Source organism: Alternaria incomplexa (genome assembly GCF_024043165.1).
Source record: "Alternaria incomplexa strain BMP 0042 chromosome Unknown scaffold_15, whole genome shotgun sequence".
In the NCBI taxonomy this organism is placed as follows: Eukaryota; Fungi; Ascomycota; class Dothideomycetes; order Pleosporales; family Pleosporaceae; genus Alternaria; species Alternaria incomplexa.
The window spans coordinates 1-132298 of record NW_026249864.1 but is presented as its reverse complement, the minus strand read 5'-3'; the positions used below and the strand labels follow the sequence as shown (position 1 = coordinate 132298).

Here is a 132298-nt window from a genome sequence, read left to right as displayed (position 1 = left end):
GTCATGGCAGATCAACAAGTGCCGCTGTGGGTCTGCACCAGGCCTGCCAGTATGAATAACCGAGTGCCCCTGGCAATTCAGTGTATGACGAACATGTAGCATCGGCAAACGATCGCGATCTAATTACTTGAAAGCGTTGCGGTTTCACCAGAGATGTCGGTTTTCTCGCTAGATACCAGCCATGACAACCCTGTCACGAAAGAAACTCTCGAGGCGCTATGCTCTCAGCTTGGGGTCAGCATCGATGAGAAAGAGAAACAGGACTATCGACGCTTACTTGCCGCATTTCACGATGCAAGCGAACTACTAATGGCTATGGACGGTAGGACATAGTGGTTCACGTCGCGAGTCATGACGGAAGCTGACATTGATGTATAGACTATGTCCCCCCAGTCGATGAGGAACGCTTTGCCAGAGAAGATGTTCATTTCCCGCAAGCATCTGAGAATTCTCATGGTGCATGGGCGTGGAAGTGCAGAATCGTTGACAAGGAAGCTAAGAGCGACGGTAAACTTTACGGCAAAACGTTCGCTTTGAAGGACAACATTGCCGTCAAGGGCGTACCAATGCTACTGGGTACGAACTTCGTCAAAGGCTATGTTCCGAATGTTGATGCAGCTGTCACTACACGAATCCTAGCAGCTGGCGGTGAAATCCTCGGAAAAGCAGTCTGTGAGAACTTGTGCCATTCTGCAACAAGCCACTCTTCGAGTACTGGAGTGGTGGAAAATCCATTCGCAAAAGGCTATAGCGCTGGAGGAAGCTCGAGCGGCTCAGCTGTTCTTGTGGCATTGGGCGAGGTCGATGGGTCAATTGGCGCAGATCAGGGTGGTAGTATCCGTGTGCCAGCCGCCAACTGTGGTATTGTTGGCCTAAAGCCTACCTTTGGCCTTGTGCCATACACCGGATGTGGAAGTAACGAGCCTACTAACGATCACATTGGTCCAATGACACGGACAGTATTGGAGAACGCTGTACTTCTCGAAGCTATTGCCGGAACGGACAATATTGACGATCGTTCTTTCGCTGCACCTCACCCATCCAAGATACCTATTTACAGTTCCATCAGGAATACTCCAATGCACAGACCCTTGGAAGGCAAGCAATTCGCTATAATTACTGAGTCGCTCTCTACACCAGCCTTGGATCCACGAGTGGTCCAAATCTTTCGCACCGCAGTCACCAAGTACGAAGACCTTGGTGCCACAGTCACCGAGATCTCGATACCGCTGCACTCAAAAGGAGCAGCGATATGGAATGGCATATCGAAAATCGGTGGATTTCTCGGGAAAACCACAGGCTCGTTCGGGCGTCGCGGACACCAGATGCTCGAGCTGAACTCATTGTTGCATCCCATGGGCCAGGACAACTGGAACGAAGCATATGCATCTACGAAGAACATCTACCTCAACGGTCTGTACGCTACACAAAAATTTCCCAACCTCCTCGCGAAAGCGACGAATCTATCAAGACAGCTTCGTGATGCTTACGACGCGGCTCTGGCACAGTACGATATATTGTTGACACCTACACTACCGTATGTAGCAACGAGTCATGCGAGCTTTGATGCAACACCACTCGAACAGATTGGAAAGCAGATCGGCTTGACTTCCAACACGGCGCCGTTCAATCAGAGTGGGCATCCAGTGTTGGCGATGCCGATTGGTATGTTGCCAGTCACGGAAGGCCCTGGAGTGGAAAAGGGAGTCGTTTTACCGGTTAGCATGCAGGTCATTGGAAAATGGTGGGATGAAGTGGGTGTTTATGAAGCGGCGTTCGCGTGGGAGAGGGCAAGTAGCTGGAGGGGTATGTGACGAACGAAGTTTTATGTAAGACCATAACGTCGCTCGCGCTCGAATTTAACGCTGAAAGGTGTTCAAGGTGATTTGTCACCGTGACAACACAACAACGTCTTCTTTGATCCTGTTCCCATGGTCTCTTCCGTCGCCGCTCACTTCAACCTCTCCACCTCCACCATCATGTCTCTCTTTTAATTGCACATCTTCTCCAACTTCATCTGGCCTCTGCAGACCTCTATCTTCAATGAAGAAGCACCCAAGTAAACATAATCCCATAAATGGTACATTCACGATGAAGACCGTCCGACTCGCTGTTGCGTACGCCTGCAGAATCTGCAGTATTTGCCGTGGGCTCAGGGAGTTGAAGTCGGTTGTGTCGTATGAAGAGAGCGATAATGAGCGGAATTCTGCTGACATTGCACTATGCAAAGAGTTTTGCAATGCAGCAGCGGAGATTGCAAGACCCACAGCACCGCCGAGACTGCGAATGAAGTTGCGGTTCGAGATGACGACTGCACGCTGGGCTTTAGTACAGTGGGCTTGTATTGCAACCAATGTGGGCTGAAAAACGGCACCAATCCCTAATCCCTGGACGACAAGTATGACAACCATAGCCCAAATTGGCGTGGAGAGATTGAACATGCATGTCAACCCTACGCCCAATGTCCAAAGGAAGAAGCCTAGCCAGATTACCTCGCCATAGCGTTCTCTACGGGATATGTATTGACCGGATAGGATGGAGGAAACCATCTGTGAGGCGGTCATAGGCAGCATTAGGGAGGCTGACATAAGAGGCGCGAGGAGGCGGGCGTTTTGGAAAAAGAGAGGTAGATAGTAGGTTTGCGAGTAGGCTACAACTCCGAAGAGGAAATTTTGGAGAAGCATGATGGAAACCGGGCCAGATTTGAAGAGAGATACTATTCGAATCAGAGATGGTCCACAGTTGGAGTATGTTCGGTTGCGGGATAAGTAAAACTCACGTGGCATCATGGGCAGTATGGCGACGCTGTGCTCGATGTAGACAAAAGCTGCGATGCAGCATCCTCCAATGGCCAGCATGGAGACAACCATTGGAGATGCCCAGGCAAAGTAATCGCCGCCACCTGCAATAGGAATGAGCAGCAGTATCAACCCTGCACTTCCGAAGAGGATGCCTCCATAGTCGATCCTTTTCAAAACCAATTTCATATCCGCTCTCGGTTGATCCTTAGGTGTAGGCAGCACCAGAAGACACAACACCCCACAAGCCGCCGAAATCGGGCTGACGAACCAGAAGAAGCCTCTCCAGGTACTATGTTGCACAAAAGCTGCGGCGATGAAAGGTCCAGTCATGTTGCCAAGTCCCACGCATGCGCCTATCAAGCCTTGCCATTTCCCGCGTTCTTTCAAGGTCACTATATCGGAGACGATCATGGCTGAGAGGGACGCTATACCGCCATTTGCCACACCTGATAGACCGCGGAAGACGTACAACATCGTGGCATCGCGCGAGAGGCCACAGAGAAGGTCGGAGACGGTGAGAAGCGCGAGGGCGGAAAGAAGAACGGATTTTCTACCTAGATTCATTATAAGTCATTTCCTGGTGGTTTACACAGGCTAGTGGACGTACCAAACAGGTCGCTCATCCTCCCATACAACACTTGAAAGATTGTATTCGCTATCAGAGCGCTTGTGCCAGCCCAACTGATGGTGTCTTCAGCATTAAGACCCCGCCCTATCGTGGGCAAGGCAACTCCGATACCAGTTTGGTCGACGAAGCAGATGAAATGCGATATCGCAAGGGCCGAAAATACAACGAGGAGCTTCTTTCGCTGAAGTAAATTGGATTGATCAAAGACGGCCGCTTCGGCCGCATGTTGGCGAGCCTCCATGGTGTGGGAGTAAAGAGATCTGACGGCGTTGCCCGAGGAATGTGTTGACGTTGATTCTGTTGCAAGACCTTTCGTATTGTTGTCTTGCCTCTCCGAGGAGACATTTGCAGGTTTCAGTCAGCACTGCCCTGAGAGAGGCGCTTGCTGTGAAGGCTTTTGTGCGCGTGAAGTGATCCAGTGCGAAGCTTGAAGAAAACATGGTTCATGCAACCCAATTGGGTCTCATACCGTAATCGCGATGCGAGATATCCGAACTTTGCTAGGCGCTTTGGGGATAGTCACGCGATCCCTTGGTCTTGGTTGGATGCACGGAGACGCTGTCAATCGAAGGGGCTTATTGTCATTACAGTTAGAAGTCGGGGAAAGGGGGTCAAGATCCATAAATTGCGATGTTGCTACTGGGCCAGTAAACCTCAACAATCAGGTCCTGCAGGTCCAACATACTCTTGTAGCGAATGCGACCATTCTGGGTACTTGGAGCAAATCACATGGTGATGAATCTCAAGATCGTTTCGATGTAATTTTGGTTTAGACCAGAAGATAGACCATGGCAACAGGAGCACGCTGGGGCTGAACAAGCAGTCGTATACATGGTTCTATCCTACACTAAGCACGAACTTCCAGATGCTCATGTCGCATCGCTAACGTAAAAAGATAGGAATTCCTCTGATAAAGATGGAAAGCATAAAGACCAGCGTGAGATCGCACTTTACTTTCCCATGTGTTGTGGTAAAAGCGAGTGACAGGCATGCACGAGGTATGAAAAGACAAAGCAGCCGGAAGGCGCCGCGAGCGCCCTGAGCAAAACTGTCCTTGGATAAGAAATCACCCATTTCTCAAAAACGCCGCTAAACGGGACCCTTAACTGACTCTTAGGAAAGAAGCCTACAAGGCTGAAGCTACGGTACAATGTAAAGAATCTAATCCGTATTGTGTGGTTGTAACTATACACATTGTACCCAGGTGTATTCGAAACAACCGAAAGAACTTTGAAAGAATAATTCACTACCTCAGCCACGAGCGCGGCCGCTGCGTCGGACAGTACCATTGGTGGCAGAAGTGGGTGAGGAGGTCGCAGCAGCGCCATTGACCTTGTCTTTGTTTGCTTTGGTTCTAGTCGTGCTCCTCGCGGACTTGGGCGGTGTGGCTTCTTTGATCAGATTGGCAGCTTTGCGTTTTTGGATGACTGGTAATGAATTAACGCCGTTCGTGTTAGCAGCACCCTTTCCGCGTGTTCTTTTTGCTGGCGCAGGTTCGGGCTCGGGCTCGGGCTCGGGCTCTGAAGACGATCCTGGGTCTGAAAGTTCAGAGTCTTCTGCTTTATCTCCGTGCTCTTTCTCAGCCGCTACTTCTGCGTCGTTCATAGCCACATCTACTTCCGCAGCAGGAGTAGATTTGTCTTCTTGTTCTGCATCCGATGCATCGCTCTCTTCTTCAGCTTCTTCTTCAGCTTCTTCTTGGATATCTTCAGCAACACCTCCTGCGCCTTCTTCATCGCTTGATACCTCAACATAGCTCTTGTGTGCAATGCTCCGTCGATCGCTCTTTCTTCGTGGTCCACTAGATGGCGGAACACCGCCCTCAACATCGCTCGCACCATCATCGTCACCAGCTCTCCTCTTCTTCTTCGGTGTCTTAACGGGTCGCTCAGTCTTGGCCTTCTTATTCTTGATAGATCGGTCGCCCTTGATCTTCTTACGTGGCTTCTCCATACCATCTGAGGCCTTACGCTTCTTGCTTCGAATAGCTTTTCGCACGAGTACATCAAGTTCGTCGACGAGGTCTTCCCCAATCCATGTCTTCTTGGCAATCTCTTGCGCCCGATCGTGACTCTCAAGAGGCCGGAAGATACCGGAGGGTAATTTCGTTTTCCCTGGCCATGATTGCATTGTCCAGTTGTTCTGCTCTTCCCACGAACGAATCAGAGCCTGCGCTAGATCTGACAAGATGTAAAGATTCTCATCAGCCTGGCGTGATGGTGCAATGCCGTCTGCTACGCCCTTGACGCGTTGAGCGACATGAAAGATAAGCGACAGGTTCTCCTCAGTTGCGATACATTTGAGGTAATACAAGATGTACTCTGCCATAAGCTTTAGTGTCTCGTCTTCTGTGTCGAAGTCGGGGTGGTGAGCAAGCAAGCTCAATAACCGAGCGAATACGGTCTCCAATATTGTCTCCTTTCGTGCAGAAAAAGCAGCGCGGCGTGCTCGAATCCAGGTCATGGTGCTGTTCTTGATGGTCTTTTCAGGCTCATGTGCGAGGAAGAAGAGGATGGTATAGAATCGTGGCGGCAACCGGCCCTGACCAAGATATTTCATCAACTTGTTAGCAAAGCTCTGACGCACCTGCGCACAAGGGTCATGTGTAATGAGAGCGAGTTGAACAAAGTCAGCGGGGCTCAAGAAAGCATCTAGGCGCTTGTTGCATGAGAGTTTGAGTAAGGAATTGGCTGCAAGAAGCCGCTGGCGCGATTTGTGTCCTGCTGGGGTGTTGCCATCCGCCGAGCCTTCCCCGCTGTCTTTCACGTAGCGGTTCAGTAGCCTATACGTGTCTTCTGCAGCATCGTTGAAGTTGGCATCAGACGGCAAGGAGCGTAGCCGGTTCACTAGAATCTTGATCGCCCACGACCTGCCTTGGATTTCGTCATCCGGTATATCCATCCACTCGATATCTGCGTCGGCTAGCATCACATGTGGTTTCTGGAGAACCTCCTTGATAGCAATCTCAACGATGGCATCCATATCATCTTCGCAATCTTGCTGCGCTAGTAATACTAGTTGACTCAGCGCAGCTAATTTGCTAAGCCAGTGAGCCCCAGCGTACTGGAAGCCTTTGATGCTCTTCGTGAGAATTTCCTTCGCATGCATCTCCTTCTTGTCATCACTGTTCATAATGATGGTGATTGCATGCTTTGCCGCTTGCGGAGGTGTACCGTAGAAGGCAAAGTTGAGAAAGCTTTGTACCAACTTTAGGCTGTCCTTTCCGTTCATTGGTATGTCCGTGGGGAACTTCTGTGCAAATGCAGCACAGGCTTTGAGATCGTCTACTGCACCAGGAGGGTTGGGTTTCGTTGCTGTAGGTGCCTCACTTTCAAGTGTTTTACAGAGATCCTTTACGTGGGTGGAGAAAACCTTGGGGTGTTTCGTGGAGATTTCTTTCAGCAACTCGTGAGCAGTGGCACCAAGGCCCTTGTCGTTGGTGCGAGTATACTCGATGACAGCTGGTACATGGCTTTTGTTGTAGCACAGTAGGCTAACGCGGTAGAGAAGTGGTGTCAAGGTATCGAGCACTGAAGAGCCTGGCCCCTCCTCAATCCTCTTTCTTAGCTCCTTGATGGACCTAACAACCCGGCGGTAGTCACTCGCTGGATCCACGCAGAACCGGATGAGAGCATAGGTACGGCGATCGTGGGCTTTGGCAAATTTCCATAAATCGTCCCTAACGCGGGTTGGATCGGGAAGTGTCTTCGCGTAGTAGGTGATGAGGCCCTCCAGATTTGTCTTGACATCCTTCTCACCCTTTTCTGTGACGCCACCATTGTAGTCTTCGCATAGTTTTAGAAAGTGCTCCATGTACCTAGCACCGGGACCCTGGTTCCCTTGTTTCGCGAAAAAGACCTTCTTGGCTTTCGCCTCCAGCCCGTTGACGAGTACGAGCAGTCTTTCGGTTCGCATCTTATCCAGGCCTGCTTCTGTGTAACCCGGGTCGTTGTTTGTCTGGCTGTCTTTTCCGGTTTGGGAGTTCCCAGCTGGCGGTGCTTTTGCTTTCACGGGTGGATAAGCAAGCGGAAGCAGCGAGTCGTATAGCGCGAGATCGACCTGCACGTTGATTTCGAGGTCGTTCACGTAGCAAGCTTCGAGAATACGGGATGGAATTGGGCCGAGCAGAGCCTTGATGCTGTCATCGCCCTCAGCGATGGCACCAGCAGCTACACCCCATATCTTGCCGAGGAGTCTCATAGACTCGGAATGGATGACGTTTTTCTTGTCCTTTACGCGATCGGCAAGATTGGAGAGAATGGACCCTGCTTCCGCCATACTGCCGTTGCTACCGAGCTTGCGAACGATGTCGATGAAGTCAAAGTGCGCAATCGCTTTGACGGCGGCTAGACGCACCTTCTCGTCGCTATCAATCAAGCATTCACTAAAGTACTTGAGCAGCTTCTGTTCTTCTTCGAGATCGAGACCAATACCACCCGCGGATGTCATCAATATGCGACCGATTCCGGTGGTCCAAGCGGCGCGTATGATGGCAGACTTGTCGTTCTTACGCTGGAGGAAAGAATGATAGGCCACAGGGTATTGCGTGGGGAACGAGTTGATGGAGACTGGCGTGGTGAGATAGTCGAAGGGTCGCGCCGAGTCTGCGCGCGACAGGCTCTGTGAAGGATAGGCCACTGGGTCCATGTCGGGCAGAGGAGGTGGGCCAGCTGCACCAATGCCTGATATCATGTCGCCGAATGTTTCGGTAGCAAGCTGACGGAGCTGCACATTCTCCGTGGCGAGCTCGTCCTGTAGATGCGGGACGATCTCCTGAAGCACGCCAGGACAGCATTTCCATAGCTCGCGCAATAGCCGGTGTGCTTTATGTGCCTCATTGATATCGTCCTCTGAGGGGCCGCGACGAAGGTCGTCGGCACCTTGGTCCTTGGAGTGGGGCTTGTATGTGCTCCCCGAGTTGGTGAAGTCGACAATGACTGAGCTGAAATAGTTGCCGATGAGGCGAGCCATCTTCTCTGGGAAAGCGTTGCAGACATTCTTAGCCATGTTGTAGGCGGGCGGTGCCTCTTTGCGCCGCAGCGTTGATTGCTTGGCGTCGATGTGCAGGCTCTTGTTGGCCCTGGCTGAGGCGGCAAGGGTGAAGGGATCGGCCCAGAGAAACTGGGCGACGACAACGTCGACCACGTCGTGCGTGACTGCCGGGGCCTCGTCTATGATGGTGGAGAGGATCTCGGTCATGTTGTGCTCGACGTTCTTGCTCAGCTCTTGGCCGCTGGACGAGGCAGACAGGACGTCGAAGCAGGTGGTGAAGAGGGCGGCGGTGAGGTGATGGGAGCCCGGGATCTCGTTGATGAGGAGGATGCTCTTCCATTCGGCGAGCGAGCGGAGGATGTACATGTGCTGGCTGTTGTAGGGGTGCGCGGGCTCGGCGAGGAGCGGCAGCAGCTTGAGGATGATGACGGAGAAGATGTCCTTGAGCTTCGAGGCCGGGTAGGGCGCATCGGGCGCAAACAGCTTCAGCATGTCGACGATGCAGCACAGGGTCCACGCGCGGACGCCGTTGTCCTTGTGCTGCACGAGACTGTGGTGGGCCAGCGACTCGGCGACGGGCATGAGCGAGTCGCGGTGTGCCTCTTCCTGGTCTATGGTGCGCAGTTCGTCGAGCAGCGCCTTGAGTCGCGTCAACAGGTCGTTGACGCCAATCTGTTTGCCGGGCCGGCCAACAAGCGGTTGCTTGAACGTGAGCTTCTTCAGGCCCTCGCGTGCCTCGTCGCCGCGTTCCAGCTCCAGCTCTTGCTCCTGCTCCTGCTCCTGCTCTTGCTCCTGCTCCTGCTCCTGCTCCTGCTCGTCTTGCACCGCCTCGGGCGCGGCGGCCGCGCTGCGCCTACTGCGCGGTGCCATGTCGCGTGGCTGCGCGTGGGCAGCGGCGTGCAGAGACGAGGTAGTGTGTGTCGGCTGTGGCTGCGGTTGCGCGCGGCAGTGGGGTCGTCGAGTAGCAGCGCGGTGATGGGCATGGGGCGGCGATGTTGAGGCCAACGTGCTTGTGGTCCGACTTTCTGAGCCGCGACGCGCTAACTACGCGACTGACGTCCGCCTGTCGGGACCGTGCTCCACCACCACCGCCCACCACTCCTGTACGCCCCAGCCCGAACACACGCACTCTCCGACACTACCAGCCCCTTGGCCTTGACGCGCATCTGGCCATGTCACATGGAGCGCCAACACACCTTCCTGCAGGTACGCTGTCTGCCCAGACCTCCCCACGTGCGCTGACCCCTCTCTCTCAGTTGAAGCAGCCGTGTGTCCAAGTCCTACAAGCCACGGCCACTCTCTCGCAGAGCCCAAGCGCTCCGAGGGAGCTGATCCACGCCCTCACCCGTCTGCTCACTAACCTCCAATCCATCACCTCCACACCTGGTCTCCTGGACGCTAAACTCACTGAGTACGCTTTCGTCTCTCTATCTCAGGTACTGCGGAATTCCCGACACGTCCCAGTTAGAGCGCTAGAGCTCTGCCTGGAATGCATCTCGACCTTGCTATCTGCTAACTGGGGAGGTGGCCTTGAGCCTGCGCTCTCTGGACAACTCCTCATCCTCTTCACCTTTCTCGCCAAACCTTCATCCGCCGAGAATGGCATCTCGGCCACCTCAGAGGAGCTACAGTCGCTCGCTCTCGGGTGCACATCCGAGTTGATGAGTGCGACGTCTCGTACCAAGCAGGGCAAAGAGGCCATGACGGCTGCGGCTAACATACCTGCCTTGGGCGAGGCTGTACTAGTCATGCTCGAACGTCTCACAGATAGCAACTCGAACACCGTCAAGCTGCAGTCCACTTGCGCCCTCAAACAAACTGTCGGCGCGATTGGCGATGACGATGCTCTTGCCAGCTTTCTGCCCAGGATAGTCTCGTCTTTGGCTAAAGTATTGACTCCCCATAGCAGTGTTCGACCCGGCTTTCGCGTTGTTGAGCAAGGCTTGGAAGTTCTTGCATCACTTCTTGTCCGTTTACTTGGCGATGCCCAGACCAAAGATTTGCCCGAGACACTACTGTCGGATGAGTCTGGCGGATGCACCACAATATCTCGATCACTCGCTTGGCTACAAGCAACTGCAACCCAGATGAAGATTGCGCTTGCCAATATCTTCAGATTGAGGGATCATGATAAGCAAGAGGTACGGCAAGCGCTCTTGAATCTGTGTCTTTGCATCGTAAGGGATTGTCGTACATCACTGTCTCTTTGCACAAGCATGGCGATCGAAACCATGGTCGATCTGGCAGGCCATGAGACCCCGGCCGACACCACTGAGGACAAACTCAAAAGACTGTTATCAGCAGACCAGAATCTCTCCGAACTTTTGCGCGAAAGTTTGCATGGTTGGATCGTCGCCTTGCCTAGATTGATGCGATCAAAAGACGACCGTACCCGCCATAAAATCGTACATCAGATATCAGTCTCGCTTCGCCTGTTCGATGAAGATCCAATGATTCTAGATGAGCGTCTGGCCGATAGTCTTCGGGATGGCGTGTCTGCAGTGTTTATCCATGGCAGGGGGCTCGAAGAAATAAACGACCGCAACACCAGTCTCGTCGCTGGTCGTACGCTGGTATTTAGCTCGACAGAGTCGTCTTCTTTCCCACTAATCAGCATGCAATTCAAAGGCCAGGAAGACATGATGAAGGGGTTTAAAGTATTAGTTCAAGAACTTGCGCGATCCAACTCTGCGTTGGCTATTGCTCAGGGCCTGACCAATTCCGTCGATCTTGGGGCGCCCGAGATGCGCTTGGCGAGCTTCTGGCTCTCAGTCAATCTAGTAAGAGACATGGCATCAGTCAATCCATCTGTCGATGATTTCATGAATCTGGGAACGCCAAACCCGAGGGAGGAAGTCTTGGATGACTTGTACTCGCATTCTCTGTCATTGCTTAACCAGCGAACTGTGGACACCAACAGCCATTGGCATTTATATGCATTAGCGCTCGAGACGGTAGCTTTGCAGGCGAAGCGGTACAAGACTGAGTTTCGCCCTGAGTTGAGTGAAGTACTTTATCCGGTGCTGCATTATCTTGGCAGTTCCAACAGCGCACTACGCGAACACGCCCTGATTTGTCTCAATATCGTAGCAGGGGCCTCGGGATACAAGGACGCAGGGGAGCTTGTTGTCAGTAATGTCGATTACATTGTCAACGCAATTGGCCTAAAGTTGGCATATGGCGATGTGTCGCCTCAAGCACCACAAGTCCTACTCATGATGATAAGGCTTTGTGGCCCACCTCTCCTACCTTACCTAGATGACTTGGTGGATAGTATTTTCAACGCCTTGGAGAGATATCATGGCTATCCTAAGCTTGTGGAGCTGCTTTTCAACGTCTTGAAAGGCATGACGGAACAAGGTGTCAAAGCACCACAACTTGCCGTGTCAGCCGACAATAAGAAAGAGGAACATGTGCATCTGAAGAGAACGGTCGTCATGAACGATGTCATCGAAGCAATTCAAAAGTTCGAGGTAGAGACACAAGAGCGGGAAGAGGAAGAGAAGCAAGCGTCAAGGGAGGCACTCCCACGAAAGCCCTGGAAAGTCGGAAAGACTCCAGAAGATACCGACTCCAATAGCACGGACGAGGAGAACGGTCGCCCGCCTCCCCCGCACACCGAGGAGTCTTCCCCTCCCGCCCCACGTGCCTTTGCTATTCTCCTCAAAATCTCCGATTTGACACAGCACTATCTCACCACCATGTCGCCTAACCTCCGGAACTCGCTTCTGTCCCTCCTTCGTACCACTATACCTGCTATTGCAGAACACGAGAACTCACTCCTGCCCCTCATTAATACGCTCTGGCCTGTATTACTACCTCGTCTACAAGATCCGGAAGCATACGTGGTATCAAACGCGCTCGATATTGTAGCATTGATGTGTGAACACGGAAAAGATTTCATGCGAACTAGGATCGATGATGCATGGAACATTACCAGGAAGGTCTACGAACGCACTAGACAGAACGACGACTGCAATAGGAAAGGCAGCTTCCAACCGATGTCGCTAGAGATCAAGGCTATCGGGACTGGCCTGACGAGGCTCGCCGTGGACTCGCAGCCTACGGCCGACTTTTCACCAATGGAGCTGTACGTTGATACGCCTACACGGATGATCTGGAATAGTCTGACCGCCTTGCTATGCGCCATTGCGAAAAACGTAACGATGCGGGATGAGCGCTTCGAAGAAATGCTGGACATGCTAGACCCGGTGCTAGCGAGAGACGACGTACGCGGAGCGCTGGGTCACAGCAACGCCGACGCGATATGGTTGCGACTATACAAAAAGCGGCAGGGGATTGACAGAGGGAAGCATTCTATGTCATTTATATCAACAAAAGCACATGAGGTAGCAGGCAAAATACCCGTAGGCAAGCCCCACTGGCATTTCGTGCGAGCCTAAAGCGAAACGATGTCTGCACAGCCACGGATGTCTTTCGAAAAGCTTTCCATTCGGCCAGGCGCGGCAGCAGCAACAGTGCAGTTGACCTGCAGTATTGAAGGATTCCCATGTAACCATACTGTTATCGTATGTATGGAATAATTGGAAGTTCAGATACTTTAGTACTAGTGCAAGCATTTCACCCGTCTGCCCCTCCATCTAGCATCGCATGCTCCTCGTTCTTCAATTTTCAATATTGCCCAGTCACTGTACCTTTGCTACTCGAGTGTCACGCTATAGATTAGCTGTGAAGGGGACTCTTTCTCCGTTACTTATCGCTCACTGTTTGGTGCACTTTTCTATAGATCATGAAAACATAGAAGAGAACCCCAAATTGACAGCATTCTGTACAATACATAACCCAACTTTCGTCATGGTATCCGCCTCACATTTTGTCCATGTCTGATCACTCGTACATGTTCTCAAGGATGATAAAATGACTTTGCGGTCTTTTTTCCCCGTTCTTTCGCTCAACTTTCAGGACTAATATAGGCATTATACTAGCTGATGTACGCCTTTTGTCACAGCCAGATCTTTGGGTCTTCTGACTGCGCGTTCTTTACATGAAGCAACTCAGATATTCTACGTTGCACGTGTGACCTCGTATAACCACAAAGGTGCAACACGAGGGACCTTGCAGGGAGTATACCCTAGAGCAGAGGGACAGCAACGTAGTCTATCATACATAAGGTTGACGGCAGGACCGAAGTGGAATTCGTCAAATGAGTGTTCAAATTGTACAGCGCGCCAAGAATGTCACAAGATGAGACTATTCGGAACCAGCCCGGGCCCCACAGACCAAGCTCAAGACCATAGCTACCAGCAACGCCGACTGTGACCAGCAAACCCACATCACCGCACTAAATCCAAACACACTGAACCCAAACACACTGCAATACGGCATCATCTCCAGGCGCACAGCACGTACTATCGTCCACGTCCCAACAACACCACAAGGCGCGAAGATGCCACCAGCCCGTAGGCACTCCCGTCGCGCTCAAGCGCGTCGCAAACCACACGTAGGCGGCCACGACGCAGTGCACTAACAAGCTACCAGCGACCCGCGCCGTCTCCTCCAAAGACCTCCCTCCTTCGGTCGAAGGCGCCTACTACCGCAAATGCATCGACCTCCGCCGCCGCATAACCGACATTGAAGAGAACAACGACGGCACGCGCCTGCGCATCACACGCCTGAACCGCGGCATCCAGAAGATGCGCCTCGAGCGCGCGTTCCTGCTCGAGCAGCTGAACAAGCACATGGAGTACAATGTCGACGACAGCGATCGCAGCAGCAGCCCACCGCCCACCCCAACCGATAAGCCCTTGAGGAGCAAAAGGAGCCACAACAGGAAGGGCACGCCTCCTCTTGGTGGCAGCGCCGAGGGCCGACTGGGACTGGGCCCCCTGCCGCATGCCATCAACCCTATGAGCAGTGCGCAGAGTACACCAGACCCGTCGGGACGGCCCCAGAACAGCTACTTCGGTGCCATTGGCGCTGCCACGACGACCAGTCCACACACCGCTGTCAACGGCGCACCTCCTACACTTCCTCCCCTGCACGCGCTCCCGCCGCTGCACGCACAGCAGCCGCAACAGCAGCCACCCCCTCAGCGCGCCTACTTCGACCCGGCTTACGATGAGCAGCGCCCGCCCGCGACCGACGCTGCGCCCCCTCCACCGCACAACGGTGATACCGACATGACAGATGCAGCTTTCACAGCCGTCAACCGCTAAGACTGCGAAGCCGGGCAGCCCCTTTTGACGGCAAGCGAGAACAGATGACAGTAATCAGAAACACCATGGGAGGGCAGCGAGGCGTTTGGGCTTCTCAGAGTTCTAGGTAGGGGGGGTATTGTAATTCTTCTTTTGTGTATTAGTGTACTTATCCACTGCCTGGTGCTGTGATTGTGAAGCGGGGCTTGAGTCTTTCAAGTATGCTCCCATGACTTTTGGCAAGTTGTTTGATCTTTCCTTCTTGCACGAGCGGTGTTGCACTCGTGTCACAATAGCACGTACATGAGCAAAGCAAAGTACACCTAGGATTTCCACTTGTGCTATCACCTTGACTAATTATTGCACGTGCAAGATGAAGTAGTGCGAACACCAAACACAGCTTTCAGTGACTTCAAGCCGTCACGATCGCACTTGGTACATGTCCCGACTCACCCCACGTTTTGTTTTCCCGCACTCGAGCATTCACTCCCATCAAAAGTCTTCGTATGCAGACACAATGGGTTTCGCCCACCTCTTCAAGCCCGTGCTCCTCGCCTAGCATAATGCACATGGTCTGGTCGAGTATACCAATGCAGCTCTATTTCTCATTCGCATCCTTGTAGTGAACACCCTTAGCTAGCTCACACGGGTCGGGTGCATAGCCAATGGTGCAATGTTCCCAGTCCTCACTATCCACGAGTTCGCGCTTGAAGTTGAGAGCGTTGTAGATGTTTGCAAAGCGGAACTCGACGTACGAATGCTAGAGTGACCGTGTCAGTGTTATACAGACATGGGTCCGCACATGTTACTTACACCACGGGCGGTCTTTCCGCTCTTGATACGATCAACGTCGCGCTTGCTAACGCTCTTGCCCCGAGCGAGCTTCATAAGAGCCGCTTCGTTGTGCTCGTTAGTGCCGATAGCTCGCACGCAGCGTGACGCTTCGCCATCGATGCAGTTGCGGATGACATCGTTGATAGAGTTTGGTCCCTCAGCCTTCTCCACGAAGACAACTGCTTTCTTCATCTCGCCCACTATCTCGATTCCGTTTGCAGTGTCCTTGTGATACTTGTCGCATGCCTCGGGTGTAAGAAACTTGACAAGAGCGTTCGAGGAGCCCGGCTCTGGCATGGAAATGGACTCAAGCTTGCCACCCCATACAAGAGCCTGCAACTGGTTGATACTGGTAATCCCCCCAACACCCTTCAAGATGCACGTACGATGTGCAGCGGCTATGTCTTGTCAGTCTAAATTTCTGTCTGCACGGAAAAGGACTTACGATTCTCGCGCTTCTCCTGGGTCGGCCATCCCTGCATGCTATCCACTGGGTCCTTGGACATGGGCTTGCTGTTCTCAGAGCCCATCGCAACAGAACGTGCTGGCGTCAAAGGCGCTTCCACCGACGTGGTGGTAGGTTGCTCTGGCTTGGGCAGAACATCACGCATGGCGGCGACGATACCAGATACTTCAGTCAGTGTCTCCAAGGAGACGTACCCCTCGTCCACGAGCTTGGCACACAGCCGGAGAAAATCTCCATCCATATCCCCAAGCGTTTGTTTGATTGAGTCGGCTGTACGTGACTCCGGGCGCTTCTTCAATATCTTATTGAGATAGTTGGCGACTGCGAATGCTAGACGTGCCTTGAGAGCTTCGTTGCTTCCAGCATCTACCTTGGTGGTTGACGTGTATGAGTCGTGGAGCTTCCTTGACATGGCCTTGACGAGATATGCCGTGTTTCCCGTGCTGTTCGGAAGCGCCTGGATGTACTCAGTCGCCTTACGCATGTACTCACTCTCTAGCTTGTCTTGTCTCGGTTCTGCGGTCTTGCTACCGGGAGACTTCTGGATGCCTCCCTTCTCAGCCTCTGAATTATCCGTCTTGATCTTATCTGCCTTGGCCTCAGCAAGACGTGCACCAAACGAGAATGCAGTTTGGCCAGGTCTTGCTACCGTGGGACCTACGGGTGTGCGAGGCCCCAGAATGGTTTTGCTATTAAGGCGAGCGTAAAGTGCATCCATTGCGGATTCTTCGTCCATGGCATCAGTTGTAGCTCTCACGACCTCCTTGGTGGACGGAACCACTTTCGATGTAGGAGCAGTCAAAGCAAGTGCTGCGCCCTCTTTGTGAAGGGGACCGGGCTTGGACGCTCTAGAGGTACTGGCGTTCGCTGGTCTGTACGCACATTAGTGGAGTCCAAGGATTAAGTAGTAATGCGTACCCTTCAACAGCCTGGGGCATGGTCTTGACTGAGCCTGGAGCTGGCGATGATGTCACTGACGGGGCGGGCGGTGCGAATCGCGACGGGGTCGTAGGAATTGGTCCCGCAGCCCCGACGATCTTGACGGCGTTCTTCTTGAGCTTCAACTTGCCAGCATAAGCTGCAGGTTGAACAGCGAGATTGCTGCGTGCATCACCAGATGCCCAACCGGACGAGGCAGCCGGCGGTGCGCTCATGTACCTCGAGCGATCCATGGTTATGGCTGAAGACGACAGTGGAGGTGGACTGGTGTGTCGTACGACTTCCTCTCGCGTGGGCGATACAGGTGGCGATATAAGGGAGAGCGCAGCCGGAGCAGACTTTCTTACAAGATCACTGCCCTCGTGCGCAGTGATTTTGATGTTGACGGTGTTGCTCGGAGTGGATGTCGCTGGGGAAAGGTTAGTGAAGCAGGGCGCGTGAGCAGGTGAGAGAGTCTGCACGTACCACCAATCCGCTTGTTCACCGTTATATTCGCGATACCCTCGATGCAGGCGTCGAGGCAGGATTGGTAGAGTTTGTCCTCGCTGTTACGTATACGAGGACGTGGATGGGGCTCGCCAGGCATGAGACAAGACGTGCTGCGTTGGCGTGGGCAACCGTTGGGGGGACGTCGGGTTACAGAGCAAGAGACAAAAACAGTCTGAGCGCCCACACGCGGTTGCCGTTCCTGGCGGTAGCCTACAGCCAATGAGACGGCAGTGATGAAGACGAAGCTGAATGCTGTGCAAGTGAGAATACTTGCACTCCACCTCGATATATTGCCAATATAGCGACGCAAGCTGGCCATACGGCTATTACTGTCGAGCAGGGAGCTCCTACCAGCAGTGCGGCATTAAAGCATGATTGTGTAGTCGCTTTGAGCCGAGGAGACAAGCGGCAGATGGTGAAGAAAATGCAGATAGTCCGTCAATATGACACAAGCTCATTTGCGTATGCTCAGACACGTCTCTTGGCTTGCAAATGAACACGAAAGAGCTTCACAGGTTGCATATATCCAGACGGAAAGTGACTCGGATGTGAAGTGAAGCGTAGCATTATGAGATTCATTTTACTTAGCTGGCACGACCAAACTGTCCGGAAGCTGCACAGTTGACGCTTACATGAAGGGTATCCAGACACGAGTTCTTGCCCTGTACACCTTGTACTCTTCGCCGAAGAACTCGATTAGATGTTTTTCTTCGTCTAGGATGGGTGAGCAGCTTGACTGGGGCCATGGGTGTGTAAGGCTTACGTGAAATGCGTGTCATGAAAAAATACCACAGCACGCCTGTGTATCCCAAGAAGCAGACAGCGTTACCCAGCATGACCTGTGTGCCGATGCCCCACCAGAAGAAACCGAAGTACGAGGGGTGACGGAAGTAGCGGTACAGTCCATGGGTCACCAATTCGTGCCCATCGCTCTTACGCGACTGCACTTGGTGGTTAAAGTTGGTACCCGCCTGCATCATCGCTGTGCTGCGCACAGCTTGTCCCACCACGACCATGCTTATGCCCAGCGCGATGACCCACGGCGGGTGGATTGTCGATTGGTAATCGGGAAAGAAAGACGAAGTCACCAGAGTCTCGATGAAGGCCATGGTATGGGCTTGTCGGTATTGGTCGCCGTTGGTGAGGAGGAACGAGGAGATGTACGCGACCGGGGTGTTGTACGCGGCCGTCGTGTAAAACTCGAGGAAGTGGAACATGGACAGCGCGCTGAGAAACATGAAAGGCCGCCATAGATGATTGCCGTTGTATGCTAGCAGAGCAGTACCGACCACGCCGAGAGCCATGGCGCATCCCAAGCAGAAAGCACGCACAGCGATGCCACAAAGCGAGCGCTTGCCGTGGGGAAAGAACTCGGGCGCGATGGCATGCTGGCTCCTAGCCGCCACAGTTGAGGTCTCAAGCTCGCGTGATGCATTTCCGTTGGGCGGGAGAATATCGACACCGGGGGATAGCGAGCCGTTCGGAGCCATGATGATGGCAGGCAGGTAGAGGTCAAGTACGGGGAGCTCGGGGGGCGAGGACGGGATGGACGATGGAGTTCAAGACATGGTTCTACCAAGGCGCAGAAGAAGGGGCCCTGCTGCACAACCCCGATCGCATGGCTTGCGGAGGCCGAACAATAGCAAGGCGTGAGCGACTATCCAGGACCGGCTGGCCTCGGGAACAGCCGAGGGCCTTGGCGCCCCGCGCATAGCTCCCGCGACCTGTACTCCTTCACAACCGGCACACCGGCCTCGGTAGCATGCGCCGGGCAGCCAGCTTCCTGCATGCCAGCCATGGACATCTCGCAGAACAAGCAGCGTATGCTCTGCGGCGAGCTCTACCGTGCCATGACGCCTGAGCTGACAGCAGAGCGCGCACGATGCAGGCAAGCTTGCAGACGCTTCAACGATGCCGGTGATGTACCGCGTCGCAGGCTAGTCCAACTGTTTCGAGAGTATGTGTGGCTGCTCGATTGCTTGTCGAGAGACGTCCTTATACTTTGCCTAGCATCATCCAAGACGAAACCCCTCTTCCACCACCAGCACCTACAACAGAAGAAGACGCCAAGCTGTTCGAGGCTGAACCATGGATTAACCCACCGGTTACTATGGACTATGGATATAATGTGCGTTTGGGCAAACATGTCTTCGTCAACTTCCACGCCGTCTTCCTCGACACCTGTCTTACTACTATTGGCGCACGCACACTCGTCGGTCCGAACGTCAACTTCTACTCAGCTACTCATCCTCTCGACCCAGCCATCCGGAACGGCCTTAGCGGGCCTGAGTTGGGCAAGGAGATCCACGTTGGCGAAGACTGCTGGATCGGTGGCAATGTTTGCATACTGCCTGGTGTTGTGATTGGTAGAGGCAGCGTCGTAGGCGCAGGAAGCGTCGTTACGAAGAGCGTCCCAGAGTTTACAGTCGTCGCTGGCAATCCCGCTCGCATTATCCGCAAGATCGAGACCGAAATGGACTCTGAAAGCAATAGTCGCCATGCTGGCAGGCAGAACGACCTGCAGCACTGACTTGTATATCAGTCACCCTCGCAATGAGCTTCCCCTCGTTACGAGCGGCAGTTTCACAACTCTCAAATCGAGCATCACGAGTTCTCTCGGACTCCGAACTGCATTTGGAATGGCAATGTAAGAAGAGAAGGCTACAGTCGCATAAACCTCCCTACAAATCTCTGCTGCTCCTGCAACTGATACATCAGACCTTGTTACGCCGTGCTTTAGTGGACTCTAGCGCTTCTTGCCGCTTCCAGCTTCCCTCAGCATTTTCCAAACGGGGCGATGAATGATTGCACGCCTCTGAAGATCCTCTAAGATCTTAGATATTTGCAATACGGATACGATTATGAACAGATTCGACGCGAAACTTGTTTATCTTGACAGATTGTTTGCAACAAGCAATATCGTAAATCTTTTTGCTTACACATCTCTACAGTCTAATGAAGCATCATTGTGCGTACTCAAGGATCAAATCCACAGATACACAGCGCGATCAAGTCGTATGAGCACGCAACAGGAATTGGGCGACCTGAAGCCTGCCTGTGTCGATCTGGAACAATTGTGGGGCGTTTGGACTAAGGTTCAACACAAGATCTGATGATCGCCTGCAAGCTTCGGGCGCCAAGACCGACGAAACCTGTTCCCAGACGCTGTCAAAACAATGACATCGGCTTGCAAAACATCATTAACTAATCCAACTTACATGCACGACATGGCGTACCTTGCGAAACGTCCTGTTTGAGTTTAGGGCTGAACTTCGGCATCGCTCGCTTTGAGGGTCTCGGCAATTTGGAAGGCCATTTGGAAGCGCCTGATTCAAAATATGGCATACTTCGAAACTACGCCATTGAGCTAAGCGTGTGCTACCTGACTTGACGCCAAGGGCTGCGAGCCCTAGGGCTTGATCCCCAGACTGTTACGATGCATAGGCCTGCCCACCATCATGCCTTGACGGCAAGGCTTTCCGAAGTTGTAACAGAGGCGATACAAATACCACAGCTCCCATCATCCTGATAGTCTTCATCGGACTGGTTCCTCACTCACTACAGACTAATATTTTCCACTCTACAACCTCAGCATTCCATTCGCTCTTTGATATCTCTACTCATAATCTTAGTCCACTCGACAGATCCGTTCTCACAGACAAAATGAAGTACATTTTCATTGCCTCGCTCCTTAGCTCTGCAGCTTACGCTGCCCCATTCGCCCAGGTGCAGGGCGGCAACGGTGGTAACGGCAATACTGCTGCCGCCACGACTGGTCAACAGACTACGAACCAGGGCGGCAATCAGCAACAACAGCAACAAGGAGCGCAGACCGGAAACCAGCAACAGCAAGGCACCACCAATGCCCCGACTGGACTTGGCGCTGGTATACAAAATGGACAAACTCCCACTGCGAACGACCTCGCTACTGCGGTCTCTAATTGGATGGCCGATACCTCGATGGTTTCTAACTTCCTCAACACTGGAGCTAGCATCCAGAACAACGTTCAGTTCAAGCAGGCTGCCACCGTAGCCTTCAACGCCGAGGTCGATGAGCTCAACCACAAGGCCATCATTGACGCTGCTAACGGCGCGGACCCCAATGTCATTGCTGCCAACAGCACCCTCGCCACTGGCGGTTCTTTCCAGGATGTCGTCGACAAGCTTCAGCAGATGTCTGTTCAGGGAATGGCTGCCGCTGGTAACATCGACTTGATCAACCAGAACCGCTGCGTTAACGTCCTCCCCAACATTGATGCCTACATGGCCTCTACTGGATCTACCTCGCAGGCAGTTCGTCCCACTGTCTGCGACCAGACTGGCGTTGCTGGTGGTGTCCAGGGGACTGGCCCCACTCAGCCTGGTGCGCCAGCAGGTAGCCCCGCCGCTGCATTTGCCGCTGGTCAGGCTCTTGCTCAAGGAACTGGCAGTGGCCAAGTCCAGAATACCGGAACAGCTGGTGGTGCTGCCGCCGGCAATACTGGCACTGCTACGAACAACGGACAAGCGCCTCAGCAGGGCGCCGGCATCTCCCCTACCAACGGACAAGCACCCCAGGGAACTACAGGTGTGCAGGCTCCCCAGCAGGGGGTTCAAGGTGCCGCCGGACAGCAGGTTCCACAACAAGGTCAACAAGCTGGACAACAAACGGGACAGCAGCAGGGACAGCAGAATGGACAACAGGCGACACCAAATGGTGGTAACCAGAACAATGGCAACCAACAGCAGGGAACCAAGGGTGCGGCTGCAGGACAGCAGTCTCAAGGCCAGACGCAAAACGGCGGTTCCCAGCAACAGGCAGGCAACGGTGCGGCTGCAGGCCAAGCATCTCAGGGTCAGACCCAGGCCGGAGGTAACCAGCCCCAACAGGCAGGTAATGGTGCTGGACAACAGTCTCAGGGCGGCAACGGTGGCAAGAACAACAACAACAACTGAGCACTAGGCTTGGTACTTGATTGAGAAGATGATGTGAAGGATTAGCAAGGTGACGGCTATGTGCTGGCGACTAGCCAATCGGTCTTTTCTGTATATAAGAATAATGGTTGAAAGGGGGGATGACTGTGGGAGCCTGTATGTAAGAATGTATGAGGAAGGAAGGGATGATATGATATAGTTGTAGATATGCGATTTATGAGCCTGCCGCCCAGTCTTCCTGTTTTGGACTTGCATGCGATGGCACTGACTTGAAGATCAAGGTTTCGAAACCTCAGGCGTGAACGCGTGGATACCTGACGGTCGCGGAAAGAAACCAGTGACGTGAACCGTGTCTTGGGTACGCCTGGGCCAGGGGCAAGTTGCGGTGGCTGCAGCACAGGTGAAACGATGTACCAAACATCAGGTGCTACAGGACCGGATAGCTTGATATATGCCAAAATGGGAGGGTGCGAGACGGACGAGGCGTCAGGCGCCTGTGCTGGTCACGACATGTCGGATGTTTGATGCCGTCTCTCACCGACTCCGGGGTTCTGAGGCGCTGACACGTGCGCAAGTCGCGTGACGTAGCGACATGAGAAGTGTGCGCTCGTTGCGGCAAGCAACATAGAGGCTGCAGCGGGCCGATGAAAGCGTGTGCTGGCATGCATATGCTACGGCGCCTTGTACCGTCGAGGCTCGCCAAGTGTGCAGTCTAGCTGAGAGTCAACCGCAGGCGCCTGACGAGCAGTTTGCGACGAACCATGGCCGAGGGCGAGGGCGCTGGCGGAGTCCAGGGCGACCTGGAAAAGGAACTGACGTGCTCGGTAAGTCGAGGAGCACGACGACGAGGCGGCTGCTAACTCGGCCATGGCCAGATCTGTACCGACGTGCTCTACCAGCCGCTCACACTGCTCGACTGCCTGCACACCTTCTGCGGCGCCTGTCTGAAGGAGTGGTTCGCCTTCCAAGCCTCGACCGCCACGTCGATACACCCGTACACCTGCCCCTCGTGCCGGGCCTCTGTGCGCACCACACAGCCCAATGCCACCGTCACCACGCTGCTCGACATCTTCCTCAAGGCGAACCCCCAGAGCGGCAAAAGCGCCCAAGAGAAGCAGGCGGACCGCGACAGATACCGGCCAGGCGACAATGTGCTACCCAAGCTCAGGCGCCGGGATGAGCGCGATGACACCCATCAGCGCATGCTCGAGGCAGCTCAGCAGCCGAGTCTGAGGGACGCGGGCATCGCAAGCAGCAGGAGGGCCAGCCGGGAGCCTCCAAGAGAGCGCACAACAAGGGAGCGAAGCCGCAACGGGAGCCGCGAATCCCGCAGGGCGCGCGATCAAAGGCGGTCTGCCAGCCAAAATCCGCCCGGCGCATCCCCGTCCAGGGCCGTCATACCGCCCCGCGCTATCGAGCACCAGTCCAGCCTGCGCTCTCTGCTGAGCGCCTCCGACCTCGACGCAGAAGACGTCGACGAAGATCTCGTGCGCCAGGTGCTGGAGGAGCTGGTGTCCGAGGGCGTCGACCTGAACCAGATTGGCACTGCGCAGGAAGAGGAGATCACCGAGAGGATAGCCGAGGCTGTGCGACGGCGGCAGGCAGAACGACATGCTGAAAGACAGCGCGAGAGGAGGGAGAGAAGGGAGCGTCTGGCAAGAGAGGGCTTGACGAGCTCCTCGTCTGCGTCGCTGCTGCCACAAGCCATGCGCAGCCCGCTTACGCGCGACGAGGAAGCTGCGCGCAGGAGAAGGCATGGACGTTCCGAGAGTGGCGCATCGACGCCCCAGACGGCAGTAGGACCCCCCATATCCAGACCTGCTCTCATCGACGCCGCAAATCGAGGCGGGCGGGCACCGCGCCAGCGATCGTCAAGCCAGGGCAGCTCTCGATCCGCCACGAGGGTAGAGCGCCCTGCACCTGGCTCGGCTCCTGCAAATCCGGCGACCGGCGACCGTCATTCATCATCGGAACTCGCTCGTCCAAGGCCACGTCGACAGTCCGAAAATCAGCAGAGAAATAGGCTCGACGTTCGAGAGCAGTTCCGCATCAGTCTCCACGCCAGCAACAACAATAACAACAATGAGACAGTGTCAAGTCCTAGCTCGCCCCAGAGCCTCGGCTTCGATCTGCCCAACAGCGGCAGTCCAACGACTTCTCTAGCTACAGTTGGCACTCCAGCTGTGCCCTTGTCTTCCTCTACTCCTGCCGTCACGCCTTTCCAGCCTCCTTCGGCTCGCCGTACTACCGACCCTACCACAGCCGAACTGCCACGCTCTTCTCACAGTACTACTCCCCCCTCGCTATCGCCTCCTGCTTTCCCTCGCTCCACCCCCGATCCGACCGTGAGCGAGACTCGATCGAGACAAGCTTCAAGCTCATCACTAGGTACTCCTGCCCTATATACAGAGCCCCATGTGGCATGCCAACGCTGTGGTAAAAACGACATACAGTACGAGCTTCACTACAATTGTCGACGCTGCGATGGTGGCGAGTACAACATGTGTCTTCGCTGCTATCGTCTTGGCAGAGGATGCAAGCATTGGTACGGCTTTGGTTGGACTGCTTGGCCCCGGTATGAGCGCGAAGCACCAGAGGGTGGTTATCCGCCCTATCACGAGCATCCCCATATCCTGGTCGGGCACCGATATCGCAGACCCATGACGCCCTTGACGGAATCCACGACACCACCACATGTGCTCATGAGCGAGGATGACCCCAAGCAGAGGGTAGAAATTGGCGTCTTCTGCGATATGTGCAAGGCATACGCCAACGCCTGCTACTGGAAATGTGACTATTGCAACGACGGCGACTGGGGCTATTGTAATGATTGCGTTAACCAGGGGCATCACTGTACGCATCCTCTTGTTCCCGTTGCCCGCAAGACAAGAGACTCGCAGTCTGTTACTGACACAGTTCCCTCCGCGCCCTCTACGCCACGTCAGGATGGACATCTTGCTCCCCCAGACCTCGACGCAACACCCACAACCCCTCCGTTGACACCGAAATCCGCGTCTCTTATGCGAGGGCCAGGGTACTTTACCATTGCGAATTTCATCTTCCGCCCTCTCACCTTTACAACCTTGTGTAACATATGCAGTTACCCTATTCCACCATCAAACACACGCTATCACTGCCTCAAGTGTAACACTGGCGACTACGACATTTGCATGAGCTGCTACCACAAACTCGTCATCAGCGGTCGCATCACCAAAGAAGACGGCGTAAACGGATGGCGCAAGTGCCTCCGCAGCCATCGCATGTACATTGTAGGATTCGAAGACCGTGACGGCGCACAACGGCGCATGGTTGTCCGCGATCTAGTAGGCGGCTACGCACTGAAAGAAGAAGACGAAATGGCCAGAGTACAGCGGTACCCACCAGATGGCGGTATAGGCTTGAGATTACTGGCTAGATGGGGCTATCTGCCGGATGAAGGAGTAGAAGATGAATTATCCTTTCCTAGAGGAGCAGAGATAAGGGAAGCAGCTGATATCAATGGAGACTGGTATTGGGGTGTTTACTGTGGTGTTGGAAAACTGTTTCCTGCAAACCATGTCACATCTGTCTAAGTTTTATGCATAGATAGTCAGCTGCCGATGCTACGCAGACTCACTGCGCAAACTTCCTCTTCAGCCAATCCTCCAACCGCTTCACCACCTCCGCAGGCTTCTCATACGTCGCCCAATGCGCCGCATCAATCATATCCGCTTGTTCCAATTGCGGCAACAAGCCCTTTTTAATACTCTCATACATGGCTTCGGGTCTGCACACCACATCCTCTCTGCATCCGATGTACAGCGTGGGTACATTGACAATCTCTCTCCCTTCAGGCAACTTAACATCGACTTGATGCTGCAGATTGCCTGTCATGGCTTTGTACCAGCACACGGGCGCTTCGAACCCATCGCGCGCCATACGATCAAGGAACGCCTTCTTGAAAGCTGGGTCTTGCGCATAGGGTCGGAGAGAGAAGGTTGGTTCCTTTTGCCCGGAGAGTGTTTCACGCATGGTGTCGGGTGTGCAGAAGAACTCTTTCAATCCATCTTTGTCGTGCATCATGTTAAACATGGCCTCTATATCGCGGGATAGAAGTGCTGGTCCGTCAGGCGCGGTGAAGAGGTACCAGTACGATAGCGATGGGTAGCCAAAGATCTTGTTCATGAGGGCGTTTGCGGCGTCGAGATCGAAGGGTTTGCGACTTGGTGCCGTGTAGGCGACGTTCAGGTTGACCAAGCCGACAACGCGTTCGGGGTGGTAGTTGTACAGGCGGCTTGCGGCTGCGGAGCCCCAGTCGTGGCCGATTGAGATGCATTTTGGCGCTTGTTCAGCATTGAGGATTTCCACCATGTCGTTGGTCATATGGTCCCAGGTGTAGGCGGATGGGTCTGTGGGCTTGTCCGTTCCGTCGTAGCCCAGCATGTCGGGAATGATAACGGGGTGGTTTAGTGGTCGGAGAGAGCTAGCGACGTCTGCCCACATGGCGGCATGGTCGGGGAAGCCGTGTTGGAAGAGGAGGGTTGGGAGAGACGTGTTGCCAGAGCATGTGTAGTAGGTGTATGTGATGCCTCGGGAGGTTTTCAGGGTCTTCTTGGTGAAAGCGTCCATGGTTGATCTCAATGCAACGTACTTGAAATGGCTTGTTGTAATTGGTAAAGAAAGGGCAAGAGTCTTCTATGTATACCAGTGCCAAGTCTCGTTACATTTTGTCCCTCACAAATTGAGTCCATGTCGGCCGAATGTTGGTCTTTGCTAGATAGGTACTACTACTCAAGCGGAGTTTCCGTCATAGATACGTCCGTAGCGGCGTTGTCGGGTCTATAAATTTAGTGGGGTGCTCCGTAGAGTTGCATGAACTTGTCTAGGTTGAGGCAGTTGGCCGGACCGTGATGTGCAAGGACACGACCGCTAGGGAGGAAAGCGGCGGTCCCGGATCGTGCATGATATGGCCGGGCCTAAGATGGAGCTTGGATGATCGTTGTTTACGCCTCTCATTGCCGCGCGGTGGTTTGGGTGATTGCTGCTTGTGGCGGCTCTCCGATGCGCTGTCGGTCCGGTCTGCGCTCGGTATGGGTCGAATCTGAACGTGGAGGAAACCGCTGAGTTACGACAAGGGCTGCGCGAATACTGCCGGTTGAGCATTCCGACACGACAAAGCCGAGGGTTCTGGTTTGAATATTTGACTTTACGTCGCGGTGCGCTTAATCGCGCGCATAGCCTCAGACCGAGGAGATGCCTGCATAGTATCATAGCGGAGCATGGCTATTTGAGTCGTCGAGGGACATTTTGACGAGGTTCTGGCTCGAACGGGTCCATAAAATGTCCTTCGGATGTCCTTCGGGTGGCAAATACTGTGTCGAGGTGCGGAGCGAAGTACAAGCGGCAAACACGAGAGATATCAGCCAATAGCGTCAGAGCGCTGCACGCTCGCGGCGTACAGCACCTCAACGTCGACGAGCATTGCAACTCTACCACAACCTCATCATGGCTGGCACACGAAGATCTACGCGTCAAACGGCAGCGGCAGCACCGGAATACAACCAAGACGACAGTTCATCCGTCGAAGAGACACAGCTCAAGCGCAATGCCAGGCAGGCGATGCGTCGCAAGCGTGACCGCGAAGACGACGCCGACCAAGATACAACAGACAGCAGCGCTCCTCCGCCCAAAAAAGCTGCTACAACCAAGCCTAAACCTCCTAAGACGAACTCTCTACCCGCGCCTGTTTCATCCACCAACCGCGACGCGACCGGCGCCCAAGAAGTCTACTGGCTGCTCAAAGCCGAGCCCCTCGCGCGCTACGAGAACGGCGTAAACGTCGCCTTCTCCATCAGCGACCTGCGCGCCTGCACAGAACCCGAGCCCTGGAGCGGCGTCCGCAACCCCCAGGCACGCAACAATATGCAGGCCATGCGCAAAGGCGACCTGGGCTTCTTCTACCACTCCAACGCCAAGCCTTCGGGTATCGTAGGTATACTGCGTGTTGTTGAGGAAGCAAAGGTCGATGAGACGGCCTTTGACCCCAAGGATCCCTACTATGACAAGAAGAGCGAGAGGGAGAAGCCCAAATGGTTTTGTGTAGACGTCGAGTTTGTGAGCGAGTTTGAGCATGTGATAGATTTAGCGAAGATTAAAGAGTTTGCTAAAGAGGGGCCGTTGAAGGATATGCAGCTTGTCACAAATTCGAGACTGAGTGTGAGTAGGGTAAGGAAGGAGGAGTGGGAGTTTATTTTAGGGTTGGCCACGGACAGCAAGGAAGTTTAGGCAGAGAAGAGAGATGCGCCACATGCAGTCGTAGAAGTTTGATTACGTCGTGAATCGATCTGAGATACCCCTTGTAAGATTCCCGTTTCATATTATATCGTCTTCAACGTCTTGATGGATTTCACACCCTGTACTGCTCATATTGAGACCTTGCGTCAGACTGAGCTACTCCTCAATACTGAAGCGCTTGGATGATCTTCGGACTGTTAAAGAAAGCGCATCGCTCCTGTAATCTCTGTTTTGCCATCTCTCTTGTCGCGTTTGCCATGCCCAGCGCACTGTTGCTCGGATGCGCGCCACCAATCGTCCTGACATACGGACCGCCTAAAATGTCAATGTACGGAGTCAGTGCATGCCTCACACGCAGTTCGCAAATGGGAGATTTTACCTGGCCGGCTAAATGCCTCGTCCCAGTTCAACAATGTGGTGGATTGTGATCCGCTCTCTGCCGGGGCTCCTTGACTCACAAAGGTGCTCCACGACCGGCTTGCTCGCATAGCAATTTCGTAGTCGTACTCGGTCGGATCAAACGGGTAGTCCGTCTTGTTGTACACTTGCATGCTGTCGAAGACATACGCAAACTCAGACGTGTGTACCACGCCAAAGCCAACCACATCTTCGGTGTACTCGAGGATGGGATCAAGTATTGTCTGGTTGAAGTTATAGAAGTAGACTGGCGCTTTGTACACTTTGTCAATTGCAACACCCAGATGTAGCGATGGGCACACCATGAGGATATCGCGGAAGATGCGTGCAGAGCGATAGAACTCTGCTGTTAGGTTCACACTGGTTCCGAATTCTTCTACCGGGTACAAGTCCAGTAACTGAGTGAGAGATTTCTCCGACATAGTCGGTAGGTAGTCGCGAACAAAGTCGTACGTATCTTGTGCGGTTGCGATGGAGGTGTTGGTGTACACGTTCAGGTCGCCTTCCATCCAGCCGGACATAAAGGTAGCGTTACCGAAGCGTCCTTCTGCGATGAGCTGACTTGGTGCCGCAGGAAGGAAATCGCCGTCCACCTGTGGCAACCAGATGTCCCCAATATTATGCGCGATATCGCTGAGATACGTCGCGTTCGAGGCTTCAAAGAGTGTTTCAGTATCTAGTCCCCGTAGACACTCAATCGTCCCTGGAGCGTCCACATCAGTAGTGTTGCACCCCACGTAATTGACCAGCGCGATCATCGCATCCTTGGCGAAAGTCCCTGTGATACCAGGCTCAAGGGACTGAGACTGGGCGATACCTCGCTCGAAAGGAAGTGGCTTCTCTCCGCCGTAAGCCATAATCTGCATTCCGATTGCGAGGCCGCCGGAAGACTGGCCGGCAATCGTAATCCTCTCCGGATCCCCGCCAAAAGCAGCAATGTTGGTGCGGACCCACTCGATAGCAGCGCGCTGATCACGTAGACCAGCGTTCATGCTTCCTTCTTCTTTCAACCAGTCTGAACTGGCAAACCCAAAGAACCCGAGACGGTAATTCATGGCCACATGGATGATTGGGTCCCCATTTTCTACCGACTGCTTGATCATTCCGTCAGGCGCAGTCGTCGGCTCCGTGTTGCTTGCCCACCAGAAAGATCCTCCATGTATCCATACCAGAACTGGCAGTGGTCCCTTTCCTTCTCTGTCAGTCGCTTTTGGCCGCGCTACGTTCAAGTTCAGGCAGTCCTCGGATGTTTCAGTTATATTGCCCAATCCCAGAGGTGGATAGAGCACACCCAATGGTTGTGGACATGCGGGACCAGGCTTGGTAGCATCGATGGTAGTACCTGGAGAGTATTCGTAGGGAATCGGTGGTTTGAATCTGTTTTCGCCGCTGGTATCATGAGCATAGGGAATGCCCAAGAAGATTTCGATGTCGTTGCGTCCGATGCCTAGGATGTTGATAGGATCTTTTAAGTCGCCGAACTGGACACCTGCCGTCATGGTGACAGCGGCGACGAAGCAGGACAGCGTAGGAAGGTGCATCTTGATCACCAACCACTGTAAATCCCGTGTTGGCTTATACGATGCGGCGAATGTGAGTCGGAAAGCTCCCGTAATAGGTAGTTGGCAAAGTTGTTGTGTTGCACAGAAACACTGCAGTAGCTGTAAGCACATAGATAACATCCTCCATGCTAGCCCCATGTGGCAGGTGCACGGTTGTGACGTGATAGACGGGAGCAGGTGCTAGCGCGACATTAGACGGCAGTAGCGCAGAGCTCATCTACATCATTGATGCGAATCATCATTGTCCAATATCCAGGTTGTTCGAATACTACTTCAAATAAGAAAGGTAGCGTGAGGCCGGCACAAGCTATCCTGCGCCGATGCACGCCACGTGCAGATACCGTGCGCTCAAGGTGAGTTGCTCGGCCCGTCAAGCACCAACAATATACCGACGTTGCTGCCCGAGCAAAGCTCCCTACAGTCGCGCTTGTGCACCCCGCAAGTTCCCAGCAACCTCATCAAACCTCTCATAGCAGTCGTTCTCTGCATCAAAATTTAGCAGCCATGCCTCGCGTGCTAGGTGAATGGATTCCGGCGTCTTCGCTATCTCATCCCAGTTGGCTTTATGCCATCGTTCGCGCGTCTTAACCCCCATCGCCTGTGCTTTGTGCACCCTTTCATAGCGGATCTTCTCGAATGCTCGTACGGCTAGAGGAATGCTTTCTTTGCCAGCCAGTTCTAGACACGCCGCCAGTACAACACCGTCTTCGATGGATTGACTGGCACCCTGGATGGATGTTGGAAGAAAGGGATGCGCTGCGTCTCCAATCAAAGCGATACGGTGCTTTGGCGAGACGAAGGTCGGCAACGGATCGCGGAAGACGAGCTTATGATCGATGAGACGCGCGCCTTTTGGCGTCGACCTTACAATCTCTTGCACGATGGGTGCCCATCCTTCTACATACCTCAGGCAGTCTTCCACTCTGCCTGGGAATTGCCAGTCCTCCTCGATATTCCCGTCGTCTACGTGAGTAAACACCCAGTTAAACTCCTTGCCGTCTTTGAGCGACGATACCAGAAAGTGAAGATCTGGACCTATGAACCCAGAGTGACTGTCTCCATCTACGAGATGTTTCAGGATTGGGTTGTCTTTGATGGCATCTCCAGAGAACCATGAGCGATATACAGCGTATCCCGAACTCTTCGGTTTGTCGTCAAAACCAAGCACAATCTTACGGCCGCGGGAACGAACTCCCTCTGCTGCAATGACTGCATCGGCAACCATCTCTTCTCCATTGACTACCACGCCAGCCTTTTCATCGTCCTCGAAGTAATCAGTTACACGTTTGCCCCACTGAATATTCACTCCCCGATCGACAGCATGCTGATGAATAATACTGTACAGTTCTCCTCTATGTCCATTGATTCTCGGCCCCCATTCCTGTTCGGACACAAAACTCTGCCTGGTGACAAACTGCCCTTTCCAGTGGTACAGATCCAGCCATGTTGTTTTCCGTGCCACTTCCTTCATCGCTTCGATGACGCCGGGCCAGCGTTCGAAGTTGCGCGCACCGTTGGGATCGAACGAGATGATATCGCCAAACCGGATTATGTCTTCCACATTTTCCGCTTTCTCAAGAAGAACGACCGAGTGGCCCTTTCGATCGCATTCTATTGCTGCTGCGATGCCCGCGAAACCTGCGCCTACTATGATGACATTGACACCGGACGGAGGGCGGCGAGGAAAGTGCGCCATAATGAAGTGAGAAGTATGGTGAGTATACAGGTAGATGAGAGAGCAATCGTGTCTTTTGTGGTAGGTGTGCTGATCTCCTTCCCCGTAGATACAGTGTGGGGTCCGCTTACTGGCACGCCACAAGCATGGCCCCACATGCAGCCTAATTGTAGTTCTGTCGGTAACTGAGACCTCTTGGTCTTCGCCCGGCTGTACTAAATTGTGCTAAGTCGTTTTCTGACTGACTCCATCCAATGTGCGAATCAACGATCCACGCACGCCTGGGATACATATTTCCATCTCCCAACTCCCTTTTCGCCTGCAAACCTCTTGTGTGACATACAGACACGTCTCTCGATATTTTCCTCTCGGATCCGAATTTCCGACGCCTCTTCCTCTTCTCAAGTTGCTATGTCGCGTTCTCAGGGATAATCGCCGGAGCTTCACTTTCAACTTCACTCTCTGATGTTCAATGATGCTCTACCCGCCTTCCCTATTGTACGTCAATCTTGGAAAGTCAGTCCCAGACATCGTTATTAATGGGCAACACACCCGTCATGTCCAAAGTCTCGAACCTCTTATCTTCCTACTGCCTCTTGCTTAGCTCGACAAGCACGCCGGTGAACCTTGGTTCCTGGGGCACGTTAATGTCGTAAAAGCGATACAGATTGTTGACGACCGTAAGAAGACGACAGTAGCACACAAGGTAACGGAATTCTGCCTCATTGCGGACGTGGGCGAAAGATGGGAGAAAGGTAATGTGCTACTTTTTCACGACCCATGTGTCTTCTGTCTTCAGATCAGGTAGGTCAGGTACATGTTGCTTGTGCTCTTTGTAAGCAACGAGCTCGATCCAAGTACTTGATGCTGAGCCCTCTAGCTTCGATCTCTGCGAACGGGTGTGATATAACCATAGTTCCAACTTCTATTCGATCCCGGAGACGTCGTTTTTTGCTTTGTAAACGACATCGTAGACACCCATTTGTATCATGGTGCGCACGAGTTCACCAACACCAATTGCATCGTCGTATCTCATGTTGCTGTACTTAGGCAAGAAGCGCATCATATTGCGCACCCATCCTCAGATGAAGGTCCTGAAGATTGGTGCATGCGGCAACCTTGGCGATCGAGTTGAGCTCTGACAGATTGACCCATAGTCGTTCACCGCCCGTCGAGATGGTGGGTACGTGCTTATCTGAAGAGCTGACGGCTGTGCCATCGACCTTTACTACACAGGCTGGGATTTGGGGTGCTTGTGGAGGTTGTCGATGGCTCACAGGCGTAGAGCCGCTGTCCGAGTTCTTGAATGAGTGGGGACACTATGATGTGCCGCTATTGGCGGCGTCATCTGACACAGTGGCTATTGTCGTCAAAGTGAACTGGTTCCTGTGGTTTTCGGCTTGTTCAGAGCACTAAAGCAGTCAGATCCGATTCTTGTAAGGAGGCGAGTAGGCGCAATTGATCATAGAGTAAGTGCAAGGATCTCCGCGTTCACCTCCGCGTTCACTAGTTCTTATTGATCCTCAACCTATCCCAGAAGTCCGCGATAAACCCAGCTACCTCCGGCACCCGTTCCCGTACAACACTATGGCCGGCTTGTGGGACAACAAAGATGCTATCAAAGCCAATTTCTCTCAACTCTTGCTCTGCACAAACTTCATCGTTCTCGCCCAGTACCACTAATGATGGTATACCAGACATTGCGGCCTTTTCAAACGCACCGTGATTGTTCATTGCGCCGCCATCTCTAAACGCTGCAATCACGGATGATGTATGACCACGATGTTCGTGCATCTGCCACTCCCTCACTGCCTCCGCAACAACTTCGCCTCTTCCAGCTCTTTCCCTCCAGTCACTTGGCACTACCAGCCGGCCGCCTTCAAGAAACTGCAGGATGACTCTGCTCAGTTCATCGTCATCGTTATCGACACCGTAATCAAGATGATGCTGATCCTCTTCTGGAAAAGATGAAATACAAAGAAGCCCAGCAGGCGCAATGAGCGTAAAACTGCTAACGCGATGTGGCCGTGAGTCAACATATCCGACTGTTAGTGAGCCGCCAAAGGAAAAGCCGATGAAATGTGCCGATGGCCATTGTAGATGATCGAGCAGCGCATCTAGCAGCCTATGGAATGTGGCGGCTTGATGCGGAACTATCGGCGTATCGCTTAAGCCGTGACCCCAGAGATCCACCAGCACAAAATGTGAGTGTGGAAAGATATCGTGTAGAGCGCGAGCCAGGGATAGCATTCCTATCGCCGGAGTCTGGATGCCATGAACGAACAGCACGTGATCAGTCGTCTGCGCGTCTATGGAGGGTACCGAAGGTGGTATCGAGTAGTATGCAGCTTTTCCATCTTGTGTTTGCAGGTATTGCGCGGGTGGAAGGATGGCGCCAAAGGTGGAAACAAAAGATGACTCTGAGGGACCTGGGATAGGCGGTTTTTGTGGGAATGCTCCGCCAGGCCGTGGGATTGCGAAGTCTGTCCTGGTAGCACACATTATATCTCAATGTCCGGAACCTGGATCAACGGGATGTCTACCTAGGTAATGCTGCGCCTACGCTCCAGCTTTTGTAGCATCCTTGTAGGATTCAGATCCATGGATGTTAGGCGAAGGGCGCGCTTAGCGTAAGTATGACTCGCGGATACGGGGAGCTCGCCCGCGTTCTCGTTGGGTACATGTCACTTTTCCAGTCTTCTTTCGCGTTTAGCTAATGAGCGATGCCCAGTGCTTATTACGCAAGTCAGTGAGTGTCTAAAGAATGCAATGGTCTTCTCGACCACTACGATGTGAGCCCGAACGAACTCATGCCTAGCCCCTGCAAACAATGCCACACGAGTAATCTTGGCTAGAAAGCGTACTTGCCTCAGTCCCGACAATGTCACGTCGCAGAAGGATGAAAGCGCCGAGACCAGGAAAAAATCTACCATCAAGAGAGTAGAGGCAGCTGCCGCACGATAGTCTACAATACATGGCAAGCCCAGAACCACCGCGCTAGTTCGGCAATATAACATGTCAAAGAAGGCCATCAAGTTCAGAAAGAATAGCAAGAATAGAGTGCGCCTTTGACTCAGACTGAGGTCTGGTCTTGGTTCGGGCTGGGTCATTGAGATTGTACTTTGGTATACGGTATGATTGCGATAGCTTTGATGTTGTTCAAGTCACGCTGGCAACCAGAAAAGGGCCGTGGTCGCGAAATGCCCTTTCCGTGTCTTCAGAGGTCTTGGGAGGACCGTAGAGGCTTCGACACAGTTGCGAGCCGGGACTCTTAGGATCGTAGAGGAGTGTTTAGCTCCACTAGAAAACACTGTACCTTGGTATGTTGCTTCGGCGTGCGCGAACGCAAGTGAATACTTGGGGGGAAGGGGGTACGTTGGTGACGAGCGTGAGCTTGTGGCGTGAGGCGTGAGCCATTCCGAGGTTGGGTACACATCGGAAAAAACTACTAAAGTGCTTTGGTACAATCCCCAGAATAGCATGCGGGATACCAATGTGAATTGATTGCACTTTGAACTGGTTTCAAGCTAGTAGATTGCAATGAATAATGAAAGCCCTGCCTTACATTCCAACATTGGCATCAATTCGCACCATGTTATGTGATACCTCGTTAGTCATTCTACGGCAGCCATTATCTTTCTTAAGAAGGCGCAGAATTGACAAGGCAGTAACACAATAGTTTTAGGGCGGGAGCTGCTCTTACGGACGCTTTGGACGGTCATGAGCTCCTTCCTCAGTTGTCTCCAAGGTTGTCTGGTCCGACCTTCCAGCCAACTCGTTATTGCGACCATCATGCAACGGACCTTAGAAGGATAAAGTGCGTTTTTGACTTATGCTAGCGCCCAGTCTTAGTTTTAGCTAGTGATTGAAAGTGTCCAGTGAAATGCAGGATGATTGCGATATCTAGGTAGGTAGCTTTGAAGTAGACCGAGCGGCACCTCGGATTGCATCACGATACCGCGACAATTAGAGACATAGACACTGCAAAGTAACATAAAAATATAGGAACACGTCGAAGTATACCGCATCGTTCTGACGATTTTATCCAGCCGGCCCAAGTCTGGCGGTTGTGACAATACTTACAATATGAAGACTGGAAGTGTCGCGAGGGCCCGAAGCTCGACCTCACTGGGCTCGTGTTACAATCAAAATATGGAGGAAAAGTGTTACATTTTGAACAGCTCGGAGCAGCTGGAAGCATCGTACCTAGGTAGTACAGACGGTCCTAAGCGTCTTTTGGCTGTCCAAGCTATACTGGCCTAGAGTTAAACTATCGATGATCAACAATGACCATGCAGCAGGTCTTTCTGCGACGCGACTAGAGTACAGCCGAACACTTCGTAGGCTCAGTGCTCATCATAAGTCCGCCATTCGCGCTAATGGGTGACAGAAACTTTACCGGACACCTGTCGATCACCACCAACAATGTCGTTACTGCCACGATACCCAACGAGCGACACTTATTCGATGAACCCTATATCACCTCTAATGGGCGGATTAAGGTGGACCCCAGGTTCGAGAACGTTCCTATCGTAAGCTACTTGGATCCAAAGAATTGTACGGTGCCCCGAACTGGGAGTACGTTTTTCTCTAGTGTTTACCCGATGACCAATTACGACAAAGCTAGATTGACCATCACTCCGATACAGCGAAAGTCTCCCACACCAGCATTGATGGGCATTGATACCGTGAACAGCTGTGCCGGCTTCGTGAATTCGTCTTCAGATATGGCCATCGTTTTTGAAAAAAATTATGCAGTTGCGCAATGACGAGTCTCGTGCAGGGTGCGATGGCTGCGCTGTTGATCTTTGCTAGTACTTGTTTTCCTGGTGTAGCGTTGCAAACGAGTGTCCGGAACACAAGCATCAAGCGATGCGGAGCTACAGGAAGTTGCTACTACTCTACTTGCCAATGAGAAGCATCCCTGGACATGGCCTGTCAGGAACGTACACTGGAAAGGGCGTGGGTGAGTTGAGTGGGCCAATCATAGGTCGCCTGAGTATGTTACGGTTTTATACTATACAGGTACATCTTGACGAGGTGGAACGGGTCGCCTGAAAGACAGATATTGGTGGCTCACGATGAACAGCCGCACCTTCGTCACGATATGCCATTCGTGGTGCGTTCGGCAACTTCCAAGATTAGATGCAGGCTAGCTCCCGGGTTGTTTATCCTCCGCGATGCAGGGCCTCGAGCAAGATTCTAGCAGAATAAAGTGCTGCGCATAGATACGTCGGAGAAGGTATAGCGAGCCGGCAAGCAGGTGTTTTGATGGACTTCCGATGGTAGCGCAATTCTCATGTCACTCAGCCAATCAAAATATTAGCGTACCGACTCAGCGGTGCTTGCAGCACTTGCGCAATCGAGTATTTTGCCGACATGACCGATAGCTCGGCGAACATGATCATCAAGAACAATTGATCGCGGGCTATCCGATCGGCTTTGCGGGGGTGGAGCAATGATTGCTTCCAGGGGTTGAATCCACCGGTACATGCGCCAGCTCTTTAGGGCTGGCTCGAGCCACCCTGCACCGCCGTGGTGCAGCGGATCAAGCCAGCCGTTGTGGAGATCGTGTGGCATACGATTTTGTGGATACTCAAGGAAAGATTATCTCCATCGCTAATCGTTGGGATCTCACTCTGGTAGAGGAACTGAAGCAGACCTTGGAAGATTGCTCACTACCACTTCACCAGTGGGCAAGATTGGGCGCCGTTGTGAGATATAGGGTGGCAGCTTGATGACAGGCTTATCCCTTCCTTGGACGTAAACAAAGCTCCACTAACTGCGTCGAACCCGTTTCGTGACGAGCCCTAATCCACCCGCCACCGGCAAATTGAAGTTGACACCAACGGCACATAGCATATGATAACTGAGTCAGTTTAGGGCTTGGGTAGAATCGGCGAGGTTACATGGCCTCGCCCGTGCGCTCATGTGTTGTGGCTTTTACAGCGGACTCTGCATTCTACACCAGCACGAAAAGCAATTATTGCTACCCGTGCACATCGTCGTAAACTACCTTGTAAAAATGCTCCTTCTGTCCCCGCACCTAGCATTTGCCTCTGTGCTGCTGTTCAGCGCCTGTTGCCCCACGACGAATGCTGTCTCATTAGACGATGCGGCACTGGATGCGTTGAGCCAGATTCCGCCATGCGCCGTAAGATACACATCGCACAACAGGACGATTGTTGCAGCTGACTGTCGCAAAGCTAAATTGTATCAACAAAAACCTGCCTGCCATCGGCTGTACGCTCCTCGACATAGAGTGCCAATGTAGTTCCAAAAACTCGACCAAGATTTTGCAACCGTGCTTGGAAAAGCAGTGCAATTACAACGAGACCTTCGGTATGTTCATCGCAGTGATCGGAAGCGGTATCACTGATTTGTTTGCAGCTACGCTCCGCATTCAAGCATCTATTTGCGACAAGCCGCACGATAACCTATCGAACTCCATCCGGATAGTGGCATACGTGACAGGAATTATACCAATCATCGTGATTGTAATGCGCTTTGCTTCTCGATATGTGGGCGGCAATAAGCTGTGGTGGGACGATTGGCTCCATCTAGCAGCGGTGGTAGGTGTTCGATGGACAAATCAGTGTCATCTTACTTACGATTGTGCAGGTCTTGGTCATCCCTATGACTGTTGCCCTATTATTGAACCTTAAAGCGGGACTCGGCCATCACATATGGGACCTGACATATCCACGTGTCGTCGCGATCGGAAAATGGAGTATGCTTCCATCTGCCAGCTCTAATAAACAAATACTGACTATTGATAGCCTATATTGCTACCATCTTGTGGGGTGTCGAATTGCTTCTCATAAAGTACAGCATCCTCTGCTTGTATATTCGCATTTTTCCGAACGTCTGGTTGAAGCGCGCGGTCTTCGCCTTCATGGCTTTTACGGCTCTGTTCACCCTGCCCCTACTTTTCCTGGCTGCGTTCCAATGTGTTCCAGTCCGTGCTATCTGGGACCTTCAAGAGCAAGGAACTGCGAAATGTATTGACTATATTGCCGTCTTGAGACTGACGGTTGTATACGAGATCATCGCTGAGACTATCCTTTTCAGTCTTCCTATCCCGATTGTATGGAAGCTGCAGATGAAGACTGCAAAGAAGATCCAGCTACTCATCTTCTTTAGCCTTGGTATCTGGTACGTCTCATCTTGATCATGTTCGGTTTGTGTAATCTAATCCTTCCGAAGTGTTATTATTATGTCCATCGTACGCCTGCCATTTTTACCAGGGGTTGTCGACACTATCGACCCAACCTATACAGTGACTGGCACATCGATTACTGGATTCACCTCCAGTGGAGTTGCACATATATGCGCTGCCGTCCCCACTATCAGAAACCTGATACGATACTGCCAAAACGGGTTCAAGATGCCCACGAATGTTCCTTCAAGCTACACCACGGACCGCAGTACTTACAACTCTACGAGCAAACGAAGCTACAAGTCATTGCAGGACAAAAAGAATGGCTCTAGTACAGCACAACAGCGAGGCAAAGCCTCATCTCGCGATACAAAGGATCCATATCGCCTATCCGCAATCGTGGATGCCGAGAATGATGGCACAGTCATAGAGCTACGTGCGATAGACTCGCCAACTCAAACGAATGCATTGAATGATGAGGAACAGGATGGACAAGAAGGGAAGATTCGATGGACTCAGCGCGTGGAAGAACAACTTCCTACTATTGTTCGCGAATCTCCGTCGCCGGGGTTGGACGACTCAGCGTCTCAAAAGTCCATACTTCGCCAACACCCCTATTCATAAAAGCAAAAGAGGAAAGATCAGTGGCATGTATGCCGCCCAAGAAAGCTGTTTCGCCATTACGTGTACCTACTTTGAAGTTGCAACAACAGAGGCCGCTTTAGTGATGCATGCAGAGTGCTTGGACATGGTCGCACTACCTCCTTTTGCTTTTTGAAGCTTACAACAGATATAGAGAGACCATATCTTTGAGTTCACCCGCTTTTCCTGATATTCATTCGGGTAGCGCAGACTAGCGGACGCGTGCATGAGCTTGCGCCACACGTACAGTCGGCTTGACGCGACCATGGGGCGTATACTCAAGAGTGTAGTCAGGTACACCGGGTAGGTATGTAAGTGGCTGTCGCAAGCTTTCCAAACAGCGGTCTAGGCGAGCAATTCAGCCAGGCGTCTGCAATGCTTGTAGGGGTTTGAAGTAACATACTGGCATGTGATGCGAGCTCGTGCCCGTCTTGCTCTTTGTGGTCGTAGTACACATCTGGGTACAGGTGCTGCTTGATACGCTTCTGTTGAATGGTAAGCAGTTCCCAGTGGCAGCCTGCAATCAGTCATTACGTGTTTCCGATTGGCCAGTGCCCAACCAACCTTAGCCAATGCAGCAGACGACACCTGAAGTTCGCGCTTGCGCCTAAGAATTAGAAGAAAAGCGGAAGCTAAAAGCTAAAATTACAGATATCCTAACACAGAGTATTTCAAAGTTCGAAACGAGAGTTTACGAGTGCTCTTAGTAGTGGAGTTACACCGAGTTAGCCTCGGCTCATCGCCTACATTTGACTTGGTGGCCGATGGAAACCACGACAACAATTTCTGCTTGCGCAATGTGTTCACTTATACCTCGAAGTGTCACCAACTAAATCCTGAGCAGCAGGAGCGAGAATGGCTAACCAACGTATGGAGCTTACTACGCCAACAGTGACATGGCAACCTCGCACGACTTACCTTACTGCATACAACGTCCTCTTCGCATCGCTATGGGCATCGGTCTTCGTTCGAGCCATGTCTAATGCTCGAAATGGCAAATTCGAGCTCTTTGATGCAACAGAGCCATATGCGCGATGGATACAGACCGCTTCGTTGATAGAAGTCTTACATGCGGCGTTTGGTATGTTCATCATTCCTACCTCTTCTTGTGCATCTCATTGAGAACGATACCAGGTGTCATCAAATCTCCAGTCAGCACAACCGCACTTCAAGTTGTTACACGCGTCATACAGGTTTGGATGGTGTGGTACAGCTTTCCGCAAAGCACAGCAACTTCGCATGCTTATCTTGCCTTGCTCCTTGCTTGGTCGGTCGCAGACACCATCCGGTACCTGTATCTTGCGGTCAACATGCACGGGAAAGCTCCGAAAGGACTGGTATGGCTCCGGTATGTTCTCAAGCCACGTCATCCGCTACTTGGTCCTACCTAGGTAGCTGACTGTCCCAGGTATACCATGTTCTACCCACTCTATCCGGTCGGTATCGGGGCTGAGTGGTGGTTACTGTACCGGTCTATTGCTCCTGGAGCGAAGGTCAGCCCAGTCATACCGCTCGTCTTCTACTTCTGCTTGATGCTGTACATTCCAGGTATGTATTCTTTTATGGCGGCTTGTTTATACTCGAAATTCACATCTTATTAGGTTCCTACACCATGTACACCTACATGATCAAGCAAAGAAGGAAGACACTGGGTTCCAGACACAAGGTCCAGTAAGCGCATAGATTTGGTTGCGTTCCAGTACAAACGTAGTCATATGCAAAGGATGGGAAGTCTTTTTGAACAACTCTGTCTACGAGATGAGCTATCGTATAGCGATGTCCCAAGAGCTGAATATAGCCAGAAGGATGTGCTCAATCTCATGGCGTTGGTAAAACGGTGGACCTCGTCCCCTCGCATTACCATCCGAAGTTCTCTTTGTCACAAGTACAAAGCATGTTTATCCGAATAATCTAGTCTATTTCCTGCATTGATCCCATCTTCACCTCAGCTGTAACGGCTAATGTCTGGAATGTGGGAAGACGCGCGCAATGGCATCAGCCAGGTACAGGCCAAGGCTACAATGAAGGCTAGCGTATGTGATATGACAGGACCGACACCAAGGACGAAGACGAAGAGCATGATGATATTGCAAGAGGTTAGCATGACCGACGGTAGTAATGTTTAGAAAGAAGAATATATAACCATAAGAACCGGACCCACATATGGCAGACAGGTTAGATGTAGGAAACCTTGACGCCCATTCCTACGGTACGTCTCACCTTGTCCCACGCACTCCGTATGATGCGTAGTATCCTCTCTCTAAGATGGCGCCTGCCAAACGCCAAGCCAAACGCCAATAAGAAAAGTAAAGTACGGAAGAAAGCCATGGGATTGGAAGTCATGTGATGGGCCGTATCCGAAATCATGGTGTGTATGTTTGCGAACATGGTAGACGCGCGGTTGTAGAGGCCGGGTGGTGGTGTGGTTGGTTTCTTGGCGGGCGTTCGGGAGGTGCGGGAAGACTGCGATGGCGTGGGTTGTGGCGTGGGTTGGGGTTTGCTGAAGCGCTCGTCTGAGCCGCGGGGTTGGCGTCTGTTTTGTTCCTCGCGTATGCGGCGTTCGTCTTGTGCGCGCGACTGCTCGAGGCGCTTGGCCTCGGTTTCTCTGCGGCGCTCCTCCATTTGCTCTTGTTGTTGCTGGCGTAGCTTCTCTTCGCGGGCTTGCGTGTCTTCCTTTTCTTCCTTGAGAGAGTGCAGTGCTAGCAGGAAGGCTTCCTTGCGCTCTTGGTCCAGCACCTCGGACATGTCGATGAAGTCGCGGGCATAGTCCCATTCGTCGTTCCGTGGCAGGACGTGCAGGGTGTAGAGCTCGAGGAGTTTGATGCGCTTTTCCAGGTCGCGTGGGGTGTCGGTGCCGGTGTGTTGCCTACGATGGCCTGGCCGTTTGTCGAGGTATGCCGGAGAAGACATGTGCGAGGACACGTCGAGGGCTGGGTTGGCGGTGGCGGAGAGGTACGTCTCGAGCTTCTGCTGATTGAGCCGCTGCGAGGGCGCATGGGTAAGGAGGAGGGTGGCTCTATGTAGCATCAATACGCAGTCGCTCACCAGGTCAGGGGATTGCTTACAGGTTGACGACAACGTCGGCGTCCACGTCGCCCTCGACACCCGCATAGCCGTCGCGGACCACGTGGTCCCAGATGCTGCCGTCGCGACACTGCGAGACCAATTGCTTCCATCGCGTGCTGCCAAAGGCGTGCTTGCCCTCTTCGGCGCCCAGCTCGACCACGGCGTTGAGGAAGGTGAGGTAGAAGCTCCACACCTTGACCCGGGTGCCGCGCGACGCCGTCGCGACGGGCGCGTGGCCCGCGACGTCGGCCGCGTCGATTGGCGGCGGGGTGATGATGGGCTCGATAGTCGACAGCGCCTCGGGGAGTCGTCGCGTCAGGAACAGCTGGGCAGCCTGTCGGTAGGCTTTGGCGATCTGCGACGACTGTTGCCGTGACGTCGAGAGCGACGAGATGGATGATGAGAGGTAGCGCGACCCGCTGACGTCGTCGTAGAGCGTCGCCATGTTTCGCTATGTCGCGACGTTCCAGGCAATGTTCCAGGCAATGTCCTCTGAGCTTCACGAGCGCATAGCGGTGGGTGACGGAGCGCCCGGTGTCAACATTTCGAACCTCGGCTGACCTCACCTCACCCGAACCGCCTTGGCGCGTCACCTGCCTCCGAGACCCCGAGCTATCTGCGTTTGCATCAGTCTGTAGACGTTGTCAAGGTGCTTGACACCCGCTTGCTTGCGTCAAGCTCAGAGTCAGGAGCTAGACACGGGCTTTGTCGCTTGATCCATCGCTGCTAACTTCAACAACACTGACCAGAGACCTCCGCACCCAGCCAACATAGCTCTACACAGCGCCTGCCCCATTTCCTCCGATTGCCAACGACGTTTGGAAGTGCGCCTTGCTTATCTTTACGCGTCTCGCCAACATGGACGTCGACGCAGCTACCTTCCCGCACCACTTGCTGGCCATCTTCATCCACATATCCGAGGCCGACTTTGTGTCTTTTGATCTCGAACTGTCCGGCATTCCATCGCGCATCCAAGACAAACCTGCACATGGCCCGGCGCGCTTCACCATGGAGGAGCGCTATGCCGAGACCAAAATGGGCGCCGACCGCTATCAGATCCTACAGATAGGTATCACTTGCGCGCGCTTCGACTACCTTGCCAATACCTATGTCTTGAGGCCTTACAACATCAACATTAGCCCGCTTTTTGACGAGCGCATCGACTTTGAGCGTGAGATCAAGTTTCAGAGCGGCGCGTGTACCTTCCTCCTCAACAATGGTTTCGACCTGGGGGCTCCATTTGCCACAGGCGTACAGTACTTATCCCGCGAGGAAGCAGAGCGAGCAAAGCGCATGGCCTGGGATCGACTCGAGAACAAGAATCCCATACCCGATCTGCAACTTAACTCGGCAGATGTCGAGTCGCTCGACTTTATGCGCAGGGTGAGGCAAGCCATTGAGAAATGGAAATCTAGCACTTCGCCGTCCTTGGACATTACAACTCATACAGGGCTTTCCACTCCGCCCGTAATACCCGTCATCACGCGATTCGAGAAGCGTCTCGTGCATCAGCTCGTGCGCGCAGAGTTCCCAGAGTTGGTGTCCATAGGACGCGGAGAGTGTATTCGTATCCTTCATCTAGACCCTGTGCGTGAGGCCGACAACATGCGCAGGATCAAGAACCGCGTCAAAGAATCCATTGTCCGACAAACCGGCTTCCGCTGGATCTTTGAGGCTTTAGTCAAGGGCGGCGACATCAATCGCGCGGATCCACTCTATGTTGCACGCACTACTGGCACGATTGTCACTGCCGACGCATATGATATAAGAGATCGCTACGACAGAGCCATAGAAAGACTCAAGATCAAGCAGCCCGTGCTAGTCGGCCACAACATGTTCACTGACATTGTCTACTTTTATCGTACTTTTGTCGGCCAACTGCCTGCACGTGCAACATCTCCTCATTTGGACGACGCGCTAACTCCGTACAGGATACGTTGCAAGGCTTCCAGGATGCCATCCATGAGCTGTTCCCCAACATCATCGACACTAAATATCTAGCGACTCATGCTGAAGGCGACCTCAACGCCTCCCCTACACTACAGGATATTGCTGAGAATTCAAGTCTGCAGCCGTTGCCCCACATCGTCACGCATGCCGACCATCCGAAGTACCAAGAGACCGAGGCCTTCCACGAAGCAGGCTATGACAGCCTCCTTACTGCCACCATCATGATCAGGCTCGCCGCCAAGCTTGGTGCGGAGCGAGGAGAACAGGTTCCGGCGCCATTGCCCAACCGTTCCAGTAACAAAGCGAAAGGAGTGTTGGCGGAAGATGTTCAGGATTTTCTAAAAGATGGACGCGAGAAGGTCGACCTGCCCGTTCCCCTGCCCCCAGTAGAGCAGCCTCAACCCAAGAAAACAAAGAAACAAAGGGCCAAGGCTAGGAAAAAGGAGGCAAGACAACAACGATTCGAAACTAAGAACCTATTCGACACGCTCAAAGCTCTGAGCCCTGACGCCGAATCTTCCTCGACTGAAGATGACGGAGAGGTTAAGCTTCCTGAAGATAGTGAACTTGCAAAATGGGACGAACAGGTTCAAGACGTCGCCGGGTCATGGGAAAATGACGTCTACGTCCAAGATAAGACAGGATGGGTGCCGTTGGAGCAGGTTAAGCGACAGCCAATGGAGCTCATCCCAGCCTTTGATTCAAAGTTTTGGAACGAGTTTGGCAATACATTGCGTGTGTTTGGCACTCAAGAAGCTGTCCTGAAGATCGCAGAGTGGGAGGTTTGAAAGCCGCGCAAGCTTGACTCCAAGCTAATAAAAGGTGGAGTTGGCACCAAGGTTCTCATGGTTGTGTACAATCTTGAAGAGCTGAAGTTACGCCGTGAGCGGTAGTAGAAAGACAAACATGTGTTGTCTCTAATGCGCAACTCGTCTCTGTGCCCATCATGGTGATTCATCATAAGACAGTGGTTTGAGTGCGTAACAAAGAGTTCTTCAATGTCTTCCCCTCTTCTTGTAAAGCATGGACAGCCTCCTGCGGCATTCCTTCGGTCCAAATCCAGCAGCGCCATCATCCACAATCACTCAGACCCAATCAAGTTGCAGGTCACCAAACACGCCTTTTCATCATAGACACACAGGTTCGGCATTTGCCGCTCATTTCAACGCCCGCCCATGTCATCACCCATATACAGTCTGCTTCTACCGTACACGAACCCGACTTTCGGTCCAAAAGATCGCACCTCCTCAGATATACACGATTTGCCTTTTTCAATCGATGCATATGACTCTGACAGACTACTCATACACCATCACTTCGAACGGCCAGCTCCAACAGATCTCTGCAGCGGTCTCGTATGCTCTTCAGGACGTCATAGCGTATTCGAAAGATTCCGCAGGGAGAATGCTCGACTTGACATGTATGAGTCCGCAGTTTGACGGAAAATGGTCTCGGGATCGGAAGAGGTAAAGGCTATAGGCAGGTTGTAAGGTAATATCAAATTGAAGGGTCGACGTCTGGTGCTGTTGACACAAAGTTTTCAACAACGTGCAGGACCAGCGCCTATGGCTTCTACTGGCTCGATGTTCACCTCCACCGCTTTTGCCTGTGTCGTACTCGATGGGACGATCCCTCGGTTGTGCTCTTCGTCGGAGCCGGGCACATCATTTTCCTGGGGTAATGGCTCAAAGTGCGCATTGTTGACTCTTTTCCTATCGATGCGACGTCTCCAAGGCTTGTACAGCAGAACACTGAGACCACCGAAAACGATAAATGTACCGCATATAGCTCCGCCTGCATCCTGTTAGTGTCGAATTATTTTAGTGCGATCAATCAGCCCACCAACTATATCCCAAGCATCGCCCAGCTTTTCGACGCCTTCCCAAAACTTGCCATGCGGCTCGGCAACGTTGAGCACCAGATTGAGGAACTGCACTGTCCCGATGATGGTCGCGACAACCACGGTAATGACTGTTAGCACAATGCTGTAGTAGCAAATGGCGATCGGGTCGCGCGCAAGTTGCGTGCTTGTGTACAGACTCATCATCAGCGCACCATCGGTGGTATCGAGAAGGCACATGCCTGCTGTGAAGAGCAGTGGAAAGATCAAGATCAGCCAAATTGATGTCCCCTTCGTGGCTTGAATCGAACTTATTCCTAGGATAGCGATCTCGGAAGAAGTGTCGAAACCTAGCCCGAAAAGTACACCCAGAGGATACATCTTCCAGGGTCGGTCGACCAACTTGAAGAGCTTCTGCAATATCGGGAAGAGGCAACCGCCGCCCTGTATCTTGAACTGTTCGTGCTCACTACCAGGGTCGCTCGAAACCATCTTTCGCATCTGTACTATGAGCTTGTACAGAATGTAGATGTTCATAAGACCAAGGAGCAACAAGAAAGCAGCAGAGACAGAAGTGCCGATGATGCCACCGACACGCTCGAAATTGTCAAACTTGTCTGACACCGCCGCTGCAGTTCCTGCAACGATGAGCGACGTGATGATGACGATGGTAGAATGTCCGAGACTGAAGAACATTCCAACCGTCACTGGCCGCTGGCCTGCAGCAACCAGACGGCGAGTCATGAGATCGATCGCCGAAATATGATCTGCATCCAGGGCATGGCGCAAGCCCAGAGTGTATGAGAGGATTGCTGTCGAGATCAGTGGCGTATGCCAGTGCTGCCGACGTTTAGCATATGCGATCAACGCCATTTGGATTCACCTTCTTTACTTACTAAGACTATACCAACTGCCGCCCAAACAAGGAGGTTTACAGCGACGAGGGTGATGATGATTGCGATTGCCGCGAATGGGAGCCTTCTGAGGTAGGGTGTCTGCGCATGATATGCAGATGCTTTGTTGGATGCATTGCGAAAGAATGATAATTTGCTCCCAGCATCGCTACCCACTACAGATGAGGGGCGAGAGGTTGCCATTCTACCAGAGTTCGCCCTCGCGCGTAACAAAGAGCGCGACAACTTGAGCTCAAAGCCTGATAGAAAGTGAAGGAAGTTTGAAGAGGTAACTATAATGAAGCTTGGAAGGTAAGTATCGCAGAGCACCGTGGGATGCAAATGACGCCAAGTGGGGCTAGCAGCTGTTATCGTGACCCTCTGGCGGGGTAATTAGCATCATGGTGTACTAATAGTCGCGAATCCACAAAACCTCGGCATCAAGTTTTGACGATCAGAAGCTCGTATTGTATATGGTGAACTATCGTCGACTCTCAGATTTTGCGGAAGCATAGACATGCGTTGGTGCCACCAAAACCGAAGCTATTCGAGAGAGCCACATTGACTCTGTGCTGTTGAGCGGCATTGGCGACGTAGTTGCAGTTGAAGTCAACCGCCGGATCTCCTGGATTCTCAAGATTGAGAGTCGGAGGTAGGATGTTCTGGTCATCGTCAACATGTAGGCTATGGCAAGAACCACATCTGACTTACGTGATGCATTCCAAGAATTGTGAAAATAGTCTCAACGCTCCCTGCAGCACCCAGAAGATGTCCGACCGCACCTTTTGTACTGCTCACATTGATTTCACAAGCTCTATCCTTTCCGTCTTCGCCAAGCAGAAGCTCTTTGATGGCTCGGTTCTCCGCAGCATCACCTAGTGGGGTGCTCGTCGCATGGGCGTTCACGTAGTCGACAGCGCTTGGCTTGAGGCCGGCATGTCGTAGTGCATGCTTCATTGCAAGACGTGGGCCTTGGCCATCTTCGCGAGGTGCCGTCATGTGGTGTGCGTCGCTGGACAGTCCGTAGCCGGCGACTTCAGCATAGATCTTCGCACCTCGCTTTCTTGCGTGCTCGAGTTCCTGCACCTGATTAGATACGACAGGTACGGCAACTTTGCACACAGCGATCGCGTACCTCGAGAACCACAACTCCGGCTCCTTCTCCAATGACGAAACCATCCCGTTCTCGGTCGAATGGTCGACTTGACTCCATGGGCCGTTCATTGAACTCAGTAGCCAGGCTTCTAGCCCTAGCAAAGCCTGATATGGCGAGAGGATGAATGCATGATTCAGCTCCGCCGGCTATCATAACATCTGCATCTCCGAACTGAATCAAACGTGACGCGTCTCCGATGCTATGTGCTCCGGTCGTACATGCTGTTGTTGCCGCATGGTTCGGTCCCTATCATGGCTCAGCATCAAAAAACATAGCCAGCAAGTTATAGCCACCTTGAACCCATAACGCATCGATATGTGGCCTGCAGCTAGGTTGATCAACAGTCGTGGAACAAAGAGCGGGGACACCTTTCGGTAACCCTAGCATAATCAGTTGACAGTTACGATCGATAGCTGGGACAACCCACGCCTTTCTCATAAGCAATTGTGGTATCATACACATCATCTAAACTGCCGATACCAGATCCCATGTACACTCCCTATCTCGGGGTGAGCAAGATGCAGGCTGGGCGGATGCTGAGCCTCCGTACCGTGACTTCAAGATCGGCCTCTTCCTTCGAAAACCATCCCGCATCATTGAGAGCTTCCTCGGACGCCACCATGGCATACTGTGCGAAGCGTGCCATACGGCGTTCATCCTGTGACGAAATTAACATTGTCAAAGACAAGAACGTTGGGTGGCGGTACATACGCTGTGGCTTAGATGCTCCTTTGTATTCCATTTGCCATCCGTTTTGCTACCCTGAGGAACCAGACCAGCGACTTGGCTCGGTAGCAGCGCGAATTCAGGGCTTCTGTCTTTGATGGAAACGATGCCACACTGGCTATCGATCAGACGCTTCCAGGTTCGTCGAACACCTATCCGCGTTAGGAGAAATGGGATCAAAGCAAGGTGAACGTCGCGTCACCTAGTCCAAGAGGGGTTACAAGCCCTAAGCCTGTTACTACTACCCGTCGCATCGCATGTCAGTAATAATGGTTGATGTTGGATACGGACGCGTTTGGGTGGGCAGAGAGAGCTAGTGTCACGCGCAAGCCACGTGTGGCGTCCGTTAGCGAGAGGTGCGTGCTACATAGCCGTGATTGCGTCGGTCCTTATTGTTTTAGATGCCTTCATTTCGCTCCCATCGCAGGAATTCTATATAGTGCACGCTGAGCTTGGTTTCCATCTGCAGCCGTTGACTGGTCAGAGTACGCTTTGCGCCAGTCGGTTGATGCATTATTTCGACGATGACAAGTCGTATTTGGGCCAACAATATATTTCTGTGTACTATAAAAGCCAGCCAACAACCTGCAATTTGCTCATGACCATCGCAATCAAAGTCTGGAGAGCTCAACTTTTCTGTTGTTGTCCAATCATCAAACTTGAAACACCTATGGGCAGCCGGTGACTCTGTCTCTTGATTGCACTCGAGGGTTTGGCGACAGTCTTCGTGTTGTTGCACAACCTCATGGGAAAAATCGTATGGTAACGCCATTCTGCGCAAAGCAGTGATTATGTCGCCAAGTAGGTGAAAACAATCCTAGACGATGGCGGACAGGCAACACTCGGAGGGAAGCCCTGAGTCTTGTCTCAGGCATTGCGGGGAACTTTGGAAGCAGTGTCAAGAGTATCAAGGCTTGGGCAGACACTTCAAAAAACCAATCTGGGCAAAGGGTGATCGTTGATGTTTGACAAATCGAGGGCATCATACGGGCCAGGCAAATCCCCAAAAGCACGTCATTGTCTTGGCGAGCCTCGTCTAGCGGGCGTCTGCAAGCAGCACTCAACACCAATGTGATGACTCCCCACAATGTGATCGATACGCCAGACTTCCTGCGACGCAGGCTCCACTCTTCCCTACGACTACACATACGATATCGCGAATATGGAAACACATGGATCTGCCAATGGACCGACGAAGTATAGTAGGTGCATTTTAAACTTTTCTTGCCGTCGCAAGCATTTCGGACAGGCAAAGCAAGAACGGCTGGTTGCTGTAATTTGCTATGCGGAATGTTGGAGAATCCAGACGGGTTTCCTTGACGCGTTCTGGCGGTGCATGATCCAAACTGACATGCGGTAGGGACGGTGTCGTCGCAACCCGAGAATCCGTTCGCCAAACTTATCCCCGACCAGACGTTTGCCGTCATACCCCGGGTCACGCTCGAATCCGGCGTCGTGTTACACAATGTCAGCGTTGCCTACAAGACCTACGGTACCCTCGCGCCCAGCGGAGACAATGCCATGGTGATATGCCATGCGCTCACGGGAAGCGCTGACGTGGGAGACTGGTGGGGACCGTTGCTAGGTGGGCCTGGGAAGGCTTTTGATATATCGCGCTTCTTCGTTGTCTGTATGAACAGTCTCGGCAGTCCTTACGGGAGCGCAAGCCCGGTCACAGCAAAAGATGGCGACGTCTCGCTGGGTCCGTACGGACCCGAGTTTCCACTGACAACTGTAAGAGACGATGTCAAGTTAGTCGAGCGAAATCTGGAATTCGTACTTGGAAGCCGCTAACGGGCACAGTGTCTTCAAGCTCCTCTTGGATGATCTTGGTGTGAAGCAGGTCGCTGCGGTTATTGGAGGATCCATGGGCGGTATGCTTGTCCTCGAGTTTGCCTACTTCGGAAAAGACTACGTCAAGACCATCATCCCGATAGCCACTTCCGCTCGCTACAGCGCATGGGGCATCAGCTGGGGCGAAGCGCAACGGCAAAGTATCTACAGTGACCCCAAATACGACGACGGCTATTACGCATATGAAGATCCTCCATCGACCGGGCTTGGAGCCGCACGCATGTCTGCTTTACTGACTTACAGAAGCCGCGACTCGTTCGAATCAAGGTTTGGGCGCAACACACCAGACCTGTCCAAGAAACAGAGCATCAACACTGTACCGCGACCGACCACTCCGTCCAATCCCTCCCACGAACACTGGGCGATACACAACCACGGTCACAAGAACGCTGGCTCGCCGCGTCTGATGTCACGGACAAACAGTAGTACCGCCATACCCGGTTCTGCAGCCGCACATGCCGACCTCGAATTCCATGATGCATCGGACCCAGGCACTCCGAACCTCGAAAGGTCAAGCTCGACAAGTAGCAGCAGTCAATTCCCGCGCTCATCGAAGCCTCTAGCGCCGCACTACTTCTCAGCACAGTCCTACCTCCGTTACCAGGCCGACAAGTTCATCAAGCGTTTTGACGCTAATTGTTACATCGCAATCACAAGAAAGCTGGATACGCATGATGTGTCCCGCTACCGCTATCCTGAAGGCGAGACACCCGAAACACTAGATCCAGTATCGGCCCTTCATCATGCGCTTTCCTTGATTGAACAGCCTACACTTGTACTAGGTATACAATCGGACGGTCTCTTCACATTTGCCGAACAGAAGGAATTGGCCGCGTGTATTCCCAAGGCTACACTTAAGACGATCGATTCTCCAGATGGTCACGACGCCTTCCTCCTGGAATTTGAGCAGGTAAACAAACACTTACTAGGCTTCCTCAAGACCGAGCTTCCAGGGATCATGAATAGAACACCAAACGTAGAGACCGCAACAAGTGACTCTGGTATGGTCGCCACCAAAAGCAGCACGTTTGGTGAGGCTGAGGTCGACGATATCACGGCATGGTAAGAAGAATGGGAGCATTGAATTTGGCACGGCGTTCTGGGTTCAGAGGATAACTGCACTGGTCGGCGTACAGATTTCGGTATAGGCTTGAAAGAAGGCCGCATGAGTATGATGCGCCCTGGGGCGTCCCGAGCTGAGGTTCAACCCCTCGTAGACACCAAGTACTGCAGCATGAGAGCAGCAACAACGACCCAATAATTCTGTCCTCTTAGTTTTCCCGAATCTTTCAACTCCGTCACAAACGGCTCGCTCATGTCCAATTTACCTCATGTCTGTACCCCGCCTTGCACGCTAATCTTTAGTCGTCTCCGCACGTCCACCGTCTCGCGTGCCCCTCATCCTCGGTTCGTATACACCGCGGATACTCCCCGCAGACCTTGACACGAACGTGCTTTATCCGATCTGGTCTCCCGAGTTGCAGTGCCGTAGGATCACGAGGGCTTCGGTGACGATGCACGGTAGATTATGAACGCAACGTCTTGACAATGGTAGAGGGGTTATCTGTGTACCGAATTCGGAATGCTCATGCTTTTGCGACCCCGATCAGTAACCTTCGACTATCCGTACAAAGGCCAAGAACAAGGTCCGTTAAGTTCGACCCCCGCACATAGAACAGTGAGTGCCGGGTGTCCGTGTTGATACATATATAGGTGTATTCTGAGTGACTCGATGTTCCTCAATCAGCCATACTCCCTTTCTTCACATCGTCCCGAATACAGTAACATTATGCAACTCCCCAAAACACAAAAGGCGGCCATCAAACAAGGCACCGGCGACAACGCTACGATTACCATCAAGGAGATTCCTGTCCCGGAACCAGCTCCTGACCAGATTCTCGTCAAGATAAACTACAGTGGCCTCTGTGCCTCGGACAAATCCCTGCTCCATGATGAGTGGGACTTCAAGATGGCCGAATGTACCAAAGGCATCGCAGGCCATGAGGGCGCTGGCATCGTTGTAGCCGTTGGCGCAAACGTGCAGGATCTCTGGCAGATTGGTAATCGCGCTGGTATCAAATGGATTGCGTCTGTATGCCGACGATGCGAGTTTTGTACTAATGGCCAAGACGAATGTCATTGCCCGAAGCAGCTGAACAGTGGATTTACTGTTGCGGGAACGTTCCAGGAGTATTGCTTAACGGATGCGAGGTATGCGACGAGATTGCCTGATGGCGTCAAAGACGAGGAGGCGGGCCCGATCATGTGTGGTGGTGTTACAGCATATGTGGCTTGCAAGAGAAGTAAGGTACTCCCCGGGCAGTGGATTGTCATTCCAGGAGCGGGTGGTGGTGAGTATGCGCATAGCGCTTTTGTGTCCTCTTCCGTCTTTCGCAGCGACGAAATTGAAACCGTCATATAAGATGATACTGATACCACCCAGGCCTTGGTCATTTTGGTGTTCAGTACGCTCGCCATATGGGTATGCGCGTTATTGCCATCGACGGCGGCGACGCCAAACGCGATCTCTGCCTCTCTCTTGGTGCCGAGAGGTTTATCGACTTCACTACATGCTCGGACATCACTTCCGAGATCATGAAGATTACTACTTATGGCGCCCATGGCGTGATCGTTTTCGCAGCAACGAAAGCAGGCTACGAACAAGCGCCAAACTTGCTGAGACCCAACGGCACGATGGTGTGTGTAGGTCTACCGAAAGATTCGTCGATCATTGCGGGAGCTAGTCCAATCCTGATGTGCCTCAAGAGATTGAATGTTGTGGGAAGTGTGACAGGAACGCTAAAGGACGTTGAGGAGGTGAGTGTTATTCTCGCGAGCTAGGTAGGGAGACTGCTACTAACTGGGCGGATAGGCACTCGACTTTACTTCGCGAGGACTGGTACATCCGATTCTGACTCATGGTGGTTTGGAGGATATTGATCGGTTCTGTGCAGATATGAATGCAGGGAAGCTTGCTGGACGGGCTGTTATCAAGATCGCTGCGTAGATGGGTACAGTCTATGATGCTCTACATCAAGTAGAGATTTGGTACCGCCATCCTACACTCAAGATAGATCTGCGCCAAACTCTACGTGAAGCAATCCAGAGGCGAATCATTTTTCTGGTTTGCTTGATTCCTTCCTTCGTTATGATGCGACTGAATGCGTGGCACAAGCAGGATTGCCTCATAGGTGACGCGAAAGTGACGGAAAGATGACGTAGAAAGACAAAAAGACGATGTTCGAAAAGGAGCGGCAAAGAAGAAAGGAAGATAGTCGAGCAGGAAGAAGGTGTTGGCGATATCTGGAATCGGACAGGAGGGTGCGACCTGCGTGTGTCGGTCAGTATAGGCCACAAGGCGAGCCTGTCCGAGGTACGGAGGACAAAGATAAGCGGCGAACGCGTGCCGCCTGCGCCAGCGTACCGCGAACCCGAGCCGTGGGATTGCAGTTAGCTGATGACCGAGACGCCAGACGGGAAGACATCCAAATTCGCACACATGAAGACTTGTTGTGACTGCGCATGGCGAACTAGCCTTTCGCATGCCTAGGGCAAGAAGCCGTCATGTGTCGAAGCCAAGATAAAGCCGACCTAGGGCGAGGCCTGACTCAGCTAAACTGGCGCGGTTGGCGTTAGCAGGGAGAGGGGCGTGTCATGTTGGTGGAGCCGAGACTGTCAGCGTGGTGTGGGAGCAGCGAGAAAAGCGATGGTGTGGTGATTCTAGGCTTGGTGAGAGGTGCGCGAGATTCTCAGCTGAGGCAAAAAGCACGCAGGGTGGAGTGGAGTGCGGCGGCACCGTGGCAGTGGCATGCGGACGACGGATCGCTTGCAGAGGTGCAGGACTCGACTTGGCTCAAAGGGGCGGGTGGGCCTGTTTCTAGGTCCTGTTAGCGGGATCTGGAACGTGTTCAGGCCTTGACGAGTTATCCTTGCATGGCACCAACAACTGCAGGGCAGCTGATAGCAACAAGTGATGCTGCTTAACTCTATCATGCCACCGCGCCGCCGACACCCGCTAGGGTTGCTTCGCCGTGAAGTCATCTTCTCCGTCAGCTTCTCCGTCAGCTTCCATTCGCACTGCCCTGCGCTGTCAATCTCTCCGTCAGACTTGTGTCGCATCTTCCTCGGTCACATACGACGCGCCCCGTCCGCATTTCATTCCACAGCAGGACCACCCCTGTCGTAGCTTTTAGATATACCCAACGCGCCTGCCACCGCTTCTTTCGCTTCTGCAGCTCCTGTGGCGTCATCTCTACAGCGACATTGGACTTTGTCCGTTTGCTCGACTTACTTTTTCCTGACGAGAACAAATCACTGTGACACATCGAGTCCGGGGATTTCATCGTCAAACCACTACCGCAAGCCACCCGTTCATGGCGCTTTCTCCTCGATAGGTCCATGAGCTGCTTTGGCACCACATGCCGCTTCCAAATACAGCGCCGATACCTACACTAAAGTCCTGCCCTGACCTTGGCCAAGAGCCCTGCAGCCTTGCAGCCATCTACTCTTCAACGCACCGCCCTGCTCCATAGACTCGACCACTGAAGCCATGGCTCAAACACGTGCACCACGGCCTCGTTCGACAAACCCTTCGCCGGCCACGTCAACATATGGATACCACAACACCTACCACACCCACGCCCAACTGCCCATCGGGTCGCCGCCCTCGTATGCTCGCGCAACCGATCCTCAGACCCGTCGCGTCCTAGACGAAAGGACAAGGAGAGAGAAAGAGGCGGTGCGCAGTATTCAGTCACCCCCGCCCTATACCTGCACCGTCGAGATAGAAGGAGTTGTTGGCATCAAGCAGGAACTATCCTCGCCATTCCAGGTCTCGGGACATCGAGAATGGCATGATGTCTACGCCATACTTCGAGGCACGCAGTTGAGCATACACCGCATAAAGTACCCGGGTCTCCTCAGCAAGAACAAAGAGCCATGCCCAGGTCGCTTGTTGCGAACCTATTCCTTGCAGCATGCTGAAGTTGGCGTGGCATCTGATTTCAAGAAGACATTGCTGATACCAAAGTCTCCTTTCGCCCACCTGGTGCCCGCTGTCGCTCGGCCTAAATTGTACGAAACGGATCCACAGCTTTTCGAGCCTGTACGGGAACATGCCATCCGCCTGCGCCTGGAGTTTGAGCAGTTCTTGCTCTGTCCGTCGACTGAGCAAGGCATGCTCGACTGGGTGGAATTGTTTTGCGCCGCTATCGACATCAGTGCACCCCTAGAAGATCGCAGCGAGCCCCGCTACAGAAGTCTTCCTCGGAGGGGCAGGCGTCAACGCATTTTGGACAATGCGCAGTTCGGAGAAAACCTCGAAAGTCTGACAAGTCTAGAAGCCGGCCGACGCATCATTGCACAACAGGAGCAGATTATCCGCCAACTTTACCCACATCTGGCTGGCACCCGCGATTCGGGCATCAGTCACGCAGCACCCGCGCCAGACTTAGAATTCGACGACTTCGACCCCGAAGACGTTCGTTTCCCGACGCGGCATGCGAGAGAATCTCTAGCACGCATATCTTCGCACGATTACGAGCAAGGCGATGACGAGCGTCCTGAGAGTGACTCCTCGTCAGATTCCAAATCGGCACCCGCGATCCGACCTTGCCCTGCGCAGACCCTGCGTTACCGCCGCCGTTGCGCTCCAGTGTTGCTTGCTTCTTCTCCACGTGTCAGCGACGTAGTCTTTGGAAAAGGCCAACGCTTCCGCATTAGCGTCAAGGCGCACATGCTCGTCGACTATACCCCGCACCCACCCCGTTACGACGTGCATGGTTTCGCGAGGTCCAAACGCTCTGCAAGGCTTACAACGATCCACAGCTCACCAACAGCCACCGCAGACAAAACTGAATCCGCTGCTGCCTCATCAGAGAGACCCAGCTCGCCTATTCGTGGTGTCAGTGATGATTCCATCACCTCAATCACTTTCGGCGAAGACCTAGGCCCTATGCGCTCCAAGTCAAACAGCGATGCTACAGGCCCATCAGGCCCACCATCGCCGTCTGGCATGTCGCAAACAAAGATGGATACTGCGCGTCAACTGAAGACGTTAGGAAAGCGACGAGCGAGCGAGGACAGTCGCGAGACAGGCCTGAGCGCCGTCACAATTGGTGCCGGCTTGATGATCTGAGCATCCATCATACATTTCATCTACACATACTCTCTTATGTCTTGCTGCATCACTGGGCGTCAACCGAGCGTATATCTCGGCCTACAGGGACCATTACTTTTCTTTTTTCAGCATTTGCACCGGTGTCACAAGCCGGAAGGAGGATATACCCACTTTACTTTGTATGGCATATAACGAGAGCGTTTGCGTTGGGTCAGCAGTCGTAGTCGACGGCAGCGGGTCGTCTGTATATAGGCCATTTTGACATCAATCAAATTCATCTATAGAAATGACCCATGCATGTAATCTTTCCATAGCTCGACCTCTCAAGCAACGTCGCGATCCTGACACGTCTAAAACTTGACATAGCCCTTGTCCTTGACAAACGTAGCTAACCACGGTACATCCCTTTCTTGCTGCACCAACTGCGCATAGAACGCGCCATGCGCAGGGCCATCTACACCGTTTACCATGGGCGCACCATCTGCAAATGTAAAGTTATGAAGTCAGTGTATCTCTCATATGCATTTGTATAGTCATTTTCTTACCATGCTGTCGTTGGTCTGCATAGAAGAACCTATATCCCGATATTAGCAGAACGTCCTGTATCCAATCTAGACGTTGACAGCAAGAGAAGTGTTGCGTAGCGGGGAAAAAACAAACTCACCGATACCCCTTCTCCTTGTACAAAGCATCTGCCATGCCAACCCAATGCGCACTCGCGCTCTTTCCCACACCCAGTGTCAAGAACAGCGGGACAGGCGCAATGGTCTGATTCAGCGTATTGCCAGTGTAGATAAACGTCTTCTTATTCCCTGCATGCTCTTCTCCCATACTTTCCCAGCTCTTGACCGCTTCCTGCGCTGCTACATACGGACTCACGGTATTGACATTCAGGTCTTTGGCAAATTGTTCCTGGGATATGGATAGCACGCTCTCTTCCACAGGTGGAGGCGTCAGCGCGGCGGCGTTCCAGACCACAACGCTGGGCGATGTGCCGTACTCTTTTAGCACGAGCGAGAAGAGGTTGGGAATGGATGTTGGCGCCGTGAAATCGGCTTTCAGGGTGAGGATGCCCGTGTCGGGGTTGATGCTGTTCGTGCCGGATCGGGAGGCAGTTGCAACGCGGTAGTTCAGGATGGTGAATGAGGTGCTTATGGCTAAGCCTACATTGGGGCCTGCGCCGAGAATGAGGGCGACGGGTTTGGTGGACATGATGTTGGATTGATGCTGCCCAGGTGCGTGAGGCGGTACGATGAGACAAGAGACAAATGGGGCCAAGATACAGAAGCGGTTGGTGGTCCTATTGAAGATGCATGTGCCCTCCGTTGATACTTATATGCAGTGGAACGGACAATCAGGCAGCCTCCCATCCATCCGCCAGCTTCCAGAGTCCCGTTGCATTTATAATCTGTGCTGCATACCTGTATGTCAGCACAATCACCCCGGACTTTGCTTTCATACATTCTCGCTCTTTGCCAGTCGTTGAGTAGGTGAGAAGCCAAGAGGACGAATCCAGAAGGAGGACGTCGGGAACGTGCATGAAGGGTTACAAACAGGACGTAATCGGTGCCAAGCGAAGACTTACCAATCAACATGACTTGGCGAATCGGGATATTTGGCCGTTTGGTAGGTTGAAATGCAACGGAACTGTGCCGCGCAGGAAGCGAAATGGAAGAGAACTTGAACTGAGCGGCAATTCTCTGAATCCGCGGAATTGGCCATATCGTACAATACACCACTCATACCTATAGTCACCATTCATACGTCATCCAAGTCATAAGCATCGTGCTCAACCCTCTGCTTCCTCCCTTTCCTTCCCTTGCTACCCCGAATTTTCCGATCCGCAGTATACCGTCCATCGCGGTCACCAACCAACAACCTCCCTCCCTTGCCAAGCACCTTTGCGGGGCCTTCCTCGACGGTCCTTCCATCTTTCTCACCAACACCTATTTCGATAGTGACTTGCTTCGCCTTCTTGACTTTCCTGCCCTTTTTGTCGAATTCGTCGTTTGGCCGGCCTAGACGTACGTTGCGTGGTATCCGCGTCTTTGCGCCGAGGGCCCAGAGGTCGCCCCAGCGGACTTTTCGCGCGTCGCGGTAAGCTTGCTTGCTGAAGGAGCGTGGGACGGTCCAGCGCTCTAGCGTGCCAGCAGGTGTGCACACATCTAAGATGATATGGCCTCTGCGCTTAAGTGCGGGGAGCACAAGACGTGGGAAGGTGAGTGGGTTAACGTCGGTAGATGAGGACATGACGGGCTCTTCGGTTCCTGGGTCTGATGATGGGCGCCATTCGTGCCCTTCAAAAGCTGCGGCGGTTGATGCTTCACCTTGCACGAACCCTTTGCCGAGGATGTCATATTGTGGAAGGCGCTGGTCGCGTCCACGCTGGACGGCTAGGTAGCTGAACTGCACATCCTCATGGTTCTTGTCTTTTGCATTCAAGATACGTTGAAGGTATGGAGGGCGGATGTACCGCTGATTGAAGAAACAAAAGTCCTTCCTTCCTTGGCTCACACCTGTAGACTGATACATCGGGCACGTGCTGTGATTTGTGCATGGTGCAACGATCATTCCCGTCTCCTTCTCAGAGAATCTAGTCTCTTCGTCCGGTTTTGACACCTGAGATTCGAGTAGCGTCTCGATAGTTTCTGAGCCGGGAGAAGATATGTGTTTGTTTAGAAGGTATGAACGGGCAGCGGCTACAACTTCAAAGCCTCGTGGTAGGCCTTTCTCAATGAGGATGAGAACACCACCCTTGGGGTTCAGAAGAGACCAGTATTTTTCGACTTGCTCTCTGCGAAGATAGTCTTGTCGGATGGGCCAAAGTGTATGTGGCGCAATGATCACGTCATAGAACTTGCGCGGTTGCTGCGTGTTTCCATCGTCGGCCGCTGTCACAGTCTCTGGCAGTCGCGGGATAAATGTTGTGTTGTCCAGCAACTTGCTTGCACGGTGGCGCAGTGCATCAGATGCGGTCAAGACAGTCGCCTTTCCCAACGGGGTAGCACCAAGCGACGTGTTTCCCGAGTCCTCGTGCATACGTTGCCATTCGGCCTCTAGCATCTCGTGCCATGCGAGCACGCCGACACCACCAGAGCCAGCGTCTAGTATGGTGCCACCCTTTTTGTCCTGCAGCATGTGTTGCAGCCATCCTGACCCTAATCGGCGACGGACTTCAACCATGGCGCTCATGACACTTGCGTATGTGCCTGGCTGTACAGAAGCCATGTAAACATCAGCCTCGATGTTGCCCATATCTGACTGCGAAGGGCCGAGCGGAATTGGTTTCTGCTCGTGGCCCAAGCGTGCAGGGGTCGTGCTGGCGGAGTGAGGCAAACCACGACCGCCAAAGATGCGGTTCGCAGACTCGGCGAGGTGTTTGTGGTTGGCGCGCGTCAGGAGCAGCGCGGTAGGGTCGACGAGCGAGTTCTTGGGCAGAAAGACGGTCGAAGGCGATGGCTTGAAGCGGCCCTCGATGGTCAATGGATGTGCGCGCATAAAGCCGTCTTCCTCTTGCACTTCATCTACGTCCTCCCAGGCCTCTGCTTCCTCTTGTTGCAGTCGACTCTGCTCGTAGATGTCGTCGTGGTATGCCTGCGCCTCTTCCTCCCTGCGCGCTTCCCATTCTTCGGGTGTCATTGTCTCTTGGTCCGGCTCAGCAGCTGCCTCGTCTTCGGCATCGGCCTCTTCCGCGACTTCAATCTCTTCGAGTTGGCCGTCCACCCCCTTCCTGAGCAAGACGATGGAACCATCAGGCCCCTCCTGCTCGACAATCTCGTCGTCAACTGCACCGTCAACGCGTTCCGCCTCTTCGGCAGCATCTGCAAAGACGGCTGGGCCATACAGCCTCTTGTATATTGTGTACTCGTCGTCGGTCAAGTGGTCCCGCGGCAACGTATCGCCGAACTGCTGCCTTGCTCTCCGCGCGTTGACTTCGTGGCTTACCGCGTCGGCTGCCGAGGGAGGCAAGCCTTCAGTATCCCGTGAGGCATGTTGCTGCAATTGTCGTCTTCCAAAGGCTGTAGAGAAGGCTCTTCGTGGCGTTGTAGGCTCCGGGGCGACCAAGCGTAGCGGCGGCGGCGCGTGCCGTGTCTGAGAGGGTAATCTTGCGCTACGCGCTCGTGAAATGGCAATGTTTAGTCGGCACGATGCACATACTGACGGTAAGCCTCTCGTCTTCAGCATCATCGAACGCCGACCTTGATCTTGTCAGCAATGCATTCTGGCCGCTCGAGGCAAAGTTCGCCGCATCTTGAATCCAGGGTCCACGCGCTAAGCCCTGCCCAATCCAGATGCGTGCCGACATGTTTACTCAGCCTGCGCCCCGCTAGAGATGGCTCCCACCAACTATACAACATCGTTTAGTTGTTTCGAAACTATGAAAATGGGCCTGGGGTCTGGAGACTTTGACTATCCGTCGCTGAAGAAGCTACTCGACAACACGACTGCTGAAGTCCTACTTCCGGGCGACGGTGAAGAGTACGAAAAGAGCATCGAGAGGTGGAGTGAGCACTGCATAAAACGAGCTGTACGTTCCCTTAGTTCTGTCTTTCTATACAAATGTTTCTGCATCATGTTCACGCACTTATACGAGCAAAGGCTGCTGTAGTCCTAGTCCGGTCCGCCCATGACGTCTCCGCGGTTTTAGCTCAAATACGCGAGCACAGAATCCCCTTCACAGTCCGCGGTAAGCACATCAGAGTACAGCCAAATTACATGTGAGAGAAAGACTCACATTCTGTAGGGGGAGGCCACAGCACGTCTGGAGCTGCGTCTATCCGAGATGGCATCGTCATCGATCTTTCCAAGATGCGCAAGGTGATTGTCGATGTGGATGCCGAAACAATCAAGGCAGACGGTGGGACTATCTGGGAAGATGTCGACGTTGAGGCTGCCAAGTTTGGTCTTGCAACTGTAGGTGGCACCGTCAACCATACCGGCGTGGGGGGCTTGACTCTGGGAGGAGGCTATGGTTATCTTACAGGAAAGTACGGCTTAACGATTGGTATGTGCATGAACCAGTATCAATGAGTATTGACAAAGTCTGCGTTACTGACATCTTCCAGATAATCTCTTGTCCGTTGACATTGTCCTCGCTTCTGGTGAACAAGTTGTCGCGTCAGCCACCTCAAACCCCGACCTATACTGGGCTGTGCGAGGCGCAGGTCAGAATTTTGGAGTAGTGACGGCATTCACATTCCAGGGTTATCAACAGAGGAGCCATGTGTTTGCGGGGCCGCTGGTTTTCCTTCCGGATAAGCTACCACAGGTCGTTCAATTCGCAAATAAGTTTCATACTACCAACGACGGCAACCAAGCGATGCTCATGGGCTTCTCTGCCCCACCACCGGCGAATGCTTCGGTTGTAATTTGCCAGATCTTTCACAATGGTAACGAAGAAGAAGGAAACGCCTTCTTCGCCGACTTATTTGAACTCGGCCCAATAGCGAACATGACCGCCATGATTCCCTACCCTCAACTCAACAGCCTTCTTAATCAAGGAGCCGGCTTTGATGGACGTAAGCTTTTCGGTGGTGGCGCTTTCAGACTCCCCATGGACCCAAACTTCGCTATGCAGCTTCACGCTGAGTTCAATGCTTTTGTGGCGTCGCATGAGCGAATGAACGAAAGCATGATGCTTTTTGAAGCCGTTCCTTATAAGAAGGTCATGGAGATTTCCAACGACAAGACGGCTTTCTCAAATCGTGGCGATTACTATAATGTGGCTGTGATGATGAAATGGTAAGCCAAATCAGCACCACAGAGGAGTTAATATTAAAGAGAGCACAGGTTCGATCCTTCACTTGACGACAAAATTCGTACGTTCTCACGAAACCTTCTCAAAAAAGCCTCAGAAACTGCCTCGGAACGGTCAAAGGATGGTGGTGTAGGTCAGTACGGCAACTATGCAGCTGCCGATGTTGAGGCGAACGAAATCTTCGGCGCAAACGTGAAGCGACTCGAGGAACTTAAGCACAAGTACGACCCCGATAACCTGTTCAGTCATGGCACAAAATTGACTCCGCGTCCCTTGGTAGTGGTGAATTGAGTACTCCCACCATATGTGCATATATACAACACGGGATGAAATGTATCGAATCAGATGCGTACAAAATTCAGTCTCCGGTTTACTACTATCTATTTACCACGATGATGCTTTGTTTACCAACAGCTCAGTACATACTTTTATGTACTTTCCTTCGTCTCGGCTCGAGGTCGGAGTTACCACATCGGATATATATCTACACTACACGACGCGACAGTAGCGCCGGAAATCAGCAACCCCTGACGTCACCCCATACCACCGGCCTCTACAATATTACCAAGCTTCTACGCCACACTCAGATAACCCTGCACGACTAACCGTATCCACTCCTTTTCAGTCTGCGCTCGGGAAATAATGTCTACCGATGCACCGACAGTATCTGAATCAAAGGACCAACGTTGTGGGGCACGCGATCCACGGAGATTCGTCCTACACGTGCTTAAAACCGAGCGTGCAGACTCTATCAAAATCGCGAAGTTCGCCGCATGCAAGTTCTGTATCTGTTCACTTTCCAAGCTTGAACGCCGGCATAGCGACACTGTTTCCCTCACCACAACCTTCTCTATCGTTGAAAAACACAGACGAGTTATATTTATATACATGGAAGTTCACGCCCTACACTAGTAATCATAGTCTGCTACACGTATTTGACAGCATACCCAGTCTTTGTGCACGCCTCTTCTCAGTCTCACGTCACCATGGAAAGCACAAGACGACCACGAGCTCAAAGATCATCCACGTGCCGATCAGTATCCCGACAACGGCGACTCGACAACGCACCATTACATCGTATCTTGTCCAGTCAATTCCCAGACGATCATTCGGTTTATCACCATGAAGATGGCGAGGGAACCCATGTCGACGAGGACGCCAGTTCATTGCACAAGACTGAGACTGAAAGGCGAGACGAGAACTCGTCCAGTGACAACGACGACGGCGGCGACAGCGGCGATGACAAAGGTGGGAAAGAAGTAAAAGACGATACCGCTCAAGAGGAAAATACGATTTACAAGGAGATACGGGGTGGTATTCCATACGAGCGTGATGTGGTGGCACTATCACGTTTAGAAAAGCAAAAGTCTACGCGGTCCGTCAAAGACCCAAATTTGGTATATTCTACCTGACAGACATTGACTGCTACTGTAACATCTAACATACATAAGGTCACATGGGATTCAGAGTTCGACCCACATAATCCAAAGAACTGTAGGTTTGGTCTCCCCAACTAAGCACAGATAAGTTGTGGTCTAACAGCTGGTAGGGTCCATGAAGCGGAAATGGGCAGCAACTATCATTGTCTCTTCTTTTACCCTCGTCTCGCCAATATCCTCGTCCATGATCTCGCCAGCTCTGAGCAGCATCAGTGCTGAATTCGGCATCACAAATGAAGTCGAAGCCCAGCTTACCTTATCCATCTTCGTTCTGGCGTATGCAATTGGACCGCTGTTCCTAGGCCCACTATCGGAGATCTATGGACGAGTCATCGTCTTGCAGCTGTCAAACTTGTTCTACTTGGCTTGGAATTTGGGATGTGGATTTGCTCAGACATCTGGCCAGCTCATGGCATTCCGATTCTTCAGTGGTTTAGGCGGATCTGCACCATTAGCTATTGGTGGTGTATGTACTCTCTTCCTGAAAAATGCCGTTGGAAGATAAAACGCTAATTGACTTACTAGGGTGTTCTTAGCGATTGTTTCCTTCCCGAGCAGCGTGGCCGAGCCATAGCAATCTATTCACTGGCTCCATTACTGGGCCCGGCTATCGGGCCTATTGCCGGTGGCTTCATCTCTCAAAACACGACTTGGAGATGGTGTTTCTACGCCACCACGATCTTCACAGCAATAGTGCAATGTCTCGGGTTCTTCTTTCTGCAAGAAACATACGCACCAAAGCTCCTTGAGTGGAAGCGAAACAAACTGCGTAAAGAGACAAGCAACGAAGAACTACACACTGAGTTCGATAATCCTGATCGAACGCTTGCAACAACTATTAAAATCGCCATGAGAAGGCCGTTCAAGCTGCTCATCACCCAGCCCATTGTGCAAGTTCTAGCTTGCTACATGGCCTACCTGTATGGCCTCATGTATCTGATGCTCTCGACCTTCCCCAGCTTATGGGTCACGCGCTATGGCATGACTATAGGGATTGGTTCTTTGAACTTCATCTCCATGGGCATGGGCTTCTTCCTCGGCACACAGATCACCGCACCCCTCAATGACGCCCTCTACCGCCGCCTAAAGAAACGCAACAACGGCATCGGTAAACCAGAATTTCGCATTCCAATCATGATCCCTGCGTCTCTTCTCGTTCCAATCGGCCTTTTTTGGTATGGTTGGAGTGCACAAGCGCAGGTACATTGGATCATGCCTAATATCGGTGCTGCGATATTTTGCGCGGGTGTTATTGTGGGGTTTCAGTGTATACAGACTTATCTTGTTGACAGCTATACACGGTACGCTGCGAGTGCTATCGCGGCGGCGACGGTGCTCAGGTCGTTGGCTGGGTTTGGATTTCCGTTGTTTGCACCGGCTATGTATGACGAGTTGGATTTTGGATGGGGAAATAGCGTGCTGGGCTTGATCGCCTTGGCTTTGGGTGTCCCAGCGCCGTTCATGCTATGGAAGTTTGGGGAGAAGTTAAGGAGTAGTAGCAAATTTGCCGCGGGCTGAAGGTGTCGCAGAAGCGTCAATACCCGCCTCGTAATGTGGAAAGCAACGCGCGGGGACTTCATGTTGCGAAATCAGATTAGACGAGAGGGCTAATCGAAGTGGACTACTTGAAAGCATACTAGAATAGCCGCACGCTATCAGTCGTGACTTGAGTTCGTCATTCTCAAACACGTTCTTCGTAAAACACAAGTCGTGAGCGACAAATTGTCTCTATCATTCCGCCCTTTGTCCACAGCCTAGCTATGTAGAGCTATTTTTTCAGCTGGTACTAAAAGTATGTCCGACGCGACGGCCCATGACGCCAACTGCGTGTCCATCTCAGTCGTCAATTTCGTAATGCAGCGATACATTGAGCCAGCTTCGTCAGTTCCACCTCTCAGTCTTCCTAATCACACCCTGGAGTACAGCAATTAGAGCATCCGTAAATATATCCAAAATCGACATGTAAAGAAAGCATCGTGAGATGACGGCTGCAGCTTTATCGTCACCCTGAGCATCTTTGGGGCGTCGCCGACACACCAGCCGGGCAACACTCCAGCGAAGCACCTCAAAGCTATCTCAATCATCCCGCATACCAGAGCGCGCCTTCAATGACCAGCCCAAAATAAGACCAGGCCCCAGTCTTAGTCAAGATCGCATTCTCCTCTTGGTTGAGGTGTCTGACAAGCTACCTAGGGAGTGGGGGGTGTGCGATTGGGACCGTGCCCTAGCAACCCGCGAACTTCCCCGCATAAACACACTTTTGCTCGACCAGTACTTGCGCCGCAGAGGCCGTTACTCTAACAACCTTTCGCGTCGAGCCCTCAGATACTCTACATAATACCGAAATGTCCGACGAAGATCTCGAGCAGATAAGACGCGCGCGCCTGCAGCAGTTACAACAACAGGGCGGGGGAAGCGGAGGACAAGGAGGCGAAGGCGCCGAGCAAGATTCGCGAAAGTAAATACAATTATACACGAAGATCAAGGTTTCTTACTAAGGCAGAGTTACAGGCAGCAAGAGGGTACGTTTTCAGAATCTCTCCTGGCGCAGACATGCATCACTTGACCACACACTCCCCCTTCGCCCACTCGTCCAAACCCCGCCGTCCACTAGCAACCACGGGCTAACCCTTCCCATCAGCCGACCAGCGTTCCTCCATCCTCTCACAAATCCTTCTCCCCGAAGCAGCCGACCGTCTCGGCCGTATCCGCCTTGTCAAGGAATCGCGCGCAACCGACATCGAGAACAGACTTATAATGCTTGCGCGGACTGGCCAATTACGACAGAAGGTTACAGAAGATCAGCTCAAAGAGATACTGGGGGCTGTAGCAGAGCAACAGGAGAAGGAAGAGCAGAAGATTGTTGTCAACAGGAGGGGAGGGAACTGGGACGATGATGATGAGCTCGAGGAACTCATGAAGGATGTATAGGGAAGCGAGGATAGGTAAACAAAGGGAGAGAGACACACACAGATGCTGGGTGTTGCATTAGGCGGTGCTTCTGGGACATGCAAGGCAGGTAGTCTTGCGCATGAAAGCTAAGGTACGACTTCTCATGGCAACTTCACGACGTGCATCAAGTCGTACATGATTTGTGACTATTATCCATCTGCCGGTGGTTGTTCAATACTCGCTACTTAGTGCTCAATCATGACGAATGATAACCTGTGGATTAGTGAAGAAGCAAGCACAAGAGAAGAACAACATCAGATGTGCCGTTCGATAAAATCGCAGCCGCAAATGGGAGTAGTACCACCATCCGCTTGGTGCAAACAGTGTGCGCAGTTGAAAAGAGGGTTCGGACGAAGTGAGGCTATAGATGCCGCGTGAAAGACTCAAACAGTGTTCTAATGCTAGGTAAGCGTGGGTTTTTACCAGTATACCATCTTCCGAGTGTTATCTGAGGTATAGATGAACAAGCCAACCTGTCGCAAAGACCATGACAAGCATTTGCATGTAACCCCCAAATGAAAGTACCGGATTCGATCACAAGCGCGATCTTGGAGTTGTCGTAGGCATTGAAACCAATGATCTCACGTCGCTGCCATCCTGGCCATACCCTCCCTATCCTCCGCGCTCAAGGTATTGGCCTTGGCAGCTTCCTTCCATCTCTCAAGCTGCTCATACTGCTCATACTCCAGCTTGCCTTTCAATAACTTCAACAGCTTTGGTGTGAACTTTCCCGTTGCATATACGACACCATCGTACTGCTTTGCGAAGAGCAAGATCACTAGCGTTAAGAAGAGTACGGGGCCGTCGGAAGCTTTTTGTTTCTTGATTCGGCGAAGCATGTCGTCGAGCATCGATTGCTTGGCAGCAGCCAGCGAATCTGTAGATGGATGGTTGATACCTTGTTTTTTGTTGAATTTCTCCAAAGCTGAAGATAGTGATGTATTATCCAGAGGCGTCGTGGACTCCAGCACACTCGAGAGCTTGGTAACATTCTTTCTTGTTTTGCGGCTGAGGACTAGACCCTGCGCTCGTGCTTTGGCAATAGTATCGGGTATAAGGTCCTTATGTGCGTAAGTTGCAAAGACCTGAGCAAGCTGGCTGTGCAATTTCTGGTCCATGACTGAAACTAAGCCGGCGCTGTATATCCGATATCGGGTGAGCATGCGATCTGTCCAGTACATGGCAAACTCCTCTTCATTCAGTGTTTCGAACGAGGACACGTGGAACCAGAAGCGCTCTTCTAATAACTTCTCAACTGGTTTTTGTTGGAGGAGAAGGCGCTGAACAAGGCCTGTGGGAGGAATCATGTCTTTGATCTTGTCTCGAGTGAATTTCACGTCTTCCACTAGGGTTGGATCGTCGTGTAGACTTTGCCATTGTGCCTTTGCAGCTTCTTTTGCGTAGCCAGCGAGCTCGTCGAGTGCTCCGTCTCGGCGCCTTTCAGTGAGTATCAGAGTGCCGACGCGCACTATCTTCAGCCCTCCAGTGGTCTCGGAGAAGTGAGCGACAATGGAGTTCTTGGCTCGGCCGGCCACCTGCTCCCTTATAGTTGGTGGAAGACGGGAGCCAATCACTTCGGTGACATCAAGGGTACAACCTTCTTGTTCAAGGATGCGTACGCAATCTTGCTCTAACCTGGAGATCCAGATCAGTGATACAGCGAAAGAGTCTATTACCTCAATGCCTGAGAGTTGCTGGAAGTAAGACAATGCGACTTGGGAAGACGGGAAAAGTTCGATGAAGTCGGAGGCGAATCTTTGCACATCGAGATAGGCAAGAGCGCCGGACTGCAGGTCGTAGACTGTGGTATCGCGTTCGGATTCTAGATATCGCTTGGGTGTGCACAAAACGCTAACGTCAGTTTCCTGGATGTTGACCTTGGAAGTAAGATTTTCAGACTGCAAGAGTCGCTCGAGAGTATGCAGAATGAACCATGTAGGGGGATTGTCAGGCAAATCAGCTGGTTTGATATTGAGAGTCCTGTACAGAGTGAGCATGCGATGCATCTAAGGCAAGTCCTGCACTTACCGGACATCATCGACCGTCTTTTGAATCATACTCTTTACTATGTCCGCGATCTTGTGAGCATAGGCCTTAGTGTAGATGTAGCCGTTAGTTTCCAGGACGTTATAATCTTGACTGGACAGGAGGAAGTCAAGACTCTTGGAAGAGACACGGTGCTGGGCAATGAATTCGGCCTTGGATGCCAGTCCCCCAGATGACAGGCGAGTGACTATCGTGTCTCGCTCATCTATGGGAATAATGCTTTCCTCGTCCGCGCTGAACAAACATAGCTTGGGGTGGCTGTGGACTAGTTGATGGACAAGTAATCGACCTATGTCGAGGTCGTTGGCCAATGTGGAAACCGGTATCCGCTCTGTCTCTGGTGCATGCTTCAGCAAATGTAGCCAAGAGAGATTACGAACGCTCACCTTTGGTCACGCGGCTTCTGAAACGAGCCTGGACAAACTGGAGCGTAACGAAAGCATGGCCGCTGGAGGATAGCACAAGCCGCGGAACAAAATCGGAAGTGTCTTGCGGAGGGAAGAGGGCGAAGATGTCCTTCACATCATGTGCGGTAAACATGCCAGCTGGACGTTGGGTAGCGCTGCAGACTAGATTGCCAACATGTACTGTTCAGGAACAGTGCTGTGAGCTCGAACGGTTCGGCGGCGTTGGAGTATATAGTGCAAGGGAAAGCGTCAGAGGCTGGATTGCGCTGATTGGTGGGGAGCGGGCAGCGGGCGGCAGAACACCGGGATTGAACAAGGTTGTGGCTCATGGTCGAGTGCTCGCAGACATTCAACCCATTCCGCCCACCGCCACCATGTCTCAATTCCGCGCGGCCAAGCTGGACATTGGATGTTTCGCAAAGATTCGCAATATCCGCGACCACACCAAGCGGAAGGTGTACTCGGAGAATGAGCCCGAACGGCATGCGCCTCTGCACCTAATGCTCCCATCGCGCAACGACTGACGACGACACAGACAAGCTCTGCGATACCTAATCCGCAATACCACCCTTCCGCAACGAGTCCGCGCGCAGGCTCAGCTCCAGCTCTCGCAGATGCACTGCTACACACGCTACACCCAGATCAAGAATAGGTGTATAATGGGCGGCAAGGGCCGTGGTGTCTTCAGCGACTTCAGAATGGGACGAGTATGCCATGGCATTCTCTTCGGGCGACGCAGGGCTGACGATCCTATAGTATCAATTTCGCGTAAACGCTCTCGCGGGAAACCTACCGGGCGTGAAGAAAGCAAGTTGGTAGGTGTGCTTCTACGAGAACCAGACTGTTTCCATGTACAATACTGTGAGGCGAGCATTGCGCCAATGTCACACACCTACTTTTGGCACTACATATGGCCTTGCACATGACCGCTCTTCGGGCGCAAACTGCGAGACTTTGCATGCGAAATCTTCGTGGTTGACCCATCGCACTGTCTACTTTGCCCTCACCTCGCTCTCTCACCGTGCGAATAACCCTTTCCTAATCGGTTTGCTCTCACCACGCGCTACAAACAACGGCAGCGGCAACCCACCGCGCCAGCAATAAAAGCCGACTTCCGTGGCCATTGCACCTACAATCCCTACTACAGCAATAGCTCTGGTTGCCGTTTTTTAACAACTCACTTCGCCGCTGTCTACGGTCCATAGACGCCCCCAAGCATCTGCGTCAGCATGTTCCGCCGCATAGAAGACACTCTGGAGCCGGATCCATCATTTCCAGCGGACCTCAACCAACTTGGCTTCTTCATCAACCTCTCAGGTGATATCCGTATGATCGACGCGCCCGAGAAGCCCTATGTCTACCACGCCACCAACAATGAGCGCGTCAACGAGGTGCGCCGCGAGGCCATGCAAAGTACATTCCAATCTCCATTGAAACACTCGCAGCTAACACATCACAGCCTGCCAGCGCAAGGAAGCAGAGAAGCGCCTGTCCTACCTCGGCCTCGAGTGCATCCACCTTCCCGACTTCGCCATGACCAAGCCCAATGGTCCACATGTACCTATCCTTGCTCCACCGCCTGACCTCCTCAAGACGCGAAAGCGATTGATTGTACTGGTAAACGACACCATGCAAGATCTAGGCATCCTGGCGTATAGACAGTTGCAGCGGGAACTCGGCATCAACGGTGGCTCAGTCGTCAACTTTGCCAAGGAGATGGTCAAGTGCTCGGACACTGACAACACCGCTGAAAGGGACGCGAAGATTTTCAAAGATGGTCATGTTCTCCAAGACAAGACTACCACTCCTGCTTTGATTGTCTTGAACGCGGGCCAGCTGCTGTACTCGCACAAGTACGACCAGGCCATGACTCTACGCAGTTGGTCCGCCATGCCACGCAAGTCAATCGCCCACGACATGGTCCGCATCCGTGACAACGAGAACCGTGTTCCAGGTCATGAAAATGCCAAGAAACATGTCAAGACTGTCTTTGACGAAGTCATCTGCAACCCCGATCGTGTTGCAGCCGACGCAGAAGTCTACGTCATCGCTATTGAAGACGGAACGGAGAGTATCTTGAACCTGCTCACGCACGACTGTACGTCTCCTGGCCCTGCTTTCACCTGAGGGGTTTACACTAACGTATTGTTATAGTCGGCAAGTATGGTACCCGTATCACGGCCATGGCGTTCATTCACTCCTTGATCGACGACTCCCAAATCAAAGATGAACAGATTCGCGCTTTCATGCATCAGCGCACACGTCAGTGGCGATTCAGCGATCTGACATGCAACCCCCAGCACTGTGTCGACTTACCGACTGACTACAATCGACAAGTCAACGGGCCTTGTTCTGCAGACACACCATCAACCATACAATCAATCAAGCACATGTCTTGGCACGCTTCGATTCCTACAGGCCCAGTCTCGGCTCTAACGAAGGCTTTCCACAGCCTCGCTCTCAGCGTCACCTCTTCGGCCGGGGCTTCCACTCCAACCGCAACATCAACCTCTACTAGTGGAGAAGAAAGCACAGAATGGTCCTCGGGTCAAGCTGTCATCTGCCCTACCTTCGCGGGCGGCGACAATTCGGTTGGTGAATGCATCTTTACCTACCCTCCCACCCAGCATGCCATTCTCTCTTTCTTCCAAGACGTCGCGCAAGACCCGGTCCACTATCGCAACCCACCTGGCCTCCAAATCTTTACCGAAGCCCCCAAGCCCAGCCCCGAAAATCCTCTTGCACTATCTTCAGACCACGAGAATGACGCTGGGCTCTACTTGCAAAATCTCTTGCCGCAGACGACGTCTGAGCACGCTGAGCTAGATGAAGCTCGCGAGCGGCTCGCCGAGTTACAAGTTGCCTTGTCTGCCTGCCCTACTGATGCTGCAGAGCTAGACAAGGGTCGCGTGAAGTTGGAAGTTAAGGTGAAGAGCATGGAGGCGAAGATTGAGTCTTTAGAGATCAAGGCGCTGAGTCACGGCGGACTGGCCGCGGGTGAAGTGGTCGAGAAGCGCGAGGATTGGAAGCCGCAGGTTGAGGGTCCCCAGGTACCATTTGCAGGGACCATGGTGGATAGTGAACTGTTGAAGGCGGCGGGGCTGATGGAGTCTGTGGATGAAGAAAAGGCTTTTGTTTGAATGGCGAATGGCAGCTCTAATCGTGTAGCGAAGATGAGGGGATGATGGCAAGTCCCGGATGGAAAGGACACAAAAGCGTTTGTTTTTCAGCCATCCTACGCACCACGAACTCCTCCTCTTGTCACGTCAGCACGAGGAAGACGTCTTTTGGCTGCTCGGCGATGGAGTTAGGGTCATCTACCTTATTTGCATCATGTCCTTGAGAATAAGACCACAGCCTCAATCTCGCTTATCGTTGTCCTCAGGCCTAGGTTCAGTACTCAACTGATTCCCGTTATAGAACTGTTGAGGTACATCTCTTGCCCGCTGGTCCGCCAGCGTTCTTACCCTCATCCCACCCGAAGTTGCCTGATCCAGCACAGGATCGTGACTGGGATCCCGGGTAGGTCTGCTGCCCATGGTACGACCACCACCGCCATGGTTGTTACTGCTACTACCATCACCACCTTGCTCGTGTTGCGCCCCGTAGCCTATAACGGAGCTGATGGTACTCCCCACGTAGCCAACAGTAGAAGTGAGAAGCCCAAAGGCCCCGCCAACGATGCCCGTCGCGGCTCCTGCTATACCTCCTCCAGTGCCCCCGGAATACGCATCCGAGTAACCCTTTACTGGCACCAGTACCAACGTCGCACTGGGCGCTAGATCAATATCGCCCAACTCGACGGCCTCGTCGCCGGCAGAGAGCTCACGACTGGGCGATGGAGCGAGTATATGTCGGAAAAAGTAAGGAGGCAGTTGTTTGTTGTTGATGTTCTCGTCATCCTGGGTCAATTTCCCAAACTCAGTGTCAACCCAGGACCGCACGTCAGTCTGCAGGGTGGCGGAGCGAGGGAATGTAGAGCGAATGGTGCGGCCATCGAACAAACGAACATTGAGAGCGACGGTTTTGGAGTTGGTGCCTCGCGAGGACGTTGGCACTGGCTGTGATGTGTCGGGGGCTCGTAGTGCGCCCTTGTTCCTCTCCTTCTCGCGTTCTGCTTTGCGCAATTCGGCATCTACTTTGCGCGCTGCTTTGTCGGCTTCTATTCGTGCTTTTATACGGGCTAACTCTTCGGCATCTTCTCGTTTCTTCTTTCGCAGGGCGTCGCGGGCTTCTTGTTGGGCTTTGGTGGCGGATGTGGATGGGAGAGTGGGGTGCTGGGAGCCTGTGGCTTTTTGCTTGCCTGGGGTGTTGGACGTGAGGGTGGGTAGTGAGGTTTCGGGGAGGCCATACAGGTCGTCTTCGGCTGCAGCATTCGCTATACTATTCGTAGGTTCTGGTGTGCTTGCTTGTGGGGGAGAGGTTGGTGCTGCGTTGGAGGCTGGGATGGGATTCGCTCCCAGGACGCGTCGGATTGAGTTGATAAAGTCATCTCTCGTGGCATCGTTCTTGAGTTGAACTTGGAGTTGGCCGTTCTGGATGACGACGAAAGTGGGCACGCTCGAGACATCGGAGAAGGCAGCCAGAAAACCGGCTTCGGTCGAGCCCGCTTCGAGTCGCAGGACGACCGCTTTTTGGTGGAGCAGAGTCGACAGCTAGACATGCATCATCAGCGCGTGTTGTGAAAACCTGGCCGAGTCCCAACGTACCCATCCGCTCTTCAGCCACTCGCCTTCCCACTCGTGGCTCGTGGCGCCGTCGTCTACGCAGCTAGTCAGTCACGATGCTTCCCAGATTCCGATAGTGCACCGTCACGTACCTCGAACGAAGCAGGCAACGAGTTTCTGCTCCTGAATGGCAAGCGCGATTCCGCTCTGTAGGCTGCCTTGGTGGAACATGTTGGTGGGTGGTGGTGGTGGCTCCATGTCTGCACTACCGCGGGGATTAGCCTGGGAACCTGCTCGGCGCGTGGTACCGTGGCCAGACGACGCACGAGCATGGCCGGCGGCCGTCAGCGCCCGCTTCATTCAGTGGCTTATTCACACGGCGTTGGAGATGTGCAAAGGGAAAAGATGCAATAAACAGTTCTATCGGTAATGCCAAGCCCATGAATCCTCCACGCCGAAGAAGGGTAATGCTGCAATAAGCCAATGCTAGACTCGCTCTATATCCAAACATCAAGCCAGAAGGTGCTGCACAGCATGTGCCCCTTCTGCTTGGTCCCGCCGTTCCGCTTGGGCTTCCCAATGATGCCGACCGTGTACAGTGTCGGGAGTGAGTGGCATATCCAAGTTGTTGGTCTTTTCCCAATCAGGCCAAAGCCGTGGCCCCTGGGCCCTGGTATCGGCTTATAGGATGGTGCACTTCTTCTTGTTCTTGGTCGCCGACTGCTGGGGACGGGGGCTGAGGACGGCGCTGGGGCAGGTTAGGACAGTCATGCAGGGAGCACATGGGAACATACCGAATAGCTTCGTCAAAGACACTCTTCAGGTTGCGCTGTGTGAGGGCGGAGCACTCGAGGTACTTCTGCGCCTTGATCTCTTTTGCGACCATGACGGCCTGCTCGTACTGGATGGGCGCCATCTTCTTCTGCCTCAACGACTCCTTGGTCGCCTCATCGTCCCTCAGATCGAGCTTGGTGCCGACGAGGATAATGGGAACGCCGGGCGCGTGGTGATCTATCTCAGGGTACCACTGGCAGGGGGTTAGCGGGTGCGCACGCGGCGTGGCGGGCGGCTTGGTACCTTTGCCTTGACGTTGTCAAACGACGGGGGGCTGACGATGGAGAAGCAGATGAGGAACACGTCCGTCTGGGGGTACGAGAGCGGGCGCAGTCGGTCGTAGTCCTCCTGGCCGGCCGTGTCCCACAGCCCCAGGCTTATGGGCTTCCCGTCGACCATGACATTTGCCGAGTAGTTGTCGAAGCTGGGCGAGTTAGCTCACGCGTGGTGCAGCGAGGGGCGGGCGTACACGGTGGGGATGTACTCGCCCGGGAAGGCGTTGGTCGTGTACGAGATGAGGAGACATGTCTGCGCGATTAGCAGGCTGCGCGGCTGTCGCGGGGGCGGCGAGGCTCACCTTGCCTACAGCGCCGTCGCCGGTCACGACGCACTTGAGCGATTGCGTCGCGGGAGCAGCCATGGTGCGCGAGGTGTCGCCCGGGGAGCGTGGCTTTGGCGGACCCGGTTCGGCGGAGCAACGGGGCGGCGAGGGTGGAGCGGATCGAGTCGGGCGCAGGGCAGGGCAGGGCAGGGCAGGCAGGCAGGCAGGCAGGCAGGGCAGGGCAGGGCAGGGCACGATGCAGATGCAGCGAGGCGGCGCGTGGGAGGTAGAGGACGCACCGGCGAGACTGCGCAGCACGATGCGGGTAGCAGGTAGCTTCTGTGAAGGCGCGGGAGCTATCTGCAGCGTAGGGGGGCGTTTTATCGCTTGGCAGGCGGCGGGTCACGAAGCGAGCTGGAGCTGGAGCGACCAAGCTCGACGAGCGCGTACCCTCTTGAAACCCTTGTGCAACACGCTGCTCACGCCTGCCATCCGCCGTGCTAGCTAGCTACGGGCTCGTGCTACGCCTACATGCTTCAATACCACACAAACAGTCCCTCGCCGCCTTGCCTGTCCTCACCCACCAGCTGCTTGCACACCACCAGCCTGACCACGGCCTCGTGCAACTCTCTCATGTCGAGAATGCCGCGCTTCTTCCCGTCAATGTACGACACGTCCACCACGACTCGTTTCAAGTTGGCCGTCGACAAGGCTCCCTCTTGCAAGAGCGCTATCAACCGATCCGGTGTCCCAACCCCGTAGTCGATTCTGCTCTTGCTCAAATGCGCGACCTGGTCTGCGAGCTTCAGGTGCTTTGCAAACAGTTTGGCTACGCTGGGCTTCTCGACTCCCTGGGTAGGTAGCCCAGACTTGAGACATCGGCAGACGTCTGCCGCTCGCATCCCAGAGCCCGTCACTACAAGCGTGTGGGGAGCGCCGGGCGGCTTGCATGGCGTCGCCTCCAGCGTCCCTGCCTGCTTCTTGAGAAAGGCAGGCAGCTTGTCTGTAGTTCGCGGCTCCGTCCAGCTGCTACTGTCCTGCACCGTCCGCGCTGCTTGACGTCAGCATTTCACGATATGTCTCGGGCGCTCAAACACTCACCAGAAATCCACAAGTCCTCGAGCTCGACACTGCTCAAATCCTTCCCGTAAAGCCGTGTTCGTGCGTTGACATAGTCGGCAACAAGCTGACCATCCATGCGCTCGAAAGCGTGATTGACTCCCAGCCCTTGGTCCAGATCGTCTTCAGAAATCGCCTTTGCTTTCTGCTTCTTCTTCTCTTTGCGTTTGGCCTTCTTGGCTGCTTTTTTGCCGTCCTTGCTGGCTTCGGGCTCGGCTTGCCGTTTCCTTTTCTTCGACGACGCGTCAAGATCGAACTGGGCTTCCATCAGGGGCACGCCTCCCTCTGATTCCGAGTCGGACATGGTGAGACTAGTGTTTTGTGTGACGGAGCGACACCTGAGTTTGCGACGGAAAAAGTTGCAGCGCATCGAGCTTCAGCTGCTATCGATAAGCGGCTAGCGCAGATGCACGCCGGGGAAGTCGCGTTACCTTGGTAAGCGACGCGTTTCCCTGACGCCCATCAACACCCGCCTGGGCACCCACCTCGCCCCTCGCATGCCTCTCTTACCATGGCCGAGTCTGCGCGCAAAACGCAGCGCCTTCCCCCGCGGCGCGACTTGCAGCCGACACCCGACAACGACGCGTCCATGGAGCCCACGACACCCTTCCACCAGGCCACTAGTGTGGGCCCTACTCCAGCAAGCAGACGGACGCCAGCTCTTCGCACACCAGCATCGGGCGCGACACCGCGGGGCGGACCCGCAGCTCGCCCTCTTCCTTCGCGCAGGATTGCACCCACTACTCCCCACGCGATACGAGCCCTGAGAGAGCGAGCCAATGCGGCAAGGACGCCAGGAAACACCCGGAGACGAAGCGGCCGCGTACAGAGGGAGACACCGCGGGACATACTGCGCCATCTTAGCAGAGGTACGGCTCTTGCAGCCGCCATCTCTCACCTAGCTAACTGTCCATGCAGCCCTCGCTCGTGAACCGCGCCCGGCCCAGCCCTCCCCACAAGCCCTACCTCGGCGAACGCGCCATTCCGCCCTCGACCTTCCAGACGTCGAAGACGGCCCTGCCATGCCTGCGCCTCGTCTTTCAATGCCCCTGGAGAACATGTACGACGACGACGATAGTTTCCACAGTGCCCCACCACGGCAGTCTCTCCTACCAGACCTACCAGACGACGTCGATGGCGGGACCGTACAATCGCTCGAGTTTGGACGGCGAGCCATCAGTGAGGATCCACGCTTCATGTTCACGGGAAGGCAGAGTGAGCGATTCGGCGACCTAAGCGAGCTCGGGGCGGTCCAAGAGGAGTACGAGGTCGATGGCACCTTCATCAACACGCGCGCAGATGGCCTCTTTGATCCTGCAATCGACGAAGCTCTAGATGGAGACGAAACCACAGTACAAGCACTGACCGGGCGAAGAGACGCAAGGCCGAGTGAGGAGGATTTGGGCGTATTTGGAGAGGCAGAGGACGATTTAGAAGAGCCTACCTTCCGCTTCATGATACCGGAGCGCATGCGTGTGCCAGCCCAAGAAGACGTACAAGCATTTCAAGACGAGCGGGAAGAAGACGAACAAGAGCCGGATGACGAGCTTCTGCACCAGTCCGATGATTACGACTCACTCAATAGCGACGACAAGGACGGAATAGCTGCTGCTTTCGACGGCAAAGACCAAACAGTAACCGCCGGCATGTTAGGTTGGGCATCAGATCCCCCTGCAGACAACGACGCCGAACTAGTCGCCTATCGAGAAGAAGAATCTGCAATTGATCGAAGCCTGCAGGCCAAGTCGCCCAAGCAAACACATGTAGCCCAGATGAAGAGTGTTCGCAAACCGAAAGAATACATGGTATCCGAACACGGTATCGGCTTCCCCTCGTTTCCAGCCGCGCCTGTCAAGAAGCTCACTTTGAGCTTCTTGAAGTCGCAGGGAGGCAAGACCCAACTCAATACGGAAACACTCGACGCACTCGTACGCACGACCAACGACTTCTTCGAGCAGATTAGCATAGATCTCGCAGCATATGCACAGCACGGTGGACGAACGACGATTGAAGAAAGCGATGTCATCGCGCTTATGAAGAGGTATGCTGCTCTACTCGACTCTGTTTGGCGTACATGGCGTGCAGACTTATAGCAGACATATACGTTCGGTACACTGACTTTCAAGCAGGACTCGCAAGACCACCGGTACCTGTACCTCGTTTTCTCTGGCGCAAAGGATGCTTCCTAGGGAGTTACTTCAGCAGCTGCGTATGGAGCGTCCGGCCAAGTTGAAGAGATATAAACGGAAACGATTGAATGCTGTCCGTGAGGAAGACGAAGATGACGACTGAAAAGGCACGGTAATGTCTCACGACCAATCAACGCTGTGGCGTACTCTCCGTTGGGTGCCCGACATGGGCTTCTTGACGACCATCCAAAACATGACTGAGGTCGCGAAACTGAGCGCGTACCTACTTGGAGTTAGATGATTGCTTGCAGGAAAAGAGCGAGGCGGCGAACCGTACCATGTGAAGATGTACTGCGTGTGGTTGTTTCGTAGGTTCACGGTGGGCGCCCTACCAATCGGTACGCCCTTGGGTTCACGTTCATAATTTGTGAGCAAATCAGGCGCTGTGTCATAGTTAGATACCCCAATCACATCATCGAAGAAAGATAGATTACTTACTCATCGTCTCCTCCACCCACACAGCCTGACTCCCGCTATACTCGGCCATCTCCTCGACACTGGGAAAGAACCACTTTCCCTTTTCCGGCTCGTTTTTCGGCGTAAACATGTTGCCCTTGGGCGGTATCCTCAACAAGCCCTCAATCGTAACCTCACCCTCAGGCAACGCCCCATTCTTCTTGCGAAACCACTGCGGCGCAGCGTCCTTCTTGATCCACCCCCTACACGCCAATATCTTATGCACATTGCCGCGCGCATCCCGCCGTTCGAGCGGCGTAACAACCGTGTACCCCTCTTCGCCATCCAAAATCCGCGGCCCAATCAACATTTCCTGATCATGTCTCAACACGCCCCTCGCATAGACCCTGCGATAGTCAAAATCCTGAATTGCAGCCGGGTCGATTCGCAGCGGGAGTTCGAGAGGCGGGAAGGTCAATCTATCTTCAAAGCGGGCGACTAATTCGGTTTTCCAGCCCAGACGCTGCACTTGCCAGCATCCTAGTATGAAGGCTGTGACGGGGATTATCGCGAGGATGATTAGGCCGGGCCCATGTTGTTTTCCTACTCGCGCCATCTTCGCCGGCCGGTCGAGAATCGAGACGAAACTTGGGTCCAGGCCGGGGCCGCCGCCCACTCGGCGACTTTGTGAGCGGAGGAAGAGGATGCGTGTGTGCGGACATTGGGGTCGCGTGGGTGGGGGACGGGCGTGGGCGGTGCGGAAGAATGCCGATGCGGGCTGTGAGTAGTATCGCCGGAAAAGATTGAGGAATGGATTTGGTTTCGACATGGCGGGTGGTTGGGTGGATGGAAAGTTGGGAATGGCTCAGTCGTGTCGGATATGCGAGCTGCGAGCTACCCGGCTGCTAGACGCCGATGCGGTATGGTTCCCGCGTCTTAGCACCCGCCAACCTAAGCCTGGCTCTGGGCTGATCTCGACCTCCCATCGCACTGCTCCTCTTACATCACTCTTTTTTCACTCCCATCCATGCAAGACTGCAACATCATGGCGGATGCACAGGACCCACCAATGGATCGAGCAGAGATGGCTGTGAGGCGGGATAAAGATGCGCTTCTTGATGTTTTGGATACTCGACTTGAACACTATTTGCATACACTGCATGAATATCACGACATTATGCAGCAGCTTTCCGCAGAGCTGTCCTCGGTAAGCAATGTTTACGTTTGGTTAATGGCACGTGGTGTTGATGCCAACAAGGGTTACATGTCGCTTGCTCAAGCAAACTTTTACAATTCGTCCTCTGCGATCCGTTACGGACAGGACTGCTATGACGAACGTATGCAGAGTGTACGCAAGGTGTGAGTTCTACAGTTTCCTTCGAGATTTCATAGCTACCAGGGGTGCTACAACGATCCTCTGGAATGTCTATCTACCTTATGTGCTCTGTTGACAGACCACAGCCATGTCTCCGAACACGGATGTACCAAGAAGAACGATCGACCCCATTTTTCCATCAAATCTTCCGCTACCACTCGTCAGGACGCGAGCCTTGACAACCACATGAGATCAACAGAACAAGCGAACGAAGTCCAAGGACCGGGCCTCCCTTCCACAGGTTCAGAAGCTAGAGAAGGAGAAACAGGCCCTACTTCCGATTTGGATGACGAACCCGCCCAAGGATCAAGGGACAACCAAGAAGAAACCGGATCTGTCGGAAAGCCTACAGATCCTCTCAGATGGTTTGGTATCCTTGTTCCGCCCGCACTACGTACTGCGCAATCTACATTTGTAGGTGCAGTCGAAGGTCCAATCCCCCAATTAGCCACCGTTGTGAGAGATCTACGGGCCCAAGAGATCGAAATTGGGAGGGTGAGGAAGCAGATTAAAAAAATGTAGAGACGAGTCAGGTGCTGCTTGTGGGGATATTAGGGAAGATCGCGCATGAGCACTGGGTTGCGCGCATTCGATATCGTGACTCGGGTTGGCTGCAGATTGTTGCGCGTACTTTAGACTAATCAGTAGCATTACGCGTTGTCGCAACTCTATATTTACTCTCGGCACTGGTTTATGCCGACTGGAGACAAGAGTAGCTCTGGATGGGCGTATAATATGCGATGATTCACCTCCGCTGTATTGGTGGTCAGCCGGAGTAGCATAATAATTTGGTCGTTTTATTCCCATGTGTGCTGGAAGGGGAAGGCCCACTAGACTTGGGACGATTTCTTTCTCGATCATGAAAACTTTGCCAGATCAAGATAGTGGCGCGAGCTGTGCCACCTTTGTTGCTTGTAAAGCAATCATTCATATTGCCAAATTCACGGATATTTCCGGAGAGGGTTACATCAAGGTAGTAGCCATGAGCCTAGTGCTACATGCATCCACATCGTATGGGTTTCAACATTGGTGTAGTATGAACCTCGCCCTATATACAGTCGCACGCTCACCTAGATATCCGCGTTCCTCAACCCTCGTTTGAACCTATCCAACGCCCTAGCTTTCGTTTCTTTCCAGTCCACATGCGGTTTTGGATAACCCAGCTTTTCGAACTCGCTCTTTGACAACCTCGCGTAAGGAGCAAATACCGCCTTTCCCTTGACATCTTTGAGCTCTGGGATCCATTTACGGATATAATCACCATCGGGATCGTTCTTCTCAGCCTGAGAGACGGGGTTGAAGACGGTGTAAGAAGGCTCCCAGCCTTGGGTATTGTTGGAAAGGTCCCAGTCAATCAGAGTTTCGGCAAAGTAGCGTTCGCCGCGGCGGTAGTCGAGCAGGAGGTTGCAGTAGAGATAGGAGGACACGTTCATACGTAAGCGATTATGCATGTATGCCTCGGCTTTGAGCTGCCGCATCCCAGAATCGACAAAGGGTTCGCCTGTTTTGCCTTCATACCATTTCTCCCAGCCTGCTTGGTCGTCTTCCCACTCTACTGCGTCGAATTTGAGATTCTGTGGGAGGTTCATGGAGGTGTGTGGCGTAGTCATGGTTGTCTGTCTGTAGAGTTCTCTGAAAACAATCTCGCGGACCCAGCCGTAGACGCCATTGGATGCCTTGGCTTCGGTAAAATCGGTACTGCCGCGATTGTAATCTACAACTTTCTGCAGTGCTTCGCGTACGGAGAACATGCCCGCACTAAAGTAGGCAGACATGCGTGACGTGCTATTTGCGGCAGGATTTGAGCGTGTAGCGGCGTAGTGGTCAATTTGCTTTAGGAACGCATCCATTCGTTTTGCTGCTGCATCGTGACCGACAGGCCACAGCTTCCGTATCCTCTTTTTGTCTTCTTCCGACTCGAATTGCTTGTCTTTTGCAGGCTGGGGTACGCCTGTATCGAAGAGGCTTTTTAGCTCCTTCTTCGCAGAGGGGGGATTCGCGGTAGGTGGAGGGTTAGTGTCAAGCAATTCCGGCTCGTCTTTCAGCCTCTCGAGCCACGCTTTGAAGAAGGGTGTAAAGACTTTCATGGGTGTCCCAGCACCTGTAAGCATTGTACCAGGCTCGACAACGGTCTGGTCATGGTACAATGAGACTTGAATACCATCCCCAGCTGTTTGGCAGAGTTTCAAATCCCTCCGCATCTCATCAATCTCGTACTCCAAGTTGCCAAACACGTGTGAAATCTCCCACTTTTTCATCCAATCCACTGCTGTCTGTACGATCTTCTTCCTATCCTCGCACTCTAGGAAGACTAGCGGTATGTTCAATTCCTTGAGCTCTTTCTGCATGATGCGCAATCCCTCGCACATGAAGTCGACCCTTGCAGGGCTAGTCCCATGCCACGACTCGTCTGCAGCGCAATTGACGTAAAAACATACGAGAGGCTTCCTCGCACTTTGGGCAAGCTCGGAAGCATGATGCAGTGCGGTGTTATCTTGAATGCGGAGATCTTTTGGACGAAACCAATGCGCTACCTTTGTCACAACCTTGATTTCCTCTTGTGCACCGAGGGCTTCTTGAACTTGATCGTAGGGAAGATTATCATCTACTCGTTTCGCGCGTTTGAGAGTCGTATGCCCGAGTTCGGAGCGTTCGTATGATGTTCTTTTGGACATGTTCGTATGGGTCTGGGATTTGTTCGGCTGTGCGGGCTTTTTTGGCGGTGCTCTACTTTGGAAAAGAGTCGCGTGTTGAAACGCGCGGATCGGTAGTCGTACTTTGACACTAACACATCTATATTGAGCAGCTGCCGGCCTAGGTAGAGTTTGCAATAAGAAGACGCGTTCGAAGGAAAGCATTGAACATGCGCTCTGCGCTTAGGCGTACCTTTGTACCTGATCATCGATAAACCTTAGACTAAGGGTTCAGAGTGGTGACGTCGGCGGACCACCCAACGACACCAACTAGAGCCGATCAAGACGTTACCCTGATGGACACCTGGCGTCGAACACCAATCGAAGGCATGCCTATCGGCGTTTCAGATACAAGATCTGGAGAGATCCTTGGTTCCCGCTGCATTTCGCGATCTGTCGCCGCTTCCTGGGATTTTGGTGCTTTGCATAGGGCTGCATTCGATTCAGGGTTCCAGGCGACGACGGTGGATGTGAGCACGCGACAAACTACGTTGCTAGTGCGAGGTGTTAATGCGACCGACATAATTCCGCTCTAACGCGCAGACAAGGAGTTGCGTAATTTCCATGTTGGAGTTTTGTTGGTCTGACAGATTGACCGCAGCCGAATCACGCCAGCCGGGCACGGTGCCTAGTTGCTGACACGTGATGCGAGTCTTTCGGACTGCGATCAAGCTCTCTTCCTTGAGCTCGTCGGCACCATATCCGTCGACGAGCTAGGCTAGCAAAGCTTTGTCGTGTTGTGTCGATGGCCCTCACTACGATGGCGAATGGAATTGCCCCGTCCGGAGCACACCGTAGGCATCAAAATCCCAGCCGCTCGCAATACCCCATCGCCAAGGGAAAATCTACGGGGATACCAATTTTGGTTTCCACGAGAGAACCATTGAATAGCGAATCAGATCATAGCTGTGCGGAACGTGACGCCAAGATGTACCAAGCCACGCCAAGTCCTCATCCTCCAGCCTTCTATTAACTGGCAGAAACGTGCATGTCTTTCCCAATGAGGCAGCTCGTTAAGATTCTCGATGATGACAGTGGCTCGCGGCGCGGACCAGGCCAGCGGAATGGGGACTGGGCCCAGGTAGCCGGAGTCTTCCTCTCGAGCAGTAAGAGCGCTGTGTTATCGCACGAGGGACGGGAAAAGGCACTTAATGCACCTTGTACTGCAGAGGAAGGCATGCCTCGGGTATGAAATGTGGACGCTAGTAGCTAGATACGCGGGACATAGTCTGATTCGTCTTGATACATGTATGCAGGTCCGGGAAGCTCTGTGAGCTTATAAAGGTTGGAGCAACAGCTTCCCAGAATGTCGGTTCATCGCACTTTTGAGAGTCTTGCCCACTTACTGATCTCTCAATCGCGTTCGTTATGAAGTGTACATGCTCAGCTGTCGTGGCTGCAGCCCTTTTGGTCGGGTCTGTCTCCGCGCAGACATTCCGCCGTCTGGGAGCTTGCCCAACGCTCGGTTGCGTGTTCCCTCCTGACCAGTAAGCATGCAGATTGAACGAGCTCAGAGAGCTCAATTGCTGATACACAACTCAGGGCCGACTTTCTTGCGGGCCAGTACTTCGACATCCGTCTAGAAGTTCACCAGCCAAGGAACGGATCCGAGTTCATCGGTCTACCTCTGGATGAGCAGTTTACCTTCACTCTTGGAAAGAAGGGCGAGGAAGCGAAGCTAGTAACAGAGTTTTTCAACCTCGAAGAACCCAAATTGGAGAAGTGGAACTTCACATGGTACGAAGACCTCTTCGCACGCGACGCTCTGAGGCCCTCCCTCGTCAACGTTGCGGCTAAAGCCTACCGCCGCATCGCTCTTTACGAACCTGGCGAGTACACTGCTACCCTCAACTATAACAATGGAAGCAAGACGGAAGCTACTTGGCTCGTTCGCGACCTGGCTGAGGAGCGCAAGGCCAAGAACATCATTCTCTTCATCGGTGACGGGATGACCACAAACATGATCACAGCTGCTCGTTTGATAGGCCATAAGCAGGTCAACGGCAAATACCAATCTCTCATGGCCATGGACAAATTCCCTGTCGTTGGCCACCAGATGACCCACTCGATCGATAGCTTCATCACCGACTCCGCTAACTCTGCTGCTGCGCTCAACACTGGTCACAAGTCAACAGTCAACTGTTTGAACGTTTATGCGGTACGTGTCTTCCATCTCGTTGCGCACTTGTATACATCATCATTTTACTAACAAACAGTATAGGACAGTAGCAAGGATCCTTTTGACGACCCGAAAGTCGAGAGCATTGCTGAGATCTTTCATCGTCTTACCGGAGGTCACGTAGGAATAGTATCGACAGCATACATTGCGGATGCTACCCCCGCTGCCTTGGTATCACACACCCGTCTCCGTAGCCAGTATGGAGCTATCGTTGATACCTACCTCAATGGTGTCCAGAACTACACTTGGACAAACGTTCCTCTCGATGTCATTTTCGGTGGTGGCGCCGAGCAGTTCTACCCGTCTGAACTTGGAGGTGTCACGTATCAGGACAAGAACTACTATGATGAGTTTGCCGCGCAGGACTATCAGATCATTCAGAACCGCACTGCTCTGCTCTCTGCCAGCAACGAGGAAAAGGCTCTCGGTATCTTCACCACCTCCAATATGGCCAAGTGGCTCGACCGCAATGTCTACCGTGACAACCTCAACCAATCGCTTTCCCCTACTGGAGATGAGACACCCGCTCTTGATCAGCCGGGCCTCAAAGAGATGACCCTCAAGGCCATTGACATCCTCGAAACCCGCTCAGGTGACAAAGGATGGTTCCTTATGTCAGAAGCCGCCAGCATTGACAAGATGATGCACGCTCTCGACTATGATCGCGCACTCGGTGAACTTCTCGAACTCGACGACACGGTGAAGGCCACTATTGACCACCTCAACTCCACCAACTGCCTCAAGGAGACTCTGATCCTTGTCACTGCCGACCACGGCCATGGCTTCGATGTCATGGGCTCCGTTGATACCCACTATCTAGCTGCCCAAAACGTCGACCGCAAGAAACGCAATGCTGTGGGGACGTATGAGCAATCTGGCGAATCCCAATACATCAACACCGGCAATCTGACGTACACGTAAGTTGGAACTATACGAAATGCACGTAAGACATACACTGACATCATACTTTCTCAGAGATTCTAACTTCCCGTCGAATTGGGATCCACGCTACACGCTCTTCCAAGGCCTGATGGCAGATCCCGATCGCCGGGAGAATTGGTCTGTCCGCAAAAATGGTCCCCGCGAGCCCGCCGTCGAAATCGAAGAAGATAGCAACGACAACTACGCTAACCCCGAGGATGGCGAGGGCGGTATCTTGCTCAATGGTACGCTGCCTGTCGAGAACGACCAAGGTGTGCATTCGTTGACGGATGTGCCTGTCTATGCCATGGGCCCATGCCAGGAGCTCTTCCAGGGGACATACAACAGCATTGATATCTTCTACAACATGGCGACTTGCTTTGGCCTAGGAAGAGGCAAGCCTAGTACTGAAGAGTAGAGCGTCTTTTTAGATGGGTGTTGAAGAGAGAGGGGCTCAGGCCTCATGACGACGTGGACGATGATCATGTTGTGGTAGTACTAAAATCACGTCTACTCTAGAGTAGCTGTAATGAATTCTTGGTGATGATATTACTTCGTGCAACATTTGAGTTGTCCTTGGTTCGAGCATAAAGTGTGTTCACACAACTTCATCGCAGGAAAAAGCTACCACGGAAAGTGATGTGAAAAAGTCTTTAGTTACTTGTCGCAATTGCCATAGTTATCAGAATTTGATCATTCATTAGGTTTTACGTATTGGGGTGGAACATGAACAGACGGGCGCTGCCTGAAAGCGTCACAGTGTTGTTATGTAACCAATATCCTGAGAAGGTCTTTGGTTTTGGTTGTCACTAGATAAGCCACTGTGGAGCCAAATGCTATCACAGTTCATGGCAACAGCACCCTAACAACGCAGTTCCTGAATGTTACGGCCAACCAAGCAGATTGCCTCGCGCCTACTAAGGTTTCCACGGGTATCGGTAGCGTCCATCAGTTCCGTAACGAACGTAAGGCTCGACTTCACTTGGACGAAATCATTAGCACCACTTGATAAGAATCTATCCTCACACCGAGAGCAGTGTATTCTCACAACTCCCGCCTATTCTTGGCCAGTTCAGCTTGTTGGCGTAGGTTCGGCGCCGTGGTGCTAGCCTCGCCGCTTTGAACGCCCTGCTCCATATCGGCAGCCCACAACGCAGCGCCAACGGTGTTTGTGAAGGAAAAGAAGATTCCGGCAATCGGGACGAGTTCGAGGAGGACAGCTGGGATGCCGAAACTATGCAAGGTTAGTGGTCTGAATATGACTACACGTAGACGGACCGACCTAGCATATGCGGCCTTGCGCTCGTCAATGAAGCGCTCCTTCTCCTGCTTCTTCATCTGCTTGAGTTGGAAGTAGCGGGCATGTGCGGTGGGACCAAACTTGCGTCCTTGGAGGATGACGAATAGTACGGTGCCCACGACTGGGATGAAGTTGAGCGGAAGGTACATGAAGTATCGGATGATGGCGCTGGGGGCGAATTTTGCGAAAGGCTTCGAGACGAGCTTGCCCAATTTTGCGACGGGGTCGCTCCCTGACTTTACCTGGCGCTCTTTGGAAACCAATGTGGTCTGGTTACGGCTGACCAAGGTTGAATCAAAGGTATCAATAAGCGCTTCGTCAATGAGGAAGTTCTTGCTGAGAACCGAGAAGATAGTGGACGACTCGCTGAGTACGAGTAGAACCGTGGTGAAGACTGCGAGTGGTCCGTTGAAAAGGGTGAGAAGTGCGACTTGGGGAATGTATGTGACGGCAAACATGAGCACGGTGACACCAAGACCGAGCGAGACAGTAGGGACCAGTTTCGCAGCGAGAGGCTTCCATAGAGCACGGTGTGTGAAGAAGTACGCAATGCCCTTGGGTCATGTCAGTGTTGTGCTTTGAATGCAATCCCCTAGTGTGGTCGAGAGGGCCGAAAAGCACTCCCAGACCGGCCTCTCCAGGCAAACGTCGATGCAATGTAGGTAGCAAGGATTCAGACGCGTACCTTGAAAGGGTAGAGATATGCGGCCGAGCGGACAGCTTCTGAGGCAAGCTGTCTAGCTTGGTTGAAGTCTTCCTTGGCGACTTCCTTGACCTTGTCGGGTACTCTCACTCTGGACTCTGACATGGTTGCAACGGATAGATCGGAAAGGTTAAGAAGATTAGGAAGTAGGGAAAGGCGTCTGAGTCGTGATGGAAGACAAGTGGTGTTCCCTTGCCCAGGTGTTGGTGGGGTGAAGCTATGGAATGTGGAAAACTACGTCATAATCGCGTACTTGGCCCAAGCTCCAATCCTAACAACGCGGACTCTGTCCCTGCGCCAACTACGTCGTTTGAGCAGATAACTTGTTACCGCAGGAGAGAAGAAACCCGAGAGATGGTACATGTTGATTGTATAGAATGCCAATAAGGCAAGCTGGGACGGTAGCGGATCAGTGCAAGGCACGTCATACAGTGCTGGTTTTGCGCATTTGCTTTGAGGTGCAGGGAATCCTGCGTAATTGCAATGTCAGGGCAATTTGCTGTCCCGCTGATGCTGCAATAGTTCAGAATAGTCCACCTATGGGCGATGGCTCAGGAATGCATTTCCAAGGCACAAGTTCAGGAGTGAGTCCATGCCGGATTCGCACGCTTCTAGGCCCTTGACAAAGTACCCACCGTGGCCATTGTGCCAGGTAAATGTGGCGGTGTTATCAAGATTTTACAGAAGATCTGCTACAAACACGCGTCAAGGACCAGAAATCCGATGCAAGACAGGGTAAATCAGGAATTGAAGACGTGGCTAAGCTTTCCTCTTCCCCACTTTCCATGCACCGGATCGCAAAATGACGCAGCGCCAGCCGCGTGCTAGCCCCCACCACAACCGAACCGGACATTGGCTAGCTGCATCCGTCGCGAAGCCCCTCATCGAGGGTCCAGCGCTGGAGTGGCTGATGTAATTAGCCAAATCTTGTGGCAGCGGCAGACAGGAGAGAACGCCACGGCAGGTCTAAGCTGAGGGATTAGGGAAAGAATACCGACCCATGGCCGGTTGGGGCTTGCAATGGCCACGTTTGAAAACAACAGGCACATCGTGCATGACGTCCGACACGAGTTGAGCCAGGTATTCACCAGTGGCTGTGCTAGGGGATAGAGCCAAACGCCTCGTATACTCGAAAAAGCTGCGTGGATGTGCAGCCTACGTTGGGATAAAATCAGCAATTTAGAAAGCGTAGCGTCAATGTAGGCTTCAGCGTGGTCAGCACTTCCCTCGATCAAGGTGCCAAGACCAAAGTAGGAAACAGGGATGTGAGCAGTGACTGCCCAGGTGCTGTTTGTACGACGTGTGCTGATGCAAAGGCATGACGTAGGACCATGGGTCTCTCTGACTTTGGCCCTCGCCTGTGGTGTATATATTAGACCACCAGCGCTTGCTTTTGGTGACCATCTACGCAACGACGACCACCACACCCACGCAACACTCTAATCAACTTCATTCAAGCCCAATCAGCTATCTATACCACCTCTTATTCAAAATTCACACCGCGATCATGTCAGGAGTGATGGACAAAGTTAAGGCCAAGGTCGATCAGGTGATGCACAAGGACAAGACCCATGGTAAGCACTTCCTGCAGACTGCCGAGAGCCTGAAGACCACCGTCAGCTACTCACACTTCTCTAGATGATCCCACCGGTCCTCACAGCTCTCATACTGCCAACACTGCCGATCCTACTGTACCTAATACTTCCAATGCTACCACTGGCACTGGGGGCTTCTCCGGTACCCACCATAGCTCTGGTGTAAGCACTGGCCTCGGTACTTCTGGTAGCCATGGCGAGCGCAACCCCGAGTACACATCTTCTACCCATGGTTCTACGGGTCTTGGATCATCAGCCACTCATGGGAGCACTGGTCTCGGGTCCTCAACTACCCACGGCTCTACCTCTCACAATGACCCTACCGGTCCTCACGGCTCCCACACGATGAACAAGGCTGACCCCCGGGTCGACTCCGACCGTCTTGGAAACGCCGGTAACACTGCTGGCGCAGGCGGTTATGGTGCTGGACAGTATACTGAGTCCCACGGCACCCATGGTACTACTGGCAGCGGCCTCACCGGCACAGGGCTCGGCTCTTCGACTACTGGAGCTTACAGCTCAGGTAACAGCAGTGGACTGACTGGTGGTCACGGCACTGCCGATTTCAACGACCCAACTGGTCCCCACAGCTCACGCATGGCCAACCAGGCTGACCCCCGCGTCGGTGGTGTTGGTAGCACTGGAGCTGGCGCATACAACACTACGGGAACCGGTCTCACCGGCCATAGCACTACCGGTGGTCTTGGACACTCCCACAACGACCCTACCGGCCCCCACGGCTCCCACATGGCCAACTCTGCCGACCCGCGTGTTGGGGGTGTAGGTAGCACTGGCGGTCTTGGCCACTCTCACAATGACCCCACTGGCCCTCACAGCTCTCACATGGCCAACTCGGCCGACCCGCGTGTCGGAGGTGTAGGCAGTACAGGCACAGGAGCCTACGGCAGCAACGCTGGCGGCATCGGCTCAGGCAACATGGGCCAAGGAGGATACACCACAGGTGAGCACGTCAAGACCGTCCCAGGGGAGGTCGAGGGAACAGGCCGTGACAACCTCTCTCACCGCAATAACGAGAGTGGCGATCTTCCCAAGGCCCTCACCGAGCCTGTTTCCCACGCTGAGCCTCACTCTTCTCTGCAACATGACCAACACGTTTCAGGTGGCGCTCACGGCACTCATGGTACCACTGATGTTCACGGCAAGCCATCCATGATGGACAAGCTGAGTAAGTCTTCCCCATGCGGTTGAAAGTTGGATTGACGCTGACAAGACACTCTAGACCCCAAGAAGGACGCTGACCACGACGGCAAGACTGGCATCATGGACTAGATTTGTCGTCGTCTTTTTGCCATCTCACTCGTAGTGTGTTGCGAGAGCAAGTCACATGGTGGTTTTGATGGTGTGATTTGCATGAATACCCCCAAGTAGCGTAGTAGCTCAATGAATAGTAATCTCCCTGTCAATTTGGTTCTGTCGCAGTGCTCGCTCTTGATGAGCAATGTTATACTTGTCTGTTATATGCATCCATGATGCTGTTAACATAGATCTGTGATTTCGCATGTACTCGCACATGGGGTATATCCTCGTCAGTGCACTCAGATCAAGTGTATATACTCCGTGCAATGGTGTCGAAATTATAAGAAGTTTGATTAGGGGGTATCATTACTTTTTGCACAAACTTGCCAATGCATACGGCGACCACTCGCTCGCCGTATGACGGGAGTGAATTCAAATATTCAGAGGTTTCGAGATGTGTCGCACAGCCCAATGGACTCTGTGAAAACCCATGGCCATGAAATCACTTGGCTTTTCCCTTGCCCCCCTTCCTGTCTCCTTTACCACCAATCCCTTTCTTCTTGTTTTGGTTCAACGAGCCATCAAGAAGCGCGCTAAAAGTCTCACTCCGCGTCTTGGGCGCGCGATCTGGGGTCGGCACTACAGGCTCGTCTTCCTGTGAGTTTTGCGTCGAAAGCCTCTTGTTCCTCGTCCTCGTTACGCGCTCCTCTGCTCTTGAGGGTGTTGCAAGGCTGACTGTGTCCAAGTCCTGCCTGGTCTTTGTTGTCTTGTTGTCTCTCTTTGCGGGGCGACGGCGCTTTTTGGGCTGCGGTGTGCCGGTATCTGGCGCGGGTTCTTGTTGCGATTCGGCAGCTGCGTCGACGCGAGCTTTCTTGGGAGCTGGCTCTGCTTCGTCGGAGCCTTGCAGGACGTGGCTGTCCGAATAGTCCTCCTGAGCATTGAGCTCGTCGACAGCCCTCTTGCTGGACGTGGCGTCAGTAGACTCGAGGGCGTTGCCGTCGGAGTCGAATTTCTTGTTGATATTTTGAGCCTTGAGGTGGGCGCGGGCCTTCTCCTTGGCCATGCGCTCCTGCCGCTCCAAGTCGTACCTGTCGTTGCCAGCCAGGCCGTGCTTGATGAAGCGTTGGGCCGCGCCAAGGTCTAGTCGCGCTCTGCCCTCGGCGCTGCCCATGACGCCGCGGTCCTTGATGTGCTTGATCTTGCTGTTGTACTGCTTGAGACGGGCAATTTCCTTGAAGACATGGTGTTGCGTGGCATTGACGCCCGACGCCTTGAGCACGGAGAAGAGAATAGCTTCGATGGCGTATGCGGACATGCAGTAGAACTCTGCCTTGTCGAGGAGCGGGAGAGAGGACGCGGTCGTGTGAAGAGGCGCGGCCAGCAGAGGGTCGAGCGCGGCGGTGAGCTCATCGATGTTGACTTCGAGGTCCTCGACGAGGTCGGGGAGGTCGGTCTGCGGGTCCATGGTGGTGATGGAGGTCAAGCGGTCGCATGCGCACGCCAAAGAAAAGTAGCGGGCCGAGCGCTCCGACGTGCAAGCGTCGGATCGCTCACAGCAGACAGCCTCACTCACTCGCCTCGGCCCCGAAGCCCATGGGAATCCCAAGTCGTTCAAGCTGTCGTTCTCCTCCGTTTCACCCTTTCTCCCCAGGCTCCGGCCTCGGATACCACACGCACCATCACGATGCGCCGCCGGTAGCCATCGCCCACGCCGGCTGGCTTCCGCTCGGACGAGAGCCTTCATGACGAGCTGGCCGCCAGACGCTACAGCAGGCAGCACGGGCGCAACCAGCCACACGGCCGACTTCTATCGCAGACAGCCTGTACTCGACCGACGCATTCACATAATCGGTGTCGGCAACGTGGGCAAATTCATTGCCCACGCCCTGCGCGGCATACCCAACCCTCCTCCAGTAACGCTGGTATTCGGGGGCTGGCAAAAGTTCAACGAATGGAACGACTCGCAACGCCGCCTGGCCCTCGTCACCGACGGCCGTGTCGACACCAGAGACGGCTACGATGCCGAGCTAGCCATCCCCCGTCTTCGCTACCATGGCCACGAGGTCGGCCTGAATCCCTCCTCGCTAGACACGACCCAAGGCCCTCAGATGCTGCCTGGCGAGTCTGCTGAGCCCATCAGCTCGCTCATCGTCTGCTCCAAAGCCCCCCATGTCCTGCAGGCCATCTCCGCCGTAAAGCACCGGCTGCACAACGACTCGGTCGTCTGCTTCCTGCACAACGGCATGGGCGTCATCGACCAAGTCAACGCGGCCGTCTTCCCGGACCCTGAGCACCGGCCACACTATATGCTCGGCATCAACTCTCATGGCATGCACGCCTCGCCACACAGTCGCTTCACTACTGTCCACGCTGGTTTCGGCACCCTCTCGCTGGGCATCCTACCCCACCAACGAGACGGCCATGCCAACGAGCCCTACACCCCCGAGTTAAGATTCTCCGCATCAAGAGATGGCAAGCCCGTCTACCCGCACCCTCCCGACAAACTCAATCCAGAGTACCCACCCCCAAGGAGCGCCAAATTCCCCTTCACGCCTAACCAACGCTATCTACTTCGCACCCTCCTCCGCACTCCAGTACTAAGCGCAGCCTCCTTCTCGCCCCCCGATCTCTTGCAAATCCAACTCGACAAGTTAGCCGTCAATTGCATCATAAACCCCCTAACCGCCCTCCTCGACGCGCGCAACGGCGCCATTCTGAACAACTACGCCTTGACCCGCACAATGCGCCTCCTCCTATCCGAGATAAGCCTCGTCATTCGCTCCCTCCCCGAACTCCAATACATTCCCAACGTGTCCCAGCGCTTCGACCCAGGCCGCCTTGAAACCGTGGTTGTGGCCGTTGCACACCGCACCAGCGACAACGTGAGCAGTATGCTAGCCGATACGCGTCAGGGTGCGCACACCGAGATTGACTATCTCAACGGCTGGATTGTGAGGCGAGGCGAGGAATTGGGTATTCGATGTGCCATGAACTATATGGTTATGCAGTTGATCAAGGGCAAGAGCATGGTGGTGCAGCATGACATGGAAGAAGAGCTTCCCCTAGTAGGGAGTAAGAAAGGGGGGAGGGCGGAGGCGGACTTGGTGATTAAGAGGGATGGCGCGGAAGCCCACAAGAAAGGCACACCGTGAGACGGCATTCGTCTTTGACGCTACGGCCAAACCTTTTGCACAGTTCGACTACACAGCGCTCCACGGGCTATCAGAATCAATACTAGATACAATCCGCAGAGCAGAATGCGCCATCAGTCGCCATGTCCTGTCCCTAGAGCGTAGATCTGCTTATATCCCGGCTTCTGATGATGCACATGTCCACCCAAGAGCCGGTAGGCATAACAGTAGAGCAATCGAAAGAACAGTAGCGTCCTTGTAATTCTCTCGATACCAAAGAAGTAAACGACAGATTGCGATTAGTAGAACTGCAGGCGATGGACATGGTCAATGTGTATATTTCTTCTCCTACTCTTCATCGTTTCTCTTTCTTGTCCTATCTTCCAAGAGCTAGTATTAGATAAAGCTATAGTACATTATGTGTAAAGACACACATCCAACATGTTTAGTCAACCAGACCAATAATACTCCTGCCCACCGCAAACCCTTCCCCCAAAGCTTCTTAACCAGAACAAAAGACTACCAGAAGAACTCCCGGTATCCATCAAACTCAAGTTCCCACCATCCCGAGACGAGAACTAGCAGCGAAGATACCTCTCTTGCTATGTGTATATCCGACAGTAACGGGTCCGTAAACCTACCCCTCTAACAAGCCACTGAAGATGCTCAACAAGTAAAGAAAAACAACCAAAGCATTCGCCTCTTACTCGCCGTATACAAACGTCAGCTAGGATAGTGTAAGATGATTGAATAAAAGAGTAATGGTCGTGTAAAACTCCAAGCACAGGACCGGTAAACAGCGAGTTACCCAACAAGAATCAGCCAGTTACTGCATCATGTATGGCTCAGTCGAAAGCACCAGGCATGCTCGTACCGGGCATCCTCAAACTAAGTCTACTGCCACTGGCATCCTTCTCTCTGCTCGGCAAAGCAGGTGCAGGGTTCGAAGAGGAGCGTTGACGCTGTAGGCGCGGATCCTCCAGCTTCGTCATTTCCTGTTCCTGTTCAGAGACCGCTGTTGCTTTCCTGGTATCGAGAGACTTGTTCACTTCGTCTTGGAGTTGAGCTTCAGCTTGCTGTTCAATATCCTTTTCCTCTTCCACTGTCAATGAGGGTATTGATGGGGCTGCAGTGACAGACTCATTCTGACTACCGTGGTGAGCTTCGGCTGACGATGTTTCGGCTTCCGGATTGGCGATTGTCTTGGACTCTGAGGTCAAAGCGTCGTTGTGCTTCAAAAGGACCGTCTTGCCAATGGAAATTCTCTTGACCTTATCACCGCTTTTGCTCCGAAAAGGGTCTTCATCGCTCTTCCTTGGCTCATTCGCCATCGACGCAGCAGAACCACCTGCTGTGATGTCTCGAGGCTCAAACGACATGATGCTCTCTTCACTCATCCTCTCCTCAATCTTCACATCGCTGTTCGTGAATGTGGGACTGCGTGGGCCATCTCGCAAAGGAACGAAGGAAGGAACCACACCACCACCAACGCGAGTCCAGAACATGCGTTCGCGAAGTCGCACACTCTCTTCCCAGGTCGACTTCTTTTCTTCATCCGTCTCTGCGCGCCAGTGCCCCGCTGCTACCATGCGTAGGAAACCAATGTAGTCGCACGTTGCCCGAACGCGACCCAGACACCAGTCACACAAGGGGTAGCGCTGAGAGTCTTCAGTATCGGAGGGCTTGAATCGAAATTTTCGGGCGTACTGATCACCATTCCTTGCTTCGCCACAAAGCGAGCATGGAAAGATGGGAACCCGAAATTTGGATGGAGGAGCAGGGTTCGGCTCTACGACCAGGGAACCAGAAGTGATGCTGTTCAGTACCGTGCGGCGTGCCATCCATGAGAGACCGGGGGCGATATCCAGACGCAGTGTTGGCTCTATGTCCTCGACCAGAGCACGTTTATAGAACTTCTCGTCCTTGAGGTTGGGCATACCAGCAGTGGCTACAGATTCGCGAGGTGAGTTGGTAGCCGAGGTGGGCGACTTGGAGGGCAGCGACGTGGTGGAGCTGTTGGTCAGTGATGCCAGTCCCAGCACATTCAGGCTGCTGTAGTTGCCGCTGGATGCGCGACTTGCTGGGGCAGAGGAACGGGCGCTGATCTTGAGCATGTCCTGAAACTCGTTGAAAGCGGCAAGATCGGAGCGTAGTACGGGATGGATAAGATGCGAAAAGTGGAGGGGATGATCGGGGCTGATGTCGTCGGTTCCCGGCGTGGTGGGTGTCAGGTTCATGGCCTCGAAAAGCTTGCTCATCTTGTCGGCCGGAGCGATGCCTGGTGTTGACGGAGCGGTGGTTGCAGTGAGAGCGTGGCTTTCGTTGTCGTCGCCATGAGAGCTCATCCTCTCGACAACGGCCTTGAGATCGTGCAGCTGGTCCTGGAGGGAGTGTTGCAGGACGTCAGCGTCGCCCAACTGCTGCTTGAGTTGCTCGCCGCGTTTCTCCGAAGCCTCCGTCTCTTTGCGCGCAGCTGCAACCATGACGTTGGCCTCTTCGAACAGGGCAGCCGTCAAGGCCTCGACTTCGCTGTCCGTCTTGCGCTTGGCAGCTTCTGCGTGGGCTCTGCGTTTGCGCTCCTCGCGCAGCTCCGTGGACAGCTGCTTCTCCATCTTGTCGTAGACGACCTTGTCCACCAGCAGCCCCGTGGAGAGCTTGGCCTCATGGGCCTTGACCTGGGCCTCGAGGTGGGCCAGCTTCTCGCGCGCGGCGTCGAGCTCGTGTCTCGTCTGCTGCAGTGCATCGTCGAGCATGGTGGAGTGATTGATGGCGTTGATGAGCTTGGTGCTGAGGGTCGAGACTTCCTGGCTGAGGTCGGGGTGCGAGTCGGTCGAGTCGTGGCGCGACAGAGGCGGCTGTGGAGTGGCCGAGCGCGGGTCGGGGATGGTGTTGATGCCGTCGCTTTCGGACTGCGATTGCGACTGGGCGGTTTTGGCGAGCTGTGGTGTCGACATGGATCGTGTGACATGGCTCTTGGGCATGGGCGACAGAGAGCGCAGTCGCGAGGGCGTCATTGCACCTGAGCCGTGGACCCAGGGGGCCGAGTGGGCTATGAAGCTGGTGGGAGAATGGACGTTAGCGATGGCCCACGCAGCGCCTCGCTCGGCCAACGTGGACGTACGAGTACTCGGCCATGGCAGATGGCGATGCAGGCAATGTGCTATGTCGTCGCAGGCATGACAGAATCCAACCGAGCGAAACAGCACGAGGGCGCGGCCGGCCGACGGGGTGGACAAGGAGTGACGTGACGAAGAGCGTCTGACAAACACTGCGTGATGGACCTTCAAACAACGACGACGACGACGACGACGACGCTCGCGTCGGGCGCCTACGCTCAGATCGCCTCCCAAGCCCCCGCGCGCGCCGCCGCCAATCACACACAGGCCATGACGCCGCCCGCGCCCGCCCTTGCCTGCTGCAGGCCTGCTTTTCTGCACCGCCACACCCAAGTGGCTAACACGGACACTGTCGCACGCTGATCCAATCCACTTTGGTCACCATGGCAAACACGCCAACCACGAGCAAGGGATACGCATACTCCATTCCACACTAGCTTACATGCTTCATCCCCAAAAGGTTGCTTGTTCAAACGCGACACAAAGAGAAAAGAAAACGACTGACATTATCGCATCGACGTCTCGCACCCCGTCATGACAAGCCGCGAGCCAGCGGTGAATTCCCCCACGTTGTCCACCATGTCTTTCCCCCCTTCGACCTTTCCGCGCTTTCTCCAGTGCTGTTGCCTGTGACGTCCACATAAAACATTGCTCTGATATCCGCCCTCTTGTGTCGCCGCCAACCATGCCAAACGCCAAGGCTAGCCACCGTCGTCGTCGTTGAATCGTCCGGGAAAGAGAGGGCCGACCGTCGTGTCCTTTGTCGTCGTGTGCGTGTAACGGTACTGGAATGGCAAGAATCAACGACAGGATTGTGTACAAATGCTAACGGCCGTCCGCAAGCCCATGGCGGAAAGGGGGTAAGGAAATCGAGATGGAGCGTGTTTCGCGTCGTTCGGCATCGGGTCTCGGGGGTGGGCTAACGATTGCCATCGTCTAACGACGCCCAAACCTGCTGTAAGAGAAGTTCGTATTGATTCTGAATGAGTGTGGTCATGGCTACTTCTAGCTTTTCTTGGTGCGAGGAGACGCTGCTCTGCCGCTGCCAAGGCTGGGGACGTACTTTTGTTTCTTCTCTGCGGGCTTGAGAATCTGCATACCCCATTAGTACCTGTTCGACGCAACCTTGTGCGCCTAGAGCTTACCTGGAAGGAACACAGCAGACTCTCGTCAACGCTCATCATCGCGCCAGCGTTGTCAAATTCACCGCAGTAGTTGGGTGCGCTGAACAGTGTTACGAGCTGGCGCTTGGAAAAGAACTCGTAACCGTCTTCGACAACTTGATGCGCACGGCAGATGAGGTCCATGTCATGCTTTTGCAGGAAGCGCGATACTACGTCGGGCCCGAATGTGAAGCTCACACCTCGGTCATTCTCGCTCCATCCGGTAATGTCCTTGTCTGGGTCGGACCAGAGAAGGTCGCAGAGGAGACCGCAGTCGGGAATCTGTCCTTGTTAGCCTGTGCGCTTCATGGACACTGCAGTTGCAGTTGCAGTTGCAATTTGAGCCTGACTCACGTCCGTGGGTCGCATGACGCGCCTGATCTGTTCCATCGAGTTAAGGTCTGGGCTGAGACCGCCGTGCATAGTGAAGATCTTCTCGTCGATGATGGCGGCAATGGGTAGGCAGTTGAAGCAGTCGGTAAACGTCTTCCACAGCTTGATGTTGTATCTTCGTTTGCACTCGTCGTAGAAGCCGTAGATGCGGTTGATGGAGGCGCACTCGTGGTTGCCACGGAGGACGAAGAAGTTCTCGGGGTACTTGATCTTGTACGCCAGCAGAAGGCATATCGTCTCGAGAGACTGCTTGCCACGGTCGACGTAGTCGCCTAGGAAGAGGTAGTTGGCCTCTGGAGGGAAGCCACCGTACTCGAAGAGCCGCAGCAGATCATAGTACTGGCCGTGGATGTCTCCGCAAATCTGAAAGGCAAAGCAGTCAGTAGGTGCTCAGAAGCCAGATCTCGGGCTTCGCAGCACTGCGCGTTGTGACTGACCTTTATCGGTGCCTCGAGCTCGAGCAGGATAGGCTGTGAGATGAAGATTTCGCGTGCCTTGGTGCATAGATAGCGGATCTCCGTCTCGAGCAGCTGTACCTGTTTGCCAGGCCGGCTGCCACGGACCTCGAGCAGACGGTCTATGATGGAGTCCAGGTCCACCTCGTTCTCGGCCATAGCTGGGACTTGCTACTGGCACTGGTGTGGGTGGCTGAAGGTGCAAGGGAAGACCTCGCGCGGGTGGGTGGGAGAGGGCTGCGCGTAGCACTGGCGGTAATTCTCCTGCACCGGGCGTGTTAGCAGTGCCCTATGCCTTGGGGGCTCCAATGGGAATGCCGACGTACTTCTGATCTCAAAGAGTCGGCCGGATCGGGTCGTGGGTGGTCGACGCTATGGGCGGGTGGAGTATGGCTCAAAGCCCCTCAAAAGCGCCTGGCGGCAGAGCTGGGATCACGCGACGAGTGGGGCGGCTGCGATGTGCGCTGGTCAATTGTGCTTGTTGAGACGGCGATACCTGTGCGGGCTGCTGCTGCGTCGTGGGCAGGCGAGTGCGGTGCAGTGGGGGGGGGGCCGCTGAGGCGTTGTTGTGACCGGAAGCCTGTCGAGTGGGATGCTAAGAGTAACTTCACCGCCTGTAGCAAGCGGGGACGGTCTGGCTGCGAGGACACTGGGGGCGAACGGCGTGCGACTGCTCAACACAGTATACCTATGGGATCGCGCGCGAAGTGTTTGTATACGCTGATTTGTAGGCCGGGTTGGGTTGCGGTGGTGAGAGGATCGCGCCGCCCGAGTAGTAGTTTTGCAGCGTTTCAGTTAGTCCTAGGCTGGGGCTGCCTTGGCACCAGAGCGTGCTAGCCCAACACAGACGCGCGTCGGACCTGGGAGAGGTTGCAGACGTCTCGACTGCCTTGCGGAATCAACTGTAGAGGGTGCAATTATTCGCGAGTCTCTGATCTGCGCAAAGCTTCTGGCTTGGGTGTATCTCCTCCTCCAGCTATTGCCGAAGCCCTTCACTCTCACCCCGTTTCCAACCCAGTCTTTGCCTGTGTTTGCCGTCTCCAGTCAATGTCCCACTTGAGCGCCTGCAGCACCTCACGCGTTGCATACATCTTACATGTCGCAGTAGTCAACAATACATGCTGAACGTGTGCACCCTCTGCGAGGAAACTGCTATTGTATTTGTAGTCATGCGAGCATTCACTGCTAATGCGCGCTTCATGATGCAATAGATCAACCAACGCCTGCCTTCTTCCTTGGGCTCCCTCACCAGAACGTAGACGACGCTAACAAGCAACACAAAGGGAACAAGAAGCTACGCACTCATCGCCAAAGGTAACGGGCAACCAACCTACAGTGCGCCGGCATAGAAGTTATCTTACACTATCCATTCAACCAGGAACATGGCCGTTATCCTCCCAGAGGAGAACACGCAGAAATGCAACACGACCGCCTGTTGACAAGGGAGAGGAAGAGATGCCGCCGATAAGGTCGAAACAGCCTCGGAAAATGGTCTCGATCGGTCCCACGAGCGTGACAAACTGCGACGCTCAAATTCGACTTACATCTATCCAACGCCTTGCCCGAAGCCCCGTGAATGAATTGATGAACAAACTATATAGACAAAAGCGTCCGCTTCCGGAAGCTGCAGTGCGAGTCTGGCAAAGCGAACAAATTGTTTTGGGTATCGCAAGTGGACAGATCGGGGGAAATTAGATCAGCCAAGTGTACGACCAGAAACGATGCTTTGGCTCGGTGTACGAGGTAGTGTTGGCCGCATGGTAGGGGAGCTATACCCACGATCCGAAGGAAAACTATTGACCGATGTGTTGTCCCAGCTCTCGTCTCCTAGCGCGCTAAGCCATGTGTTACCGAAGTCTTGCCGAAGGGCTTCGATCTTCTTCTTGTACAAGTCCTCGCTGACGTCGAATTCCGTTGATTCCGGATCGGCGGTTTTGGTCGGGGGTGCGGTATCGATTGAGGGCAACTGTTGGTGGCTTGTGTGAGGTTCGTGTGCGACTGTACGCTCCTCTAAAATACTCTTCTTGGTAGGATCTCCAGAAACTTGTCCCTTGGACGGCTCTACAAGCCGGGGCGTATCCGTGGCCAATGTGTTGCTTGCAGTCTTCGTGATCTTAGGGGCTTGTCCGACGACAGTATCCTCGTATGCCAACCCTGTCAAACTAGAGTGCGATGACGACTGCAGCGAGTCGGTCTGAGAGAGCTCGACAATTCTCCTTTTAGGGCCCTTCTTCTTCTTTTGGGAACCTTGTGCACTGCGCCCACTCTTGGTGCGTTGCAGGGAACCGGTACGCTGAAGCACACCTGTTATGTCGGAGGAAGTATCGACAGATTTGACAACCTTTGGTGGTACGTGTCGCGGGGGTTGCGAGTCATCCTCGGGTGGCGGCTTAACGATGGGAACACCATGGCGTTCAGGAACTCGGTCAACGAGTTGCTTCTTCTCAGCATTGCTAGGTCCTACAGAATCGATGACAATATCTTCCGTATAGCCTGGCGTCTTGCGGAACAGATTGAAAATGGTCACTCTATAGGTGGAGTGCGTCTTGCAAAACGGATTGCGATTGACATAGATATCAGTTATGTCGGGAACACCAGTCAGTCGCGCAACTTCTGTAGGATCAGTCAACCTGTTATCACGGAAATCGACCCGCTCCAGAGATAGCAGTCGCTCAACACCAGCCAACGATGTCAAGCGGTTGGAACGAAGGTTGAGCGTCGTGATGGCTGGCAGCGGGTTACGACCCAAAGAGTGCAAGCTGTCAATCATGCAATTGGACAGGTTCAGTGCGCGCAAACAGGTCAGGCTGGCAAGACTGTCAGGAATCTCAGCAAACAGATTGGCAGAAATATCAAGAGACTGTAATGTGTTTGCCAAGGGAGCCAGACTTGCAACTGATATGTTGGTCAGAGCATTGTCGGCCAAGCTCAGATGTCGCAAGAAGCGCCACTTGGTTGCAGGAAACCAGCCCATGGAGAGGAGGTTAGAAGAGCTGCCTCTTGGGGTGGTAGAGCGCACGCTAGAACTAGAACTCCCAGACGAGCGGCGGATGTTGGGTGCATTTGTAGTGCTTCGACCATAGGCATGGGACGAACCATGACGAGAGCTTGGGGGCCGCGTGGGAGAGGTACTGCGCTGTCGCTGGCCCGTCTTGGACGAATTCTCCGGCGCCACGACCGCGCTTCTTGGGCTTGTGCTCTGTTTACTGGCGGAGGTAGGGGAAAGTGGTGGAGATTCTGATGGCGCCAACTGACCAACCTTGGCGGACGGGCTTGCGGTAGACCAAGGCGCGGAAGAAGCGTGTGTCTTTGCCGACCGTCTACGACGCTTGTCCATGTCGTCCAAGACGACATTGATAAGAAGGTCAGCGGGATCGTCAACACCTGCTCGCTTGACAGTAAGACTGCGAAGGTTTTCGGCCAGGCGGTCCCAGCCATAGAATTGCCGAAAGTCTACATCGTGAATCTCAAGCGCAGTGACATTCTTGAAAGCGAACAAAGGGACGGCGGTGTCGAAGGGAAATTCTTCATAACCCGCAATGAGACGAGCTTTGTGGTCAGGAGACAGCCTCAGGCAGGGAATCTTAGTAAATGCAGAGTAGAGATATCGCAAGTCTTCCTGGAGTTGAACTTTCTGTTTCTCTGCCTTGGCTTCACTGTTTGATCCAATACGAAAGGTGGACCAAAGCGAGGACATGCCTGACATGACACTGCGAACGCTCGACACTGAATGTATGGAGTCGCGGTCGGAAGACTTTGTTTTGCTGCGCTGAGCGCTGCCGAGGAACGAGACATAGTTTGCGGGTGAAGCGTCCGTATGGATGTTCTCCAGTCGCACATTCATGGGACCAACAGGTATGCCGAGCTCCTCGAATCGAGAAAGGATGTAGAAAAGATGGTGGGGCGTCAATGTGAGCTTGGCTGGCTTGATGGACTGTGAGGTGAAGGTCAGGGACGGCAAAGACAGGGCGGCGGCCCAGACGCTTGACGACGAGGATGAGGGCGGACTAGCGGGGCCGTTGGGAGACGAGGGTGAGATAATGGCCTGGCCATTCTTGGGCATCTGCCGCTGCAGTTGCAGGGCGTTGGCGAGGGCCTTTTCGTGGGTTCGTACAAAGTAAGCCAGATTCTAGAGCCGTGTCAACGCATGTTCCGAGCAAGGCCAGTCATTGAGAACCGCACCCTTATGAAGACGTGGCCATCCTCGGTATCCATGATGAGAAAGCCGCAGACAACGACGGCTGCATGTAGGGCGCCGGGGCTGTCGTAGCAAAACACGACGTTTACTGGGAGGGAAGGCGCGGTGCGAGGGCCGTGGAGGGAGGGGACGAGGTGCCTCCGGGGCGGTAGCGGCGACCTAGGTACTGCGCCAGTCAGCGAGGCACTGGGGACACAGAGGAGGGTAGAGTAGAGTGAGAGTCAGTCATGGTTGGGATGCTGGCGAAGAAAGTCTTGGCGGCGGGGGTTGGACTCGACCTACGGAGCGCGAGGTAGAAGCAAGGAACTGCGGACAGGCAGCACGATATGCAGCGGCGCAGGACAGAGCTGCCCAGGGCTTCAAAATCCGCAGCACACACAGCGCGGCCAGGCCAGGCGGCGAGTACTGGCGGCGAGCCAAAGACTGGCGCGGCGACTGCGGCAGCGGAGGCGCGGGACGGGCGTGTGCAACAACAGGAACCGACCAAACCAGCGCTGCTTCGCGTTCGGGACGAGCACAACGGTGCTCGACAATGGGCTTGGGTGGGGCTCGGGCAGTCGAGCGAGCACCTGGGAAATTGGATGGCTTCCCCAACACGGCTTGCCGCCTTGGAACGCCCGGTGCTGTCGAGGGGGGCGTTGAGTCTGCGGGAAGAAGCAAGCAAGAGACGACGGTGAAAGCGCCCGGGAGCGGCCTTGTTGGAGTGCAAGCTTCGAGGGTCGAGTTTGGCATCAAAAGTCAAGTCAAGAGCTGGTAGACACGTGATTGGCTCGCGCCGCGCACCCTGGAGGAATGTCGCGAGATGTGGCTGCCGTCAATCTTCTCCAACGCCGTGCGACATGCGGGATCCAGCGCTTTCCAGCCTGCCAGCTACCAGTGGCAGCGCCAGTCAAAACACGGCCAGGTGTGCGTGACGTCCGCGCACACATCGAGCAGGAGGCCAAGCACACCGCCCGGCCCGTTTCGTGGCATCGACGTACGCACAGAACCATTGGGTGTTTTTGGGCCTCATACCCTTCGAACACTAGGTGCCCAAGCATCCCAGCCACGAGATTCTCGCATGACAGGTGCCACATCCCTGCACCCGGCCCTCACATGCTGCAGCAGGCCATCCTGCTCTTCTCTCAAGAACCTCGCGCACACGTCGCAGTGATTGCACTATCGCATGCTCGACTGTCGGTGCAGCTAGTCCATGTCTGCTCTGCAACCCTTCGCTATCCTCCTCTAGTCACATCACGACCGTCGCAAGTCTGCCGCCGAACTGGCGCCATTGGCGGTGAGGCCTCATGAATCCCACTCGACCGTTTCGTCACCTCTCAGTGCAGCGTACCAAGCCCGTACCTCTCCGTCCCTCAAGTCGCTATTCTTTTCTCCTTCGCTGTCTAGCTCGGGATTGACATCACCTCGCATGTGTCCCCTAGACAGCCTCCACCAACACTACTGAACTGACCCACTGGGTACCCATAGTTTGGGACAAGCTTTTGTAGATATTCCAACTCGCATGAAAATGTTATCAGATCCCTGGTATGGCCCTCCAGCAATGCACGTCGTCACATGGACTTGATATCTTTCTCCCAGACTACCATGTACTCATATTCGCAAACCAACTCTTCAATTTGTCACTCTCAGCATCCCGAGGTCATGTCAGGTAGAAACCACCTCGGCGAAGGTCGAATGAACTGCAAAAGCCAACCCCAATAATAAAAAATGGCATGGCAGATGTTTTCATCACACTCGCAGCACTTGCATCAGCACAGTTCTGACATTTAATTTCTCAAACCCCTCGTGGCATAATAGAGACGCTGGTTGTCTCTGCATCGCATGTGCTTCAATGTCGCCTGGACCGTGCGCATAACATTACCCCACCACCCCACCTCAAAACCACCTTCACAAACACGTACGCCGCAGCCTTACCAATAGCCAAACAACGCTCAGGTCAAACAAGACAAGAAACACGCAATGCTCGTTATAGAGACACACAAAGATGTACCCACCAAGGCAGGTGGTGATATGAGTATGTTACTGCATGCCCAGGTGTGCCGTCCATGGGTGTCACGAGAAGGTTGTTACACGGAGGCTAATTTGTATGCTCGCCGTCCAGGGGTCTTCATCTTCCACCCTACTATTGCCAACTACCCGAAGGCCAAATTCCCGGCTGTCGTTGTATTCTCCGAAATATACCAAGGTACGTGCGTTTGATTTGATTTGATTTGTCTTGAAGTTTTCCAAGTGCATTCGTGCGCTTTGACGACCTCGGGAGTAAGAATAGATGTAGCCGCCTGCTTGCACGACCCCAAATCTTCTATTCTATCTAGTTCACCACTTGAACCTTATCATTCATCTTTTTACTCTCCAAGGACCACCTATGTGTCCCCATCATCCGTCTATGCTACCTGTTTCATCTACTAATTGAGCTTTGACAAGTCACTGGGCCCGTTGCTCGCTTTGCTCGTCAAATAGCGTCCCGAGGATATATCGTCGCAGCACCGTCCTCATACCACGAATTTACTGGTCCCGAGCCTCTGGCGTACGACGGTCCGGGTACGGACGCTGGGAACGAATGGAAGATCACAAAGACAGTCGAAGCATATGACGAAGATGCCACGCTTTCCATTGACACCCTGCTTGAACTGCCAACGTGTAATGGCCGTGTTGGCGCTACCGGTACGTTGCCGCCATCTTGTATCTTGTCCTTATTCAGTCCCATCTCCATTATACCCCTTTCCCACTCAACTTCAGCGTTCCCATCAATCCAGGCTAACCGTAAGCAGGCATGTGTCTAGGCGGTCATCTAGCCTATCGTTGCGCTTTCGATCCCCGCATCTCCAGTGCAATGTGCTATTTCGCAACCGATATCCACAGCTCCACGTTGGGTAAGGGCAAAAAGGATGACTCACTCGCTCGCACCAAGGACATCAAAGGAGAACTGGTCATGATCTTTGGTAAGATGGATACTCATGTCCCAGCCGAGGGTAGGGATTTGATTAGACAGACGCTTCAAGAGGCTGGAGTAACATTTTCATTCTACGAACCAGCTTGGGCACAACGTGAGTTCTGTATCGGCGCGATTATGGAAACAACACTCATACGCTATAGACGCTTTCATTCGCGACGAACTTAGCAAGGGCCGGTACGATGCTGCGTTGGCGGGGATCTGCTTTGAGATGCTCAAGGAGCTTTTCGATCGGACGCTGCGAACTGACCTCGGGCCAAAGAGTGGTGGTGACGTCGAGGTCGAAGATATTTGTTAGAATGGATCGGGCAAACGGACGTGGCACACCATGTTGTGATGTTCCTGTCAGGGTACAAATTGATGGACGACGAGCCAATAAGCCAATGCGGAAGCCGGCGACGTGCCCACCCGCGCCAAGCCCGAATGCTGCTCTAAAAAACGGCTTGAAATCGCCATGTCGATGCCTTGAATCCCCATTGCCTGCCACCACACCCGAGTCTACCTGCAAACCACATATCACCACCGAATCGCTCAACATGCCTCGTCAACGCTCTGGAACCGCTCCTCCTCGTCGCCCGCAGGTACCAGCCGCGAAGCAAGCAACCACTGCTCCTGCGCCCGCTTCTTCGCGCCCTCATTCTACGGCGGCAGCTCCCCCACACGCACCAGCCAGCGCTCATGCGCCTCCTCAGCAACAGGCGCAAGCTCCCACGCCGCAGGGACCCGGCTTGTTTGGGCAAATGGCTAGCACTGCTGCGTAAGTAGATCCTGCACCCACCTTTGCGCCACCTGTTTGCCACTACGCGGATACTCTCTGCATCCGAAACCGGCCCAATGCACCAACATGCTTATACATGGCTGACCTTCACAACAGCGGTGTCGCAGTAGGTTCCTCCATCGGCCACGCTGTCGGAGGCTGGTTCGGAGGCGGTTCATCTGCCCCCGCCGAAGCTTCGCCCCAGAACACCGAGTTCTCTGCCCAGCACCAGCCCGCCGACACCGCATCCGCCCAAATGGCGCAGTCCGGTCCTTGCGCAAACGATGTTCAGACCTTTCGCAAATGTATGGATGAGAACCAAGGTAGTCTGACTATCTGTGGTTGGTACTTGGACCAGCTCAAGGCGTGTCAAGCGGCGGCTGGCCAGTACTAGTGGAACGGACAGGGTGACAATGTACTGGTACAGCATAGATAGCGAACATGGCATATTTCGCCATCATGGTCAATTTCTAATGTAGCATCAAATGGACAACGCAATTACCTTGGTTGGTTCAACATACAGTCATCCTCTCCTGCACCGGTCCCCCTCAATATCCCCCCTCATCTCCGGAAACGTGTCAAAGAATTTTTCGTCTACCGACCAATACTTCAGATCCCCGTGGTATCGCTCAAACAGAGGACTAGGGTAATGGGTTCCACTGCTATCATCGAGGAAGAAAGCGTCTTCAATGGGAAAAGGCCAGTCGAAGCGCAGATAGCGCGAGTAACAGCATGAGAGATCGGTATTTTGGAAGATCGTGGCATGGTTATTCAAGAGGCGGGAGCGGAGGGTGGGCCAGGCAAAGAAGTCAAGGGCGATGGGGTGGGCGGTGGATGACTGTGAGAAACTGATCGTGGTGTCAGACGGACGGACGGACGAAGGAGTGAACTGGGCTGGCGTGGCATGGGGGAATATATGCGGGTGGGTAGGTAGGTGAGAAGGTTACCTTGGACGGAGCCAGTCGGGTACTCTGTCTAATTCTTCTTTTCTTGCGTTCAGATAATACTATCACACGCAGATCAGCTTCCTACTTTGTATGCTTCATGCATGGTGAGCTGACGTCGACGTACCTTGAGCAGTTTGAAGCTCTTATACGCCACAGCCAGCCTCTCTACATTGGGCAAATGAACAAACAGTAACTCGTCGACCTGTTTCAGAATGGTAAGCGCAGGACTTTTCTTCCATTCTAACGAGGCTAAGCTGTTCCAACCCTGCTTTATGCCAAGGTATAGAAGTCCTGCTTCTGCGATATCGACCGGCACTAGATTGTGGCACGAAGATGAATACTTGTCAGAATTGCCTGAGTAACGACGATTGTAGGTAAAGACTTTGCCAAAGAGTTCGTTGCTCTTTTTCCAAATAGGGCAAATGGAGGATGAGGCTAGGGGGGTGGGGTTGTCTGGGTTGCCAATGTGGAGGATTGTTGGAGAGGGACAACGCCAGTTTGGGCCGAAGATCTGTAGGTAGTTCTGAGTCAGCCAGGGAAAGAAGACGATGATTAACATACTTCTTCCATCATGGGCGCCCATGTTGCTGTAGCTGATGCATGGGCCCAGTGCTGGCCTCCTCCCTTTTCTTCTGCTGAGCTCTTGTGTACAGGCGGGAGAACGGGCTCCAAGCTAAGTGGTTGATTCGACCCCACAGGCGGCGGAAATAGATCTGGCATTACTGTCATACCATCAAGATCGAGCGAGCGCATTGTTTCAGAAGAACTATGGGTGGTGGGCTGGTCGATGGGCGCCGGCAGAGATGCAGGTGGTCTCGTCATACTGCTAGACGAGACAATGCTTGGCTTAGGCGATTGCTGCCCTAGCATCCAAAGTGAGTCAAGGGTCAGTGCTAGAGATCCATGCGTACCGGCACTCGTCGCAGCGAGAGGAGTGTCCTCATCGTCACCATCATCAGCGAGGTATGGTGGTACGATCGCCGCAGCGGTCTTGCTCGACACCCCAAGGTCCAGCCCCACTACACTCTTGACGCTATCGATGACATCCCTCAACTGCTCATTTTCCGCTCGTAGATTATCAATCTCGGAGAGCAGACTCGACGTAGCCCCGTTATGATCTTGATCGCGAAGTATCTGGATTGTTCGTTCCAATTCCGCGATGTGCGTTTTGGTCTTTTCTCGCAGTGAGCGTTGAGCTTCACGGTCAATAGCTCTTTTCCGTTCGCGACGCTCTTGTTCTCCTAGGCAGGAAGCACGTCGTTTTCGCTTGGCGACGGTTGCAACGGGTGTTTGAGTTGGGGGAGCCGCTGCATCGCTAGCTCGTCGGTTCACCATGGCAAGATAGAGGGTATGATGTCAAAGCAGGGTCTCCAGTTCTTCATTGAATCGTGCAGTTCAAGTCAGTAGAATGTCAACGTCTCCGAGTCAACAATCTTTTCAGACTAGATACTCCGTTATAATCCGCTTTAATAGCGCCTACCTCGGGAGTTTCCTTTGACATTACGTCGTGCTAGCGCTACCCGAACGCTCCCATGCGGGGAAAGGTGGGGTTATGGGGCGCATGTAGGATGCATGCGATGACAACCTCTTCCTACATACTGTGCTAACTCTATCTGGCTTGGTTCAACAGCCTCGTAAAGTTTGGTGCGAGGCTATTGGCCGAGCACATCAGAGACGCGCCGATCGACTTCGTGTGCTAGGAAAAGCATCACCGAAGCTTGCCAACATATGCACGACGGGTAACATTCACCCACGTAGAATGAGGACTTGTTCAGTTACCAGAATGAACAGGTAGGTAAGAAAAACTAACTATACCAGAAGAGTGCACGGGAGTTGCAAATTCAAGATAGCAAGCTCCATACTGCAGTCACGTCTACAGCTTGGAAGGTCGCCAGTTCGGTTTCCGCTTCTCTGCAAAAGCCTTGAGCCCCTCTAGCGCATTATCCCCCGCGTTCAAGCCGTGGTTATACTGCTCAATCGTCAGTTGAGTAGCCCGCTCCACGCTCCCAGTTTCCCAAGCTTGCTTCAGCGCCGCTCGTGTGACAATTGCCGAATCAGGTGAAATGGCTGCGATTTCATTTGCCAGTTTCAACGCCTCTTCCACTACCGTGTCTTGGGATGGCGATATGCGATTGACGAGGTTGAGCTCTTTGGCTCGTTGCGCGGTAATGGATCGGCCTGTCAATGCCATCTCGGATGCGATGGGTAGGCCTACGTTGCGGACTAGACGTGGTGGGCCTCCTGCGCCGGCGAAGATGCCACGGAGAGCTTCTGGGAGACCAAAGGTTGCGTGAGGTGCCGCTACCACCATGTCGCTGTAAAGCCGCTGATTAGCAGCCTGTCTCATTCCCAAATTCATAGCGAAGCGCGACGTACCAGCCCAGAACAATCTCGAATCCTCCACCCAGCGCAAACCCATTGACAGCAGCGATAACCGGCTTCTTTCCCATCCTTCTGCTCAGCCCCCCAAACCCACTCACAGGGTGTCGCATCATACCAGGGCTTGCTTTCAGCTCCCCGCTCCTTATCTTTCCGAGTTGAATGAGATCTTGCCCGGCGCAAAAGCTCTTCTTGCCTGCTCCTGTGACAATGGCAACGCGGAGGTTGGGCTCATGGTCGAACCAATCGAATACCTGGCCCATTTCAAGGTGTCCTTCGAACGGTATCGAGTTCATCTGTCTTTCGCGGTTAATTGTAACGAGGAGGACATAGTCGGCTGGATAAGAGAGGACGACGTGGGAGGTGGGAGGTGGCGTTGTTTGACAGTTGACGGATGACATGTTGGGCACGGCACGGCGGACGAGACGGTCACTATGAACTGTTCGAGTGAGGTCACATTTACGGCTGCTGTCGCGAGAAGTATTCAAAGGTATGGACAGCCCAAGGCTTTGAGAGATGGTACTAAGCTGCTGATGGGTAAGCTTGGGCGTGTTGAAGCCGAGGTATCTTCCCCGCCTGACGCTAATGCAACTATGTCTAACACCTTGTCGGTCGGCACCGGGCCGACCTTGAACACACAATCATTGTTTACATCTCGAACAACTCAAAAGATACCTGGAATGTTGGTCGATTCTGTGCACGAAGCCTTCAACATTAAGCACCCACTTCAAAGAAGCACGTTGTGACAGAACCCTCTGAGATTTCCTTGTTTGCCAGTGGCGGCCATGACTTGAAGACGCTGGCAACGTTCACACATCAGTGCACGCTTTGAACAGTCTATGTAAGCCCAAGCATTTGCTAGAACCTACAAATGACTTCAATCATGTCGCACTGTATCTTATCGCCAGCTCTCATTTTCGCAATTATTTCGCTAAGCTCTGGGGAAGTGACCTGACCTTAGTCGCTTCTTTAGCGCACCCAGTATGACGTAGCGTCCTTGATTTGATATTGCGACGAGATTATCCGCATGCCGGGGGTGAGTTCCGAAGGACGCCGTGGCGGCACCGACGTACTAATCTGTCTGCGTATTACTGGTGATATCTGCTTTTGGGAAGATATCGCCTTGGTAGCAGATGTGTTCGCATAGCCTTGGATACTGCATGTGCGTTTATACACGACGCTTAGTTGTATCTATCAAGAGCTCTTCAGGGCGTAAATTCGGCTTATTCCAACGCGTACTTATAGCTCATCGTCTCGCTATAAGCATTTGGTCAATTGTGAATTATCGCTACTCCTTCCGCTGCGTTCCAAGATGCTTTACGACAATGAAGTTGTCTTGGGACTGCACTATGGTATATGCTGTGGCAACATGGCTACCGAACGAGAAGGTTTCGAAGAGAGCGATACCCCAGTTCCGAGCCGGGACATGCTGTTTTGCACATCGGTCGAAACAGCCTTGTATGAATAGTCTTTGACGCATTCTTCAGCGACCTTTCACGTCTAATTGGGCTGTACCAGACTTGAACGCCTTTCTGATAATACCTACTTGTCCATATATTCATCTTAATGCTTGTCGATCTTACAAAATAATGATTTCATCAATATTATGTATTCACCAGACTGTCCAGGCAAGAATAGTTGGCCTGATATATCGAGCATGTAAGAATGGGGCAGGAGTGAACATTCGATCATTTTATTATTTGTCGTGTGCTAAACACCTGCCACAGGGTATCACATCGACATGAAGGCGCCACTACTCTTCTTGGTACATCGTGCGGATCCGGTAGATCTATTGCACGCATCATTGGCATGCATATCGTCGCTTTTCTTTCTCGGTCGTAGATGCTGCAGTAAAATTTGGAGGTGAGATGACAAAACGACTCGAATAGACGCCGACTCATCATATTTCGTCTGGCCCATCCACTAAACATAGTTCAAGTCTCCATGCGCTGGTAGAATAGGATGTAGGCCACTTTGTTGTCGCGCAGATTCTCGCTGGGCAGAGGCGTCCTCTTGCCCGCTGAGATAGGGGTTACCGTACCGTTGACAGCACTAGTCCATTTCTTGATGCTGTCCTTTTGCTTCTCGGCTCCATTGACTTGGTTCCAGCCTCCTTTGTCCATCTCTTGCTCATCCAAGTCGATCCGGGCGAAGAAGTTCTTGCTCTTCCCCACATCGCTCTGGTGTTGCTCGAGCGCAGCCGCCAGGACCTTGGGATCCTCTTCAGCGCCGCCCTCAGCGACATCTTCGGCGCGGATGCGACGAATGATGGTATCGTCCATTCGGATCCATTCCTTGCCCTCCTGGCGCCGGAGGTCGACGGTGTAGTGGCCGCCACTTGCGTTCTTACCGTGGTGGTACACGACACCGATAAGCCGGTAACGCGGGAAGCATCCCTGGATCTGATAGCTGCTTCGCTTATGCGGGGGGAAAACCTCCCTCGGAAGCTCCAACTCCAAGGGGTATCCAATCTTCTTCCAAATCTTTTGTGGTCCCTTTTCGTCGTAGTGAAAACGCTTCAGGTGAAGAATGAGGACTGGTGGGAGGGTCTCAATATGCACTTGTTTGGTGGAAGCTTTCGAACCCCGAGCCGCACCGTCCAACGTCTCCAGACGCGTAAGATTCTTGAGAGCATCAGAGATGCTGTTAGTGTTGGGCTCACCGATATCGAGCTGAAGGGGTTGGTACGGCTCAAGTGTGACCGAGGCCTTCTCGCCTGGCCTCTTGTATTCCGACCGCAACTTGCCACCGAAGATCTTGGTGATGGGACTTTCAACATCAATCGCCCCAGAATTTTGTGTAATAGAAGTTTTTTGCTTGTGCCCAACCTCTTCCCAACCACCATCAATGGAGCCTGATCGTGCGGTCCCGGGGGATGCGACGGCGTCTGCGGACTGGCTCTGCTTGCCACTCTTGATGATGTGGACGCACTCGTCGTGCAGTCCAGCAAGCAAGAAGCCCAGAAACTCCTCGGCGTCTTCTTGCTGACCCCTCTTCATATTGTCGAATCGAGGCAGACGCTTTATGACGTCGTATACGTACTCGGGTGTGAGCGGGTCGCCGTACTGCTCGAGCTCGTTGCCTTTCAGCCGAAGACGGAGTTGGTCGACGGTGTCGGCAGAGTCGATGAGTCGGAAGTCGCGCAGGAACATGATCATGGCGTCCACGAGAGGAGTTTCGGACTTGAAGCTGTGCGCAGCGCGCTTTGCCACCTGATCAAGGAAGTCGTAAAAGGGAACGCAGAACAGTAGTACTTGGAGAATCTGCAAGACAAGTCAGCGTGGCACAGAGTAGAGTAGCGGGTTAGGTCGCACCGAGTTCATGTAGCACAAGTTGCCCGTGTTTACAAGCCCTCGAGGCTCGATAAAGGAAGCCTTTGTCTCGGCGTCAACTGAGAAAGACGCCAGAACGTGTGCAAGCGTGGTGTTGCTAGGTACTACAGGGCCGTTGGAAACAGCCAGGGTATTGTTGGGAGAGGGAGCTGGCTGCGCGACGGCGGGAGTGTTCTTTGCCCTCAACAGCTCTGCCCAGGATTTTGGTGCTGCCGGCCGAGGCGGAGATGCCTTTGGAGTCTCTTCGGAGTTTGGGCCTGTGTGGGGTGTTGTTGCTGTAGTGTCTCCATTCTGGGTGTGTTCCTGATGAGTGCCGGCGGGCGATTTAACCGACTGTTGCGTCGTCGAAGGTGCACTGGGAGCCTGTATTGGTTTGACAGGAACGCGGGGCACGGCTGGGATCGTGGGGTTGCGGGCGTGTTGCTTGACAGTGGCTGAAGGCTGGGCTGGCGATTGTACGGGCAATGGTGTTGCAGTAGGCGGTGGGGCAGATTGCGCCAGATCGGCTTCCGAAGGCGGATGTGAGGTAGACGGAGTATCGACATCAGCGTCAGAGGGTGCTGGTATAGTAGAAGCCTGCGAGTCCTCCGGTTCCTCGGTCGGGGTCAGCTGGCCTTGGGTGCCTTGGTCGAGGTACGCGGCGTCATGCTCGTCCACGGGCTGCTCGCGCGAGGGCAGGGCCAAAGCCTGGTCTTCGATGGACACGGGAGCTCTGCGCCTTCGCCGGCGGTGTGCAGCGCGCGGCGGGAAGACTGATTCGGGGACGGACAACCAGGGCAGAGGCGGGTAGAAAGGCTTGAATGCGATGGATTGCGGCGTAGGCGGAGCGGCCTCTGTAGGCTTTGACTCAGCCTCGGGAGGAGGGGCGTCGAAAGTCATGGGAGCGGGCGAGTGCAGCGCAGGCGTGGGCGGGGCGGGTGCAGGCGTGGGCATGCGCGGAGCAGGCGGAGTGTGCGAGTGGACAATGGGCGGCGTTTGCGCCATGGGGCGGTTGGCCGGAGGGACAGTGTGCAGATGAGAAGAGACGACGACGGGCGACGCATGGGGTTGAGGCTGGAACTGGCGCGGAGGCATGGCATACTGGAGCGGCGGCTGCTGCTGCTGATAAGGGTACCACTGCTGCTGCTGCTGGGCATAGGCGTGGGGAGGGCCATAGTGCGGTAGGTGGTGGAGGTTGTGGTGGTAGGGCGCGGCATAGGGGTTGTGCTGGACGGGCGAGTGTGTCTGTGGCGGCATCGGGTGGTGGTGGTGGTAGTACTGCTGCTCGTGCCTTCTGCCAGGCATGTACGGGCCGGGCATTGTGGGCGCTGGAGGCCGTGTTGCCTCGACCGTGGGCGCTGGCGGGAGCCGTCGCAGCCAGCTTGCGAGGCAACGGGGAGAGGGAAATGTCTAGTGGGACTGCGGGGTCATGGTATCAGGACGACATGAGCGCAGCACGGGCTGCCCGCGACGGAGACACGTGGGGTGCAGTGTAGAGGTAGAGGTCGGGGTGGATTGCTGTTGGGGTCGGAATCGATGAGGTTGTAGAAGAAGCCGCGCCAACGTGATCCGAAAGGGCAATCGCAGCCGTCTGTGCGGGGACGCTGTCGTCAGAGCACCATCGCCACTCGGCCTTGCGACTCTCGTCGTCTCCAAGCCACCTCTTGGGGACGCCAACCCTCGCAGCTACATACCACCGCACTCGCATTATTCGCCCTTGTCCTGCTCGTGAACCCTTAGCTGGGCGTCATGTCCAGCAATCCGCCCACCGCCGCCGCCTCGTCCAAGGCCTCCGCTCCCTCGGGGCCCGCTTCACCCGCCCAGACGCAGACGCCCTCCGCCAGCACCAGCAGCTTCTCCACGCAGCCGCGGGGTAGTGGCGCGCCCGCGCGGTCATCACCGACACCCCGCAACTCGCAGCAGCAGAAGAAACAGCACAAGGCGTCGAAGCGCTTCAGGCAGACGGACGAGGATGCCATTGCCGAGTCTCTCGCCATGCGTCCCTTCCAGAACCGCAAGGGCCAGACGTCCATTACCCACCTCATGAACTTCAGCTTGCCGCCCCGCCCAACCAACCATGCCGCCCATGGCCACGCGAGGAGCTATCGGCGCAATCCGACGTGGGGCCTTGGCTCGGGCTACCACGCCGTAGACAAGGCAAGGTGAGAGTCTCAACGGGAGCAGCACCGTGTCGACCATTCCGCTAACACCATGCAGATACGTGCACGCCAACTACCGCTTCATCGTAGACCCCCGCGGCGACTACCGCGCCCAAAGTGTCGATGCTGATGTCCACCTCGATTGGAACAACGTCCTGCAGATACTGGCTTCCGAGATTTCGCAAGATGCCTCGTGCCCCATTTGCCTTGGCTCACCCGTAGCCCCCAGGATGGCGAGGTGTGGCCACATCTTCTGTCTCCCATGTCTCATCCGGTACATGCATTCCGAGGACGACGCCAAGGCCCGAGACAAGCGGGCACGTTCGAGCAAATGCCCGCTGTGCTTCGACACCATATACGCATCGGAAACGAGGCCAGTGCGCTGGTACACAGGCCAGGAGGGTGAGCCTCCCCGCGAGGGAGGCGATGTAGTTCTCCGCTTGGCTGTCAGATCCGCGGGAAGCACCCTGGCTATGCCCCGCGATGGCGCGTACGCTATGACCAAAGATGAAGATATCCCTTGGTATCATGCCGCCGAGGTAACCGATTATGCCCGCATAATGCGCGGTGGTGAGGACTACATGCTGCACCAACATGATCAGGAAATTGTAAAGCTGGAGCAGCAAGGAAAAGAGGACGAAGTCATGTTTGCCGAAGACAGCATGGAATGGACCAACAAGGCGATAAGGAGTATCCGAGAGGCCAAGGAGAAACTCAAAGGAATCGGAAACCCACCAGAGGAGCCCGCCAAGCCCGCGGAACCCAAGATGAAGAGAGCGCCCATCGTATTCGACGAAACGACGGCACCAGACATGTACACCGTACAGGACCATTCCCAGGTCGGTCTTGCTTACGGCAAGGACAGGGCCATGTCTGGCTCTTCGCACTCTTCAGCAGCAAGCCATGGAATGTCTTTGACGCTTGCAGAGCTTCGTAATCGACAGCACCACGAGCACCATCAGACGCCCGCGGAATATTTCTTCTACCAAGCACTGTTGCATTACTACTTATCTCCGCTAGACATTCGCATTCTGAAAGCGGCTTTCGGAAATTTCGCCTCGTTTCCCTCAACGATCCTTCCCCGTGTCGAGCACGTATCTACGGGACACGTAGTCGATGACGAATTGCGCAAGCGCACAAAATACCTGGCGCATCTACCATACGGCTGTGAGGTTGCTTTCCTTGAATGTGATTGGACCGATACTGTTGCCCCAGAAGTGCTGGAGCGCTTCCGACCCGATATTGAGAGAAGGCGAAAGAGGCATGTTGAGAAAGAGAGCAAAGAAGAGAAGGCACGACAGCGTGCGGAAAAGGCCGAGTACGCCGAGTTTGCATCTGCGCGCAGAAGGCGTCCAAGCATGACGGAGAGATTCTCCGCCGACGATTTCCAGCCTCTAGCATCAGGCAGCATGCCGGACGTGCAGCCCGTCATGGATGGAGACAACTCTTCGACGTCGCCACCCTGGCCACGGCGGCGTGGCGATGGCTTCGCTCCGTTGGCTTCTCCTTCGTCAAGCCCGTCAGCGCCACGGACCGTATGGGGTACGGCGATAGTGGCAGGCACATCTCCAGTGTTTGGGCCCCAGGATCATCATGACGGCGATGATGGGTGGCTGCAGGGCTGGGAGAAGGATTTGCTTGCCGAGGAAGACATGATTGCCCAAGCACAAGCCATGTCTCTGGGTGGAGGCGAAGAAGGCACGAAGAAGCCGGCCGGTGGAAAGAAGAAGAAGGGCAAAAAGATCACGTTGATGAGTACGAATGTGCGGAGGGGAGCGTAGTTAGTTTCGCTAGCATCACCGAGTCGCTTGGCGCGAAAGGGAGCAATGAAGATGTCAAGATAGGCTCAAGACTACGCCGCCATTCATCGTCAGCCATGCAAGTGCAGTCCCCATCGCCTCACGTCGCCTGCCTTAGATCAAACAAGCGCTGCACGCAGCTGTGCCACCCATCTGAATCGGCGGTCTTGAGTCGCTCGTCTGTGCGATGCTCCCAGCATGTCCACCGCCCCGCGCTTGACTACCAGACCTGGGTCCAGCACGACCCCGCCCATGCATGCCGTCCTGGTAACTGCCTGGTGCTGGTGCAGTGACGGCAGGGCGATACGTGGAGTTGTTGATGCCTGGTGCGCGGTAGGGGGACCCTCGTGCGGCGGCCCACGTGTCGAAGGAGAAGAGCGTAGTAAGGTAGAGGGCGAGGAAGGCGAAGAGCGTGCCCGTGGGCGTCGAAGAGGTCGCAGGCGAGGCCGTGGGCCTAGAGGGGGTTGTTAGTTTTGTATGCGAGCAATGAAGGGAGCGGTGGCTAGGTGTACTTGTGGCCCTCCATGTTGTGAGGTGCGTCGTCTCGAGGATGCTTTTAGATCAGAGCAGCTTATACCACTGTCATGGTGGGAAAGAGACATCGAAGTCAAGCTGCGCCGCCGCAGTGGGCTGAGCGAGCGGCGGTGCCGCAAGCCGCAAGCCGCAAGCCGCGGTGCGACAGGGGTGGGCGCGCTAAGACAGGACAAAAAGTTGCGACCTTCAACGAGCAACATGCCACCGACCGATTCACATTTTCCCGCGACCGCACCCGTTACTCAAGAGCACGTTGCGCCATCTTTGTTCACGACATCGTGACTTCGAACGGCTCAAGCTCAAGTCGAAGACTGACCATGACTGTGCATCAGCCTCCACACGACAACGTCAGTCCTGCCAAGAAACGCAAACGCGACACCCAAGAGCAACAAATAGACGACGTTGATACTTCTAAACCTACCGCTCTTTTCACACCAACCAAAGGTCGCGACTGGACCGTCACTATCGCTTTGCCGGGAAGCTGGACTCTCAATGCCAAGAAGCCCGATCACAAGACTATCCAAGTCGGACGAATCGCACGCGCAGCCGCCATCTACTGTGTCGATGAAATCGTTGTATTCGATGAAGATCCAAGCAATGTCGACCCCAGAGTAGTTGATTCCAAATACATCCGCAAAGGACGGTCCAAGCAACAAGTCCTCGACTCTATCCTGGAGCACGATGAGGCATGGCAGAACCCAGACCAGTTCCTTTGCCATTTATTGTCTTACGCCGAATGCCCACCTCATCTACGATACGACGCCGATGATCCCCGATTGAGCATCTTCAAGGAACATCAGAATCTCAAATGGGTTGGTAATCTCCCGAGTATGGATATGCCGCACCATCTTCGAAGCCACGAGTGGTGTCGATACCGCGAAGGTGTCTTTGTCGGCGCAGCCCTTTTACCCACATCATTGATACCCAAGAACAACAATTCAGGGACATCTCTGTCTCATGACTCAGAGTATGCATACGTCAAATGCGGTCTGCCGTATCCCATCCGCGTCCCTGTCTCCAAAGAAGCCCCTCCTGAGCAAGGCATGCGCACAACCGTTCGCTTCACCAATGCCGATGCACCACCCAACTGGCCCCACCTATCTCAGCAGGAATGCAATCGACTGGATGCTACGGCATGCTCGGCCAGCGTGCCACGTGAGGAAGGCGGCTACTACTGGGGTTACACAGTCCGACGCGCTCCATCACTCAGCGCCGTCTTCTCCGATTGCGAATACCCAGATGGCTATGACATGTCTATAGGGACATCGGAACGCGGCCAGTCTGTCTATTCACTATTTACTGACACCAGCAATGAGTCTGCTACGTTTGCAGCCAAAGCCAAAGCTCACAAACCCTTCAAACACCTCCTTATTGTATTTGGTGGTCAAGCGGGCATAGAACCGGCTATTGCCAACGACCCGGTTCTCGCGGCAAGGGGATTGGGCAAATCGATGGCTAGCGAGCTCTTTGATGCTTGGGTTAATTTGGTTCCGGGACAGGGCAGCAGGACAATTAGAACAGAGGAGGCTGTTGTCATCGGACTTGCGGCGCTGAAGCCTTGGGTGGACAGAACGATGCAGGTATAAAGGCATGATCAACCAGGTTCTCGGCCTAGTGCTAGGAGTTTGATATGCGATTGCCTCATGCTCGACGGGTCTCACAATAAACGCTTTCCTCTACAAAACAGCACTTGAATATTATTAGCTGTACTGGATCTATGAAGCCGTCTTGATCCTCCATGCATCCTCGATTCCGACACCCAGTCAAGTCAGTATGTGCTCGTCACGGCCCTTTCCAGCCTCATAGTGTACCCTCGCCCAAGCACCTTTTGAGAGGAAACTCGTCGCCTGTACAAAGACTAATAACACCATCAACCCATTCCATATTGTCGAACTGCTTTGACTCGAACGAGTCAGCCTGGTAGTCGGATAGCTCTCCATCACCACCGATGGTACCCGTCCAGACACTTCCACTCGCACGGTTGGTCCAAGGGTTACTGACAAAAGCGCCATACTTGTCCTTGGGGACCTCGGCGGTGAAGGTTTGCGTCTGAGTCGTTTGCCACGTCTGGCTGTAGTCGATTGACATGGAGACTTGGAGGAAGTCCTTGACTAGTGTCAAAGTGCTGCTCGCCCCAACCGAAATGCTGTTACTAATGGAGAAACCCGAGGCGACGGAGATAGTAGTCGGTGCGCCCTTGGTGACTTGGCTCATTTGAACATCCCAGCCCAAGAAACGAGAGTTGGGGTTTGGAATGATAATGCTGGTGTCGCGTTTCAAGTGCTGCTTGTCTGGTGTTTTGGTCTCGTTGCCGGAGAAGTGAATCTCAGCAAGGTAGGCAGGCTTCGGAGGTACAGCACTGGCCTTGCGTGCAGCTTCCAGCTCTTCAAAGGCAGATCGTTTCATAACGGTGAAGTGGCCTTTGCCGTGGAGGATAACGTCATCCAGTCCGATTTTGACGGGTGCGGGAGCAGCCGCGACGAGAGCGGCGCCAAAAATGAGGGTGATGAAGGAAGTGGAGTGCATTATAGCGAGTACATATATGAGGTGAAACGAATGTGTAGAACTTTACGAAAAGAGTGACAGGGCAGGTAAGGTGGTGAGAAGAATTCATGATCAGGGAGGCGTGCTCTACTTATCGTCAAGACGTGCGAGCAAGTTAGCACCGCATTGGCAGCGTCGGCTGTATGACTGATCGTAACATGGGTTCTGAGACGCAATTTTAACATTCCAGCTATCTTGGTAAACAGGTACGTCAATACATTTCTTGGCAGGGATTTATGAAGGATCAATAGTGGTGGAGTATACGAACCTAGGTAACGTGTTCAGGTGCGCGGCTGATTGGTTTCATGGTTGTCCGGTGATTTGCTGTCTCGAAGTACGAATAGTTCTTCCATGCCTACCCAAAGGCTCGCCGTAGGATTACTTATTCTGAGTGGGTCTCGCTAGGCCCAACATGAGTCGAGTGGCTCCTCGAGTATCACTGTAACAAAAGCACGCCCGCATCGTTCTTTCGGGCCGAAGCGCATGAAGTGCAAACCCTTTCCGGGTTCTCGGCATCTACCCTTAATAATACAAGGCATAGAATTCCCGACTTCTAATAGGACGCCGCTCTAATAGTGCACTCGGTTCACCTGCCGAGGGAATGTGGGATTGGGGCATTGCTGTGCGGTCCCTCGATACCACGGTGGCTCAACCACGTTTCACAACCTTGGAAGAAGGGGCGCGCTCGCCACAATTGCGCCGAGAATGGACAAAGGACAATTGTAGTGATGGCGATGAAAGCATGAACGAGGATCCGTTCTATCATCAGTTCTTACTTATTTATCTCGTTTCCACATCCGGTTCTGAGCAGTACCCAACTTCCGCTCTTTAATCCTTTGGTGCACCTGGCTTTTACAGTCAATTCTGTCGTTACCTTCGCTCTGTCTGAGCTATTTCGAAACCTGAAGCCGTCATGCATTTCTCAGTCGTCCTCTCCGCACTTTCCATCCTCGTGGGCTCCTTCGTCAGCGCCGACCTCCACAGGGAAGGTCTTTGTGTCGATGAAGTCGGCGGACAATACGTGTACAACGCCGACGCAACAACAAAGGCATGCAACGCATATCTGAATCGCAACACTGGCGACCAGCAATGGGATACATGTGCTGATTGCAAGATGGTGAGACATACAAGAATCCCTCCATGAACGCTTCGCATGCTAACATTGTGCAGACCGAAGTCGGCAAGCTCAACCTTTGTCAATCGCTAGGGAATCACATCGGTGGTGATGAGTTGAACTATTACTGCAAGGAGAATGGCGCTGGCAATTCATTAGCCTCATAAGCTGCGGACAAGGAAGAATAGCTTTCGTGAGCAGCAGTGACTTTGCTGTCGTCGTGTTGCGTCAGAGGTCGATGTATACCGTCCTGCAAAGTTTTACCAACCACGATTAATTTAATTCGATAACAAAAGGCTCATGACACGGACGTACCATTGTGCATGGGCTCATATGTTCATCTCCATCGTAGCGTTATGTTTCAAATGTCCCAGCTTACCTGCAATGACTACAAACTAAAGTGCGAATTGCTAAACATCTAGTCCGCTGGTGTTCCATAACGCAATGTTACAACAGCTACAGTGACCGATAGGAAAACGCTTCGGTGATGAAAAGCGATGAGACAGCAACTATTGCCTTGGAACGAGCTCACTAAATTCACTAACCGTAGCGAGAAAGATGAACGGAAATCGGATCTATCAGTTGTCTAGATCATGGACTTAGACGCGATTTTGACGACACTGAAGTTCCAGCGCGGAAAATGTACACGGACACTTTTGCTGTTACAGATAGTGACCTCGTCAATTGTAAGACCAACGAGATTCCCAACAGTCTTTCCCATATGTCCGTAATCGGAAGGAAATATCTCGACCTCGTCGCCGTATTTGAGCTTATGTGAATTGTCATGGATGAATGTAACGTTTTCTGGTGAGGTAGAAGTGCCAAGAGTTCGTTGGACCATAGTATTTCCATCCAGCGTTTTGGGCATTGGCATTCTCTTCCTTTTCTTTTCCAGTTGTGCCACAAATCTCTCTACCCACGAAAATACTCTCGGATACGTCTCAGCGTTGAAGTAACGCGCGGGAAGACTGTCCTTCATAGTGGGCTCCGACATCAACCACTTGAACGGCCACACACAATCAATATCTGCTAGCGAGGGTTCTTGTGTGTTCAAAATCCACGCCCTGCCATCGGCAAGGAAAGTAGACTCCAACATGTCAAAAGCGAGCTGCAAATGCTGCGTGCCATCAGGCCGCCCCATCTCCATATCATCGGCGGTGAAGCGCCTTCCCATGAGCTTCTGACGATCATCTACAAAGGCTTCATTCGATAGGAAGCTTGTCTCCTGCCAGTATGGTATCATCCTCACGGCGTTGGCGAAGATGCCGCCGTCGATTGTCCAGTTTTCGAAGAGCTTTCTGATACCGACATCCATTGGCGTGGAAGGTGAGAGAGCGCTGTTGGGGTACAGAGACTCTAGCTTGGAGATGATGAATCGAGAATCGCAGTATATGTCCTTTCCGATGATCACGACGGGTATCTTTCTGTAGCCGACGCCCAGCAGTTCAAGGTCTTCACGCGGCATGAATGCCGGCTGGATCTAGATGACTTCTTAGCTGACGCAACTGAAAGAGGCGGTAATGATGTACACATTCATCATAGGGTATACCGCGATGCCATAGATACCATAATACCCGGTGCGAGAAGATGGAGCCTTCGTAATGGAGCACGATTGGCTTGTCGAGAGAAACCATGGTTGTTGAATGGTATTTGTTCGAACAGCGTGGAATGTTGTTGCAGACGCGTAGTGACGTGGAATATATCTTGAACAACGGTAGGGCGGAACGTCTTTCCATTACCCCACCCCATGACGTGAGGCGCGGCGCATCTCCGTAGCTATCGAGCGATGGGAATCTTTGAATGCCACGGGATGTAGAAGCGAGCGTCTGGCCGTGATCGTTGCAGTATTAGCGTCATGACGACGGTCGAGCAAGCTGCCGTACAATACCAATCTCGCATTGGGGAGGTGCTGCGATACAGGCTAGTTGGCATGCTTTTCGAATGGCCCATCGCAAATGATACCGACACCTCCAAAGCGACAAAGCATCAATCTTTCGACGTGCCACCTGGGATTATGCTCCGTTGTTCTGTGTGCTGCCACCATTGTTATCCCACGCCAAGCGTTGCCGACCTGCGCGCACGCCCGGGGTGCTGCAAGCACTGCAAGGGTGGCTTCAAGCAACCCCGCATCCCCCACACCACTCCGGAAGAGACATTATCCTGCACGCATCGAAACGCGCTGCGACCGGCGATAGATGCGTGTCTGATAGAACGTTACTCGAGTACGGCGACGACGCGCCTGCACACGTCAGTTCCGCTGGGTCGACTCGTCTTCGCAACTTGACTTGTGTCTTGCCTTTTCCGCCACGACTTGAACCAACGCCAGCTATGCCACACAAGCTCGACATCTTAGTCGTGGGCGCTGGGCTCTCTGGACTCGCCGCAGCGATACAATGTGCCTTGTCAGGACACTCGGTGACGGTATTGGAGGGCGCAAGGGAGCTGGCTGAAGTATGTGCTCACGTCTACGACACCAGATGGTTGCAATCGGTGTCTATACTAACCAGCATTCCAGATAGGCGCAGGCCTCCAACTTACACCTAATGCTACACGTCTCCTTCTGAACTGGTCTGTTTACGACACAATCCGCGATCGTGTCTGCGAGCCCATCGCACTGACTGTCCACAACTATCGCGGCAAGATACTTGCGCACGAGGCAGAGTTCGATGCGAACATCCGCCGCAAGTACGAAGCGCCATTCTCCGACTGCCATCGCGTAGATCTGCAGCAGGCCATGGTCAAGCGAGCGCAAGAACTGGGCGTGATCGTAGTACTGAACGCAAAAGTAACGATTGTAGATCAGGGGTTGTCTACCGGCGATAGGGCGCGCGTGACGACCTCAGAGGGCCAGAACTACGACGCCGATCTTATAGTCGGAGCAGACGGGCTCTGGTCCTTTTGTCGATCTGCTGTGCTAGGACGTAACGACCCCCCACTACCTACAGGAGATTTAGCATATCGCATCGTGCTCAAAATAGATCAGATCAGCGATCCGAAGCTGAGGGAAATGGTGCGATCACCCATGTGTCGGTTCTGGGCGGGTCCAGACGCACACGTTGTAGCATACAGCATACGTGGCGGTGACATGTATAACTTGGTCTTACTCGTTCCCGATGATCTAGAAGCAGGTGTCGCAAGGACCGAAGGCAACTTGGACGAAATGAGGGATTTGTTCGAGGGATGGGACCCGGTGTAAGATGCTCCACTCGTCTCGCGCTACGACTAGGACGCATACTTACCATTCACACAGGTTGATTCAGCTACTCGGTTATGTGGACAAGGTTGACAAGTGGAAGCTAATGCACCGGGCGGAGATGAGCTCCTGGATCAACGCGCAGCATAATCTTGTGCTCATCGGAGATTCGTGTCACCCAATGCTTCCTTATCTCGCTCAAGGCGCAAACTCTTCTATCGAAGACGGCGCCGTCCTTGGGCTCTTACTAGCTCCGGAGCACTTCAATTCCAAAGATGAACTACCAAGTACACTGCAGTTGTTCCAACAGCTACGCAAGGCACGCGGCGAACTTATTGTGAAGGAAACATTCAAGCAGCGAGAAGATTTTCATCTGCGCGACGGGCCACAGCAAGAGAAGCGGGATGCGCTGATGCTGGCGCAACTGGGAAAGCCCCTTCAAAGCGCATTCCCTAGTCGATGGACATGTCCCGAGGTACAACCTTGGCTTTACGGTTACAACGCGAAAATCGACGTAAAGACAGCGTTGCAGGCTGCAAGGCAGACTTTACGCACAGAGAAGCAAACTAGTTAAGAGAAAAGCCAACCTTCGAGGGACTGCCTAGAACTTAACTGGAATCTTGACTTAGCGCGGGTTCCGCTCCCTGTTCTTCGCGTAAGCACGGGGGGTGCGCAAAGTCGGTGAGATGGCTCACTTACTTATCCAATACGTTATGGAAAAGTTGTAGAATCAGCTTCTAGCTATCTGATGAATCAAAATGTACTTGATTTAGATCAGTATTCGTTGATATATCGGGCAACCCATCCAAAAATCTCGGAGCAACCCATTTGCCAGCGCAAGAAGGAGACACAGAAGCTCCACGCCTACTTCTGTAGCGGGAGGGCCAATGAATTGATGTAATTAGAAGGCCATCCTCATCTTAAGCTTATCCTGTCCTACAATCTCATCCTTCTTGCTCACCAGCTCCTCTATATCCCACGTACAACTCACATACCTCCCCGCTAACCACTCCCTCCGCTCAGCACCCAACCAAGCAATCGTATCACCGGCAACCTCAGGTCGATCCGGAAACCTATTTCTCACTTCCTCAGGCGCCGTCTCCGTAATCTTGGTCTTGATTGCACCAGGATTCACACAAAACGCCAGCAGGCCTTTATTGCCGTACTCCAGCTGTAAAGTTTCTGTCCATCTCAAGATGGCGAGCTTTGAGCTGCGGTAACTCCCGCTTCCAGGACGGGCGGTCAGGGCGCCAGAGGAGGCTACGTTGATCATCGTGCACAGTCCGTTGTGTGTGGTGTTTATTGAGAGTAGTAAGGGGAGGAAGACACGTGCCATGTTGAACAGACCCTGGACGTTGACTTCATAGCTTCGCCAGTACACATCTGCGTCTGTTTCGAGGAACGGCACGTATGGTTCCATATGTGCTGCGTTGTTTACTACAACGTCAAAGCGCGCATCAAAAGCCCGCGACACGATATCATGCATGGCTTGCACGCTGTCTAGTTTTGATATGTCGACTGTGCAGCATACTACGATAGGCTCGGCGCGTCCAGCTTGCGTCGCGGCTTGCTTCAATCTTGTGGACAATTCGTCTGATACGCCATGCAGATCAGCTACTGCGATTGCAGTTGCTCCTGCGCGCGCAAACGCCGTAGCTGTGGCATACCCGATCCCATCTTCCCATGCGGCGCCAGTGATCAACACATGCTTGCCGACTAGATCCAGTTTGGAGGGCGAGATGTAGTCGTAGGTCGTAGAATGGCGAGTAGCTGTAAAGTCGCCACCGCCGTGCTTGTGTCGAGCTTCCATCGTATGTATGTTTTGATACGCGTGGGAAATACAATGCAGAGATAGAGAGGTAGAACTTTGTTAAAGTAACGAGCTATAACGTGTAGACGGAAGCGTTGCGGTAGGTAATAGCCTACCCGAGATGACGTTCTTAGAGCTACTAACGTAGGTTACAAGCGAGCGGTCACCACAAGCGAGCGGTCACCTTTTGCTAAGACTCTACTAAAACTACAGTATTAGATTGTAAACAACTATAGCCTAACCTACAAACCTAGAATCTTTCTATACTAAAGCTAATATACAAAACACTTTAACGTAGGTGCATGCTTCGCGGTCTACCTGTGCTTAGACTCTACTAAAACCCCCCCTGTTATAGCCTATTACAATCTACTTTAGCATAATATAGTATAAAAGACACTAAAATAGAATTAAGAGGCTACCTCTGCTTTATAATTACACGTTCGCGCGTTATACTCTATATTATTATAGCGTCTACAGCGTCTTTAGAACAGTTTACTCTCTTTAACGCGCGCTAGCCTCTTTACTCTTCTTCTATTATTACGCGCTTTAAACTTCTGTAAAGCTGTTCTGCGCTAGCTATCCTTTACTACTATAAACTCTTCTACTTTAATCTGCTTTCTTTTGTGCAATTTGCGCTGCATAGCAGCCTTATTAGCTACCTAACTAATATAAGGCGACGGATTATACACAATCCGCGCCTAATTTAGTATCGCGTTAGAGTTCGCTAACTAAGAAAGAAAATCTAGAGGGCATAATCTGTGCGCATAATCCGCGGGCTTTAACAGTATCGCAATATACTAAAACTTACCTAGAAGATACAAGACAACGCTGCAAATCTAGTGCATTCTTTAGAATACCTGCAGCTAGCACTGTTATTAAGATATTTGTGCGTAAACTTTAGCTAGAGAGACTTAACGTTTCTCGCTAAAGTTAGAGCTTATTATAAGAGGCTACGCCGTATTAAGCAGACGGTTCTAGTTATATAACGTATAACTTAGCGCCGACTAAAGTAGTAAAGCACAAGGCCTATAAGAGGCAAGTCGTACGCGTAAGAAAAACCTTTCTTCTCTTATCTTTCTTCTTCTGTATATAGAAGCAAATATATACTTATTAGCAGGTCTCTTTCTGCCTGTAATATTAGAAGAAAGATTAACCTTACTTTACTCTTTCTTCTTGCACGTAGCAAGTTAGAATTAAGAGCAGCTACTTATTAAGTGTTATAGGTTAGTAAGACTCTACTCGTATAATAGAAGCACAGGTAGACAATAATATAATAAACTAGAAAGAGCTAAGAGAAAGCAGAACAGACTTCTCTCTAGAAAGAAACTATGCGCTTAAAGTAGAGGAGCTTTAAGATTACGTACGACGACTACAGAGCGACCTAAACTAAGTAACCTAGAAACGATAGTTGTATGCTATGCTAAGCTAGCAACTCTAGGCTCTAACTTAAATTATCGAGGATTAGAGAAGGATGCTAAGTATGCTAAGTCTAGGTAGAACTACTCTACCTGCTACGTTAATATCGGGCCGAATTTAAGAGCCCGTATAATACGAGAAGCTACGCCTACTAGATGTAGAGGTCTTTAAGAAGAGTAGTTACAAGAACTACACTTAGTAGAAGACACGCGTGTAAGCAAAGCTTTTTGCAGACTAATAAGCTTACCTAAGCAAGAGTAATTAAGTTTACTATATAATTACTTGTACGAAAGGATAGGCCTTTATAGCTCTAAGGACGTACGTTACTATATTAATAGAGAGAAGATCTAGCCTCTCTCTCTAGAATTTATAGCAACAGCTAGATAGGTTCTTTATTAACTCTACGATTAAGGAGAAAGTAATATAGTTTCTTCGTACGACAAAGCAAGGCAAAGAGGATCTTATTCTCTACGTATAATTCTTTAATCTTAAGTTCTTAGAGGCTAGTCTAGATAGCGCAAGTAATGCGTAGAAAATTAATTACCTTAAGAACTTATTAAATAAGAGATTACTACGTTACTAAGTAGGTTATTAACCTTCTACTAGAGAGACGTACAAGTAGTTTGTTTAAAGAATGCGTGTTACTTAGAAGAATCTAAAAGCCGTAGATTAGTCCTCTCTTAACTATACACTCTATACAATCTTACCTCTACGTACCTATTACTATAATAACGCGATAGATTAGACTTCTACTATAGCAGCGTTCTAGCCTCGTACAAAGAGAGAATTTTAGAGAATATAGGCCTAGGTTTAGAAAAGAAGAGAGCGAGAAGACTGTTTAAGATGTAGGCACTAAGGCTATAGAGTCGCTTAGTGCTAGGCTAAAATTAGAAAGCGACCTGCTTATATAGAAGAGAAAGAAGCTATAGTCGCTGCAGTTACTTCTATAAGAGTAGATACCGACTCTAAGAAGTTAGAAAAAGAAAGGCTCTAGCTTAAAGACGCAAGCTAGAGCTAAGTATAGAGAAGCCTCTTTAGGCCGTACGATCTTCTTAGAAGATCTTATTACAGCTAGCAGTAACCCCCTCTATGTTAATAGATATTATAATAAATAGCCTAGAATACGCTACCGCTATAGTTAATAATAGTTGCTACACTTATAGAATTATAACTAAGAAGCTTGTACAATTAAAGAGCTTACCGCGCATAGAGATACCCCGAATCTAGATTAATAGAGTAAACGATTAGAAGAGCTCTGTTAACGCTATTATAGAGTTTAACTTAGACGTTAGAGGATTAAAATAACGTGCCGCGGCATACATTGTTTCTACAACGTACGATTACAATATAATTCTTAGAAAGTTATAGCTAGAACAAGTTAGTAGAATTATTAATTCTAGCTAGCACATGTTAAGGCTACTCTAATATAGTATTACTATACGCAGTATAGAGTTATAGAAGAGGAAGATAGACTTCTCTCTAATCTCTGCTGCAGCCTTCTAACTACACGTATAACGAAATTAGTAAGAGAAGAATAAGGTGCAGATATTCGCAGCAAGCCTTCGCGATATTAAGAAAGCTCTCTAAATTAAGACCCTCTTAACAGCAGAGCAAATCCGCTAGCAACTTCCGGAATACCTATAGTCGTACGTACACCTATTCTAACTAAAGAAGAGAGAGAACCTTCTACTCTTATAAGAGCCTAAGGTAGACTACTAGCTAGAGCTAGAATAAGAGAATAGCAAGAACCTAAAAATTCTGTACAGGCCTCTCTACAGCATGTTAAGAGATAAACTATTAGTACTACGAAAGACACTGTATAAGCTTCTAGATAAAGAGTTTATACAAGTAAGCAATTCTTCTGCAGCTTTACTAGTTCTATTTATATAGAAGCTAGGCGGCAGGTTACAATTTTGTGTTAACTATAGAGCGTTAAACGCTATTACTAAGAAGAATTAATATCTACTGCCTCTTATTAAGGAAACTCTACACTAGATCAGACGGGCTAAGTAGTACACTAAGCTTAACGTAATAGCTGCTTTCTACAAGATAAGAATTATAGAGAGATAGAAGTAGATAACAGCCTTCTAGATAAGATTTAGCTCGTACAAATAGCTAGTAACCCTCTTTAGCCTTGCAAACGCTCTAAGCACGTTCTAGCGCTACGTAAACTAGGTACTAAGAGACTTCTTAGATAAATTCGCTTTAGCGTACCTTAATAATATTATTATCTTTACAGATAGACTACTATTCTAGCACTATAGCTACGTACAGGCAGTGTTAGATTAACTTAAGGCAGCCGGACTACAATTAGAGATAAAGAAGTGCGAATTTAACGTCTAGCGTACGAAGTACTTAGAATTTATTATAGAAGCAGAGAAGAGCGTATCTATAGACCTAGATAAGGTACAGGCTATCTAAGACTAGAACGCGCCTACTATAGTTAAAGGCGTACGAGAATTCCTAGAATTTGCGAACTTCTATAGAAAGTTTATTCTCTACTTCGCACGACTGTCTAAACTACTAGTCTAACTTACACGCAAGGACGCTAAGTTTATATAGAGAATAGAGTAAGAGAGAAGCTTCTATACGATTAAGAAAGCCTTTCTATCTAATAAGATTCTTATACTCTTCGACCTAGAGCTACCTATAATTCTAGAATGCGACTCTTCTAGATACGCACTAGGAGAAACTCTTTCTTAAAGAGGCCTAGACAGCGTACTTCGTACGGTTGCCTATCTATTACGCAAGTTCCTTACTTATAAATATAACTACCTAATCTATAATAAGAAGCTTCTAGCTATAATCTGCTATTTAAAAGAATAGAACGCCGAACTCTAAGGCGTACGAGAATTCGAGGTTATTACAGATTATAAGAACCTAACCAATATAAGGCGACGGATTATGCACAATCCGCGCCCGATTTAGTATCGCGTTAGGGTTCGCTAACTAAGAAAGGAAATCTAGAGGGCATAATCCGTGCGCATAATCCGCGGGCTTTAACAG

The 132298-nt window shown here is 53.0% G+C and overlaps 50 protein-coding genes across 50 annotated transcripts; 25 read left to right on the top strand and 25 right to left on the bottom strand.

The window, feature by feature from the left end:
• Nucleotides 1–153: 153 nt before the first annotated feature.
• J4E90_009104 (uncharacterized protein) lies at nt 154–1814 on the top strand (the record flags this gene model as incomplete). Its single annotated transcript, XM_051438625.1, has 2 exons — nt 154–322; nt 379–1814. The coding sequence occupies 2 exons, from the start codon at nt 154–156 to the stop codon at nt 1812–1814; spliced, it is 1605 nt and encodes a 534-aa protein (XP_051287288.1).
• Nucleotides 1815–4680: 2866 nt separating this feature from the next.
• On the bottom strand, nt 4681–9291 carry J4E90_009103 (uncharacterized protein; the record flags this gene model as incomplete). Its single annotated transcript, XM_051438624.1, has 1 exon — nt 4681–9291. One exon carries the CDS (start codon nt 9289–9291, stop codon nt 4681–4683), a length of 4611 nt encoding a protein of 1536 aa, XP_051287287.1.
• A 309-nt stretch (nt 9292–9600) lies between these two features.
• J4E90_009102 (uncharacterized protein) lies at nt 9601–14597 on the top strand (the record flags this gene model as incomplete). Its single annotated transcript, XM_051438623.1, has 4 exons — nt 9601–9627; nt 9678–12650; nt 13661–13841; nt 13921–14597. 4 exons carry the CDS (start codon nt 9601–9603, stop codon nt 14595–14597), a joined length of 3858 nt encoding a protein of 1285 aa, XP_051287286.1.
• Nucleotides 14598–15174: 577 nt separating this feature from the next.
• On the bottom strand, nt 15175–17048 carry J4E90_009101 (uncharacterized protein; the record flags this gene model as incomplete). Its single annotated transcript, XM_051438622.1, has 4 exons — nt 15175–15336; nt 15390–15808; nt 15856–16748; nt 16795–17048. 4 exons carry the CDS (start codon nt 17046–17048, stop codon nt 15175–15177), a joined length of 1728 nt encoding a protein of 575 aa, XP_051287285.1.
• An 884-nt stretch (nt 17049–17932) lies between these two features.
• J4E90_009100 (uncharacterized protein) lies at nt 17933–18794 on the bottom strand (the record flags this gene model as incomplete). The annotated part of the gene is made up of 2 exons (XM_051438621.1): nt 17933–18018; nt 18134–18794. 2 exons carry the CDS (start codon nt 18792–18794, stop codon nt 17933–17935), a joined length of 747 nt encoding a protein of 248 aa, XP_051287284.1.
• A 306-nt stretch (nt 18795–19100) lies between these two features.
• Nucleotides 19101–19834, top strand: J4E90_009099 (uncharacterized protein; the record flags this gene model as incomplete). Its single annotated transcript, XM_051438620.1, has 2 exons — nt 19101–19261; nt 19315–19834. The coding sequence occupies 2 exons, from the start codon at nt 19101–19103 to the stop codon at nt 19832–19834; spliced, it is 681 nt and encodes a 226-aa protein (XP_051287283.1).
• A 1133-nt stretch (nt 19835–20967) lies between these two features.
• On the top strand, nt 20968–22239 carry J4E90_009098 (uncharacterized protein; the record flags this gene model as incomplete). Its single annotated transcript, XM_051438619.1, has 1 exon — nt 20968–22239. One exon carries the CDS (start codon nt 20968–20970, stop codon nt 22237–22239), a length of 1272 nt encoding a protein of 423 aa, XP_051287282.1.
• Nucleotides 22240–22979: 740 nt separating this feature from the next.
• On the top strand, nt 22980–25790 carry J4E90_009097 (uncharacterized protein; the record flags this gene model as incomplete). Its single annotated transcript, XM_051438618.1, has 2 exons — nt 22980–23042; nt 23094–25790. The coding sequence occupies 2 exons, from the start codon at nt 22980–22982 to the stop codon at nt 25788–25790; spliced, it is 2760 nt and encodes a 919-aa protein (XP_051287281.1).
• Nucleotides 25791–25830: 40 nt separating this feature from the next.
• Nucleotides 25831–26826, bottom strand: J4E90_009096 (uncharacterized protein; the record flags this gene model as incomplete). Its single annotated transcript, XM_051438617.1, has 1 exon — nt 25831–26826. One exon carries the CDS (start codon nt 26824–26826, stop codon nt 25831–25833), a length of 996 nt encoding a protein of 331 aa, XP_051287280.1.
• An 876-nt stretch (nt 26827–27702) lies between these two features.
• J4E90_009095 (uncharacterized protein) lies at nt 27703–28482 on the top strand (the record flags this gene model as incomplete). Its single annotated transcript, XM_051438616.1, has 1 exon — nt 27703–28482. The coding sequence occupies one exon, from the start codon at nt 27703–27705 to the stop codon at nt 28480–28482; it is 780 nt and encodes a 259-aa protein (XP_051287279.1).
• A 172-nt stretch (nt 28483–28654) lies between these two features.
• Nucleotides 28655–32166, bottom strand: J4E90_009094 (uncharacterized protein; the record flags this gene model as incomplete). Its single annotated transcript, XM_051438615.1, has 3 exons — nt 28655–28806; nt 28871–30569; nt 30925–32166. 3 exons carry the CDS (start codon nt 32164–32166, stop codon nt 28655–28657), a joined length of 3093 nt encoding a protein of 1030 aa, XP_051287278.1.
• An 8635-nt stretch (nt 32167–40801) lies between these two features.
• On the top strand, nt 40802–41621 carry J4E90_009093 (uncharacterized protein; the record flags this gene model as incomplete). The annotated part of the gene is made up of 4 exons (XM_051438614.1): nt 40802–41027; nt 41081–41294; nt 41355–41494; nt 41548–41621. The coding sequence occupies 4 exons, from the start codon at nt 40802–40804 to the stop codon at nt 41619–41621; spliced, it is 654 nt and encodes a 217-aa protein (XP_051287277.1).
• A 500-nt stretch (nt 41622–42121) lies between these two features.
• Nucleotides 42122–43457, bottom strand: J4E90_009092 (uncharacterized protein; the record flags this gene model as incomplete). Its single annotated transcript, XM_051438613.1, has 2 exons — nt 42122–42962; nt 43012–43457. 2 exons carry the CDS (start codon nt 43455–43457, stop codon nt 42122–42124), a joined length of 1287 nt encoding a protein of 428 aa, XP_051287276.1.
• Nucleotides 43458–43870: 413 nt separating this feature from the next.
• J4E90_009091 (uncharacterized protein) lies at nt 43871–45750 on the top strand (the record flags this gene model as incomplete). The annotated part of the gene is made up of 2 exons (XM_051438612.1): nt 43871–44896; nt 44944–45750. The coding sequence occupies 2 exons, from the start codon at nt 43871–43873 to the stop codon at nt 45748–45750; spliced, it is 1833 nt and encodes a 610-aa protein (XP_051287275.1).
• Nucleotides 45751–46502: 752 nt separating this feature from the next.
• On the bottom strand, nt 46503–49497 carry J4E90_009090 (uncharacterized protein; the record flags this gene model as incomplete). The annotated part of the gene is made up of 9 exons (XM_051438611.1): nt 46503–46756; nt 46805–47642; nt 47699–47797; nt 48262–48357; nt 48407–48775; nt 48831–49097; nt 49145–49231; nt 49279–49350; nt 49402–49497. 9 exons carry the CDS (start codon nt 49495–49497, stop codon nt 46503–46505), a joined length of 2178 nt encoding a protein of 725 aa, XP_051287274.1.
• Nucleotides 49498–50739: 1242 nt separating this feature from the next.
• J4E90_009089 (uncharacterized protein) lies at nt 50740–52497 on the top strand (the record flags this gene model as incomplete). The annotated part of the gene is made up of 3 exons (XM_051438610.1): nt 50740–50779; nt 50938–51328; nt 51381–52497. 3 exons carry the CDS (start codon nt 50740–50742, stop codon nt 52495–52497), a joined length of 1548 nt encoding a protein of 515 aa, XP_051287273.1.
• Nucleotides 52498–53220: 723 nt separating this feature from the next.
• Nucleotides 53221–54438, top strand: J4E90_009088 (uncharacterized protein; the record flags this gene model as incomplete). The annotated part of the gene is made up of 3 exons (XM_051438609.1): nt 53221–53491; nt 53875–54248; nt 54304–54438. 3 exons carry the CDS (start codon nt 53221–53223, stop codon nt 54436–54438), a joined length of 780 nt encoding a protein of 259 aa, XP_051287272.1.
• Nucleotides 54439–55980: 1542 nt separating this feature from the next.
• J4E90_009087 (uncharacterized protein) lies at nt 55981–57567 on the top strand (the record flags this gene model as incomplete). The annotated part of the gene is made up of 1 exon (XM_051438608.1): nt 55981–57567. The coding sequence occupies one exon, from the start codon at nt 55981–55983 to the stop codon at nt 57565–57567; it is 1587 nt and encodes a 528-aa protein (XP_051287271.1).
• Nucleotides 57568–57899: 332 nt separating this feature from the next.
• On the bottom strand, nt 57900–58761 carry J4E90_009086 (uncharacterized protein; the record flags this gene model as incomplete). Its single annotated transcript, XM_051438607.1, has 3 exons — nt 57900–58030; nt 58095–58123; nt 58214–58761. 3 exons carry the CDS (start codon nt 58759–58761, stop codon nt 57900–57902), a joined length of 708 nt encoding a protein of 235 aa, XP_051287270.1.
• Nucleotides 58762–59307: 546 nt separating this feature from the next.
• On the bottom strand, nt 59308–61737 carry J4E90_009085 (uncharacterized protein; the record flags this gene model as incomplete). Its single annotated transcript, XM_051438606.1, has 1 exon — nt 59308–61737. The coding sequence occupies one exon, from the start codon at nt 61735–61737 to the stop codon at nt 59308–59310; it is 2430 nt and encodes an 809-aa protein (XP_051287269.1).
• A 145-nt stretch (nt 61738–61882) lies between these two features.
• J4E90_009084 (uncharacterized protein) lies at nt 61883–63598 on the top strand (the record flags this gene model as incomplete). Its single annotated transcript, XM_051438605.1, has 5 exons — nt 61883–62077; nt 62149–62236; nt 62294–62554; nt 62616–63291; nt 63340–63598. The coding sequence occupies 5 exons, from the start codon at nt 61883–61885 to the stop codon at nt 63596–63598; spliced, it is 1479 nt and encodes a 492-aa protein (XP_051287268.1).
• Nucleotides 63599–67091: 3493 nt separating this feature from the next.
• On the top strand, nt 67092–67677 carry J4E90_009083 (uncharacterized protein; the record flags this gene model as incomplete). The annotated part of the gene is made up of 3 exons (XM_051438604.1): nt 67092–67204; nt 67258–67268; nt 67388–67677. The coding sequence occupies 3 exons, from the start codon at nt 67092–67094 to the stop codon at nt 67675–67677; spliced, it is 414 nt and encodes a 137-aa protein (XP_051287267.1).
• A 602-nt stretch (nt 67678–68279) lies between these two features.
• J4E90_009082 (uncharacterized protein) lies at nt 68280–70284 on the bottom strand (the record flags this gene model as incomplete). Its single annotated transcript, XM_051438603.1, has 3 exons — nt 68280–69678; nt 69727–70081; nt 70131–70284. 3 exons carry the CDS (start codon nt 70282–70284, stop codon nt 68280–68282), a joined length of 1908 nt encoding a protein of 635 aa, XP_051287266.1.
• A 241-nt stretch (nt 70285–70525) lies between these two features.
• J4E90_009081 (uncharacterized protein) lies at nt 70526–72278 on the top strand (the record flags this gene model as incomplete). The annotated part of the gene is made up of 5 exons (XM_051438602.1): nt 70526–70632; nt 70687–70858; nt 70908–70962; nt 71430–71564; nt 71611–72278. 5 exons carry the CDS (start codon nt 70526–70528, stop codon nt 72276–72278), a joined length of 1137 nt encoding a protein of 378 aa, XP_051287265.1.
• A 56-nt stretch (nt 72279–72334) lies between these two features.
• Nucleotides 72335–73291, top strand: J4E90_009080 (uncharacterized protein; the record flags this gene model as incomplete). Its single annotated transcript, XM_051438601.1, has 2 exons — nt 72335–72339; nt 72670–73291. 2 exons carry the CDS (start codon nt 72335–72337, stop codon nt 73289–73291), a joined length of 627 nt encoding a protein of 208 aa, XP_051287264.1.
• Nucleotides 73292–73510: 219 nt separating this feature from the next.
• On the bottom strand, nt 73511–75049 carry J4E90_009079 (uncharacterized protein; the record flags this gene model as incomplete). Its single annotated transcript, XM_051438600.1, has 3 exons — nt 73511–74806; nt 74861–74913; nt 74971–75049. The coding sequence occupies 3 exons, from the start codon at nt 75047–75049 to the stop codon at nt 73511–73513; spliced, it is 1428 nt and encodes a 475-aa protein (XP_051287263.1).
• Nucleotides 75050–75499: 450 nt separating this feature from the next.
• RAC1 (Rho GTPase protein rac1) lies at nt 75500–76292 on the bottom strand (the record flags this gene model as incomplete). The annotated part of the gene is given in 5 exon segments (XM_051438599.1): nt 75500–75566; nt 75613–75845; nt 75896–76076; nt 76095–76180; nt 76230–76292. 5 exon segments carry the CDS (start codon nt 76290–76292, stop codon nt 75500–75502), a joined length of 630 nt encoding a protein of 209 aa, XP_051287262.1.
• A 437-nt stretch (nt 76293–76729) lies between these two features.
• J4E90_009077 (uncharacterized protein) lies at nt 76730–77616 on the bottom strand (the record flags this gene model as incomplete). Its single annotated transcript, XM_051438598.1, has 2 exons — nt 76730–77244; nt 77295–77616. The coding sequence occupies 2 exons, from the start codon at nt 77614–77616 to the stop codon at nt 76730–76732; spliced, it is 837 nt and encodes a 278-aa protein (XP_051287261.1).
• A 207-nt stretch (nt 77617–77823) lies between these two features.
• On the top strand, nt 77824–79604 carry J4E90_009076 (uncharacterized protein; the record flags this gene model as incomplete). The annotated part of the gene is made up of 3 exons (XM_051438597.1): nt 77824–78181; nt 78231–79353; nt 79442–79604. The coding sequence occupies 3 exons, from the start codon at nt 77824–77826 to the stop codon at nt 79602–79604; spliced, it is 1644 nt and encodes a 547-aa protein (XP_051287260.1).
• Nucleotides 79605–79621: 17 nt separating this feature from the next.
• On the bottom strand, nt 79622–80726 carry J4E90_009075 (uncharacterized protein; the record flags this gene model as incomplete). The annotated part of the gene is made up of 3 exons (XM_051438596.1): nt 79622–79724; nt 79779–79884; nt 79940–80726. 3 exons carry the CDS (start codon nt 80724–80726, stop codon nt 79622–79624), a joined length of 996 nt encoding a protein of 331 aa, XP_051287259.1.
• Nucleotides 80727–82342: 1616 nt separating this feature from the next.
• Nucleotides 82343–83947, bottom strand: J4E90_009074 (uncharacterized protein; the record flags this gene model as incomplete). Its single annotated transcript, XM_051438595.1, has 1 exon — nt 82343–83947. One exon carries the CDS (start codon nt 83945–83947, stop codon nt 82343–82345), a length of 1605 nt encoding a protein of 534 aa, XP_051287258.1.
• Nucleotides 83948–85333: 1386 nt separating this feature from the next.
• J4E90_009073 (uncharacterized protein) lies at nt 85334–87483 on the top strand (the record flags this gene model as incomplete). The annotated part of the gene is made up of 4 exons (XM_051438594.1): nt 85334–85452; nt 85508–86123; nt 86187–87061; nt 87120–87483. The coding sequence occupies 4 exons, from the start codon at nt 85334–85336 to the stop codon at nt 87481–87483; spliced, it is 1974 nt and encodes a 657-aa protein (XP_051287257.1).
• A 626-nt stretch (nt 87484–88109) lies between these two features.
• J4E90_009072 (uncharacterized protein) lies at nt 88110–89173 on the bottom strand (the record flags this gene model as incomplete). Its single annotated transcript, XM_051438593.1, has 3 exons — nt 88110–88299; nt 88348–88919; nt 89051–89173. The coding sequence occupies 3 exons, from the start codon at nt 89171–89173 to the stop codon at nt 88110–88112; spliced, it is 885 nt and encodes a 294-aa protein (XP_051287256.1).
• Nucleotides 89174–90575: 1402 nt separating this feature from the next.
• Nucleotides 90576–91953, top strand: J4E90_009071 (uncharacterized protein; the record flags this gene model as incomplete). Its single annotated transcript, XM_051438592.1, has 4 exons — nt 90576–90584; nt 90636–90642; nt 90707–91849; nt 91904–91953. The coding sequence occupies 4 exons, from the start codon at nt 90576–90578 to the stop codon at nt 91951–91953; spliced, it is 1209 nt and encodes a 402-aa protein (XP_051287255.1).
• Nucleotides 91954–92422: 469 nt separating this feature from the next.
• J4E90_009070 (uncharacterized protein) lies at nt 92423–93385 on the bottom strand (the record flags this gene model as incomplete). Its single annotated transcript, XM_051438591.1, has 1 exon — nt 92423–93385. One exon carries the CDS (start codon nt 93383–93385, stop codon nt 92423–92425), a length of 963 nt encoding a protein of 320 aa, XP_051287254.1.
• Nucleotides 93386–93662: 277 nt separating this feature from the next.
• Nucleotides 93663–95072, top strand: J4E90_009069 (uncharacterized protein; the record flags this gene model as incomplete). Its single annotated transcript, XM_051438590.1, has 1 exon — nt 93663–95072. The coding sequence occupies one exon, from the start codon at nt 93663–93665 to the stop codon at nt 95070–95072; it is 1410 nt and encodes a 469-aa protein (XP_051287253.1).
• Nucleotides 95073–95896: 824 nt separating this feature from the next.
• Nucleotides 95897–98186, bottom strand: J4E90_009068 (uncharacterized protein; the record flags this gene model as incomplete). Its single annotated transcript, XM_051438589.1, has 2 exons — nt 95897–98108; nt 98179–98186. 2 exons carry the CDS (start codon nt 98184–98186, stop codon nt 95897–95899), a joined length of 2220 nt encoding a protein of 739 aa, XP_051287252.1.
• A 986-nt stretch (nt 98187–99172) lies between these two features.
• Nucleotides 99173–100337, bottom strand: J4E90_009067 (uncharacterized protein; the record flags this gene model as incomplete). The annotated part of the gene is made up of 4 exons (XM_051438588.1): nt 99173–99259; nt 99313–99612; nt 99685–100086; nt 100161–100337. The coding sequence occupies 4 exons, from the start codon at nt 100335–100337 to the stop codon at nt 99173–99175; spliced, it is 966 nt and encodes a 321-aa protein (XP_051287251.1).
• Nucleotides 100338–101874: 1537 nt separating this feature from the next.
• J4E90_009066 (uncharacterized protein) lies at nt 101875–104380 on the bottom strand (the record flags this gene model as incomplete). The annotated part of the gene is made up of 2 exons (XM_051438587.1): nt 101875–104185; nt 104373–104380. 2 exons carry the CDS (start codon nt 104378–104380, stop codon nt 101875–101877), a joined length of 2319 nt encoding a protein of 772 aa, XP_051287250.1.
• A 1955-nt stretch (nt 104381–106335) lies between these two features.
• On the top strand, nt 106336–107627 carry J4E90_009065 (uncharacterized protein; the record flags this gene model as incomplete). The annotated part of the gene is made up of 5 exons (XM_051438586.1): nt 106336–106390; nt 106478–106561; nt 106801–107040; nt 107148–107423; nt 107473–107627. The coding sequence occupies 5 exons, from the start codon at nt 106336–106338 to the stop codon at nt 107625–107627; spliced, it is 810 nt and encodes a 269-aa protein (XP_051287249.1).
• A 238-nt stretch (nt 107628–107865) lies between these two features.
• On the top strand, nt 107866–108480 carry J4E90_009064 (uncharacterized protein; the record flags this gene model as incomplete). Its single annotated transcript, XM_051438585.1, has 2 exons — nt 107866–108086; nt 108204–108480. 2 exons carry the CDS (start codon nt 107866–107868, stop codon nt 108478–108480), a joined length of 498 nt encoding a protein of 165 aa, XP_051287248.1.
• A 2426-nt stretch (nt 108481–110906) lies between these two features.
• On the bottom strand, nt 110907–111708 carry J4E90_009063 (uncharacterized protein; the record flags this gene model as incomplete). Its single annotated transcript, XM_051438584.1, has 2 exons — nt 110907–111348; nt 111410–111708. 2 exons carry the CDS (start codon nt 111706–111708, stop codon nt 110907–110909), a joined length of 741 nt encoding a protein of 246 aa, XP_051287247.1.
• Nucleotides 111709–113346: 1638 nt separating this feature from the next.
• On the bottom strand, nt 113347–115980 carry J4E90_009062 (uncharacterized protein; the record flags this gene model as incomplete). The annotated part of the gene is made up of 2 exons (XM_051438583.1): nt 113347–114675; nt 114727–115980. The coding sequence occupies 2 exons, from the start codon at nt 115978–115980 to the stop codon at nt 113347–113349; spliced, it is 2583 nt and encodes an 860-aa protein (XP_051287246.1).
• Nucleotides 115981–116472: 492 nt separating this feature from the next.
• On the top strand, nt 116473–118663 carry J4E90_009061 (uncharacterized protein; the record flags this gene model as incomplete). The annotated part of the gene is made up of 2 exons (XM_051438582.1): nt 116473–116885; nt 116941–118663. 2 exons carry the CDS (start codon nt 116473–116475, stop codon nt 118661–118663), a joined length of 2136 nt encoding a protein of 711 aa, XP_051287245.1.
• Nucleotides 118664–119265: 602 nt separating this feature from the next.
• On the top strand, nt 119266–120801 carry J4E90_009060 (uncharacterized protein; the record flags this gene model as incomplete). Its single annotated transcript, XM_051438581.1, has 1 exon — nt 119266–120801. One exon carries the CDS (start codon nt 119266–119268, stop codon nt 120799–120801), a length of 1536 nt encoding a protein of 511 aa, XP_051287244.1.
• Nucleotides 120802–121015: 214 nt separating this feature from the next.
• J4E90_009059 (uncharacterized protein) lies at nt 121016–121741 on the bottom strand (the record flags this gene model as incomplete). Its single annotated transcript, XM_051438580.1, has 1 exon — nt 121016–121741. One exon carries the CDS (start codon nt 121739–121741, stop codon nt 121016–121018), a length of 726 nt encoding a protein of 241 aa, XP_051287243.1.
• Nucleotides 121742–122672: 931 nt separating this feature from the next.
• On the top strand, nt 122673–123040 carry J4E90_009058 (uncharacterized protein; the record flags this gene model as incomplete). The annotated part of the gene is made up of 2 exons (XM_051438579.1): nt 122673–122876; nt 122930–123040. 2 exons carry the CDS (start codon nt 122673–122675, stop codon nt 123038–123040), a joined length of 315 nt encoding a protein of 104 aa, XP_051287242.1.
• A 419-nt stretch (nt 123041–123459) lies between these two features.
• J4E90_009057 (uncharacterized protein) lies at nt 123460–124410 on the bottom strand (the record flags this gene model as incomplete). Its single annotated transcript, XM_051438578.1, has 2 exons — nt 123460–124353; nt 124405–124410. 2 exons carry the CDS (start codon nt 124408–124410, stop codon nt 123460–123462), a joined length of 900 nt encoding a protein of 299 aa, XP_051287241.1.
• A 791-nt stretch (nt 124411–125201) lies between these two features.
• Nucleotides 125202–126640, top strand: J4E90_009056 (uncharacterized protein; the record flags this gene model as incomplete). The annotated part of the gene is made up of 3 exons (XM_051438577.1): nt 125202–125324; nt 125389–126065; nt 126124–126640. 3 exons carry the CDS (start codon nt 125202–125204, stop codon nt 126638–126640), a joined length of 1317 nt encoding a protein of 438 aa, XP_051287240.1.
• Nucleotides 126641–126967: 327 nt separating this feature from the next.
• J4E90_009055 (uncharacterized protein) lies at nt 126968–127876 on the bottom strand (the record flags this gene model as incomplete). Its single annotated transcript, XM_051438576.1, has 1 exon — nt 126968–127876. The coding sequence occupies one exon, from the start codon at nt 127874–127876 to the stop codon at nt 126968–126970; it is 909 nt and encodes a 302-aa protein (XP_051287239.1).
• Nucleotides 127877–132298: the final 4422 nt, after the last annotated feature.